Genomic DNA, 144,179 nt, shown 5'->3' with positions numbered 1-144,179 from the left:
TACCACCATGACATGCCCTAAGGAGCCATCAATGGGACCGTTTTCTTCAAGGATGGAAGCATTCATGGTCTAGAATTCTAGAAGCAAGCTCACCACCACCCAACCATAGATCTAGATTAGGATTCTAGAAGCAAGCTCACCACCCAGCCATAGATCTTGAGCAACATAAGATCTTCCTCGAGCAAAGGGGGAAAAGGCTCTTTCCATATAGACCACACTAGTTATCCGTGGTGTCCCATACCACCATGACATGCCCTTAGGAGCCATCAGTGGGACCGTTTCCCTCAAGGATGGAAGCATTCATGGTCTAGGCACAAACCATCTTATCACATGTGGCATGATTTTTTAAAAAATCTACTCATCACATAACCCTCACTTATATATAAAATCTATACTTATAACTTGTAAGCCTTAGCCCTAATAATTACCCTCCCCACCCCCCAATCCCTAGTGAAACATGTACCACTTTATGCTCTTTGTGTTCACTCATGAGTCTAGTAGGCAATGAATGACACTTTTATCCTCCTCTCTGAGCAATTACCTATTTGTTGAAGGTTCTCTTCATGAAGTTAAAGCTACAAAATTCACACTATAAATCTCTTGCCATAGCCAATGATGCGGCACAATACAAAAAGTAGAGTCTCAAGCTAGTTGCCATGCCATAGTCTCAAGTGAGTAGAAATGGCATGTGTTCAAGTCCACAGCTTACCTTAACCTTTGCCATTAGGGCCAAAAATGAAAATTTTTGGGCCCTATGAGAAAGTGATTAAGATGTTAATTTAGTAAAGGTTTTATAGGTCAAATGTCTCCAATATGACGGTTTATACTAGATTCATGGCTATTTATTGTCTTTAAAGCATATCTTTGAATATAACTCAAAAGTCACTTTATAGGTTTTATAGGTCAAATGTCTCCAAATATGACGGTTTATACTAGATTCATGGATATTTATTGTCTTTAAGGCATATCTTTGAATATAACTCAAAAGTCACTCTTTCGTGCCATAACTCCCTTGTAATTTGAGTTATTTGAGTACTCACTGACATCTACGGATTTCCCTCCAACGTTCTTCCCTCTAAGCCATTTTTTGAGCTTTTCATGCTCATAACCTAACCCTAATAGAATCTTTCATAGCATCTTCTGGCACAATTTTTTCTAATATTTTAAAAACCTGCAAGTTTTGTTTAACAACATATTCTAATCTAACCTATTCTAATATTTTACAACTTTCATTTACGTCTTTTGGAAGTTTAGCTTGGTATATGTCTAATTCAGATAGTCCCTCCCAAAGAAAGTTTCATATGAATATTAAGCTCAGTCTTGAATATAACCTAGCGTGCAGGGCAAATCAGATGTCTTTGAAAGATGCAAATGAAGCAAACTAACTTTCGATGGAAGGGAAGAAGCACATCGACTTATGGGTTAATGGAAATTTCTACCCAAAAGATCCCTCAACTGGAAGGTGTCCTTCTTTTTATTTTGTTAATGATCTTATCCGGTTTGTAGGAGATGGTGTAAATGGTCTTTTAGGATACTGTACAAGGTTATGCCAATCTAGGAATGAACAAGTGCATCATATTTTGAACTTAAACACTGCAGTGATAAATTCTCAAACACATCTTACCGAGCTTGAAAGAAAAATCAAATCCCTTGAAGATTTAAATGAGTACTTAAATGGTAAATTGCAAAATCTTAAAAACAAATGAAACATATAAATAATTTGTCTGAGACTTTTGGTGGGGAAATAAAAAGAAGGATGAAATTAGGAAGACAATATGTCACTCAAATTTTTGGTCTAAACATGTACGATTCTGAAGATAGAGTACAACTTCTGAATGACACAATGATTAAAATAGACATCATTAAAGTTCTTAAGCTACATGAAAATTCATCATTAAGAAAAAATGTTCTTAAAGAGTTGCTCAAGGATATCAATTCCCAGGTACTAGTAGAAGACCATCAAACACTGAAATGGCATTATTGAATCTCAAAATGCAAGTGAATGTCTCAATGTTGATGGTGTTGGAAGTTTTATAGTTGAATGGCATATGAGTGCAGACTTAAAGGCATTACAGTCAATGTTTGGTATGAATGGTGGTGCTAACACTAAACATCCTTGTCTTTATTGTATGGCAAGTATGGCGACAAACGAGTGGTGTAACACAAGGGCTATTGGAAGGCCACCCACAAGGAGTATGGTAGATTTATCAAAATTCAAAAGTATAGAAACGATTTGGGATCCTATCCTCCCTATTCAACTCCACAATATTCATATTTGTACTTTGCATGCTGAAATAAGAATACTAGATAGACTTCTTTGTCTTCACCTGGACTATGCATATTCAATCAAGCCTTCAAACATTGCAAATGAATGCATAGATAAATGTGAGGTATTTCTTTCAAAGATGGGTTTCCATGGTGGTCAAGTTCACCCGAGAAGGAAAGACTCTAATCTTTTGGATTAGCAAGAGCAAGACTCAATTGCACAATGGGAGAGTATATTGTATTATGAGAGATATTCACTTATATACATGGCCATAAGTGTTCACACTCACTTAAACTGTGGGGCCGACCGGGCACTTTAGGCTCATAAGAGGCCTAATGCTATTACAATGACTACTCTCATAATATATCCATGAAGAACATCACTTAGGACTTCATCCTAACTTGCTACCACACACTCTTGAAGCGCACACACTCTTGAAGCGGGAATCGCCATAAATACTACATCACATCATTATGGGCGCCCGCCCAAGTTGTAGCTTTGGACACCATTGCTTCATATCTTAAATGTATGACCCTTTGGTGTATCTATCGTGACTCCTTGATGTAAGATAATGGTGGTAGCTCTTGTTAGCCCTAGAATTGGGTTAGCACCTGCTAACCATACTTAAATCTTTATTCATCAAAGTCACCCTATGGGCATGGCCAGCTGCAATATAGCTATCATTCAAAAAGTCTATGTGAAAATCCTCGGAGGCCCCTTGTAGACAAGTAATAGCACAAAATTGTCATCTAACAAACTCAAACAACTCTGACTTCATTTGCCTACAGAGCCTGTCTGAAACTTCCCTCACAAGCCTCATGAAAGGTTCCCTTGGGATGACAAGATTAGTGGCTTTTTGAGCTTTCCTTATCTCCCTAAGAGATTTGAGCTAGTAGTGAATCCTAGATTTGACTTTCTTCTTCTCAATTGCTGCCTTGGAAGCAACATCGAGGCCTGGGCCAACTCTTCACATTGTTTGCTTAGTTCTTGCCACCATCGCACATAGGATGAGAAAAGAACCAATATACTCTCAATAAAACTCTTTGGTCTTCACAGTATATACCGAGCGGTGTGAAATAAAGAGTTGGAGAAAAGAGAAGAGGCTCTCCTCGTGCCGTTTGACTAAGGGAAAATAGAAAGGAGGCTCTCCTGGGTATGGTTTCCAATCCCATCGTCGGCTTCCTACACATATGAAATGGCACGAAAAAGAAGTGTTGGAGGATAGAGAAAAGGTCCTAATCACGTCGTTTAGTTGATGGAGATAGGACACGCCGTGTTGTGCTGAGGGATTTCACACGCTTGTAAAATCAATCTGATGATGCACTATCATACCATAAAATAATGCAATAACACCATTAAATCTAACAGGAGATTGGAAGCTAAACCAGTTTGCATAGAGATTAGTTGCTAATCTCTCTCCCTAATGTGCATACTAGTGAGTGTGTGTGAGTGAAGTGAGGTGAGAGGAGGGACGAGTACCGTAGTGCAACGCGACGGCTAATCTCTCTCCCTAATGCATGCTAGTGAGTGTGTGTGAGTGAAGTGAGGTGAGAGGAGGGACGAGTACCCGTAGTGCAACGCGGCGGTGTGACAACGCTCGTGGGAGGCGCGGTGGAATTGCTTCTCAAGGAGTTGTAGAGCTTGGAGGCCTCAAGGGTTACAAGCTCGGTCATTGGAAAGATCCTCCACGATAGTTGCGGTTCACCAGGTAATCTCTTTTTGGATGTGTTTCAAGGAGGGTTAGGGTGAGTCTTAACATTTTTGGCGCCGTTGTCGGGGAGACATCCCTTGGCTTTTTCCATCTTTTTTCCTCTAATCTATGCATTACCATTGTCCATTATCTTGATTAATGGTTTTTCATAAAAAAAAGATGTGGATTTGATGGTGATTTGTGTGTGATTTGGTGTAGAATAGCTCTCTTTTTTGTTTTTGAAAAGAATATCTTTTGCTTAATTTTTAGCTTACTTGGTTGTTTTTGTTGTTGTTATTGTGGTTTTTCACGTTCTTAGGGCTTGCACATAGTTTGTATTAGGCTTAGGTTGCATCCATTGCATCAAACAATGCAATAGAATGTAATTTTTAATGAATGTTAGCTCTCTTAGTGTTAAACATAGAACTAAGATACTTAATTTTAGCTTAATTGTGTGTTTGTTTTTGAAATTGTTTGCATTAGAGTGTTAGCAAGCATTAGGAGTAGCTTAATATTTCAAAAAATTTCTTAAAACCATCAATAAACCCTTGAATTTGACTAATTTCTCTTAATGGACTGGTTTTTATCATAAGGGTGATTAATATTGTTCAAGAGGTAAAAAATTTAGAAAATGTGTTAATTTGGTGTTTTTGAGTGTTTTGAGAGCATCTAGATGAATCAAAACACCTAATTACATCAAATTTTTCATTAATTGGAGAAATTTGACTCTCTTTGCTTAATTTTACCTTAAAAGAGGAGACCACAATTAAGAGCCTAATTAATCTCTTATTTTAGATTAATTTACACATTTGTTGATGCACAAAGATTAGCATTCCTTTGCTCTATCCAATGATGTGCTCAATTGTGTGAATTAATTAGGAATTAGTGATTACTTAGAGTACTTGATTAGTATAAAAAGAGAGAAAGATTAGTGAAAGAATTAATCTTGGATTAATTCTTAATCACTTTTTTACAATGATGTGCTCAATTGTGTGAATTAATTAGGAATTAGTGATTAATTAGAGTACTTGATGAGTGTAAAAAGAAAGATTAGTGAAAAAATTAATCTTAGATTAATTCTTAATCACTTTTTTACATAACTCATTAAGGCTAATGAGCATTCAATGAGTAGATGTTTATGAGTTGTCAAATTATCCATTTTGGGGGTTATTTATGAAGGGTGTAAGGGGTGTCATAAAAAGGTTGACATTTTGATTCCCACTTACCTTTTTTGGAAAATGCCCATATCTCTTTAATTTTAAATTCAAAAAATATCCCTCCCAAAAAGAGAAATTTGCATTTCCCACCACTAGACTCCAAAAAAAAAACGAATTGAATTTTTTCATGAAGTCCGGTTCACGGCGTGAACCGATAAGGGTTCACGGTGTGAGATCCTTTCATTTTCACGCGAAAAAAATAAATTTAATTTTTTCATGAAATCATTTTGGCCATCGACCGGCAGTCTCAAAATTAGACCCAAAAATCGAGGCAAAAAACAGTCCAAAAACCATGAAAAATCACAAAAAACAGAGCGAAAATGACAACGAGCCATATTCGGGCTACTTTTTGAGGGTATAAACAACAAAATCATGGACGACTCAGGGAAACAAAGTTGTAGTACTCTAAAAATATTATAACTCTCTCATACATAGTTTTTAAAAATTTCGTTTTGGAACACCCTTAAAAACGTGCTGTGAAATACGAAAAAAAAAGTTTCAAATTTTTTTCGTCTTGAAACAGTGATGGATAATAGGTTTTAGGACCTCCTCTTCCATCTGGGAAGCTACTAGTATACGTTTTTTCTGAAAAATTCTCTAAGAGGTCGTTCACGTGCGTATACCATCTAAACTAATTAGGGCGAACGGACACCCGTTTGACGCAACGAAGAGAACGCCAAGCCTCTTGAGGCTGTAACGGGCTGTGAGAGAATATAAATAGCAAAAAAAAAAAACTGTGTTCGCTCATCATCACAAGGAGCATTTATGTAATCAGACGGCCACGAGAGAGGGATTGCCTGCAAGGATCATACAAGGACTGAACCCAATGGCTGACATCTTCGAGCCATTGAGATCTATGCCACAAATACACCTCCCAATACCATTGGCTATGCCTATAACAAGCATGTCATCAGTTTTACGCCCCCTATCACTTCGATCCCACCAGGCTTTGGTCCCTTACCTATCATTCCCACATATCCTATTGATACTAACCCTTTCTTGGATGCCCATACCTAGGACATATTGACTAGCTTAGGAAGGGGGGTAGCCCAAGGACTCAGTGAGTCTCACCCAACAAAAGCACTCACATACGGTCTTAGTGACTCATACAAAATATGGCTGTACAAATTTCCAAAATTATGGACAAATATGACGGAACAAAGACCCTATTCAATTAATTCAAATGTTTGAACAGAGATGTGAACCCTTTGGAAATCCCAACTGCCCCACTAAAGTACATGCGTTGAACCTATGCTTTAGAGGGAAAAGCTATTCGATGGTTCATCACATTGATCCCATCGATCAGGACCACCTTCAAAACCTTGAAATCGGCCTTTATATATGGCTTTTCCAGACAAGGTGATCGGTGGAGTGCAGCAACAGAACTTTATTCAATTGAGCGTTAACCAAATGAATCCATTAGAGATTTTATCCTTCGGATAAAACTCTTGGACTCACGATGTGAGTCATGGGAAAAATTAAACGATATTCAATTGAAGAGATGTTTCATGATGGGCTTGAAGAATAATAGCTTACACAACTTGATCATTGTATCCAATCCAGAAACATTCAATCAATGTTGTAAAGAAGTAATACGTTTAGATGACAACATGCTGAAGATGATCATGCTACGAGGTGTTTCTCATCTAGACCAAGTGAAGCAATGGCAAAAGAAAGATCGATCTTGGAATTATCATTCCTCAAATTCTATGCAGCCTTGCTTAAAACCTTCCAATCGACATCTCTAAGAGAGGATAAAGACATCCTTAATGCCTCGAGAAGTGAGGAACGAAATGCCTTGTGTTGAGTGCAATCACTACTACGACCATCCGAATCCCCATTGTGCATACAAGGCACCTGTTCTTCTATACTGCATATATTGTAAAACCTTTGACCATGATACTAAAAAGTGTCCCGCTTCATCCACAATTGACTCAAAACCTCCATCTTCCGTGCACCAAATAGAAACAGTCCAAAGGGTAGAAACTGCTCAGGAAGCAGTTAATTGAACACTTTAGTGTTTCTATTATCGTGGACCTCACAAGGTGGCATACTGCACAGTTTAGAATACTTCCATACCCATAGTCATTGACACCTTACGACCCATGTGTGAACAATATGGCATTGATCACATGTTCCAAGATTGCCCAAGAGGCGTTGCTTCAATGCAACTTGCCTCACAAAATACAACTCTTAACATCTTAAGTGTACAAAACGGGCAATTGTCCATGGTACCCTTAAATGTGCTTTTCAAGTTTACAAGCCAAGGCACGAGAAACAGTAAAAAAAGGAAGGCAAAAAACAATACCTCAACATGGGTAGAAGAACATGCTTTAAAGCAAAACCCAAAATAGAAAACAAAACCTTTTAAACCCAAGAAAGATAAGGGACTACAAACTATTGAAACTAAGGTTGAATTAAAAGACAGGGAAAATGAGCCTATAGAGGACATAAACCCAAAAGGGGACATAAACCCAAAAGAGCCAAAAGCTATACATGATGTAGAAGAATCCACCTCAAAGACCACCAGACAGACCTCAAACCCATATGTGCGCCAAATGGTACAAAAGCCCAAAAGAAAATTTGATCTCGTCGCATCATGGGCAAGCATAATGAAAAACTGACAATCCACCAACGAAAGTCAATAAATGAAACAAGTACTAGTACATCACTAAGTGAGAATGAAACAAGTTCTGACTCTTCACTCAATGCACCACATAGACCAATCAGGAAACTAGAACCCACCCAACCACCCCAAATTGATAATATGAGGGCACCTCGTGAGTATTAGCTCATGTTGAGCTTGACATCTCAACAACACTTGTCCACTTTTTTCACTCTTCTGCTTCTCCCAATCTTAGAGGTTGTACTACCTCTAAGGTTCTTCCCTTTGTCCACTTGTTTCTCTTGTGCGTGTGTCAGGACATTCAGTGGTGCAATATTTCCATGTTGCACACTTATAGTCTTGATGGTGGCATGGTTAGAAGTAGAAGCAAAGCCATTGGCTCGATATGGGTAGTCCTTAGCTCGATATGGGTAGTCCTTGATCAGATAATCAACACCACACTTAACACATGAAAGAGTTGGCATGCTGTTGGTTTGCGCTGCTATCGGAACCGAGTTTGGCCAGCATTAGTCACATTTTTTAGAGGACACTCCGCTACCTGATGAGGTCCATTACAATGAAAACATTGTATGGGTCCCCTTCTCATAGTCAAGTTTATGTCTTTTTCCTTCCACTATACCATGGTTTGAAACACTGGTACTGGCGTGTTGTTTTGTAAGACATAGTACTCCGGTGTGATCTCTGTTGGTTCCTCGTACTAGTCGTTATTAACTTCTACTTCGTGCATGACTTCTCCCTCTTCCAAGGGTCCTCAATTAGCACCTAGTTGACCTTGGTCTATGGTGGTTGTGGTGGTTGTGGTGGTAAAATAGGCGATGGCAATGGTGACATGTCCTGCATTTTGAACATTTCTCTTGGTAAGTAGGATGTATTCAACTACCCTGTAGCGACATTGGTTTGCATGGTGCTGGTAAGACTCGAGGCACTCAGGGTGCTGGCAATTGTGCTAAAGGTTTGATCCTCGGATATCTGCACATGGCAGTGTCATGGTTCCCTAGTCTCTGACAGTGAGCACAATAAAGTAACTGCCTTTGCCTTAGGTGACGATGTCACGCAAAATTCTGTAAAGGTGTTTTGAGTCCGTGTACATATGGGATGCATGGTATGCAATAAAACTTTGCCCTAAATGCCCTGGCAAATGTACAGACTGAATGGCCTTGCAGTGAGTTAGTGCATGCATTTTTCTTTGGAGCAGCTACTTGAGACTTGAAGTTTTTATTGTATGAGCTTTCTATTTGTCAAGAGGGTGTCTTGGATGTGTGCAAATAAGAGGTGGAAGAGCATGAGGATGTCAATGATAGGGTTTTGATGAGCCTCTGGTGGAAATAGATGTACATATGCTGGTTTACGTGGAGAGAGCCCAATCTAGAGTGTAAATACTGAAATTTACAAGGGACACCAGCTAAATATAATTTGCTCTTTGTACTTGAGTTTGGATATACTGTGCAGATTTGGAATGGCCGTATGTCTCCACATCGCAGAGGGTTTGGGCATGATAGCCATGGTGATGAAACGTAGTATGTGTGTGGATTCCGGTGCTCAAAAGATCTTGAAGTATGGCATGGGAACCACCTTTAAAAAGTATATATATATATATATATATATATATATATATATATAAAACACCACCAAGTGGCAAGTAACAAAGGAGCCAGCTGGCGCTTCCTTTGGTTGTGCCAACTTGTCCGCCAGCGAAACCTTCATGAAGGTTGGCGAAAGGAGGTTAGAGGGCGGTTGCCGCTTAGACAGAGGATACTTCTAGAGCGAGTAGAGCTAACGGCCAGAGGATGTTTTTGGTGTGAGTGAAGGCTGATTACAAAAAAAAGCTTACGGAGTTGCCGCCTGGAGACTGAGGATTCCGGGAGAGTGCAGAGGATGGAGAGAGAAACTGCAGCGACGCTTGTTTGTTTTTTTCTTGTGTGAGTGACCAGAGCGAAGGAGAGGAGATTCCCTTTGTGTGCGTGAAAGGCTGACAAGGATGGGCTTTTGTTGGTGGGCGGTGCGCATGGCTGGAGCGCACTGAAGAGAGAGCGGCCAGTTCGTGATGGAAGGCGCCGCTAGGTGATGTCCGTTGTGAAGCCGGGCAGTGGGGGGGCCAACATCGCGAAGGTGGTGAAGTTTAGTTCGCTGTGGGGCTGCTGGTAGCACAGAGAGACAGAGAGCTAAGGGAGCAAAGCTATGGGCGTTGACTAGGCAAGAAATTGCCTAGGGGACCATCAGGAAGAGTGAAGGGGAGATGAGCTGGCGCAAACTGCAGCGGACAAAGAGAACAAGCTGGCGGGTCGACTGCCAGTGAAGAGAGCAGCGAAGGAGGCAGCTAACTGGCCGGAGGGGCCTCTAGTGTGTGATCAAGAGAAAGCTTTGGGCAGCAGTGTGTGTGAGTTGTTTGTTAAGCCACAAGGGTAGTAGGCATATAAGGGATATTGTGGGTCTTGAGTAAGAGGCGCGGGCGTGTGTCCGGAACAGCCAACAGTAGCTCACGAGTGTATATGTGCATGTGGAGCAAATAGGGTGCGTGCGTATGTGTTGGGGAGTGAAGTGTTATTGCAGTGTGAGTGTGTGATAAAAGGAGAGTGCGAGGAAGAGTGGGTTGAAGCTTTGTCAATTGATAAAAAGCTATGTGTGATGGATGACCCCTTGTAAATGGACAAATAGGGTTTGTGTTGATGATATGTGAGTGGCTTAGCCTTGCCGACAGATATAAAGGCCTTGATAATGAGATGTGTGAGCCGTTGAAGCTGTCTCTTCTTTGGTTTGTGTGGGATAAGAGAGAGATGTGGTGAGATGTGTATGATATCGTCTCTGGTGCCCCCATTTTGTTGTTATATTCAAAGTTTGTGAGCCAGAAGGCTATAGAGGCCCTATGTTTGTTTCCTTGTTTCCGCCTCACAATGGTGCTCATATGATTTTCTCTACAGATTGAGCACCAAATAAATTCTCTCAGGGGGTAGAGATGGGCATTTCCTGATGCTTCCCTCCCATCCCCGACTTTCAACTTTTCCAAAAAATGGTAGTACTGAGTTCCTATAGTCATGTTGCCAACTTGCTTGCTCTTAGATCCCGCGTCTTGATGACTAGAGACTCATGATGCTGCTACCACCAAAGCTTCCTTGGCATCTTCCGGTTGTAGCAACTCAAGCATGCTATCCTCCTATTCAATTGCCAACTTACAACATGTATCTAGAGTAGTTGGTCGGCGGGCTAACACCAGATAATCATGCATCTTATGATCTCAGACTCCTCTTTGGAAGTAGGGTGCAATAACTGATCCTTTCCCTCAATTTGCATATTGAGTTCAAGTGTTTGAGCCGAGAAACATAATCTCACATCATGGAATCATTTTCTTTTTGCTTGATGTTGTGGATATGTACCACCATCCATCTATCACCACTTCAAGCAAAGCTCGGTATGAACACATTCTTAAGCCAAGTGAAATTGACTTTATCCTCAAGCTTTAGGGTTTGATACCATTAGTGGGCCTTCCCTTCTAGGGTCAGAGAAAAAGCATGTATCATGGTCACATCACTTACCGGCCCACATATTCCACAGGTTGACTAAAAATCTCTATATGCTGGATCAGGTCCCCACCATCTCCTGAAAACTTTTGCACAAGCTTCGAAATGATGTGTGGCTTCATCTGAGATGGTCTGGATTCAAGGGTAGTGCCTAGTTCCCTAACCATGCCTCTACCCATTTCTACAGTCATATTCAACAGATCCATCCTTGTGGCCACATTTATATATGCGTTGGGAGCTACCCCCACCTAGACCTCATCCTCGTCCTCGTCTTCCCTGCATAGGTTCTTCTATTCAATTCGTGTCTATGGCTGGGTTTAAGCACATCCTCATCATCACGAGGTTCATCATTAGTGGCCTCAGCCTACCTCTGTTGAATAAGAAGTTCCATACTTTGCAAGAATGTGGGGTCATTCATCATTTCATGTATATCCTCCCTCATGTAGAGCCGATCCTCTCCTCCTCTGCAGATGCTGTAGGTAAATTGTCCACTTCTTCTTGTGTTTTGAGGACTTCCTCAGCCTTGGGTTTCTCGTTTATGGGTTCTAAGGCTACTATTCCTCCTTCTGTCATTCCCATCCACACATGTTATCAGTTGCATTTCTAGATGTTTCTGGTTCTTTGCCACGTGGTCAAAATAGATTCAAATTATCAATTTCTCTCCGTTCTGCCATGGTTCTTCACGTATTGAGCTCTTGCAGTTTTAAAGCCTAGTATTCGCAATTGGCACTCAACTTCTACTAGTTTCATGTCAATGTCCACTTCCTTTGATGTGGGAAAGAAGATTTGGCCCATCTGGACAGCATTTTCCTTGTCCCTCCTAACCCTAGGAGTCATTCCACTAATCCTCACCATGTTAGAATTCCTAGGGCCAGAAGTTTGGGTTGGTAAATTTGGTCTTAGATCATGTCCTGTGCTTGTTGATGGGCATGTACTCGTCCTGATTGCGCTTCATCTTTCATGCTGTGATGGAGACTAAAAAATCCCCCGGCCATATCAAAGATTCTGCTAGACTCTGCAGGAGAAGCTGGTTTTTCTTCTCCAAAGCTAGAAAATCTTAGCCCTTCTTCCATGGATTCTTCACTACTAGTTTCTATGGTGGTCATATTTCTCCAAGCTGCAACACTTAATTGAGTGCTTGTCAAGCGGCTTGAACCAACACTTCTTTGGTAGGAAGAACCTGAGTGATTTAATGCACTGTTGTCAAAGGCAAGGTCATCTCCAATGAGTGTAACTGACCTCAAGTGCATAAGAATGCATTTCAGCAAGCTAAATCACTACTCCAACCATTGCACTTGGTTTTGTATCGAACTGACTCTCCTTGTGTGAATTAGTAGATCTCCACTATTAGACTACAATTCACGCTGTGAAGTAGCAATCTGTGTTTCACATCATGAACTAGAATATGGTTCATGCCATGAACTATCTCCCTGCTCTTTCACGAGATAAGATTTTTTGTTTCTTTGTGTCAGGATAAGGTGCCCTAATTTTAGTAAGGTAATCCCAAAATTTTCAGCGCTGATGGGCGGATAGTGTTTCACGTCGTGAACCGCATTCCACTTTCACATGTTTAACAATTAAGTCACAAAATAACATTTTGATTGAACTAGAGTGTGATTTCCCTGCCCAAAAGATCCAAAAAGGTTGTGCCTAGCAATTGGAATGCAATGCAAGTCACCAACAAAACCAATGGCTCCTTGTTTTTATAGTTTTTGTGATTTAAAAAAATACAATAAAGTGTGTCACCCACTGCTAGCTCACGGTAGTGAAATTGGTACAAAAACAATAAAATTGAAAGGAAATCCTAGTGTAGCTTTCCTCTAGGTAATATAAAGTCCTCACCCACACTTCCAAATCCACAATTTTCCTCATCTACTCTAATTTCTTTCCTTCCACACAAACCTTATCTACACAATTTTTCACAATGCACCTTCATAATACAAAGACAATAGTGAATCTTGCATAATTGGGAGCTGGAGCTCTAAGAGGATGGAAGAAACAATGGTTGTTTCCTCAGTAGTAGTGCCAAAAATGTTATGGGCTACCGCACCTCCCAAGAGGTAACTCCAGATATCCATGGTTGGAAGAAGCAATAGATAATAACTATCGTTGGGTACTTACCAATGCTTTGAGCTCACATCGCTTAAGGCTCTCCAAGCTCGTTTTTGAAAGCTCCACTCCTCCAATCTCCACCTCCACGCTATCACCAGAGTTGCTCACACCACAATGTAAGGCAATCTTCCTCTCACTCTTCCACACACATGCATAGAAGAGAAACATGCACTAGAGTTCTCTCTCTCTCTCTCTCTCTCTCTCTCTCTCTCTCTCTCTCTCACACACACACACACACACACACACACACACACAAACACACACACACACACACACACACAACACAAAGCAAGAGCTCTCATAGCACAAAGGGGGATTTTGTGTTTCCATTATGAGAAAATTCCTTTTATACAACTGGCCCTTATTTATACTTGGGCGCCAAAAACTTACTAAACTAAAGCCTTGGCTGGCCAGTATCTCATAATGTATAACCTTTATAGTGCCTTTACTTAACACTTATTAATGTCCTCAAATGGAGAAGCATATTTGTTAATCCAAAATGGGATTAACATCATGGTTATAATGGAAAAAGGGGGATGGGGATAGATGAGTGAGAGTGGATCGGGTCTACCTAGCTGAGACAGTAGAAGAGGGCGCATCACTACTTGGATAGGGATACACATGTCGAGTCTACTTAGGCTTTGAGGAGAGGAACAGTACCAATTAGGGACATAGGAGAGTTGAGAGAGCAATTCACAGGCAGAGTTCTTCTAAGGCATTATACTATAGTATTCAAGAATGGATTGGACCTTGTCTCACTGCTGCTTTCTATCTATTCATCTCTATCTATGTCATGTTCAATCTTGTGTTAAGTCATTCATGTCTAGATGTGATAGTTTGTCTGGAATTTGGATGGCCATAGGAACTAACCTACTTGCATTCATGCTCTATCTCCCCGCACTTAGGTAGACAATAGCTCAACATTCACTTGTTGGCTTATTTCATTGGTGGGCACAGCTACATTAGTCACGTCTCCTCCGGAGCCAACTAGGTGGTCTGGAACCACATAAGTGCTGGGTCCTGACCAAACACTGACACTTTTGGCAATCTTGCTTGAAACTGGTACGCTAGGTAGGGGAGAGAAAATAGAGGTTACTCCTAGGTCAGTCTTGCACAGTTAGTCAAAGAGTGAAGCTAGTTAGAATAAACCAAGAAAAGGGAGTGCGCAAATATTGCGGTTAGGTATGTTCAAGAGAGAGTCATAAGAGCACAATGGTCCAGTCAGGAGTCGGATTCCAAAGAGCAGAAGCCCCAGAAAAAGAAAGGCAGGACAGCAATGGTTGGATTTCCCTACAGGCAATGATCTTAAGTGCAAATGCATGTTGATTATCCCTCAAGCTAGTCATAACATCATGACAATAGACACTTGGGTGTCATTAGGACAATCTAAAATCATCCCTAAATATAATGGTCTTGCAAGAGGTGCCAATGGACAAAACATTGAAGTTCCAAGTTACTTTAGCTATGCTACTCAAACAATCGATGGAAATGTGGAATTTATATTCCATGTTACCCCAAATCCTCTTGAGTATGATGTCATCCTGGGTGGAACTTGGGTAAGCGACTCATTGTATTCAATTGATGAATCCATGCAAACAGTCACCTTGAACACTCATGCAGGCATTGTGAAATTGCTATTTATGGGATGAAGAGACCTTGGAGGAGTTGGAACTTCCAACATATCTTACTGAGAATATCCCAAGAATTATGGTTGAATTAGAACTTTCCACTAGACTCACCACAATTCAAGCATAGATTTATCCAACAAGAGAGAAGAATCTGATGACCCTCCAGTTATGGGAATTGTTAGGTCAACTACAACACTTACGGCTCATCTTGAAAGAATTCCATTCACGCAAGACTTGAACATTCCATGTTTGGGGTACTTTGAACATACAATGTATATCGAAACTAACTCCCTTGTAAGTTTTTTGTGGTTGAGTATGTGTTGGAAGCAGATTTGATCTTGGGTCATAAATGGACTATTATTGCCAAGTACCACTATGCTTTGCTAGCGATAGGGTCATGATGGTCAACAACACAAAGTTGACAATACCATACTGCCACGAAGAGGATTCAACCCTAAAAATGGATTTCTATAAACGCAAAAAGTTACAAGCCTCTTCCACGGAAGCCCCTCTACACAATGACCTACCATCTGCATCAATGATCGACTCTGATAAAGCATCTATTGCCTCAACTCCATCCTCACCAACAAGGTCCAATGCCACAACCTCGCAATCCATATCTATTCCTAAAGAAGTTTCCCAAGCATAACCATCTAACAAGGAACTCAAGGGAAAAGCACCAGAGCCAACGCCTCTTCATCGACCAACCTCACCAAAGGAGACGAATACATGCTCAAATGCCTCATCATCAACATCCACTCTACAAGAGACTCCAGCATCATCGTCAACAACACCCATGAGTCTCAAACCCGTAACCTCAGTGCCAACCAATGTCAAGGAGGGCCTAAAACCTTCCACTTCATCCACAAAGAAAACTCCACCAAGATAGCCAAGATCAAGATATCTTAATGGTATCAAAATGTGGGTGGAAAAGAAATTACTTGTAGCTCAAGGCTACTACAAAGGCACCAATCCAATTTGGGTGCCTTGATCATCAAAGCCTCTTTCTCAATGCAGCACTCAGAGGCCAAGGAAGAATAAGAGTACTCCACAACACCGTCCACAAAAGCCTATGCGAGTTCATCAACTTAACAAGTATGGGTACCAAAGAGATTACTGTAAGCATAAGGGTACTACCAAGGAAATACCAAATCTTGGATTCCCAAGTGCATCAAAAGTCCCCTAAGCCTGCACAAAGAAAGAAACCTAAGCACCAAAAATATCAACCACCAATTCATAATGTTCATCAAAGATGGGTACCTGTGCACGTGCTTCAACAACAACAAAGGTATTATGATGGTAATTTTTTCATATGGTTGCCAAAATTGAACAAAGTGATGGCAGCCTCACCACTGACTTCAACCCTAATAGCTTCACCTAAGATTCGACAAGAATGGAGGTCCAACCAAACACCAAGCAAACCACTCAACCCCTCTCATGCATTTAGCACCACCTACGCAAGAGCTTGTGCATTCATTCAAACCCAATGGCAACCAACCAATATCTGTGCCTACTACCTCCATAACACTAAAACCACAAATTCAAGAATCAATTCCCACATTTGTAACAAACGGAGACTTATGAGCACATCAAAGATAAACTTATGAGCACATCAAAGATAAACTCACAATGTTTTGCAAACGAAGACTTATGAGCACATCAAAGATAAACTCACAATGTTTTTTTACCCCTCTGGATGAGAAACATGAGTGCAGAAGCTATGCGGTAGACTTAAGAACCTATTCTCTCAAAAAGGAGAGTACACACAAGAACCTGTTGCCCGCCAGGTGGTAGCAAAAAAAAAAAGAGGAGAAAAGAAAAGAAAAGAAAAGAAAAAGACAAAAACAAAGAAGAAGAAGAAGAAATTAAAAAAAAGAGACAAACACAAGGAAGTCACACATATGGAATACCTAATAATGGTAGACTATCACAAGCAACTCCCAAAATGATCTTCAATTGACATTACTATTCTTTTGGCTATAGCCTTGGCTTTGACTTGGTATGTGGGACAGCTTTTAAGGTTGCTTTGAGTCTTGGAAATGTATGGCTTCAGTCTTGGAAATGTATGGCTTGAGAGGGTGAAGTCCAGGACTAAAAAATGAGGCAGATTGAAGCCGTTAGATTATTTATTATCCATAGCTCCAACGGGGCAAAATTCTTTAGCATGGCTTCATTGTTATTTTTAGTATCATGCAGAATGTATGCCGACAAAAGGAAGGTTTAACTTATCTGACAATTTTACAAGGTTAGAGGTATTCTCATTGTATAGAGATGCTATGACAACTAAACAAGAGCAGGTTTCACAACTAAACAAGAGGAGCAGGTGAAACCGAAGGGTTCCTTTATCAATAACCTCTTGTCATCCTATCTCTAGGATTGAGAAGGGCTGAATTGTAAAGAAGAGAAGGGGGTGGCCTTTCCATCAAGGCATAGCATCAGATTTTAATTCAACATTTACAAAGCATAAAATTTGAGAAACCATACATTTAAAAATTCACAATAAGTAAGAATTAAGCTTACATGGAGCTTGTAAGCTTTCCTTTGGCTTGAGGGATTGGGGGTTCTACTCTTGTTTGCAGCAAGAGTAGCCACATAATTCACTTGGAGAGGATTAGGCCAAAAAACAATTGAATTATCAAGAAATTCAATGTTAAATGGCTCAGGGCAGAAGCAGAGTAACATTGCATAAATAACATTAAGATTTTACAAAGGGGGAGGCTTCTATTTATAGGAAAAAGTGAGCCTCTAACCAAGCAACTGATTTTAAAATTTTCTACATCAGTTTGGTCACTTTTTGACCATTTTTAGGTCAGTTTAGCTTACTTTTTGGATCTAATTGAAACAGGAGAGAGGAGAGATGAAAATATCTCATTATTTGTGAGTTTAAAACTCATCCACACATGTGAAATAGGCACCTCCTTCATGAGGGGAATTCCCCACACTGAGGTGTTAAAAATGCATCATTTCCTCTAAATATCTTTTCTTTTTTAACTAATAAACCTTGTCCTTAGTCAACTCTTCATCTTATGTGCGTATTTACTCATTTTTGGGGGATTTTCTTTTATTCTTCAATTTATCTCCTCCCTACATTTGGATTAATCTTATTGGTCCATACTCAGGATAAGGTCCTTTTTACCTATTTTCAATTAATTTCAATTGCACATTGGAAAGTTCTTTTTGAATTTCTGTTTCAGGGAAAATCATTTCAAACACTAGGAGGATTTTTATATCCAAAAATATCTCAATTTTGAATTACCTCCCTCTAGACATTTTCTGTCTCTAGGCCAAAATAGGGTAAAACAGGATCTTTCTTTTATTTCAGAGAGGGGAATAATTATAAGATCAGAAGGGGAGGTTCTTACACCTGTACACCTCAAAAGCTGGAGGGAGGAATCTTACATCCTACCCCACTTAAAAAACGCAAGATGTCCTCATCTCGCAAAATTAGAGGATGACTCTTTTCCTTAAGATCCAACTGATTCTGGGGTTCCTTATAGTCTGGTGAACCCAACAGAATCCTGGGATAAAGATCCCTTATATAGAACTCATCATTAGATAACAATTCACTCATATTATAATATTTAAATCCTTATCATAATAATGGTCCATTAGACCGAACTTTTTATCTTAACAGTCCTCCATGTGAATTTTCAATTATACAGATTTTTAATTTGACATCCCTTAACTTGATCTACTGGGTCAAGTGTTGACAACAGTAATCTGTCAGCACAATCCACTAATCTCATAGTGATTTGTTGAAGTCATTAACGTCATTCCAGTTATGAACATCATCACAGGGACTCATCCCATTCATCCTCATTATGGTTTTGCTCAGCTTATTACATTTCAATCAAAATTCAGGAATCATTATTTTTCAATCAGAATCCAAATCAACTCATTAGTTCTCAGCCAGAATTTAAAAATCATATCAACCACATTTGAATTCATCATCTGGATAGCATTTATGCTTATAATTTCAAGTCTTAGATTTACTCGTATATACTGCCAGTAAAGAGCTACAGTTATACCCTCGGTATATACGGGTAGTCATGATCCTTGGAATTATAAGGTAAATACCATCATGTCTAGGCCTCAAGCAAGTCAGGGATTCCATGCAATTGCGGTACTTCCTTTTGAAGACCCAATTACTAATTTATGAATTTCAATTTGAATAACAATTTGTATGAATTTTATCATGCAATTACAATCTTTTACTGCTTCTTCATAAATTTTTGAAATTTTTGGCTTCTCGGTTGATCCTCATTAGCCAATTTGCTCTGATACCAGCTATAAGATCCTTGTCCCCACTGCGCAACGAATTCAAGAGTGCTAGCAACGGAAGTAGCACTTCTTACCACGGGCAGGGTCCCACACTCGGGGCCTCGTCCACACGGATATCCGAACAAGAGATTAATCCATTGGTTCTTCCAGAACCGAAGAACCCGGAAAAACTTCCCTTACCTGGAAAGCACGGGTGATTCCTCCAAGATAAATTTTTCTCTAACGTAGTCAAAAGCCTTAACTAACTGAACTGATCTGACCAAACCCGTAAGTCCCATAGTCAGATCAGGAAAAAGATTGCACTTGGATCATAGAGACCAACTCTTTTTTCCTCATTGAGAGGCACAGCCGTTGATTCTTTTCCATAGAACAATTTTTGTCCGAGATTTACTTCATCTATTGTACCGTAGCAGAATTGAGTCTCAATTTAGGGATCCATCAGTCCAGCCTAACCCCATCCAGTCCCGTGGTTAGCCAACTGCCCAACCATTGTAGTGATGGGATCCAATTAAGAATTTGGTTAGGTTTTGTCCCGGGTACCAGGGAAAAGAGTTCCTAGGCCCCCTAGCTGGATATTTATGCAAACTAAAACCTAGTCACACCACTTACACACCCAATATGAAATTGTCTTTTTTCACAGAATCAGCTATCTTTAAAAAATAATCTTTTAATGAAACCATTGTGTCACTGATCATAATCCTCAAAATCTCCAGTTGAATCCTTATTTCCAATCATTCCTTCATCGATGTACCTATGGCATTATTGGCAACCAGAACGCTCACCACCTATCCACTCAGGGGTCTTTTCGATAGTTCCTAGCTCATAGTAACCGGTAATATATTCACATATCAAAAATGGAATCTCCGTTGAAGATCAGCAAGATCAACCAACGGATCCATATAAAAGAGCCATGGACTCATCCGTTGAGGACCAGCAAGGTCAATCAACCAGATCCATGCCCGAATTCAGAAAACAACTCTTACTCCTTGTTCCAATATCTTCCACGACGCACGTGTGGGTATCATCGGTGACCCAGAGCCTGAGCACCGTATGGTCAGCACCCTCTAGGATCCTTCGCAGGTGACCTAGCGCTTCACTCATAGGCCGCTTCCTTGGCCCCTCATCCACCGTACCGAAAGCTCACCATTTTAATCGAACCGAGGTTGGTCAAGACCTCGGCGACCTTGCTACACGAGACATCCTCCAATGACTCTTTGTCTGTTGCAACTTTATCAGACTGGGTCTCCACAACCTCATTCACAAGACGGTCAAAATGCTTCTCTAGCATTCTTGACATAAAACAATCATTTAAAAATAGTTCAAAAATACAGTTTCTATAACGAACTCTCGTCTTTTCACATTGCTCCACATCAAACCACATTAATTAATTCCACAACCATTTCATAAGTATTCCTATTCTCATCCAATCACATCATTTTCATCTCATCACATCTTTCCTCAATTTATCCTCATCAGATCTCATCCATTTTCTCTCTCTAGGCCAAAACAAGGTAAAACATGATCTTTCTTTTATTTCAAGAGGGGAATAATTATAAGATCAAAAGGGGAGGTTCTTACACATGTACACCTCAAAAGCTGGAGGGAGGAATCTTACAAGTGTGGGCCCTTTGTTGATGTTGAAGGCGAGGCCTTGGGCTCCCTCGAAGTAATGGTCCCATGGAGGGGAGGACTCTAGCAAAGTGATGTTAAGGTTGAAGAAGCGGATGGTGGCAATCACCGCCCCGCTAGGTCAGGGACCTAGTCGTAAACGATAGATGAAATTGTTGAAGCACTGGACCATGGATTCTTTTGTACATGTATTTTGCGAGACGACAGGGGTGCAAACCAAGAGGGGAAGTTGAATTGCAACTTCGAGTTCTTTTGTTGTTCGTTGTGGATCGTCTTCTAGGCCCACTGTCACGAATGGGGAGATAATCTGGGGTAATCCTCAGTGCACGTGACGCGTTGCAATAGACCTCCCAGATAAAGGGTTTGCTGAGGAAGGACTGTCGCCAGCAGGAGCAGGCCGGTTGCTTGCCCATGAGATCGAAGGTGATGGGACGAGCACCGGCGGTGGGTGGCTGGTGGTATCTGTCCGTGGGTTCTAGGTGGGTGATCACATCACCATGTCGTGTGCTTGGCATCAAGGTATGGGCGGAGGACATGGAGATCAAGGCGGTTGGTGATGCGGGTGATGGGGTGATGTTGGAGCTATTGACCAAGCAGGATGGCGATGACCTGCTTGAACTTCGTGTGGTCCAGGGGATCGCTCCAATTTAAAGGGTTTGGTAGAGAATCAACTTCATCGCGCGCTCGGATGGTGGTGGTGGCAGGATCTCCCCTTCTTCGAGTGGTGGATTGGTGGGTGGTAGAGTCGGCGAGACGAGTGTGGAGGGGGTGTCGATGTGATGAAGGTCGAGTGGTGAGGGTTGCGTCGAGAAAAGGTGGGGGTCTAGCGGAGGTGGAGGGGATATCCCTGAATGCTGAGTGCATTCTTAAGTTGAGGGATAGTGAAGGTGGCAAGGGGGGTGTGGGTGATGGGGGTGAAGTGGGAAAGTGAAGGGGGGGAGAAGAAGTTGGGACACCAAAAAGTGGAAGAGTGGAGGTGCTTAAGGGGGGTGGTGGAGGTGGGGGTTGTGTGTGAGGAGATGTAGATGAGGGGCCATATGGTGGCGGAGGGGGTGGTGGGCTTGTGGGTTTGGAGGTGGCAAGCTGCCTTGCCCATCTGTGCCATCATCGTTGTCATCTAGGGCAAGGCAGCCGGCAGCCGAAGGATGGTGGGTGTAGAAGAAATTGATTGCAATGGTAGCCTCGGCTTTAGAGCTCATCATGTCCTCTAGTATTGTGTGACCAATCATGATAGTCTTGTAGTTACCTGGGTCCATGGGGTCTCCTGCTTTGTGGATGGGGACAATGGTGTTGGTAGTCTAGGAGGGTGGGAAGCCTTCACAGAGTGCTCTGTTAAAAAGACTGGCAAGAATGGGAGCCAATACGTGGTGCCTGTGGGCAAAATGTTTCATGCGCAGATCCTCATGATCTTTTGCTCTCCCAGTATGTAGCTTTTTAAGAGCCCTAGTGACATTGGTGGGGGAATTAAAGAGATAAGATGATATAGGCCGAGAGGGATGTGTGACATTTGCGGTATAGGTTGGTATGGCACATCATACAACTGTCATGCATAGGCTTCCCAAAGGTTAGGATTTGTGATAGGTGTAGGTGCTTCTTTTTCTTCAAGAATGTGCAAGCTTTCGAGTTGTCCTCTCTCAAAAAGAGCTGGTATAACTCTTGTTCTCATCTAGCAAGAAATTCCCGTTTCTTTCAGCGAGTGAGTGTATGGAAGATGCATTACATTTTATGTGCTAAAATCAACCCATGTTCCCTCTCGCGTAAGAGGCAAAGCCTGGTGGTTTTGCACTCTTCATCATACCATCCATTCTGGGGTTGGGATCCCACTGGAAAACTTGCTGTGGAGCATGTGGTGTAGGGGAAGTTGGCATGGGTGGAGTCATGGATCAACTGGGATGTAATGGTGGAGATAGGGAGGGATAAGTCAAGATATGAAATGTGGTGGGAGACGTGGTCCTCATAGATGTGGTCAAGATCATGATGGAAATGAACCCGGGTGAAGGTGGTGGCAGGGGGTGTAGGTGTGGGTGGTAATGTGGGGCATGAGATCGTGAAAGAAAGTAACGTGTGGTCAGCTAGTATGGTCAGAAAGTAACGTGTGGTCAGAAAGTAACGTGTGGTCAGCTAGTATGGGGGGAGGAGGGATGGTGAAGTCTGGGATGTGTGGTATAAGAGCTGGAGACCCCATGAGGTAATCCACCATACTAGTGCCTCCCCCATGTGGAAAAGATGTAAGGATGTTTGAATGTGGTCATCTAGACAACCCATTATATATAACCAGCACATGCATAGCCCATTATATATAACCATCTCATGCATAGCCCCCATCTCCAAGAAGTGTCTACCATATGGTGTTGCATTCCCCATGTCCTGGTTGTCCCTCTGGAGGCCCATCTCAGCCAAGTCAATTTCTGACAACATGATGGCATCTCCCTGGAAGTCACATGTCTGCACTTGTTCCCCCTTTTTCCATGCATTAAAGTCTCCTAATAGGAGGACCTCTCCTTGTTGGGAGAACTATGCAATGTCTACAAATAATGGCGCATATGGAGTCTCCCCTTTCTCTATCAACCTGCATGCATATTATGATTTCTCTGGTGGGAAGTAGCATACTGCAATATGCATCACTCTCAAGCCAGGCCTGGCTAATTGCATCCACATAAAGCGAGCCTCCTTATTATGTATAACCATTGTGAGCATGCCTCTGAAATGAGAGTGAAACAAGCATGCAACTCCTCCTGAGCCACGCACCTCGCCCAATGGCACGTGTTCATCCTCTAAAAACTGACTCCCATGTGTAACCCTCCACTTTGGGTAGCCCTCTCTTAGGGCTTTGATGCATTTCTGTGTAGTACAAGAAATATGCCTATCTGTGTAAGCCTCCTATGTCTGACCATAGAGTCCATTTTTGCAATTCCATACTCTTATCCTCAATGCATATGGTCTCATAGACCCCGCACCGTCATGTGGGGAATTTATCCGTGATGATGACTCGTTCATCGCGATAAACGGCCCATTTTTCTGCCTTGCCGGCTTCCATAACCTGAACCATCCCAACTTTCCTGTGTTCCACTTGTAGGGGGTGAGGTCATCTCCAAGGTATATTTTGGTGGTTGTGGACCTCTTCTTCAAGAAAGCCAAACGGGACTCTGTAGCTTTGAACTTGAGGAGGAGAGGCCTCTCCCTCGTCAAGTCCTTCCCGGCTCACCAAGCATCTACAACCAGGGGTGTCAGTGAGGCCCATATGTTTGCATCAAGTCTCACCACCGTCCTCTTTTGGTGAGTTTCCCACTTGCAAGCCTGTTACTCGCACATGTAGAGCCCTAGATTGGTGACGCTTCTCTTCTTCAAGCGTGGCCGTCCATGATGGATGTTGCATTTGGGGTGTGGACTTTTTTTTTGCTTTTTCACAACCTCAAACCATTTGGAGGTTTCTCCAACCTCTTCTTTGGTTGCCTCCATGTCTTTTTGGAGGCTTGCATGATCCTCCCAAAATCTTGATTTGGCCTCTTGAATCTCTACTGTGATTGCCTTCATAGCCTTCTCTAGTTCCGCCCTCAAGTTTGGCATTGGTGTCTCGTAACAATTGGGAAATCTCTATAGCAAGGGCTTCTTGTGTGGGTAGCTCTCCTTCCTCTTTGCCATACTCTCTTCCTTGCACACTTCATTACATTTCTCCATGCATGCAACTAGGTATGCATCCTTACAAGCTTTCATCTTTGTCGCATCTCATCTTGCACAGCTGTTTGTACATTTCCTCTACCCGGTTGTCTTTGCCATTGATCTCAATCCTATCAGTATGAATCTCCTTTTGATGCTGGTTCAATGTCCTATCTATCAGCTTCTTTTGGTCTGAAAGAGTCTTCTGAGCCTGTTCTTCAGTCTTGTTCACTCTGTCTTCAAGAGGGAGCACCATTGTCACAATCACCGAGCCCAAGCTATGGTCAAGGACACGGGAGAAGACGCCGATGTGCGATGGGGTAAGGGTGGGAGTGGATTTTGGTTGAGGGTTTAACCATTTGTCTAGGGTAGGGACATTCTACATTATTGAGGGCCTGATTAGGGGGGTAGAGAGAATAGAGGGTGGCCACAAAAATGGGAGGTGTGGCGGACAGAGCACATGGCAGGCACATGCAAAAACGGGAGGCGCGGGGAGGACAAAGTGTAGAGTAGATGGCAATGGTAGGCACAGACAAAAACGGGAGGCGCGGGGGCAAACAGAGCGCAAAGCAAATGGGAGTGATGCGCACATGCAAAAACGAGAGGTGCGGGGGAAACGAGAGAGAGAGAGAGAGAGAGAGAGAGAGAGAGAGAGAGAGAGAGAGAGAGAGAGAGAGAGAGAGAGAGAGAGAGAGAGAGAGAGAGAGAGAGAGAGAGATTAAACATCTCAAAGGACCCAATGGATCTATGAGACCAAAATTGATACAATAGTGTCCATGTAGTCTCATTATCGTACAAAGGAAAATAAAGACTAGAGCTATGAGTTAGGAATGTCAAATCTATTCCATATGATACAAAAGGGGACCATAGCCATCATGTAGCCTACGCTAACCCTTAGTAGGAGGAGGGGGCCATCAAAATGGATCTATGAGACCAAAATTGATACAATAGTATCCATGTAGTCTCATTATCTTACAAAAGAAAATAAAGACGAGAGCTATGAGCTAGAAATTTCAAATCCGTTCCATATGATACAAAATGGGACCATCACCATCATGTAGCCTATGGAGCTTACCCCTCGATAGGAGGAGGGGGCCATCAAGGATATCAAGCATGGGGGCTTGTAGAAGGCTTTGTAGATTCATTGAGTATGGGAAGGTGGCTCTGTGCTTTTCCAAGATCTCAAGTTTGGGCTTATGTCTATGTTTGCTAGTGAGGTCCAAGAGTCTTAGATGTCAAGCTCGCTATAGTGCCATGTCCCAATCTAGAGTCAAACTATAGTGGGCTCTAGTGGGAGGTTGGGTACTTGAGGATGTGTGGCTCGATGAGGGTATGGGTATGTTATCCATTGCTAGTGTGGCATCCTCTCGTGGGTCAAAAGAACTAAGTGATGGTTGCTTGGGGCCAGGGACTCCCAAATCAGTGCATCTCTGTGGTGATGAAGCTCTAGTAGAAAAAGGTCTAGGCACCACTGATCTAGGTAATCCATGATCTTGGATACGACGGGTCCACACCCCATTGTGAAGAGACAATGGAACCTCCATCGAATCTCAACTATATGGTGCACCTACATATGAAGTGCTCCTCTTACTCAACCTCCCTCTCTGGCATAGAGTGCTCCTCTAACTCAACCTCCCTCTCTAGCATATAGTGCTCCTCTGACTCAACTTCTCTCTCCTCAGGAGGTATTTGCATGGGTCTCTCTATCTCTATCCATAGGTAGTATGATGACACCTGCAAATTGGCCCACTACAATCAGCATGGCATGTGACATGTATATGTCAAGGTATTTGGCCCTCAATATGAGAGAGAGAGAGAGAGAGAGAGAGATCCAAAAATTACTAGTAAATTTATAAATGATATAAAAACCCTTATTGATCGTGTGTGTCTATGTTTACAAGTGCACACGTGTGTGTGTTGACTAGGATTTTGGTTGCGAGTTGTCAACTGTAGATCTTTATCATGCACATGTGTACAACCAGTCAATTGTTATAATAGAATATGTGTTTGTATTTTTATAATCTTGATCTTATAATTGTCAGCAAGATGGGTATGCCCAACTGACTTAAACGTTTTTGGATAGAGGGATGTATAGTGGGTAGAGAGTAGAGAAAGATAGAGAGAGCTCATGCAATAGTGAGTAGAGATTAAAGCTTAAAGTATTCTACATATAGTGGCTAGACTGTAATCACCTTGTACTACATATCTTGTGCATGAGCATGCTATGATCAATAATATACATTGAAAACTAATCTAATTCTCAATCTCTTCTATTTTATGTTTGTAATGTCTGATTGCTAATCATATGGTGACTCATGTAGCCCAATTTTCTTCTTAGTATGTTGACCCCCATTACTTTTGGTGATCCTACTAGGGAGTACCTAAACAAAAGCACTCAATAATAAACAAGGAAAGAATTGGATGAGGCAATGAAGAATCACAAAAAATACAAGTTGTTCAAGAGTCATTAACATAGCAGAGTCCGTGAACTGAAGGGTAAGAAAAGGTAAAAATCTGGGGGACAACTGGTAGAATCAGTTATGTGCTGCTCAAGTTTAAGAAGGGTAGCAGTAAGACCAAGCCTTTGATGATGAGAGAGAGCTAGAAGAGCTAATGGTGGCAAAACCACCAAGAGGGAAAACTTCCCAAGGTCCAAGGGCAAGAAGACTAAATATCATGATGTGTATGTCATGAATTTTGACAATGCATGGAGAGCTATGGGCATCATAGGAAAAAACTCTCATTAAAAGAAAAGAGAGAAGTTTTCCACAACCTTTGGTCATATTCTCACATAGGTACTCACAGTTTGGGGATGTTTATTTGGAAACTGGGAGCACCTAAGGATTGCATTTTTTGAAAAAGATTCATAAAGGTGAAGACCATAGGTCAGCTAATTGATCAGATGAGTTCCATGACACAAAAATGCATGGATTTTATTGCATATGCTATCAAGTTTAGATCTCTCAAGAATACATTTGGTGCTGCCACAACAACAGATATTCATATTAGTTGATGGGAGAGAATGGTTCACAAAATGGCTGGACATAGTAGATTGAAGTTAGCAGTTTATTGCTTCAATTGACGTGCAAAACAAGGGCTTTGTTGAATTGGTCAATGTAGCAAAAAGAGCAGAAAAGAATTTAAGTGCTGAAAAAAATAAGAAGATAAAAAAGGCAATAAAGGAGTCAGATAATGAAGAATCTAAACAAAGAGGATGAGTCAGATAATGAAGAATCTAAACAAAGAGGACGAGTCAGATAATGAAGAATCTAAACAAAGAGGACGAGTCATAGTAAGAAGAGTCTGATGAGGAGTCACACACAGAGACAAAGGGGAAGCTAGCCGGTGGAAGCACCAAGACCCCTAAAGCCTCTAATGAGTTTGAATATCAGAAGGGAGTGATTTGCTTATAGTGCAATCATGAAGGGCATTACATGACTAAATGCAAGATGCTACCCACTTGTGCTATATGTGCAAGACTTTTACTCACACAACAAACAACTACAAATATAATGGAAGAAATATAAATATTGTTCTTGAAGTCAATAATGTGTGTCATCACAAGCCATATGTAGAGCAAAGGATAGGAAAGCTCGTATGGATCAAGGATGTATACATGCTACTAATGTAGATTTCCAGGTCATCATAAAAGGATTGAGTTGTCATAGCTACTCTTAAAGCATCTATAGGACATATAAAACATGATAACTGAAGGTTTAAGTGCACACGATCCAACCATGAATGTGGTGTGGATTGAAGAGATTTAGGAAAAGAGGCAAGAGCCACATACCCCCACATACCCTATAGTAGTAACCAAGTCAATGAGGAAGGGAGTAGGCCAAAAAGAGCCATCCAAAGTTGAAAATATGTGTAGCCCAAGAATCCAATCAATTGGGAGAGGAGTAGAAAATAGTTATAGAGCAAGTGAACTAGATGGTGCAGGAAGCACAAGGTTAGGCCCATAAAACTCAGAGCATCTAGTCCAAGACAACTGCTTAGGGCGGGGAGACTGACTTCAAAAGAGTTAGCGTAAAGTGTTGCAAAAAGCGCAATGATAGAAAGGAAAAGTAGTGACTGAATGTGACCAAGTGCCAACTGAAGGCCAAGAAGGTCAACCCTATAGAGAAGATGTGCTAGGAAGCAAGATAAGTCCTTTAGTCAAACGGATGTGTCAACCAAGTAGCTCTGCGATTTTCACCAAAAGTGATAAAAGAAACAACCCATCTAGGAAAAGTAGTGGAAGAATGTGAGACTAGGAAGTGCTACCCAAAAAGTCAAAGAATATTTGTCTTACAGAAAATATGCGCAAGAAGAAAGATAAGTCCTCTAGTCAAATGTGAGACCAAGAAGTGCTATAGGGAAAAAGGCCAAGAAGATTTGTCTTACAGAAAAAATGTGCATGAAGCAAGATAAGTTCTCCAGTCAAATGGATGTGTCAGCTAAATTATGAGCTAGCAGTAGTTGACAGAAGAAACATCCATCATAAGAAATAAAAACATTAGGTAAGTAATGCACCTGACATAGATCATGAGGATGCCTTTTAGCTAGATGATTTGGAAAGAATCCTATGACCTAAAGAACATGAAGCTAAATCACGTTAGATCAATTATTATCTCTTATGCCCAACTTCTAAAGGGATTTATTGCTTAGTAGGATGTTGTAGACGGTCAACAATAGTCAGTGAGACTGTTGTTGTAGAGAACTACTAGTGAGATTATTAGACAATCATTATGGAGAAGGTGCCTGACATAGACACCTGAGTGCCTAAGGTCACATTGTAATTAGAGGGTAGAAAGTGTCTAATACGTTGTTGGATGGTGGATCTAGAGTGAATATTAGTTCAAAAAAAGTTACCAAGCATCTAGGTCTCAATAACTAGATTCTGACTTCATTCAACATGAGAATGGCATATCAAAGAAGATGAGTAAGCCCTCTTGGAGTAATCAGAGGCAAAGTAATAAAGAGAGCAAGATGTCAAACACAAGTTAATTTGGTGGTTATGATAATGCCCAATGATGTAAATGCATAACCCATGTTGCTCGAAAAACCATGGCTCATACATGGCAAGGCTAAGCAAAATTGGGAGGAGAAGGACACCACCATCATCATGACTAGCCATCCAAAAATCAGTTAATAGAGTAGCTAGCAAAAATGCAAAGATGTGCTTTCTTGGAGCTACATTGATATTGAGGGTACTGCCTCTATTTAAGGTAGCATATGATCAACTTGAAAGAGGATTCTATCCCTATATCTGATAGAAAAGGTACATGATGAATCCCAATTATGCTAAGCAAGTCAAAGAAGAAACCAATGAGTTGCTGAATTTGGGTTTTATCTATCCAATTGAAAAGCTAACTAGATCTCACCCATAGTCATTGTACCTAAGAAGAATGACAAGCTAAAAGTATGCATACAAAACTAAATGCTACCCATCTTTGACCCATTTCCCTTGCCCTTTACAAATTCTATGCTTGATGTAATGGCAGGTCATGAGCTATACATTCAAGTCAAAATGGCACTTGAAGACAAGGAGAAAATAACATTCATCATAGAGTGGAGTGTCTTTCCATCTAATGTCATTATTTTTGGCCTAAAAAATGCGTTGGCTACAGTTCAAAGGATGGTCTAGGAAATCTTATATGACTGAAATCTTTTGTAGATTACTTTAGTGTCTTTGGGAAAAGGAGTGAGTATCTTAAACAAATCTTTAATAGCTATACTGTTGTGTTTGGAAGGATGCAGATAGACATGCAGATAGACAAGACTGAAGTTAAATCCAAATGTGCCTTTCTAATTGCAAATGGATCATTACACGTCACAAGATGGATTGGAAAATGACCCAAAGAAAATTGAAGTGCTTAGCACTCTTAACTTGGACCTAGAAAGATTTCTTAAAAAGATTAAATAGCATAACAAGTTCTTGAGATACTTGGCTCATGTTGCTTAATATCCATTGTATGTGCTGACAAAGATAGATGTTTCTTTTTCATGGATAGAGCAATGTGAGGAAGCTTTTCAATGGTGGTTGAAGAAAATGCTTACATTAGTCCCAATCTTAGTGGCTTGATTGGACCATACCTTTCCATGTTTTTGTGGATGCATCTGATGGTAGTGTACTGATGGCAAAAGTCAAAAGAAGGCTGCTATAGGCCAATGATATGCAAGAAAGATTCTCTCAAGAGTTGAAAGAAATTACAACACTATTAAAAGGGAGGCACTAGGTCAAATCTATTCTATTCAAAAAGCTATTGATGGGGTCCAAGATCATCCAACCAATGTTGATGTGCTCACACTGATCAGGTTGAAGGAGCATGGTACTATGAGATTATAATTTTCTAAGCAAGGGTGTTTTGCCCGAAGGTAATGACAAGGGATCAAAAGAAAAGATTAACTCTAAAGAGCATGGGCTACACTATGGTGGCTGGTCAGTTATGCAAGATGGGAATTGATTAGCTTCTGAGGAGGTGTGTCCCAGATAATGAAAAGGAAGTTGTGTTGATAGAAGCACATAAAGGCAATAGTGGAGGTCACCTTAGAGGTGAAGTGAAAGGAAGAAAAATCTTACAAGCAGGCTTGTGGTGGCCCACAACCTAGAAGGATGCATGGGATTTTACAAAAAAGTGTGATACCTACCACATTAGGCTCTCTCCAAACCTTAATTCCAACATGGTATGAGAGCCATGATCTCTAGCTATCATTATTAAGCCATAATTATAATTACATTAGCCATTATCTTCTTCTTTCTCTCTCTTGCAAAAATGTAGTTAGTAGTAAAACACTTTGTTCATGTTTCTCTTAGGGCATCTTTTAACAAAATGTCTTCAAGGACTTGAAGCAAACACAAAGGGCTTTTACCACATCAAAAGGCTCTACCTAATTCAAGCAAAAATGGCTTCAAAAAATATAAAATTTCAATGTAAAAATGTAGGTAAAAATATAAAACCGATGTCTATAGTTGGAATTGATCAAATTCTATTCATCCGTTCAACAATTGGGTGTACAAGGAGTTTACACTGAGGGTCACGATTTTTTTCAAAATTTTAAATTAAGGTTCCTATGGGCCAATAAGATCAATCCATGTGTGGGGAGGAGATAAATCCAATTTATAAAAGAATTTTATCCAAAAATGAGTAAATGCTCACATAAGATGAAGAGTTGACTATGTACAAGGGTTATTAGTAAAAAACTATGAGTATTACTAAAAAATGAGATATTTTGGGTATAATGATTCCATTTTGACACGTGTGTAAGGAAGGGGAGTCCCTTCAAGGAGGCGCCTACTTCACATGCTTGAATGAGTTTTAAACTCAAAAATAATGTGATATTTTTATCTCTCCTCTCTCTTGGATCAAACCGAATCAAAAAGGAACCAAACTAGGTCCAAATTCGGTCCAAATCTGGTCCAAATTTAACCAAATTGAATCTGGAAAATTCTAGAAATCAGTTGGTCTTGGTTAGAGCCTCCCTCTCCTATAAATAGAACCTGAGCCCTTTGTAAAAAAAATAGGAGAATTATACTATGCCAGAATTATGCTGAAATAATGATAATTTTTACTATTCTCTAAAATTCTCTCCAAATTGAAGAAATTGGAGCTTCCCTCCTTCTTCAATCTCCATTGGTGGCTCCATCATCATACCAAACCAATTGATTGGTTGGGAGCCTCTGCCGTGATCAAAGAATCAAGCAATTTGTAAGGTAAAGTGTGAATTTTGATCTTTTTTCATAATTTCTCAATGTTTCTCTCTTCTCAACCCCTCTGAAGCTTGAGAAGCTTAATTGGAATGGCTTTTTAATGCTATTGAAGTTAATTGATGAATGGAAGTAAGGAAATACATAAATTCCCTTGTATGCTTAATTTTTATGGTTTTTTTAATGATTTTTGTCTTCTCTAAATTGAATATGATGTTATGCCTCGTTGAAAAAAGGCATTCCCCTCTCTTCTTTAGTAAATCTAACCATTCTTTGTCCTAGATGGATAATTAATGGATAAAATCAAGTTTTTCATAATGTTTTGCTTTGATAAGTAGAAAATGTTTACATTAGAATGACTTAAATACTCTTGGTGAACTTCCAATTAATTTTAGAGAATTAAAAATTAAAAAATGGTCAGCCATACAAAGGAGATTATGGTGAAATTTTTTAAAATTGTGAAAAATAAGTTTTGATTTTTTTATTCAAAAAGAGTAATTCCCATCGTGTATGTATTCTTAAAGTGTTAATTTTCATCCTAGGTATAAGAAAATGCATACTAAAAATATTTTATTAAAAGTGTTACTTTCTTTAGAATTAAATTCTATGCATAGAAGGAAACATATTGAAATTGTTATTTTGATTATAAAAGTGTGATTTTCATCATAAATGATTTTTATGCATAAATTAGATGCATAAAAGAAATTCTTTTATATTAAAAGAGTGATTTTCATCATAAATGATTTGTATGCATAAACATATGCATAAAAGATATTTTTTATATTAAATGTGTGATTTTCATCATAAATGATTTTTATGCATAAATTAGATGCATAAAAGAAATTCTTTTATATTAAAAGAGTGATTTTCATCATAAATGATTTGTATGCATAAACATATGCATAAAAGATATTTTTTATATTAAAAGTGTGATTTTTATCATAAATGATTTTTATGCATAAATTAGATGCATAAAAGAAATTCTTTTATATTAAAAGAGTGATTTTCATCATAAATGATTTGTATGCATAAAAGATATTTTTTATGTTAAAAGTGTGATTTTCATCATAAATGATTTTTATGCATAAATTAGATGCATAAAAGAAATTCTTTTATATTAAAAGAGTGATTTTTATCATAAATGATTTGTATGCATAAACATATGCATAAAAGATAATTTTTATATTAAAAGTGTGATTTTCATCATAAATGATTTTTATGCATAAATTAGATGCATAAAAGAAATTCTTTTATATTAAAAGAGTGATTTTCATCATAAATGATTTGTATGCATAAACATATGCATACAAGATAATTTCTATATTAAATGATTTGTATGCATAAACATATGCATAAAAGATAATTTTTATATTAAAAGTGTGATTTTCATCATAAATAATTTTTATGCATAAATTAGATGCATAAAAGAAATTCTTTTATATTAAAAGAGTGATTTTCATCATAAATGATTTGTATGCATAAACATATGCATAAAAGATATTTTTTATATTAAAAGTATGATTTTCATCATAAATGATTTTTATGCATAAATTAGATGCATAAAAGAAATTCTTTTATATTAAAAGAGTGATTTTCATCATAAATGATTTATATGCATAAACATATGCATAAAAGATATTTTTTATATTAAAAGTGTGATTTTCATCATAAATGATTTTTATGCATTAATTAGATGCATAAGAGAAATTCTTTTACTCTAAAAGTGTAATTCCTACTAAATTGGATTTATGCATGGAAAGAGGCATAAAGAAATTATTTTAATCCAAAAGTGTTATTCGCATTAATTTTGATTTTATGCATAGAAAGATGCATAAAGAAATCTATTTTTAGTTCAAAAGAGTTATTTTCATCAATTTTGATTTTATGCATAAATAGATGCATAAAGAATTTTAGTTTTAATCCAAAAGAGTTATTCTTATCAATTTTGATTTTATGCATAGAAAGGTGCATAAAATATTTATTTTTATTTCGAAAGTATTATTTTCATTGAAATTGAATTTATGCATAGAAAGATGCATAAAAGATTTATTTTTATTTCGAAAGTATTATTTTCATTGAAATTGAATTTATACATAGATAGATACATAAAAGATTTAATTTTTATTTTGAAAGTGTTATTCTCATTAAAATGGAATTTATGCATAGTAAAATGCATAAAAGGTTTATTTTTAATTCGAAAGTATTATTTTTCTTAAAATCAAATTTATGCATAAATAGATGCATAAAAGGATTTTTATAAAAGTGTCATCCCTACTAAAGTTGTCTTTATGCCTAATTAGATGCGTAAAGAATCTTTATATCAAAAAATTAGAATTCTCTTTCATTCTATGAATGGATGGATGGAAGTAATATGAATCAGATAAATGTAAATGGATGAATGGATGTGATGTTCTGTGAATTAGGATGTGAATGATGTAGATCAATGTAGATAGATGTATGGATGATATGGTTTGATGTGTGAATGATGTGGGTTGAAGGAAATGGATGTATAGATGTAGATGTGGATGTGGATGTATAAATGTAGATGTGGATGTGGATGTATGAATGTGAATGTGGATGTGGATGTATGAATGTAGGTGTGGATGTGGATGTATGAATGTGGAATGTGGATATGGATGTATGGATGTGAATGTGGATGTGGATGTGTAGATGTATGAATGTGGATGTGGATGTGGATGTGGATGTATGAATGTGGATTTAGACGTGGATGTATGAATGTGGATGTGGATGTGGATGTGGATGTATGAATGTGGATTTAGACGTGGATGTATGAATGTGGATGTGGAAATGGATGTGTAGATGTATGAATGAGGATGTGGATGTGGATGTATGAATGTAGATGTGGATGTGGATGTATGAATGTGAATGTGGATGTGGATGTATGAATGTGGATGTGGATGTATGAATGTGGAATGTGGATATGGATGTATGAATGTGGAATGTGGATATGGATGTATGGATGTGAATGTGGATGCGGATGTGTAGATGTATGAATGTGGATGTGGATGTGGATGTATGAATGTGGATGTGGAAATGGATATGTAGATGTATGAATGAGGATGTGGATGTGGATGTATGAATGTGAATGTGGATGTGGATGTATGAATGTGGAATGTGGATATGGATGTATGGATGTGAATGTGAATGTGGATGTATGGATGTGGGTATGGATGTGGATGTATGGATGTAGATATGGAATGTGGATGTGGATATGGATGTATAAATGTGGATGTGGATGTGGATATGGATGTATAAATGTGGATGTGAAAATGGATGTATGGATGTGGAGTTCAGTTAGTTAAGGCTTTTGACTACGTTAGGGAAAAGTTATCCTGGTGGAATCGCACGTGCTTTCCGGGCAAAGGAAGTTTTTCCGGGTTCGGTTTTGGAAAAACCGATGGATTAGTCTCTTGTCCGAATATCCGTGGGCGAGGCCCCGAGTGTGGGACCCTGCCCCACGCAAGAAGTGCTACTTCCGCTGCTAGCACCCCTGAAATTGTTACGCGGTGGGGATAGGGATCTTACAGTTGGTATCAGAGCTATTTGGCTAATGAGGATCAACCGAGAAGCTAAATATGTCAAAAATTTATGAAAAATGAGTAAAAGGTTGTAATTGTGTGATAAAATTCATACAATTTGATATTCAAACTGAAATTCGTAAATTGGTAATTGGGTCTTCAAATGGAAGTACCGCAATTGTATAGAATCCCTGACTGCTTGAGGCCTAGACATGATGGTATTTACCTTATAGTTCTAAGAACCGTGACTACCCGTATATACCGAGGGTATAACTGCAGCTCTTTACTGGCAGTATATACAAGTAAATCTAAGACTTGAAATTATAAGCATTAATGCTATCCAGATGATGAATTCGAATGTGGTTGATATGATTTTTAAATTCTAGTTGTGAACTGATGAGTTGATTTGGATTCTGATTGAAAAATGATGATTCCTGAAATTTAGTTGAAATGTAATAAACTGAGCAAAACCACAATGAGGATGAATGATGAGGATGAATGGGACGAGTCCCTGTGATGATGTTCATAACTGGAATGACGTTAATGACTACAGCAAATCACTATGAGATTAGTGGATTATGCTTGCAGATTACTACTGTTAACTTTTGATCAGTGGATCAAGTTAAGGGATGATAAATAAAAAATCTGAAAAATTGAAATCTCCATGGAGGACTGTTCAGATGGAAAAATTCAGTCTGATGGACCATTATTGTGTTAAAGATATGAATGAAATATTTTGAATGAATTATTAACTGATAATGCATTCTATATGAGTATCTTTATCCCTTGATTCTGTGGAGAGTCGACCTATTTAGAGAACCCCGAAATCAGTTGAATCAAAAATCGGATTGAATCATAAATAAAGAGACTTAACAAGAATTTTTGTATTGATAGGAACATGGATCGAGGTCATCGTGGTAGAAATGTTAACCCCCAACTCGATGAAGAAGAGCTCGACCTGGATGTTCGTAAAACTCTTCATAGTTCGCAGCCTGGACCTTTCAAGGGAGAAGGGGAAAACTTGGGCGAGGCTGTGGAGAAGTGGATCGAATCAATGAAAGAATACTTCGATGTCACCGGGTATAATGAGAAGAGCAAAATGGCTCTTGCAAGGCTAAAGATAGTGGAGTCGGCTAGAGTGGCATGGAGAAACCACTGCGAGATAAACCGTCTCGACCGAAATACCCAAACCTGGACTGATCTCAAAATTTACCTAAGGACGAGGTTCTGTCCTCTCGGCTTTTTAGAAACAAAGATGAACGAATTCTTAGAGTTAACCCAGGGGAGTAGAACTATTGAAGCATATCACCAAGCATTCGCCCTCCTCCTCAAATACTCGCCTCCGCTGGATGGAGAACAGCTAATGGCCAGGTTCATTCAGGGACTGAACGAACCTTTGAATATCATGGTGAAGAATGCCAAGCCAGTTTCCATGGCCGAAGCAGTTCGGATGGCGAAGGATTTCGCCAAAGCCTTTGATGTCAAAGTCCCGCCAAAGCCAGCACCATCACCTTTCAAAAGGTTTTTATTCCCAGAAGACATGTCTTTGAAAAAATTCCGCTACTTCAAGAAGAATTCCACAGAGAGCCCATCCCAACAAAGGGTTTTCCATACCCATTTGTTTCAAATGCCACTAGGCACTCATTGTTTCTCTCAACCTATCTAGCTTGGCTAGGAGAAATGGATCTAGGGATTAAATCCAAATGCTAGCTCTCATCTTGATAGCTCTCAATGTACCTCTCAGTTGGAGGTATCCTCATTGTTTCTCCTAGCTTGGCTAGGAGAAATGGATCTAGGGATTAAATCCAAATGCTAGCTCTCATCTTGATAGCTCTCAATGTACCTCTCAGTTGGAGGTATCCTCCTTTGAGCACAGCCAATGTGTCCCCCAAAAAAGCATCTCAATTCCTAGACATTTCCTTAGGCTCACTTCATCTATCAAACTAAACAGAAATTGAGTCTCGATTTACGGATCCATCAGTCCAGCCTAACCCCATCCAGTCCCATGGGTTAGCCAATCGCCAACCACTGTAGTGATGGAATCCAAATAGGAATTTGGTTAGGTTTTGTCTCGGGTACCAGGGAAAAGAGTTCCCAGGTCCCCTAGCCGGATGTTCATGCAAACATAAAACTAGTCACACCACTTACACACCCAATATGAAATTGCCTTTTTTCTTAGCATCAGCTAAGAAAAACAATCCTTTAATGAAACCATTATATCACTGATCACAATCCTCCAAAATATCCGGTTGAATCTTAATTTCCAATCATTCCTTCATCGGAGGATTGTTTTAAAGTTAGCATCAGCTAACTTTAAAACAATCCTTTAATGAAACTATTATATCACTGATCACAATCCTCCAAAATATCCGGTTAAATCTTAATTTCCAATCATTCCTTCATCGGAGTATCTATGGCATCATTGGCAACCAGAACGCTCACCACCTGTCCACTCAGAGGCCTTTTCAATAGTTCCTAGCTCATAATACCCGGCAATATAATCACTTATAAAAATCAATATGCAATCTCCGTTGAAGATCAGCAAGATCAACCAACAGATCCATATAAAAGATCCATGGACTCATTCGTTGAGGACCAGCAAGGTAAATCAATTAGATCCATGCCCGGTTTCAGAAAACAACTCTTACTCCTTGATTCAATATCTTCCACGATGCACGTGTGGGTATCTTCGACGACCCAGAGCCCGAGCACCGTATGGTCAGCACCCTCTAGGATCCTTCGTAGGGTCACCTAGCGCTTCACTCATAGGCCGCTTCCTTGGTCCCTCATCCACTGTACCGGAAGCTCACCATTTAAATCAAACCGAGGCTGGTCAAGACCTCGGCCGACCTTGCTACGCGAGATGTCCTCCATTGACTCTCCGTCTCAGCAGTTACAACTTTAACAGATAGATCTCCACGACCTCATTCACAAGATGGTCAAAATGCTACCCCAGCATTCTTGACATAAAACAGTCATTTACAAACAGGTCACAATTACAGTTTCTATAATGAACTCTCGTCTTTCTACATCCACATCCATACATCCAATTCCACATCCGCATTCATACATACACATCCATATCCACATCCATACATCCACATCCACATTCATACATCCATATCCAGATCCACATCCATTCATCCATTTTCACATCCACATTCATACATCCATATCCACATCCACATTCATACATCCACATCCACATTCCATATCTACATCTATACATCCACATCCATACCCACATCCATACATCCACATTCACATTCACATCCATACATCCATATCCACATTCACATTCATACATCCACATCCACATCCTCATTCATACATCTACACATCCATTTCCACATCCACATTCAGACATCCACATCCATATCCACATTCATACATCTACACATCCACATCCACATTCACATCCATACATCCATATCCACATTCCACATTCATACATCCACATCCACATCTACATTCATACATCCACATCCACATCCACATTCACATTCATACATCCACATCCACATCCTCATTCATACATCTACACATCCATTTCCACATCCACATTCATACATCCACATCTAAATCCACATTCATACATCAACATCCACATCCACATCCACATCCGTACATCCATATCCATAATAGAGCATTTAGGTTAGGGTGAATTGGTAAAAGGATCAAAAAGGGGTTAATCAATACTAAGCATGTGGCATGTTTCTCATTGGAGGCCAATTACCATGCTTTTTGTCTCTTCTTGTGCCACAAAGAAGCTATTGCCAAAAATAAACATGGATTTATTTTATCTGGATAATATTTATAATGAATTGATTGGAAATTGATAGGAAAAGAGTTGGCTTAGGTCACTAAATAGAAATTTATACTACAACTTGAACTTGAAAAGCATAAGATAATATTTCGCATTGGAGGGCCAATTTCCATGCTTTCTATCTTCCTTGTGCCAACAAAGAAGCTATTGCCAAAAATCAACATGTATTTATTTAATTTTGTTAATATTTATAAAACACTCATTGGAAATTGATAGGAAAAGAGTTGGCTTAGGTCACTAAATATAAATTTATACTACAACTTAAACTTGAAAAGCATAAGATAGAGTCCATTGGTCTTTCCTGAGTAGAGTTCTCAATAAGATGGGGCTAGAAATTCAATTATCTTAATAATTTATGTATTATGTCAGGGTGTAGAGTTTAAACTTCTACTAAATGGCTTTATGGTGGATAAATTATTCATTAACAGATGTGTGAGGCAAGACTGCCCTCTAGTTACCATTCACCCTTTGACCTTGGCTCTTGAGCTGGCAATAGAGGAAGAGTAAATCATTGGGCTTCAGCTTGAAGAAGGAACATAGTTGATTACATCTGATGATTCCACAAAGATGAGAACCTCAACAGAGTTATAGCCATCATCATCTACTGTTTTGCGAAGGCTTCTCTATGTAGATATAATCTAAGTAAATCTAAGATTACTAGTTTGATTGAGGATGCTTGGTTAGGGAGACATGCGGCTACATTGCCCCGCTCCACTACTATCACACACACTGGGAAGACATTATGCTCAATGTGCACCCAAGAGACAATGACAATAGGAAAATGGCAAGACGACATAGGAGAGAGACACACACAGTCATAACTACATTCATTCATTCATTTCATCCCCTTGGTAGTCCCAAGGTTGCTCATTTACACAAGTGGTTCAATCACCATGCAAGTACATGCATGTTGGGTACATGCACCGTTTGTGCCACCATGAAGTGCCCGCCATTGAAAGTGGAGCAGGATTCCTTGTGCAAAAACCTACCAATATAAGAGACACGCTGATGCAGCCTGCCACTTGATTCTCAACATTAGGGACACGTTGATGCAACATACCACCATTGATTTGCCAATTTTAAGGATGCACTGGTGCAACCTTCCACTGATTGCCAATATTAGGGACGTGCCGCTTGCTTTGCTGATGGTGTGCAAGTGGCGGTGCTCCAAGGTAAGAGATGGACCTGGAAAATTCCAAGGAGCATGCGTAGCCGACAAAGAGGTTGGTTGTGGGTGCATGCTTTCATCAATGAATCACCAGTTTGGAGTGCCACTAGTCACTTGTCATGACAGTTAGACGACTGACACTTGCCAGTTGAATGGTCAGCACTTGTCAATTGGACGGTCGGCACTTGTGAAGTGGACGTAAAGCCAGGCAATTTGATTGGATACATTTAGTTGTTGGTTGTTAGTTGTAATTAGTTGCCTTTATGGTTGTCTTCTGTGTGTGCCGAGGCAGTCTTCCTCTATTGTGAGCCTCCTAGGTACACAATGTCTTTTAACATGATGGGGTCTAACATATTGTTAACAAGGGTATTGTGTTGAAGATGCCCTATTTGTGTTAGGGTATCCAAGTTGAGAACCTCGAGAGTGTTATAGCCATCATCATCTAGTGTTTTGCTAAGGCTTATTCATGTAAATATAATCTAAGTAAACCTAAGATTACTAGTTTGATTGAGGATTATTCTTTTATTATGATGGAGTCTAACATATTGTTAACAAGGGGATTATGTTCAATATCCCCTATTTGTGTTAGGGTATCCAATTTCTTTTTTTCAAATGAGATGTATGGGCCTCTCGAAGAATTTTAAAAGAAGGACAAGATCTTCTCCTCCATAGCTCTTCTTGTGTGTAAAGGTACCCCCTTCTCTAAGTTTTTATCAAGTGCTTGGAAAGAGGTGTTCTAGCTAGTTGAGTGGAAGGAGGGGACTAGAGACTTAGTAGTAGCCCCCTATTGAAGTCTATGGTTTTCTACCCTCCACTTTCTTTTGATCTTAGAGATTCTAGGAGACTCAATAATAAACATGTTATGAAGAGGGTTATGTTTTATCCTAGAGTCAAATCTCTGCTTTTAAGCTTAAATCTTTCTTAGAGATTTGGATACATAAGTATGTGTAACGCTTAGTTTAGACCCTAATCATGCATGCTCATAGCTTAATCTATGCTTATTTTTTCTAATTAGTTGTTAATTGATTAGCTTTCTTAATTATCTATTAATTAATTGGCTTTCTTATTAACTAAGCTAATTAAGAACCCAAAATACCTTTAAAATGAGCTTTACCATGTGTGCATTATTTTGCGCCCATTTTCATGCTTAAATGGAACATTAAATAGGGCATAATTTGTGGAAAACTTGCTTGATTGTGTTTAAGATTAATCATGTGCTAATTCAACCAAGGCTGGAGCTCAAGACAAGGAGCAAGGGTGGAGGATTAGCGGGCTAAAACCTTGGCTAATTTGAGCTTCCATTAACATTAATTCAAGATCCAGATGAAAATGAATAATGGGAGCTTGAGAGAATGGATTTTCCACCCTAATCTCATGGGTAAAATACCTTGTTTGGGTCTAATCAAGGACCCTCATATGCTAAACTGCTATCGCCAGCTCTGTCCAGAGTTAGCCCTTGAATCTACCTGTATTGAATTAACAATCTTTGTTTATATTTCTTGAGTTAAAAAGTATATATGATTTTGCATAGCATGAGGGACTTGTTTCTTGTTTTTCCACCCTTTCAATAATAATGGATTTATTTGATTTTTGCATAGCATTGAGGGCCTTCTTTCTTGTTTCTTCGCTGTGCAATAATGGCTTGGTATAACCTTGGTGGAGTCATTTTCTCCCTTATTTTTAAACACAAAATTAAGGTTGGACTTCTTTCACTAAGAATGAAATGGCTATAGAGATACTATTAGTGTTAATGCTATCAATACCTTAAGGGAGTCATTTTCTCCCTTATTTTTAAACACAAAATTAAGGGAGTCATTTTCTTCCTTATTTTTAAACACAAAATTAAGGTTGGACTTCTTTCACTAAGAATGAAATGGCTATAGAGATACTATTAGTGTTAATGCTATCAATACCTTAAGATAGCCATAATAGTAATAATAATAGGAGCTCGATGATTAAGGTTAATGCTATCAATACCTAAAGATATCAATAATAATAGGATCACAATGATTAGATAGAAGAGACGGAACAATAATAGGAGCTTGATGATGAAAGAGAAGATATAAGACAATAATAGGAGCTCAATGATGAAAGAGAAAAAAAGTGCTTGATTATAGAAAGCTACTATATTTAGAGATAATATGTTTTGATTTTAGAAGAAAATAAGAGGCACTTTTTAAAAGATATTCTAGGCTCTTATTCTATTGTAAATACTTGAATGTTTTCTTCTACTTGATTATTCTGTAGTAAGAAACCACCCAAGAGGTCTAGAGGCCTATATAATAACACGACCTCTAAAGTCCATAAATGAAACACCCCAAGTAAGAAGTCCACTTACCTATGTGTCTGCCTAAGTAAGATGTCCACTTACGTGTGTGTGACCACTGCGCTCAAGTCCACTTACCTATGTGTCCGCCTAAGTAAGAAGTCCACTTACGTGTGTGTGACCACTGTGCTCAAGTCAACCTATGCGTCCGCCTAAGTAAGAAGTCCACTTACGTGTGTGTGTCCATTGCTACTGCTGCTCAAGATCGATACTCACAATTGTATGCTCGAGAAGCATGGTATAAGGGGAATCTCAAGCCCACCCAAAGCATGGGGTACACATGTAAAAAGTGTAAATTTGATATTATGAAATGGGTCCTAGATGGAAAAAGCAACAAGATTAACGCAGGTGCACCAAGTGAAAATAGAAAGCTTATGGCAACACAAGGAAGCCGAGCGGTGCAGTGTTCTGGGTTTAATTAAAAGATTGATTAAACTCTTTTCATTACTTACTCTCTTGATTTTTAGAAAATGGAGGAGATTAGAGATATTAGAATTCAAATTGGATTAATTCAAGTCATAAATTGAATGATAAAATTGAGAAATGATCAACCATACAAAGGAGGTTATGGAAAAACTTTCTTAAATTTTGTGGAACTAAAGTTTATCATTAGGTTATTCTAAAAGAGTAATTCCCTCCATTTGTGCATTCTAAAAGATTTATTTTTATATCAAAAGTTCTATTCTCATAAAATTGAATTTATGCATAGGAAGGATGCATAAAAGATTTATTTTTATTTCAATCATTCTTCTCATCAAAATTGAATTTATGCATAGGAAGATGCATAAAAGATTTATTTTTATTTCAAAAGTGTCATTCTCACATTAAAATTGAATTTATGCATAGGAAGATGCATAAAGGATTTAATTTTATTTCAAAAGTGTTATTTTCCTTAAAACTGAATTATGCATAAATAGATGCATAAAGAATCTTTATATCAAAAATTAGAATCCTCTTAAATTCTATGTTTAAATTCTGTGAATAGAAGTGATGAGAATGTGAGGTGAATAGATGTGATGAGATAAGATGTGAATCAGATAGATGATGATTGGATGGATGGATGTGATGTGAATTAAATAGATGTGAATGGATGGATGGATGGGTGTGATGTGAATAGAGGTGATGAGATGAGAGGTAAATAGATGTGATGAGATGTGATGTGAATTAGATAGATGTGAATGGATGGTTGGATGTGGTGTGAATAGAGGTGATGAGAATATGAGGTGAATAGATGTGATGAGATAAGATGTGAATCAGATAGATGATGATTGGATGGATGAATGTGATGTGAATTAGATAGATGTGAATGAATGGATGGATGGGTGTGATGTGAATAGAGGTGATGAGATGAGAGGTAAATAGATGTGATGAGATGTGATGTGAATTAGATAGATGTGAATGGATGGATGGATGTGATGTGAATAGAGGTGATGAGATGTGAGGTGAATAGATGTGAGCTGTGATGTGAATCAAATAGATGGGAATGAATGAATGGATGGATGTGATGTGAATAAAGATGATGAGAATGTGAGGTGAATAGATGTGATGAGATGTGATGTGAATCAGATAGATGGGAATGAATGCATGGATGAATGTGATGTGAATAGAGGTGATGAGATGTGAGGTGAATAGATGTGATGAGATGTGATGTGAATGAGATAAATGTGAATGAATGGATGAGATGTGATGTCCTACCCTAGCAATATCAGAGAGACTGACAGTAATACCTAGCATAAAAACAAGACTTTTGAGGGAGTGAGCACAACCTTACCAACTTCTTTCACTAGATACAAGGAGTTTTTTGCACATGTGATTATGCCTCCTTGAGGAGTAGACTCAAGGGAGGAAAATAAATCACACTGAGAAGTAATGTGCTTGGCGGCACTTATATCAATGTACCAGACATTCTAATCTATCACTGAGAAGTAATGTGCTTGGCGGCACTACTATCAATGTACTAGACATGCTGATCTATCACTAATATACATACATCATGGGCAAAATGATTATAACGATAGTGCATAATGAATTCCCAATCATCTATGCATAGTTTGCTAACTCCTTCTTTTCAACACTTGGTGGTGATGCATCAACCAGCCATGCTTGACTCTTTCTTCTTCTCCTTCTCTAGCTTTTTTATGTATTCATTGATATAATGGCATGGCTTTTGTTTGCCTTTCTTCTTCGGCTTATCACCCCCCTTCTCAGCATCATTTTTAGAAGATTGGGATGATTTTGCCTTTGGCTTATAGCTACTATGAGAAAAGGCTTTGTCTTTACCTATTTGACTAGCAAATGCATGATCTCTCACACATATACTAGTTCGGTTTTACCAAGATTGTTCTTTACAAGAGCACTAAAACCAACTCATTGAAAGTAAGGGCATTAGGGTTACCAACTCATCGAAAGTAAGGGCATTAGGGTTACCCTTCATCATGAACCAAAATGTAGATGCAAATCCTTGGTATGAATCCAATAGAGTCGTGAGAATAGTAGACACAAAAGAACTATATGAATCTGGTAGAGCTGTGAGAATAGTAGACACAAAAGAACTATCTGAATAAGCCTTAATACCTGTAAACTACTCACTAATATCTTTAATCACTAGATTTTTTATGCATTCATTGATATAATAGCATGGCTTTTGTTTGCCTTTCTTCTCAGGCGGCTTATCACCCCCCTTCTCGGCATCCTTTTTAGAAGATTGGGCTGATTTTGCATTTAGCTTATAGCTACTATGAGAAAAGGCTTTGTCTATTTGACTAGCAGATGCATGATCTCCCACACATATACTAGTTCAGTTTTACCAAGATTGTTCTTTACAAGAGCACTAAAACCAACTAATCAAAAGTAAGGGCATTAGGGTTACCCTTCATCATGAACCAAAGTGTAGATGCAAATCCTTGGTATGAATCCAGTAGAGCTATGAGAATAGTAGACACAAATGTTTGAATAGGCCTCATCAATACATGCAAACAGCTCCCTGATATCTTTAATCCTTGTGAGGAATACATCCATTAAATCTCCCTCATTTATATGCTCTGACATTCATGACTTGTTACACACCTGGTAAAGTGAAACAAGCATATCCCAAGCATTCTTCATAGTTTTACATAAGCAAATATGAGGAATAATGCTCCTTTTTATGCCAATGATGATGATGATGCAACTAATACATGATGCATCATTGTCACGCATCTAATTTTCTAGGAAGATAGAATTTAAAAGAAACTTATAATAATTGATTTAATTCAAATAACTCATCAATTATCTCATGCTCAACACTTTTAAAATTTGAATACCAATTGAATAAAGCAAACAAAAAATAAATTTGCAACAAGAGTTAGGGATAGAATATACCACACAAGACAAGATTGGGTGCAATCTCCCCCCTCAAGTGTGTAGCTCCACTTCCATGACTTGAGTATTTAATAATTGTATTCATAAAAATAGCCCAAAGAGCTAATAATAATTATGCATACAAATTGGGCTTGCTTTTTTCCACTTTTGGGTATTGTTTTACATATTAATAACCATATGAAAGTTTCTAAGGTTTATACATATAAAAACGTTTGCCCCAAATATAAATGCTAATGGGCCTTTACATATGAAATAACTTTGTGCACATTTGCGCGTATATGATAACCTTGTGCACATTCGCACATTTCATTGAGCTGATTCTTGCACACATTAAATCAAGTATATTTTTCTATGATTATTAATTCATCAAAAATATAATAAAATATATACCTGTAACAATCCTCCCGTTTGAGGAAGCAATTGTCCTCAGTTGAGAAGAAAATTCTCTAACAACACGATTATGCTCGTAGCTATCAATCTCATAACATGCAAGGTAAACTCAGAGGTTCGTATGGAATAGCATAAACAAACTGAGAGGTTCATTAACCAAGAATGGCTCAGAGGCACAAAGGCATAGCTTAGAGGCTCGGGTGAACATGGACTGCAACAATAAAAAACTCTCGCGACACCTAAACTCGTGGTCCTCGCACTCATCATCAAATCACAAGTAATATGCAAAAATAACCTATCAACATGAAAGGCTATAGATGACATAAAATTCTAACACATGATTAACAAAAATGATCACCATCTCCACACCACCGCTCAATCCACCAGCCATACGACACCTCAATTGATACCCTTGCACATCTCATGCAGTGCAACACCTCAATTGGTACCCTCGCACATCTCGTTGGCTATACTCATATACACTATCCATGTTAGTTAAAAAATTAATTGAATACATCAATTAATCCAACATCGTCTTGAGATATAGACAACCCGTAATTATTCAACTCATAGTTACACACACGTTTGCCAAGCGTAAGTAACCCGAGAATCACACCTCCATACAAACCAACTAGAACAAAGATTGGAGGCCCACAAGCATGCAATATATGGGCATCCCCGATATACAGTTGCATAAATACATGAGAGGATGGCTTCATGATTGGTGTGGAAGACTAGATCTACACATAATGCATATGCAACGAACTAATCAAATAAATGTATGTAAAACGAGTCTAAGTGTCCCATACCACATCGGCGCATTGCACATACACACATAGGATGGTAAAAGATAGAAGACATAAATGTGTCTGAAGTATATGAAACCAATCTAATGTCCCATACCACCAGATTAATTTCATACATCACTTCCTTTTGAGAATGAAAGTTTGAGACAAAGTGGCTAGTTCCCTCTGAAACTTAAATTCCGACACAAATTTTCTTTATCTTGAAATTTTATTTAAGTTACTGAAGTTGAATTAATCTTAATGTTGAATCTATGGTTTATTAATAAGGTTCTTAGGTTGCAAAAATATTATAGAGATACTTATGAAAAAGTTTTAGAAAAGGAAGTGAATATATGAATACCTCCATCGTTGTGATGTTATTGAAATTATCTGTAAAAAAAGAATTTTGACACTCCAAAGAGATGTGAATCGATATTGTTTCTATGGACAGGGAATATAAAGTTATTAAACAGAATTCATAAGAAACTTAACTTCATAAGAATAAAAGATAAATTGATTAGGGATATAAAGATAAAGGGATACCAATCCTCAGATGAAAAGTTGTTTGTCATAAAGAATGAAATTTGACATAGATAGCAAGAAAACGAATACAATAAGTTGAACAGTATTTACAATTCTCTAATGATTTAGGTGTGGTTGGGTACAATTATTTTCTCAGGGAGTAATTTGGTTCTAAGGTAATGGAGTCGAATAATAAACTCTTCATTAGATATCGACGAATCATCTTATATACTATATCCTCGAATGATGTTGATCTGCTCCAGGAGGTGGCAAAAACGTATATTTGGAGTAAAAACTATAGTGTTATCAATGGGTATGAAAACCAAACACTATTCATGATCATGCATCCAAATCTTTGACCATTTAACCTGTTATCGATTGTTGAATATTCATAGTAAATGTTAAAATATAGCACGATTTCATTCGGACAAATATGCTAAGCGGGTACATTTGTGCCATGAGTCGTAAGAACTCCAAAGGTGGGTAAGGATCGTGAGGTGATGGTCAAGTCATAATGCTATAAACATAAAAATTTTGGCATGAGAACTTCCAGAGTATAGTTGGTGTGATGTTTTATAACTAATTTTGATCTCTCTTTGGAGAGTTTTGAGGGTTGAATACTTCTAGTATTTGAATATAGACATAAATACAATGAGAAACTAATAACAATTTTAATAATCTTGATTGTAAAAGAATGAAAAGAAAAACATAGTTGCCATAGTCTATAATTCACAACAAAATAAATTTGAGTACATCTTTTGTCTAGGGCCAAGGATGTTAAGAGCCCTGCTCATACAATCTAAAAAGATGATGGGGAAAAGCGTTCATAAGGTTAGTGATAGCTATTATCGGAAATGCTTTCAAAAAGCTAGGAACGTGGATATGAATTTTGGATACCATGTTGAAAAAATATAGAATGTGTAATTTAGATAAATCGTAAGGAAAGGCATTATGGGTCACCGTCGTGATGTCAAAGTCCACAACTTTCGTATTCAAATCCCAAACGATTCCACGCGCCCATAGGGTAATAGATGTCAAAGAAGGACCAAGGGGGAGGCTCGTGATCGATGAGTTTCTCTACCGAAAGATAGATATGCAATCCAGAAGTTTCTCTAAGGGCCAATAAGAGTGGTCAGATCGAAGGTTGATCAGCCATTTGTCGAGATTGACTTCAAGCCAAGATAGTAGAACTTTATTCAAATTCTTGACAAATAAGCTTGTGAATAAAAGTATCTTATGTAGAATTCTATGTAAAGTTCTCTTAAATGTTTTCATAACATACAACAAGAAGAAATTTAAAACGATTGAACAAGAACCATAAATTTAAATTAGAATTTATTTATGCTATGCTTCAATATTAGACATGGTTAAAAAATACTGAAAGTTGATAAGATAAGGAAATAATAAAATAAGAAGGTGGTCAGTTTAATTAAACTATGGACAAGGTGTTTGAGGGGTCTAAAGTTCAATTAAAATTTAAATGTTAGAATTTTTAGATAAAACTTTTCCTTGCGAGGATGAGAATGATAAGCTTTTTAAAGCTTATATAATGGATGATTTTTAAGCTTTGTAAAAGTTTCAATAGACTGTTCGTTCTACTCTCCAATGACTATCTCAAGAAAGATATTGGTTTCCAAAGTCTAAAGCTTTACTCCCAGAATTTAAAGCTTTGTAAAAGCTTCAATAGACTGTTCGTTCTACTCTCCAATGATTATCTCATGAAAGATTTTGGTTTCCAATGTCTAAAGCTTTACTCCCAGAATTTAAAGCTTTTTAGAAAAGTTATAACCAAAGCTTATATCAAAAGCGCTTTTATAGCAAGTATAGCAATCCTCACATAGAGTTCCTCACATAGAGATTAATAGAGGAGGGTATAGACCTTTCCTCAAAAATTTTAAACTTCTTATGGTCAAAGCTTTATAATAAAGCTTAACAAAAGCTTTCAAACAAGTTTTATTAAAGAATTCTAGCTTTTTAATTAAGGATAGCTAAAGCTTTATTTCAAAGTTATTTAAAGGAAACATCTGAATGAAAGGGTAATAGCCAGGACAATGCATAAGGGGAAGGTAATAAATAAAAGTAGTTAATATATTTATACGTGTTTTATCATTAAGGCTTATGTTAAAGTTTAGAAACAAGTCTGTGAAAAATGGCCAAAATCCAATTTGCGCACACAAGAAAAGCTTTATATTATAAAGCTTATAATATAAGCTTAATTAGCTAAGTTTTCAAAGCTCCCAAGAAATCGATAGTCAGCCGTGCAGCGTGTGTTTTGAAGAGGAGAAGGGAAAAAAATCCATAGTCGTTTTGCGCTGCCCGGGCCACTGTCAAAGAAGAGGAGTGAAGAGAAACTTCAACGCCCTCCGTCTATTGAGATGGCCGTTTTGTCACCAAAGTGATAAATGGAGGGAAGGAAAAATTATATATATATAACTTGCTCCCAGCTTTGGTAAAAGCAATTAGTGCTTAGCGCATATAACTTGCTCCCAGCTTTGGTAAAAGCAATTAGTGCGAAAGGAAAAAAAAAAGGGAATTCGAAAAAGAAAATTTTCTCTGCACAAACCTCCTCCCTCCATGATTAATTTTAAGCTCCATCAGTCGTCTGAAATTCTAAGAGTAGGGAAAGGGGTTTTGGAGTATGGTAAATCCATCTATATGGTTGGATTTGAGGGAGAGTGAATGTGGAATAAAACCACTTTTTAGCTTGAAGATGGTTTTATGGTTTTTTTGCAAAGTGGTTTGTCACCCTCCCCTTATCCTTTGGTCTTTGCCCCTTGGATAATAGATGTAACTCTTTAAAAACCTTTGAATTAAGCTTTTAAGATTTCAATTCTTGTCTCCAACTTCCTAGATCTAGCTTTGATACCACTGTTGTCACGGATCTAATTTTCTAGGAAGATAGAATTTAAAAGAAACTTGCAAGCATTGATTTAATTCAAATAACTCATCAATTATCTCATGCTCAACACTTTTAAAAATTGAATACCAATTGAATAAAGCAAAAAAAAAAAGCAACAAGAGTTAGGGATAGAAAACACCACACAAGACAAGATTGGGTGTAATCTCCCCCTCAAGTGTGTAACTCCACTTCCATTATTTGAGTATTTAGAGAATTGTATTCATAAAAATAGCCCAAGGAGCTAATAATAATTGGGCTTGATTTTTCCCACTTTTGGATATTGATTTACATATTAATAACCATATGAAAGTTTCTAAGGTTTGTACATATAAAACCTTTGCCCCAAATATAAATGCTAATGGGCCTTTACACATGAAATAACTTTGTGCACATTTGCACATATATGATAACCTTGTGCACATTCGCATATTCCATTAAGCCGATTCCTGCATACATTAAATCAAGCATATTTTTAATTCATAAAAAATATGATAAACTATATACCTGTAAGAATCATAAATGACCACAAAGGGTATTTGATCTTGTCAAGCTTATCCTCAACATCAGAAAGCATCCCAAATACATCATTGGTTGCCATTTCAGCTTGCAAATAACTAATCTATGATACATAATGCAAATATCCCAACTACCTATAGGTATTGGCAATGCCCGCCTAATGCAGCCGATATGGCTATTAGTAGATCACTGATAAAACAAAGGAAACCTATAAAATATATGAAAAATTACAAAGTGTAGAGTGTGGAAATGATACTTAGTAGGAATGCAAAAATCAATGATAATGTTATGATGATGCTTGTTGAACATGATCTCGAAGATGTAGTGTTGAAGATGAGATGGCCCTGTCTACATGAAACAAAATGTTGTTGTTACTATACAAAAAACCCAAAATCAAACAAAAACAGTTCAAACTATCACTCCCTTCGAATGCCTCCGCTTTGCAGAAACCTTATAGCATGCAAAACATGCTTTTTACTATATAGTTAACATCAAACTATAGATTACAACTTCTCCACCTAAGAGGATAGCTCAATCTAAGACAATCAAAAGAGCAACTCGAGGAGAAGATGACAAAGGGGACAATGGCAAAGAGAACTTGCTCTAATACCAATTGTTAGAGTGGAGATCAGTGTAGCAACACACGCATAGATGCAGCAACACTCAAAGTAGATTGATGAGAATGAGTGAAGCACAAGTGAAGTGACATGATAAGGCATGATAAGGTCACTTGCATACACTCATAAGAGTGCATATATACGCTCAAGGAAAAAAACCTCCTAAAGAGGGAAAAAGTTCCTCGATCCATTATTAGCCTACGTCCACGCACCTACGTCCACGCATCACTACCATATAAATAGTCACATGCTTCAAGAAACACCGGATATATCATCAATAAATGCAACATAAAATGATGAACCTCCATGAGGTTGAGTTGGTGATGGTCTCCCCAAATATCACTATGGATCATGTTAAAAAATCATCTTGCTCTATATGCATTATGTTTTGAAAATGGAGCTCTCGATTTTCTTTCCCATCATGTATGGGTCACAAACACCTGAATTCATTGCTATGTTTGGAAGGCCAAGGACTATACCTTTGTCATGAAGCACTTGAATATTTTCATAACTCAAATTTTAAACTAAATCTTTCATGCCACAATTGACTTTTTCCATCATTTGAAACTAACAAAGCATGCGTAAAAATCCACTTTCATATCTTGATCACAACAATATACAACCAACTAAAAGTAAGATTTTTGCTAAATTTGGAATGAGCAATGCATCTTTGACATGTCCTCTACTAGAAGAAAGATGAGAATTAGGATTTCTCTAGATCTCTCAATGCCTTGAGCACTATTATCTCCAAGAATAGACCTATTCTTACAATCATCTTTCATAAAACTTGAAAACTAATCCTTATGAAAAGTTATACTAGAAGATGCAATGGAATCAAGAAACTACTCACCATCTCAAGTTGAATTATTTATAGTTTAAAGATTACCTTCCTCGATTTGGGAAGTTTCTTCCTCTTCCCCTTCCTCCATTCACATTTTATGCTTGTTGCTTGATGTGGCAATCCCTTTCAACACACCCTTCTTCTCCAAAATAATAAGGAACTTTGCTTTGAAATGCATGATTATTAGAAGGTCTGAATATTATTCCCCTTCATCTAAAGGTGTAAGATGAATTTTACCTTTGTTGTGGTTGACCTTAATGACCAAAAGAATTCTTTTCACATTAGGTGTGCATAGATTAATTGGAAGAATTTTTGAAAGTACCTCTTCCAGCCCTGACCTCCTCTTCCTTTTTAAAGTTTTATCCCACATTATATGTTTCTTCACTCCCCTTGAACCCTTAGGGTTCATCTCCATAGAGCTCAACTCGTCTTGGAGTAAAATGCTTGAAACTTATTCAAAAAGGAGGGAGTGTACCCACTCATGAACCATTAGATCTCTACACAAACTTTTAGAACCAAGAGGTAGAGCATTAAGTTTCTCTTCTCTTTGGTTCACATCTTTGAGCTCTTGGATCATGCTCAACCACCTTGTAATTGAGAAAGAGGACTCTCGTCATCACCTAAACTATGCCAATATCCCACACTGGGCTTACATGAGAAAGAGGCAACCAAAAAACCTCATCTATACTTCAAACACGCTGATTATAAAATCCACTGAAATAGATTTAAAGCACCTTACTTGCATGATTGATGAGCAAAGATAATGTGTAAAATCAAAGACAAAAAAAATGAAATACCTCAAATGTCATAATATGATGTTGCATGTAAACATTAGTTTACAATGAACCAAAAGCTTTTCAAAAATGTAAACATGCACCTTATTTGTAGATTTGATATCTCTTAGCTCCAAATTATATATGACTCAAACCTTTTTTGGCAAAAACTCAATCACAATGTCCTCTACGTCTATGTAGAAGAAAGTTTCTTCAAAATCTACACCATTTTGAGAGCAACATGCCTTCCACCTACTAACAATGCTATTTTTCCTTAACCACAAAGAATCTTAAGAAGGTAAAAGTTGTTGATGTGCTTAGTAATAGCATGGGGAAGGTCTTTCTAAAAAGGATGTTAAATAAATAAAGAGAACCAAGTTTTCTACTAAAGGCTAATTTGAGACTATCCTCTCCTGTAACCTAAAACTATCAAGGAAGGAAGAAACTCTAACCATTTACCCAAGATCATAGAAAATGTTAATGCCATGGTGAAGATCTTCTTTCCCACAGGACCCATCAATCTCTGATACCAAGTTGTTAGAAGGAGCTCATCATCATAATAAGATAGATTTTACTCATTAATAGAAGAGCATAAACTTGACTAGTTGGTTTTGTATTAAGTGTGTGAAGTGTATGTGTATGTACTAAATACGATCACTTGGTCTTGCTTAAATAGCCCTCAAGAGGATCCTTGAAGATTCATTATTCACATATCAAAGAGAACATAACGGGAAGAGAGAATGTAAGAGGCTAGTTCACTAATAGGAGTAAGAGCTCAAGGTACAATAAAATATAAAATAGTATCATAATTGTCTACCTAATCAAAATCAGTAAAAGCCTGCAATTCTAAAATCACCCCTCTTGGTAGAGAACAATCCAAGATCTTAAATGTCTTGCAAGTATCGGAAGATACATTTAATTGCTTGTCAATGTTTAGTGCTTTGGCAATGCACGAACTCTAAAAGTTGTGACACACCATACTGGATGATAACTAACCATGAGTTGCATAAATAGATTAGGCATCCATCATTTGATCATAAGTGGTTATATCCTATAGACTAAGTTTTACACTAGATTTCACTGGTGTAGAAATTAATTTATAACTTTCCATGTTGAAACTCTTGAGTAGTGCTTTAATGTACTTTGATTGCTTAATCACTATACCATCATCTTGTTGTATAAATTGCATACCCAAGTAGTAGTGCAAAAGACCAAGATTTAACATGTCAAATTTTAAGGTAAGGTCAGCTTTCTATAAAGACTGTAATGAAATCCTCATTGGTACCTGTCTCACTAGCATGTCACTTATATCTTGTTCTTTTTTTTATATATAAAGTGCTAGAACTAGTTTAAAATCCATGTCCAGTTAAATAGGCATGAATCCATCTGCCTCCCTTGAACCTGTCAACAAATCCATCTGTCTCTCTCTTAATTTTGAAAACCCACTTAGTACCAATAGCTTCCTTGCCAAGTGGTAGATCCACTAAATCCCAAACAAGTACCATTTTTTTAATAGAATGAATTTCATATTACATGGTTTTTACCCAATTTGAATATTCTTGAGCCCCTTCAAAAGACTTAGGTTCATCTACATCATGTAAAGACCACTTAGTACCAATAGCTTCCTTGCCAAGTGGTAGATCCACTAAATTCCAAGTACCATTTTTTAAATAGGATGAATTTCATATTACATGGTTTTTACCCAATTTGAATATTCTTGAGCCTCTTCAAAAGACTTAGGTTCATCTACATCATGTAAAGAACTAATAAATGCAAACTTACCTATATCTACTAAAGAAGTGGTTTGAGCATCGGATCTGGTTCTACCTTACAAAGGAGTAGACAATTTGCTATCCTGAAAGGTGTGCTAATCTTTTAACATTTACTGTATCTTCTAGATGATTCTAAGGTGGTGCATCAATTCCTTAAGCATTCTCTCCCCTTGCATTCTCTCCCCTTACAACAAATAATGATCAATAGGCGAGAATCAACAAAAATAGGCATAGGTAATAACCCATCAAACATGTCCAAGAGAATTGGCATAGGCATGCTTATTGCATTTAATCATTGGATAGATAAAATGCTTTGTAAAAACAACATTAACAATACTCTTCTTAGTGAGAGAATTGTAGAGACGATAATCTTTACTTTTAGCACTATAACCAATAAAAATGCATTTCACGGCCTTATCATCATGCTTAGTTTAGGCACATGTTCATATGCCAAATAACCAAAAACACGCATGTGTTCAACCTTAGGTTTTCGATTAAATAAAGCCTCATAAGGAGTGATAGTCTTCTTTATTAGGGCACCTATTTAGCACACATACACATTTAGGCTACGTAGACATTAATTTATTAATGCCTTGAACCTTAGCATACGTTAAGGTTCGGGTGTTGCCTTGTGCTAAACACCAAGGTTTGGAGCTCGTGCGGTAGAGAGACATGCATGGGCCTCACTCGCAATATATACAAATAGAGAGAGGAAGAGGTCACATTACCTTGCGCGCGCGCACACACACACACACACACACACAGAGAAGCTTTTATCCACTGTGAAGAAATGGGCACCATAGTTGAAGAGAGAGGCGACATTGGCACCATGGTTGAAGAAGCAAGACACATCAATGAGAGAATGAGAGAGAGAGAGAGAGAGAGAGAGAGAGAGAGAGAGAGAGAGAGAGAGAGAGAGAGAGAGAGAGAGAGACACTTTGTCCTTGGTGAATAGAAAGAGGAAGGAATACGCAACCCTAGAATAGAAGACTCTAGAGCATCCATGTGTTCCACATGCATATACCCCTCAAACCAAAGGTTGCGATGTTAAACACTTAAAACCTAAGGCAGTCCATTCTCTCCACTATTAATTAATGCACAACAAAATTTGGCACCCATATTCAGCACACATAGGTAGCACATAGAACTACTTCCATCGAAAACTTGTGTGGAAGCTATTAAACTTTAACCATGCTTCCAACCTTAGGTTTTCGATTGAACCAAGACTCATAAAAGGAGTAATAGTCTTCAAAGCCTTGGTGGGGCACCTATTCATCACACATAGGTAGCACATAGAACTGCTTCTATCCAAAACTTATGTGGAAGCTACTGACCTTTAACCATGCATCTAACCATCTCCATGAGAATCCTATTTCATCTCTCATCAACACCATTATGCTATGGTGTATAAGGAGTTGTACAATAATACTTAATGCCTTTTGTGTCAAAAAATCTTTCAATGCATTAGACATATATTCCCCCCTCTCTGTTTGAACGGAGAGCTTGAATTTTCAAGCTAGTTTCATTTTCAATCATAGCAACAAAGTGTTAAAAATGAGAAAATACCTTGATTTTTCCTTCATCGGGTAAGACCAGCCGACTTGCTATAATCATGAATGAATGTAACAAAATATAAATTTCCTCCGAAGGAAGTAGTTCTCATTAGACCATACACATTATTGTGTATGAGATGCAATTTATAATTAACTCTATCTATTGCATTCTTTGGGAAAGGTTGGCGGAGTAAGTTTGCCAAGGATGCATCCTTCACAAACATATCTTGATGGTGGATCAAGTGAGGAAGATCCTATGTTACATTGCAAAAGTATTAAACCATCAATAGAAGTGTGGCCAAACCTAGCATACCACAATTGGGCATGCTAGACCTAGCATGCCACAATCTTTCTTTGCATTAGAAGTGTCTGCTAGACAAGCAACATCGTACTTGTCATACATGTCCAATTTGTACAAACAACATCATACTTTGCATTAGAAGTGTATGCTAGACAAGCAACATCATACTTGTCATACATGTTCAATTTGGACAAACCACTAGTGGTTAAAGCTCCAATAAATATAATATGTTTGTCTTATTCTCAGTAACAAACAATGCATTTATCATTTGCAAATTCAACATTAAGACCCCCCATTTATAGAGTGGCACAAAAAGAAAATGATAAATTCAGTATTTATCATGTGCAAATTGAACATTAAGACCCCCCATTGCTAGAGTGGGCACACAAAGCGGATTATTTTGAATACCTAGGACAAAAAGTACATTTTGAAGATAAAGATCCTCACCACTTTATAGTAGTGAGAACTATATAGCTTTGATGGGGCATGAGGCATCATTTGCACACGTAACATTGTGACTACTTTGTGCAGTCTCCATATATTTGACTAAACTTCTTTAAGAAGTTATGTGCTTAGAAGCATAGGATTATAGCTAAAAATAATCGTTACTGAAAACTCTTGATAGACAATGACATTAGCAGAGTCCTCTTTCTTGGAACTCTGATTGTCTGAAGCAGAATTGCTAGAACCCTTGTTGGATTCCTTTTTCTTCTTTTCCTTATTTTAAAGTTTGAAGCAATTTTCAATGGCATGGCCAGACTTTTTGCAATACCGGCCAAGTGACCTTCTTTGGCTATTCGTCGCGATCACCTTTAGCCTCATAAGTTTTATTTAAATTGGTCTTCCACTTATAATTCTTGCCCTTATCCTACGATGGTAGAGGCATCCAAAAGTGATTAAGACTAGAATTGCACAATTCTCTAATAGCCTACCATATAGCACACCTTTCCTAGCTTGCTTGACATGTCATACGTATGGAACACTCGGTCCCAAGCCTCCAAATTGAAGCTAGGAAAACCCCCTAATAGAGAGATTGGTTACCTTAGAGAAACTAAGTGACCCAAGGTTACATTATTTCTCTTATGGAAAAAACAAAGTGTAAGTAATGGCTTGATAATTAACTAAAATATAAATGCACGAAGGAAGATTCTTTCCAATTATGGAGAGTATACAATACAATAGTGAGAGTTCACTTATATATTTTAGATTGTGACTACCTAAAACATAAAAAGTGGTGCTCTAGTGGACTAAATGGCCTTATGGTTGATTGGCCTTACAACTATTGAGCACCAAATTATTACACGAAGCATTTTTAATGTGTTAGCCCAATATTTGGCTAGCACTATATCTTTATCAAATTTTTACACAATGTGTTAGCCCAATATTCGATTAACACTATATCTCTATCAAAAGGGAGGCTTTGGGGCTACAATGTGCAAAATATATGGCACTACTTGCTTGAAAATGTCTTTGTTGTGATCATTAAGATTGTTGCACCTTTGGGAAGAGGACACCATCAATTCGGTCTAGGAAAATGTCAAATGCAAGAGAGAGAGAGAGAGAGAGAGAGAGAGAGAGAGAGAGAGAGAGAGAGAGAGAGAGAGAGAGAGAGAGAGAGAGAGAGGCACTCTGCTACAAACCAAAAGGTATAAGAGTTAATGGTTAGAAAAGCCTTAATCCTAAGCCTTAGCAGTAGAATTTTTTGGGTGGAATATTTTTTGCAAATTTTTGAAGTCAATTCATTGTTTTTGTTTGCAAGATTGTCTCTCACACACACCCCCCCTCCCCCCCTCCCCTCTGAGAGATCCACTCCTCGCAAGTGTAGTGGAGGGGAATCAAACCCAAGCCTTGGTGAGGAAACCGAAAGCTTCAATCAATTCATTGTCATCACATGTCCCACATAAGGGTGGTGCACAACCTACATGGTTCACATGCAAGTGTGTGAGGGTGTGGGGTGGGATGTAGGTTCACATGCAGGTGTGTGTGTGTGTGTGTGTGGGGCGCATTGCTACATTGGTTTTCAACAAGCAAAGGAAGTGTGTGCTTGTGCGATGCGGACGTTGCTCTACCGGAAGCATGATATATGCCGTAGAATATGAACAATGAATGAATGAGAGAGAGAGAGAGAGAGAGAGAGAGAGCGAGCTGTCTTCACCCAAGAAGCTAGAAATTTGTGTGTGATACCCCCCCCCCCCCCCCCCCCCCCCCCCCCTTGTGTGCTCCTCTTAACACACAAAAGCAAAGAAAGCTTGATTTTTTAAAGCAAGGAGATTGGACCCGACATTCTCTGGGCGTCGCCCTTAACCTCGGAGCCTTCTTCGTGCTTTTCTCTGCGCTTTCTTAGAAAAGAATCACAGAAGGCAAGTTTTCACGGGCGTCCACCATCGCTCCCAACGGACCCATCTACTATAATCTCTGCAAATCCAAAGCAAAGCTTATGTACGAGCATCCGATATAAATAGAAGAACTGGGTTTGTGTTTGCTGGGGCTGGTTTGGCTCCTTAAGAGAGAGCCAGAGCACATGGAGATATGGAAGGCAGTCGCTGAGAGTGGAGACAGAAGACTCCAGGCCAAGTGCAAGCATGCTCTGTACATCATAGAGCGTACCCTTGCTCTCTACAAGTGAGTATTCCTGTCATTTGCTATCAAAACTAACTCCACAGTGTGATAACAAACAATCACAATATGATGTCTTGTCTGCAAATTATCAGAGCTGTAATTACTGATACTTTATTTTTTGGGGTCTAGAAAGATCCATGGTTTAAGTTTTTGATCCTTTAATCAGTAGAAAACAAGGTCATAAGGCGGTTGTGAGAGGTGGTGGGCGGAGGGGAGGGGGGAGGGGTGTGAGGGAGGGACCTGTGAACAGTTTTGGGGGCGTCTACCAATAAGTCCGATGGGCTAAGAGTCCCTTTCACCAAAGGCAAAGGAAAACCACCCTGCATGGCGCTGACGGCGCTCATATGCATCTTCGACATGGTTGTCAAAACAACTCCCAACAAACTACAAAAAAAAATGAAAACAAGAATGGATCTCATTGCCATGTCATATATTCCAACTGTTCACATAGCCTTGTGTGAGCAGGATCAAGTTAATGATTGAACAAAGTTGCAGTGTAAGGATAATTTCACCACAATACGATAATACAGATGCACTTGGCCCTTCGTGACAACCAGGTAGGGTTTTATTTTCCTCATCCAAGCCGAATGTGATGTAGCATTTTTAAGCAACATGGCATTCCCCAATCTGCTTTCCATCAATCCTCTCAACAGCATGGTAAATTATATGCTGGCAAGTTGGGATACAAATGCCTCAACGGGGTTGACAGTGGCTTTTTCTGGGAAAAATGAGAACTTGGCAATGCCAAATTTGGGCTCATCAGAGCATATGAATGAGATCTATTCATGAGGCACTGACTGTCTCACCAGGAAGTGACTACTCCCTTAGTCACCCCTCTTCCATTCGATCAAGCCCCCAATTTGATACCTCATCTGCTGTCTTTGCTGATTTCAGGGTCCATGCTGTAACCTCAACTCGAATTTCTGATTCCATCTGGATTCTTCAATTGATAGCTTCTGATTGGTAGATTAAGAAGGAAGAACCATGTCATAAGCCCGAAGGATCCTTGAACTCTAGACGTATGCTCATGTGTTTACTCATTTGAAGCTGGGTTAACCTGACAATTGGGAAAGATTTCCCATTTTTGAATTTCAATTTACATGTTGCACTGGTTGAAGGGTGCTGTGTCAAGAAATCCAAGAAGAAGGGGAAGGCTCACTTGTATTGGTCTCAAATCTCATGATTGGAACAAGATGTTACACACACACACACACACACACACACCCGCCCCATAAAAAAGGCCTAAAGAATGTGTACAGGATGCCAGAACGAGACATTTAACATGCGAGGATGAGTCATCTGAAGCTTGCACTATAATGAAATGGATCCAGCAAACGTGTGTTTCTATCATTTTAAAGAAGATATGGGCCAGATACGATCAAAAAGTATCCTTTGGGAACAACAAGCTCTGATGATTCACTCTTTCAAATGGGGCATGTGACATTTGTTTCTATTTATATGTGTGTTTATTATCATTGGTGTAGATTTTCAGTGCACTTATGCCCTCATCAGCAATATCTGGGCTTCATTTGGGTCAATTTTGCTTTGTCAGGTTTAACGAGCTTGCTTTCAGTTTCAATGGTGGCAAAGATTCCACGGTAATTCTTGAAAACATGTTGCTACAGCTTGCCATGTTTTATCATGACGCCAAAGGTAAAGCAAACTTGAAATGCGTTTTACAGGTGTTGCTGCATCTTTTGAGGGCAGGTTATGCTGCTGCTGAGGCCAAACAGGGTTTCAGTAATGGAGGAAACAGTGAAACCCAGAAGCAGCATCCTATCAGGACAATTTATTTTGAGAGCCCGGATGCTTTCCCTGAAATAGATTCATTCACCCATGAAACAGCAAAACTGTCAGTATTCACTTGGCTTGTGTTCTCATGCTTGCTGCAAGTCCTACTTTAAGGCAGTTTCCTTATGAAGCTAGGCGGGGTTATGATCTCTTGGACAGGTACAACTTGGAAATGGAGATTATTAGACTCGATTTCAAGTCAGGAATAGAGGCGTTGCTAAGGGAGAAACCAATCAAGGCTATTTTTCTCGGCACCCGCATTGGGGACCCAAATGCAGTGAGCCAAAAATTCATGAATTTGCAATTTTGCTGTTGTGACAGGATATTTTGTACTCACTCCTTTTTTTGGGGGGGAGTTTTTAGGTGGGTCAAGAACAATTTTCTCCAAGTTCTATTGGATGGCCACCATTTATGCGTGTCAATCCAATTTTGGATTGGTCGTACAGGTCTGCCTTTGGAGTATTGCCTTTGGTACACTCGCTAACAATTGCATTTTGTAACTTTTGGCTTCAATCCTCTTTCAACTTAAATGCAGAGATGTGTGGGCCTTTTTATTGGCATGCCAAGCTCCTTACTGCAAGCTTTATGACCAAGGGTGAGATGCTTTTAAGGATTTTCGATGTTAATGAAGCTTTATATTGTAGATTTTGCCTGTGTATAAGTCGGCAGGTGGTCTTGTGCTTACATAAGTACCTTGATTTTTGGATGTAAGGTACACATCAATAGGAAGTATCCATGACACCGTTCCTAATGGAGCATTGTGCATTGAGAGCTGCCAAAAGTCTGATGGTGAGCAGCCACAACATGGCAGTGGTAAATTCAGGCCAGCGTACATGCTGCGGGATGGAAGGTTGGAGAGGGCAGGAAGGTTGAAAAGGCCAAGTAAGATGGAGAGAAAAATGAGTGTTACTGCCAATGGTGATGTTGGGATTGTACCCTGTGCAAATAGCCTATTTGCAGCCTCAATTCTGGTCGTAGGTGATGAAATTCTGTATGTACTCTCTCTTCCCACACGCTTTTCAACACAGAATTCTGATTTTCCCTCTCTTTGATGCTAATAATTTCATTGTTTTGACTGTGTACAGAAGAGGAGAAGTAGAAGATCAATTGGGTCCTTTTTTGAATCAGAAGCTTCACTCCATTGGTTGGGCTGTAACACGACGAGTAATCATTTCTAACGATGTTGGTTCCTTGACCTTTTATGTACAACTATTCCACTTTACTGTCTGATTGGTGCAGTGCTTTTTAGATATCTATTTATTCACTTGTATGGATGCAGATAGATGTGATTTCTGAAGAAGTGGAACAGCGAGCTAAAGTTAATGACCTTGTAAGTCCTATTTCATATGCTTGTGGTAGGTGCCACACAATCTGTAAAAGGTACCCCCCATTGCTAGTGTTGGGAGGGGCCACTTAAAATATGTGAGGTAGCATGAGAGTTCAACAGAAGTTTAAAAAAAAAAAAAAGAAGCTACATAAAATGTACATACATAAGGGGTTTCCTTAATCAAGAAAAAGGGAAAGTTATTAGCCTCATATTTATAGAGAATGGGTTTCTTCAAAATCTCAAAACTCATAAAACAAAGATTTTTCAAACTTACTCTTGAATTCACATGCTATATGGGGGTTCCCCATATCTGGAACATGCTAACTATGAGCAAGCCTGCATATTCTGCGAGTAATGCTTAGCATGACATATTAATGCTAATCAAACTACTTCAAGAACACAATACATGAGATATAAACCATAATCTACTGTATATTCTTGAACATGAATATGTACAATGATGATCTTGGATCTTGAACAAGATCCAGTTCATGCATGCTTATCTACTATGCTTGTAAAAGGTTCATGATGATCCACACTGTGCCTTTGTTGTCTTGCTGCTGGTCTTGCCTTTCCAATAGCTGACTGTAGATAGGGGTAATTTGTAGCCTATAAATAGGCATAACCATTTCCCATCGTATTCATGTGATTCCTAGGTTTTGTGGGACAAGACATAGGCTTAGGTGTTTTCCTTTTGGAGGCCATGTTGGCTAGGATCTGTGTACCTATTGATACACATACAGAAAACACTGTCTCAGCAACATCTCTCTCTCCTCTGTGTTCATCTTTGCATTTTGCACAGTTCTTAGTATAAGAAATTCTTCCGCATGCAACATTGGTATTAGAGCCTAACAAAAGTCCTAGAGGTGTTGAATTGGTGCAGATTTGGAAAACGCACAGTACAAAGGTGGCTGTTTTTGGTCCAGATAGGAAAACACAGCCAAGTGGTTCTTCAACATCAAGTATCCCGGTGGAGCCAGAATGAGGGTAGCCATGGGGCATAGAGCCCTTAGGTGAGGATCATGGGGTATGAAGCCCCTAGATGCGTAGCTTGGCTGCCATGGTACAAGGATGAGCAGAGGAACAAGGGGTTGCAGGTTTTCAAGAAGGGATCAAGCTCTCAGTGTAAGGCCTCCACAGACCACGCCAAGGATTATCTGACGTAGAACTGAAACACTAACGAGGTTTCATAGACCCGACATTGTGCGCATTGCATGACTGCGATAGATTGTGGCTAGCGACTCACCACCCAACCGTAGGTTCAGTGCTTCGAACCACCCCCAAGTCTAAGGTGTGATTGCCGCAAGCTTGCTTGGTACCAATGGACCCAACCTAGCATCCCATACCACTAGGTTGAACCACCCAACCTAGCAGCTCAATGGCCATGATGTCTTGCATGCCCCTGGTAGCCCTTGTAAGAATACACAATAGTGGAAGTAGGATCAACACAATACAAAGCACTTAATTGCAGAAAGAAGTGGAGAGTAAACAATATTACTGCTTGCAAACTTGATTACAAACTGATGGCGGTCTGCCCACTTGTATTGCTGCGGGTAAGGAGTTTTGATGGCGATCTAGTCAGACTGTCACATACGGAAGCTCTAGGAGTCTTCTTTCAGCCCTAAACACCTTTCAGGAAAAACCTGATGCAAAACGCAAGCAGAAGATGGAGAGAAGAGAGAGAGATAGCTGAGTTTCAGTATATTTAATATGTACAAAAAGGAACTACAATCTTGCTAGCCATAGGCTGCCCCATCAAAAGGGTTCTTGACTCCAAAAAGTCCTAGTCTACTGACTCAGCCCCTAAAGGACTGAATGAACCCAGCCTTTGTCTTCATAGGCTCTTGAAGACCATGTGGACTAGCCAACCTGCTGTTGGTGAGGTCCATGGACACCGATAAATTCCCTACTGCCGACATCCCCTTATAAAACAATTATCTGCTAGCCGAAAGGATATTGGTCCTCCACAATGCTTTCCATGCTTGTTTATAGTTGCTGAAGTTCCTAAATCTGGTCCTTAATTTGATCTTTATTTGTTGCTCGTCAGGGATTAGCATGTCCATGTGCATGCACATGACACAGACTTTGGATTGAGGATGTCTTGCTTACAAGAGTGCTTGAACACAATGAACTTGATGATAAACTAAGGCTATCAAACTAGTCTATATATTATACCCAGGGTTGGCATGGATGTAGGTTGGCCATGTCATGAACTCACGACTTGATCCAAAATGACCAACTGACCATATCATCCGATTGGGACCATATTAGACTACAACGTAATCTCGTAGGGACTTTGCGCAGCTCCCACGGACCCTCAAACAGGTCTTGCAACCCGAGAACAATGTGTCCTTGGGTTGCTATCCAACACTCACTAATGCGGTCACATAGCCGGTGTTGAAGGAGCAAGATTGCGCAGAGTGGCCATTGCCGGCCGCCTTCCCACAGAGCTCAACATCCCTTCAATCCACTCACTTGTAAAGGGTTGTGGAGGGATGTGGGAGGCCTAAGGGCCCTTAGACCCTTATACTAAGGGTATTCAACCCTTTTCATTGCAGGTGGGATAATCCCCAGTACATGTGGCAGCAGGAGGAGACGGCTCTTCCAACACGCCCCTGGCATCGAACTCGGCTCCACAACGATCACGAACAGATGGCTTGGCTCAGAGGCACGACATCAGCTTAGGCTCAGAGGCGACGGAGCCTTGGTCATGGCTGTAGATGCTTAGCTCAGAGGCCATGGCGGGCTTGGATGCAGAGGCTTTTTACTACGAGCTTGGCTTGGCTCAACCCAGCAGCTTGTACACACAGGTGGGAGCAGACGACAAGTAGAGAAAGGCAAGGAGAGCGATCTGCTCCGATACCATGTTGAAGGAGCAAGATTGCGCAGAGTCGCCACTGCCGGCCGCCTTCCCACACAGAGCCCAACATCCCTTCAATCCACTCACCCATAAAGGGTTGTGGAGGTATGTGGGAGGCCTAAGGGCCCTTAGACCCTTATACTAAGGGTATTCAACCCTTTTCATTGCAGGTGGGATAATCCCTAGTACACGTGGTAGCAGGAGGAGACGGCTCTTCCAACAGCCAGCAAAAGCATGCATCTTTCTTGGCGGAGTGCCAAGTCTACATAAGCCATCTCCTAACTAGACTTGGCCACCATCTAGTGTCTTATTTAGAAACTGTCGGGTGTCTGAGTGCTCACCACAACGGCTACTCTTCATAAAGGGAGCCTTACATGATAGAGCACATCCGTTACCTGCGGAAACAACACGGGGGTGGAGTATTGGGCAAACGCTTTTCCAACACACCCCCTCAATGTCCACCCATAGGTGAACTATCTCTTCGGTCCAATGTCAAGTCGATGAATATGGCGCTCCAGCAAATCTCTCCCCAGAGCCTTTGTGAAAATGTCTACACAGTTCTCTATTGTTGGGTGGTAGACAAGCTCCACGGCTCCATCCATGATTAGCTCACATACAAAATGATACTGTATCTCAATGTGCTTTGTGCGAGCATGAAACACTGGGTTCTTGGCAATCACCATGCAACTTTGATTGCCGCACATGAACACTGTCGCTCCCTTTTGAGCAACGCCACATTTCCTCCAATAGTGTCACGATCCGACTCGGGCTCTTGCTCAGAAGACTTCTCCTATGAAGACTTCGCTTTGCCTGGCCTTTCGACTGCTGGTAAGGCAAGGCCTTAGAACCTCTGCCCTGTGGAGAGGTCGTAAACTACTCTTCCTAGTCCAAGACCATAGGCACAAGCTCCTCCCATGTGATGGTGCTGAGCTTCCCACTAGTGATCAAAGAGGAGTAGAAAGCTGAATACTGAGAGGTCAGATGAGACAGCAAAGTGATGGCCATGTCCTCTGAAGATATCTCCTTCCCAGCCTGAAGAACCTCCTGTTGAAGAGCTTGGAGTTTGTTGATGTACTCCCGTGTTGTCGAAGGCCTTGCAGGATTCATCACTCGCATCTGTACTTCCAAGGAAATCTGCTTCATGGGTCCGGGAATGTGGGGAGAGTGGGGATCTTCACGTGCTTCTCAGCCATCTCAAGCAAATCAACCATCTCAAGGGTTCACAAGGTCTTGTGAAAGGGGGGGGGGGATGAAGAAGAGGCTGCAAACACTATGCAAGGTGGCTGTCCAACAGTGATGGCCTCCTTCTACCCGATCTCCAACTCCCGAACAGCCCAAGAATTCTCCAATCAGCACCAAAAATCAGCAAACCCTCAAGCTCCCACTGTCTCCAAGCTTCAAGCCACCTGGGGCTCTAATACCATGTCGGAATGCACAGCAGAAAATGAGACAACTGCTGTGAGAAACAAGATGGAGAAGTGGAGAGAGAGAGTGTCATGTGCACAGAGTGTATCTACCGTGTGCAACACGCACACAAGACTAGCATCGAGGCTTGGGGAAGCTTGGAGCTAGGCAAGTTGATTGGCGAGCTGGGCCAGGGATAGACTGACAGGCGGGCACCGGATTTGACAGAGAGAAGCTGTATAAACTTTGCTATATACACGAAGATTAGATACAAAAAGAGTGTGGGGGCAAGGATGGTATTTATACCACCCTACAGTGCTGGTCGGCCAGCCCAAAAACAGCCGACAGGCTGACTGAATGTCCACGACTAGGTGAGAGCCAGTTGGCCAGCACAAGTATAGTCGGCTAAGACAAAAATCATAGTCGGCCAGCAACCGACTAAAAACAGGGAAAAAAGACATGGAAAAAATGGAGAGAACTCCTGGGCGGGCACACCCACAACAAAGGCCCTCACTGAGTAATATGGTACAGACAGGAGATGATTGCTAGCAACCATATGCTGCTGTCCTGTTGGCTGCTTGATAGGGTTCTGGCTTGTCGTAAGGCTGCTACTGCCCTAAACTTTCTGTTTATGATGTGCTGCCTAATCAAGGATTAGCTTGGAAAACCAACCATGTCAATGTATGCACAAGACATCCCCACGTGCTAAACTCGATGATGGGATTCTGTAACATGCGGAAGCTTCGGAGAAGATCGGTAACTTCAATGCTCAGAAATCAGCACACTTTTCGTGACGGAATCAACGCACAAACTGAATGAAGATGTGCAGAAAATAGAGAGAGAGAGGGAGAGATGGAGAGGACACAGTATTGGGTCCCAAATACCCTCTGTACGGCCCCCACCATGGATGGTGTATTTGCTTTATTAGAATGATGTAAATCTGAAAAGAAAATACAGAAACTTGACCTTTCTTGGCTGAGAAAATCCCTGCCCTTGACCTTCAGTCCTTCACCCCTTTGCGTTAGCAACTCCTTGGCTTGTCTGGCCCTTGTTTGCCTTGGCTCTTGGTGAAATATGAGATAACACAAATGGATTGCGGGCTCACCATTTATACTACTCCATAAACAGCAGTCGGTCAGCATTAATCCAGGCGGCCAGCATTGAGCATACTTTCTGCCCACGACTGTAAAATCAGCATTAAATGCTGAATAAATCACATAAAATCTGCGCATCATTTCCCTTGATGGCTGGACACTAGGCGCCTGAAAACAAAGGGGCAGGGCACTGTCTTTAGACTGTTTTGGGGACTGGGCAGCCTGTATGGGCTGCCCCATACTTGCCCTTACAGCCCTAAATAGGCTGTATAGCCTGTATGCTTCCCCTAGCCTGCCCCTAGGGCTGTCCTACAGCCCTCCATGGCTGGTGGGCTCAGCCAGGGCCTTCTTGGCCCTCATGGGGGTGGTTTCACACCATCCCCATGCCCACACTAAGACTTGGGGTAGCCCTATGGGCTGGCCCCTTTGTTCTAACTAACTACACAGTAATCTAGCATCCGGTACCATACCAGATACATAGAATCACTGACATCATTCCAGAGGGAGACTCATAGCGCGGATTGGCACTGTTTCATGTGCAGGACAATGCACACCTGACCTCGGACGACTGGGATGGATCCCTGGCTGACTTGTCCTGGACTGGGCTCACATGGGACCAGTTTACCATCCCAGGTCTTGCACCATCTGTATAGATATGTCTACATGGCATCCAAGTGCGGGATGCACGTGATAGATTCCAACCTTTGACCTTGGATGACTGTCATCATCCCTTTATCTCTTCCCAACTCCCAAACTTGTCATCCTTCCTTCCCGGCAACCTTTCACTGAAAACTTGACACGTCTCTGATTCCACTCCAGATTTGGTGTTGAGATATGTGCATCTGTTCCACTTTGTCCCCTTGCCTTCATGCCCTGTCCCTGAACATTTCAATGGTCTCCTTCCCGAGGTTGATCATGGCATCCTCGCTCCACCCCCTTGGAACCATTTTCCCGAAAGCCTTCCTTGGTATGCTCCAAATGGCATCTGACCCTCTGTAATTGTCCCAAAAAGGGTTGAACACAATCTTGACACACACTTAAACTATTAATACTATTAAACAAGATGAAATGGGTGAACTAATCTGCCACTATAGATACAGAAATCATCTATGAACACTCTAATGAAGGACCCAAAATAGGTCTCAAACACCAATTTCATAAATCTTTGGAAAGTAGCAGGTGCATTTGTAAGCCCAATGAGCATCACCATGTATGCAGAGAGTTTTCTTCTAATCCTCTACGGTAATTGAAATTTGGAAATAACCTGAATATCCATCACACTATACCTCTCATGCCTAGCTACACTATCTAAGATTTCATCTTGAAAAGGAAATGGGTAATGGTTCCTCTTGGTCACAACATTCAAAGGCTTAAAGTCTACACACATTCCATTCTTCTTAGGAGTAATCACAACTAGAGAATCCCACTGAGAGTTGTCAACTGGAAAGATGAAGCGTGCTCTCAACAACTTACTCACCTCTTCTCTCAATACCTGCTATTGCACTACCCCTAATCTTCTCAGTCTTTGCACCATTGGCTTAGCTTAAGGCTTCAATTGTATCTCATGGTGCACAACTGACACTCCGCTAACCTAAGTATAAGAAGAAATAAAAAGATCTAGAAATTTCTGCAACATTATCAGTTACTCTTTCCTCTCAACCACTAATAAATATTTAGCAAGCATTTTTTGCCAAACTTCTTCCTTAGCTAACTGCTCTTCAAACTCAACTTCTACCTTCTCCCCTTCTTTTGTAAATAGCTTTAAAGACATGCACATGAGGTTAGTATTTGGTTCCATAATATGATTGTATGATCAAGGATTTATGGATACAACCTGTCCAATCAGGAGCAAGGCTGTACCAAACATGTGTCAATCCCTGTATCCACTGCTTGCATGTGACCTATGTCCTGGGGAAACCAAAAACATGTTTCCTCGAGAAACCTACGACCAGTTTCCACACGAAACCCTTAGGCTTGTTTCCCCTTGAAACCTTTGTCCTGTTTCCACACAGAACCATACACAACACCATTCAAAGACAGTGCCAACAACGGCATACATCCAGTGACCCGTTTCCTCATGAAACATTTGGAAACATAGATATGCCCACAGTTGTAGGTCCCTCTGTTCCTTTCAAGCAGGAAGGAAGCAATCTGCTCTATGAACATGCACCCATGCAAGCTTGCATCACTTCCATGCTAGGAAACACATCCGACTGACCTGTACTTGCAGCCAACCAAAACACCCCATAAACGGTCTCAAAACAGTCCTGGCTGTGCGCCTCCTTTAGCTCGCTCCTTCCCTTGGGAGAGAGAGATAGAGAGAAAGAAAGAGCGAGAGCTGCCTTTAGCCTCCACAACCTTCCCCGGACTTGCGAAGAGAGAGAGAGAGAGAGAGAGATCGGCTGTGCGCTTCCTGCAGCCCGACCTGTTGGCGAAGAGAGAGAAAGATGGGAACCTGCAGTCCTGCATTTTCCCTCCTACAACCATCTGCAGCTCGACCAACCCGCCAGTCCTCCCAAGAGAAGAGCACGTATATCTGCTGCATCTGCCCAACCAGCCCTCCCTACAGAGCTGCCCACTTTTCACACGAGAGAGAGAGAGAGAGAGAGAGAGAGAGAGAGAGAGAGAGAGAAATGAAATGAAATGTTATATTAACGTCTTCAAAAGGCCATAATGACCTATGAGACCAAAAGTTACATCATGGTGGATCTGATACAATGTCTGGATAAAAAAACCCAGAAAATGAAAAATAAAGATGATACTACTGGCACCTAGAAAATGAAACTGGAACTGGAAGGTACACTATGGAGGTGCCTCCATCTCATAATATGTGCCGCATCGGACACTGGCGGATCTCCTCAATATCCTCTGTGGTCAGCACCCTGACTGGGTGTCCCGCATGCCTCGCAAGAATAATCCGAATCTGCCGTTGCAACCTCCGTCTATGCTGGGATGCCCTCCTCCGTAGTCGTGGGCGTCTGGACCACCCAAGCTCAATCGCACGATCAATCAGTGTACCCCTGGTGTGGGCGGTATCCATGTCCTGCTGCTGCTGTGGTCCATCTGGCGCAGTGATGGCTGGACTAAAGAAGTCTGTAATGTGCCTCTGAGTCTGGCTCTCTGTGCGCCTAAGCAGGCTATCTCTATGTCTCCGTAGCTCAAGCAAGAACAATCCCAAACACCTCTGGTCCTGGTACCCCATGACTCTGGAAAGTGGTCCAAAACCCTCTCTGAATAAATAGTGGAAACGACCACGTATCTCATAGTATGCAGTACAATGGCATATATAATGCAGCTCTGTCTCTGGCTCCCTATGGCATACTCGGCATATCCTGGCCTCAGCTGGTATACCTCTATATCGGCCAATCTCAATCTCAAGCTGGTGTGAGGATGTGCGAATCTGACCAATAGCACATCGTACTGCATGAGACAAGTGTACATCCATGTAACTGGGTCTGATCACAAAACCATCTGCTGTGAGCTGAAGAAAATGCTCTCTGTAGAAAGCCATCTTCGTGCCCAGCTCCTCAGTCGGCTGTATCCATGTCCTCCTAATGTCCAGCTAAACTAAATCCTGACGGATGAGTTTGGTAATCTCTGTCCGTGTAAGAGTGAGAGAGGGTGCCTCTAGAGAATACTGGAAGGGAGGCAATCTGTCCATGCTAAAACCATGTGCCTGGAACCAAGATGTCATCTGTCCATACCAACAAGCCGTGTCTCCCTGTAAAGCTAACTGTCGGGAGGACTCCAGGGCGAGGCGTGCATATCTGTCTCGGGGGAGATCCCACAAGCCATGTATGTAGGAGACTGATCTTGTAAGAGCCTCAATCACCAGAGGGGCAGCCGCCAGCTCTGCTCGAATAATCTCATGAGGTACCACAGCCTTGGCTCTAATAAGCCTAGCAATCATAGATACCAAAGGCCTCTCCATACCTCTCCACCCGCCTGCGCTGTGATGGCCCACTGAAGGTCCCCATATCTGCACTCCATAAAGCATAGCTGATGTCACTAGAGTGTCAAAAAGCCAGAGTTTCGTTCGAGGTTCCTGAAACTGAACCTGCGAACACATCCTCTCCAAACCACCCAGGGCTGCATGTGCTCTAGTCAATCTAGTCTCTGCTGCTCTCCTCATCGAAAACACTGGCCCACTGAATACTACCCCAAGATATGTATATGCATCTGTATACTCCACAATCTCCTGCCCATATGTAAATGTGGAAGCTGATCGCCTAACCCACTGTGGCGTGGTGTTAAACACCATAACCTTGGTTTTGCCAAGGTTGACAGACAATCCACTATCATGTGCAAACTCATGTAAAGCATCCAGATGACGCTGCATACCCTCAGGGGAGTCAGAGATCAACACAATATCATCAGCATATAACAATAGTGGGATCCATGTACCTGCTAGCTGGGCTCCTCTGTCCCCCAATCTCTCAATGTAGTCAGAAGCCTCATCTACATACATACCAAACAGTGAAGGAGATAACGGGCAACCTTGCTTCACTCCTATAGTGGAGTGAACCAAAGTAGAGACCCCTTCTGGGGTGCGTACCTGTCCTGCAACTGATCTGTATAAAGCCATAATTCCCCATATGAGCTCTGTGGGTACCCCCATCTCCTGTAATCGCCTCATCAATCTGGCTCTGGGCACTGTATCAAATGCTTTGCGGAAGTCCACAAAGCTACAATAAATCCGTCGCCCATGCGACCTGCCCTCCTCAATAATGGCCCGCAAAGTCAAGATGTGGTCAAGAGTAGAGAAACCTCTCCTGAACCCTGCCTGTCCCTCTGCTCGAATGCCAACTCTCTCTGCCCATCTACTCAACTGCTGCTCAAGAATGGATGCATACAATCGTGCTAGTGTGTGACCAATCATAATAGTGCGATAATTCCCTGGCTGCATAGGGTCCCCTGACTTGAAGATAGGCACGATGATGGACCTACTCCAAGTCTCGGGTAAGCCTTCGCACATAGCACGATTGAACATCACTGCTAGAAGCTCTGCCAGCATGTCTCTCGCATGAATAAAGTGCTCAGCAACCAATCCATCGTGATCATATGCTCTCCCAGTCTTCATCCTATCAATGGCCTTCCTTACCATCTCTGCGGTAAAGAAAGTACATGTCTGTGGGCATGGTGCTGGCGGGTCAGGAAAAGGTGTCTGTCCAGGAACTGTATATAGAGATGTTGCATAACTACCCCAGACCTCTGTAGAAGTGATGGCCAAAGCAGGGGAGGACTCATGAAACAGACGCCAAGCCTCCCTCGAATCCTGGCTCAAGAACAGCTGGTATAATTCCTGCTCTAGCTGAGCAAGGAAGGCCCGCTTCTTCCTTCGCACAAGGCGTCGGAAGGCAATACGTGACTGTCGGTGAGTAGTGACTCCCAAAGCAACCTCCCGCTGCAGTCGGGCTCTGGTCTCTCTGCACTCCTCATCATACCAGCTGTTCTGGAGCATACATCTAGAATGCTGTCTCTGTCCAGGCTGAGTATGTGGATATGCCTCTCTCGCTGCATCATGTAAAGTCTCTGTCAGTATATGGGTCAACTCCTCCAAAGGTCTCCCTGGCTCCTCTGTGTACAGATGTCTATAAATCCCATCTGTGTAGACAGCATCAGTCTCTGAGGTAAAAGTATATCGAGTGTGATCTGCTCCTCGTGTCCTCTGAGCTGTGGTAAAGTGAAAAGAGATAGTCAATGTCAACAATGCATGATCCACTACTACCCCAATGGGCCGAGATCCAACTGTGAAGTCCTCAATGCATGAAACAAAGCTGGGCATAGCCATAACATAATCCACTGTGCTAGCACCATGTCTATGTGGAAAGCAACCCATGCGCAGTCCCCATATCTACCAAATATCTCCCATACTCTGTGCACTCCACATCCTGTGAGCGTCTGTCTAATCCCATATCCAGAGTGTCCAACTCTCTCAGCATCTCCTCCGAGGTATCATAAAAGGCTGTCTGGCGGTTGCCCGTCCGGGCATTAAAGTCCCCTAACAGGATGATGTCTCCATCCCTAGAGAACTCCCATATGTCATCATCTAGCACAGAGAAAGGAGACTGCCCTCTAGGTGCTGCATATGTCGATGTACTAGGAGCAAAATAGCATATGGCAATATACAGGAATCTGCCTGTGTCGGCCCTCAGTCTCACCCACATATATCTGGCCTGATCATCTCTCCGAACGATGTGTAGAAGCGGTTGCAGCTCCTCCCTGAAAAGAACTGCCACCCCTCCTGATCCTCTACTACTGTGTACCGATCTCGTCCCTACTCTGCAAGCTGTCTCCCATCTGTATCCTGTCACCTGTGGCATCATCTGACTAGGGGCCTGGTGAGTCTCCGAGTAGAAGACTATATCTCTATCTCTAAAGCTGTCCTCAAAGGCACCTACATCAAGTCTGAGGGATCCATTGCAGTTCCAGGCTGCCAGCTTTAATTTGGTCCCATAGGTCTCGCACCGTCATGTAGAGCGTCGCTCCACGATGACCACCCTCCCTTCTCTATAAAATGCTATCTTTCCCTTTTCTCTTGCCGCTCTAATCTCTGGCATAACTTCCTTCATATGTGCAAGCTGTGAAAGAGTAAGATCATCACCAAGAAAAATGCCTGTATTCTTTAAAGTGGGTCGTCTCTTCAAGAACTCCTTCTTTGCCTCAATAGAGGGGAAGCGAAGTATGAGAGCTCTTTCCTTTGATGTTTCCCCGTTGCCTCCGCTTTTTTTGCCCACTCTCCAGGCCTTTGCGTGGGCCGGACTGTCAATCCCCATCAACACCATAAGCTCTTTTACCTCCTCTTCAACTTTATCCCCGTCTTTAAGGCCGGTAATCCTCACATGCAAAGCACGTGTACGTCTTCGTTGTTCCTCTTCTAAAGTCATGTTGATGATTGTAGGTGTAGGGGTTGTTATCTCCTTACCTTTACCCTTCTTGGCGACCTCTATCCACTTCTCCGCTTCATCCATCTTCTTTTGCGTCTTGGTGATGACTTCCACCCATGAGGAAGTCTTTGCCTCGTTTTGCTTCTCTTCTTCCTTAATTGCCCATACTTGTTCCTTGATAACCTTGAGCTCTTCTATCATGGATGGCTGAATTTCACCTTCTTCAAGTCCACCATTTGCCTTGGCCTTTGCAAGCTCCCTCTGAAGAGCTGAAATTACGCCTTTGAGCGTGTTGACTTCCCCGTGAAGGTCTTTGACTTCCGCTATGAGGTCCTCCTTCTCCTCTTTCCACCGCTTACCCTCATTGAATACCATTTGGAGAAAGTTTGCTTTCTCCTTCCACCATCCCTCCATCTCTGCCTTCCATTCCTTCATTTCCTTTTCCACATTTGTTATCCTCTTGTTTGTGACCATAAAGGTCGCCTTCGTCGGGTTGCGCAAAGGGGAAGCCATGGAAGAAGCGAGAGAGAGAGAGTTATGCTGCTGCCTTGGGGGCCTGAGCAAGGGTACGGAGGGGGGCGACCAGCCTAACGGATAGATAGGCTGGCCATTGCCAGCAGACCTGTGCGGCGTACAGCGAACAGGGCAGCAGGCGGGAGGGGAGGCGGCGGACAGGGAAGGGCGGCGCTAACAGGGCCTGCTCGCAGGCGGCGCTAACAGGGTGGTGGAAGCGATGAGGGTGGCGGCGGCGAGCAGGGGAGGCGGCGGACAGGGAAGGGCGGCGGAAGCGATGAGGGTGGCGGCGGAGAGCAGGGGAGGCGGCGGACAGGGAAGGGCGGCGGAAGCGAGAGAGAGAGAGAGAGAGAGCTACAGCCTGGCTACTCCTTTGTTCAGCCCGACTGCTGTTGTGTTCAGCCCGCCTCCATCCAGTCCTGCCCACGATTGCCCTCCATGGGGGGGAGAGAGAGAGAGAGAAAGAAAGAAAGAAAGAAAGATATATTAACGTCTGCAAAAGGCTAAAATTGGCCTATGAGACAAACAAGTAGTACAATAATGTTCCTCTAGTCATCAAGAGGAAAATGTGGAGTGAGAATAAAATGTACAAGTATGACAACACGACCATAGGGGCCTCAATGGTGGTGTACAAACAAGAGGGTGTGGATGGAGTACTAGGGCTACTAATGCATCTCTATATGCTGAAGGGGTGATACAAGTATGATATGTTATCTACTCCTAACTCCATCCAGTCCCATAGTCTGGGTACAATATGTCATACATCCGATCTGAGGATGCCGTAAATGTCTGGAACGTGCGTCCTGGATCAGAGCGAAAATGTGCCAGCTGCTCCTTAACCTCCTGTTGGTGTCGAGACCGGATGGCCGCGATCTCTCTGTGGTGTAGCCGTGGTGTCTGGTAGCCGGCTAGTCTGGGTCGTCGCCTAGCTCGAATCTCCTCCGCTCGCTGAGATGTCACTCCCAATGTATGTGGCTGGGCTACTGGTGCCAATCTCTGGAAGAAGTCAGTCAACTGGGACTGTCTTCCTCCGATATGATGTGCGGGTGTCTGAAGTAAGATCTCCCTGTGTCTCTGTAGTGCTAGTAGTAGTCTGCCTAGCTGTCTCTGGTCTGATCTCTCCCAGATCTGTCTAAGTGATGTGGTCCCTCTAAAAACCTCAGGATAGCATGCCCTGATCTCCTGCAAAGCACCACACTGGCAAACAAAATGCTCCTCTGTCTCTACCCCCGTCTGGCATAACCTGCAAATGCACTCTGTTCGAGGGATGCGTGCTGCTCTCCTAGTCTCGATCTCTAGTTGGTGTGATGAGACCCTTAGTCGCCCAATGGCTACTCTGGCTCCATGTGATAAGTGGACCTCCAAGTATCGTGGTCGCTGGATGAAGCCGTCTGTGGAGGTGCTCAAGAAGTGGTCTCTGTAGTAGAGCATCTTCGTCGGGAGTGGCTGACTGGGAGATAGCCAAGTCTCCTGTATGTGGCCCTACCAAATGTCATGTCTCATGACTCTGTTCCTCTCTGTCTGAGAGAGGCGTCTGTGTGGTGCAGCTAGGTCATACTGTAAGGGTGGTAATTTGTCAATATCAATCCTGTGTGATGATATCCACTGTACCACCTGGGAGTACCATGACCAGGTATGTCTCTCCTCAGCAAGCTGTTTGGATGCCTCAAAAGCAGCCCGAGATACCCGATTTAGTGGGAGCTCCCGCATCCTGTGTATAAAAGATATAGTCTGGAACATGGCCTCTACTAACATAGGTGGTACAGCAAACTCTGCTCGAAGGATATCATGTGGTACTGAAGGTTTGCTGCGGATCGTCTGTGAGAGCATCAAAATCTGAGGGCGCTCTATCTGTGTCCATGAGGATGTAGCCAAACCTGGTGCCCATACTATTGCTGCATACATCAATGCTGGAGTAACTAGTGTATCAAATAGCCACCCCTTAGTACGGGGCTCCTGGAAGTGTGCCTGTTGACACTGGCGTTCCAAAATTGCTAGTGCTGCGTACCCTCGTGTCACTCTGTCTCTGGCTGCCTGTGCCATAGAGAATCTCCCTGATGAGCTGGTAAATGTGACCCCAAGGTATACATATGAGCCCACTGTCATGACCCTGTGAAAGTGGAACAGCACTAGTGTGGGCATGGTGGTTGGTGAGCAAAATAAATATTTAATGATTCACATTTGGGTCCTAGGACAAATAGAAATATGGTGTACATCTTCAAATGTGAAGGGGGATCAAGGACATTAATATTTTTAATGTTTTAACCTTGGGTGGCCCCTAGGCATAAGTGGCCCTTAGGAACTTTAATGAACATTAAAAAAAGGGGCCTAGGATATTATTGGAAGGGAGGCAACTCCACTTTTGGGAGTTACACGCCTCTCTCATCTCTCTCTTGCTTTTGGGAGATCGTGCAAGTTACCTGCGTGGAGGAGAAGAGAAAGTCTGTCGACTGGCTGCATAGTAGTGGACTGCTGGATTTGCTGTGAAGAGAGCAGGCCGTACTGTATACTGGCCGTACAGACCACGTGGCTGCAGGCCGTACAGAGCAGGCGGCTGCAGGTCTACCAGCGGCTGGTTCAGGCGACGCTGGCAGAGTACAGACAGCAGGTACAGTTCTGTACTGCTGGTACAGGTGACGTCTGCTGTACGACAGCAAGTACAGTCGTACGGGTGCTACAGAGTCAGGCGAATTCAGGTGCAGCCTGACACGGACGGTCCTGTCCAGCAGGTACAGGCGTTGGAAGCTGCACGTACAGAACTGTACAGATAGGTACAGTAGGGTATTGCTGACCTGTACGGACAGGTACATGCAACTACAGTCCTGTTCAGTCTTGAACAATTGCAGGCAGCGCATCTTCAGTTGTTGCAGGCGGCGCTTTATCAGAGTATAGTTGGTGCATCAGTCAGGCGGTTGCAGGGAGAAAAGTACAGACAAGCTGTTGCAAGTACAGACTGGTACGATTAGTCCCTCTGGTGCAAAACCACGCATTGAAATTGGTAAGCTCTGAACTTGTCAATCTTTCTTTCTTTCCACTGGCTTATGTTTGCTGCAGAGTTGTTTCTTTTGACCCCTTGTGAGAGGAGGGGTATGGCAGTTTGAAGGGTGGAAACAGAGATTGGACAGTGGATGTGTATTTGAACTGAGTTGAAACCATGTTCATGGAATAGCCAGATGTGTGCTCAAGGCTGCCCTGCTGAATTGTCTTGGTTGACTAGAGGGAAGCACAGTGTGTTGCTTTTGTGGGACACAGATCTGGGTGTGAATCCTCTGTGCTAAGAGGTCTTGAGGGCTGCCAGATTGGACATGCAGGTTTACTCTCCTGGACTGGCTTTGTTGTACTCAGTTATACATTTCATTGAATTTGAATAAAGAAATACCGAAAGGGGTGCCAAGCTTTGGGGCCAACAGGTGTCGATTTCCTTTCAGTTCTGGAGCATTCTAGCTCCTGATAATTTTGTTATTTATTTGGACTACAAGTGGAAGGGAGAGTCGAATATTGCAGAATGCCGAGAAGCATGTACAGGTTTATGAGAAAGAGATGTTGGCTGTAATTCATGCTCTTTCTACATGGAAACACTATTTGCTTGGGACTGATTTCACTGTGCAGACAGATCATCAGACCTTGCGTTATTTCCTCACGCATACTAAACTTTCTGAGAAGCATATGCGATGGGCAAACTTTTTGTCTATGTTCCACTTCCAGATTGTGCATGTGGAAGGCAAAAAGAATGTTGTGGCAGATGCTTTGTCACGCAAGCCACAGGTCTCAGTAGTTTCACTTGCTTATCATCATGAGCTTGATGAAATGAAAGAGCAGTATGCCCATGATGAGGACTTTGGAAGGTTGTATGATCAGATGTCTGAGGGTCAGCGGCATGATCATTATACTCTCAGAGATGGGTTTTTGTTGATGCATGGTAGATTGTGTGTTATCAGGCAACTTCGACTCAAGGTTATGATTGAAAGTCATGCTCCACCGTATGCAGGTCATAGAGGAATTGACGCCATGGTAAAAGCAGTTGAGACTTTCTTTTATTGGCCAACCTTGAGAAGAGATGTTGATGCTTTTGTTAGGCAATGCATCGTATGTGAGAAGGTGAAGTTTGACCGTCAAAAGACACTAGGGTTACTTCAGCCTTTACCTATTCCAGATTGACCATGGGAGAGCATTGCCATGGATTTTATATTTGATCTTCCACGGACACAAACGGGGAATGAAGAGAAAAAGCCAAATAAGTATGGTCCGCACCAATGGGGCATGTAGGGATAGTGAAAGAGTCTATCAGGTCTGTGCTCTCCCGCGAGCCCAATATGTAGTCCACAGTGCTGTTGCCTCCTGATGATGGGAAACATGTGAGTCTTCCCGATTCTGGCCATTGTGACATCCCGTTATAAATAACGAGGACCAGGAGTATGAGCAAAACGAATTGCTCAAAACATTTGGCTACATAGGCGACGAGAGGTCATCTTGTTTGACGGCGGTCACGGATCAGGCCGCTCGGCAAGCCTATTTTTCATTGACCTCGGTAGCTAAGAAAGTGGAGGGATTTAGCATCGGCATGACGAGCATCAAGTTTGAAGCTTGCCCCATGCTAAATTAGTGACCCTAGGCACAAAATTTGTGCACAATTCCATGGTTGTCCCTCTTGTAGGTGTAGACATAATCTTTGGGATTCAATGGTTTCACAAGTTCACCCCTAACATTGATTGGGATCAGCACACGTTCCAAATTACCCGAAATGTGTCAAAGGCTCCTGTGATCATTAAGTGTCAGCCAAGGATACCTAAGTTTCCCATATCCAGAAAGGTGCACATTGTGCAGTGATCTATGTTCAGATCACCCAAAAAGTGACGAGTGCTTCGGAGAAGTACCACCCTACATGACCGGTTCCAGAATATCTTTCTTTTTTGTTCTTCGTAAACAATTAGATACAAAGTCAAGGCATTATCAATGTGTTGAGCGAGGAAAAACTGAAGATGGATTGGCTCGAAGGAGAAAGAAGAAGAAGAAGAAGAACCAGGGGGAAATTCTAGTAAAAGTGTGAGTCATCATGGGACAAACTGCTCCCAAACTTCCCCCATCTACACCAAAGGACCATAAAATTGAGTTCCTCCTAAGTTCCGAACCCCCTAGTAAGTTTCCATACCGCTTGAGCAAAGCCATGGAGACGGAGTTGGAACATCAACTCCACGAACTGCTGTAATTCGATTTGATACACTCTAGTGTGTCTCCATTCGTAGCCTCCATCCTCTTTGAAAAAGAAGGATAGATCCTCCTGGCTTTGTGTAGATTATCGAGCACTTAACAAGCTGACGATAAAGAGCAAGTTCCCTATGCCTGGGATTGATTACATCCTAGAAAGGCTGAATGGAGCAAAGGTGTTTTCCAAATTTGACCTCAAAAGTGGGCACCGTCATGTACGAATTGTGTGGACAGAGACATCCCCAAAACCACATTCCAAACTGAGCGGGCCCACTACGAGTTCGTGGTCATGCCTTTTGGTTTAACAAACACCCCAGCTACATTTTAACCGCATAATGATGCGGATGTTCAAAGACTTGATATCATTTATTTGGCTGACATACTAATTTTCTCAACTATAGAAGAGCAGCACAACATTGACGTGGAAAAGGTGATGAAATTACTAGAAAGTAATAAGCTTTACGTCAACGAGAAGAAGGAATTTTATTTATATGAGGTTCACTACCTCGGCGGATATATAAAGAGTGTCGAAGGCATCCGATTAGACCCTGCAAAGGTGGTGGAAATCCTTAATTATGAGATTCCGGAAATAGCATACGACATTTAGTCGTTTGTGGGTATTTGCCAACTATATTCCACCCACATCAACAAGTTTTCTGATGTCGCGGCAGTTCTCACTCATCTGCTTAGAGATGTCAAGACTCAGAAGCAACGAATTTAGATTACCCTCAGGGTTTACAAGCTTTCAAGGACCTTTAAGGTTGCATTATCTAAGGCTCCTTGTTTAGCGTTTGCCTCCTGGGATGACCCACTTTAGGTGATCACCGATGTCAATAACATCACTATCAAAGTGTTCTTGCAACAGAATGGGCATCCAGTTGCTTACATGTTCCGTAAGCTGTCCTTGCAGAGAAAAACTACTTGGTTTATGATCGGGAACCCCTTGCCGGTGATACGGGCCGTGAAGCATTGGAAACATTTTCATGGGCGCGACTTTGAGGTTCACACAGATCACCAGGCTTTGCATTGACTTTAGATGATCTCCTGGATATGTACCTGTTGAAAATGCTTTGGAGCATTTCTATCGCTGATAATTTGATCAAAAGTTGATTTCTTCTCTCGAAATCAAAAAATTCAGCAATAAGAGCTTCTTCAAAATCTCTTCACCTACTCTACATCCGTGTGCTTGACCATTTAAGGTCTTCTATGGCTCGGCCTAGCACACACATGCTTGTGTATGTATGCCAGTGGAGCATAACTACTTCTGGTAAGACAGTGGGGATTGGGGAGTGAGGTTCTTCGCGACAAAAGTTGTGGAATCAACCCTGACTTCAACAAAACATGTTTGCAAAATGTTTTCATTGCATAGATGTCATTTGAAATCTAGCATGTGATGTCCGTGAAGCGGTCGGGAAATCCATGGATGAGATGGATAGTATCCTTGGAAGGCAGAAAGGGTTGGTACATGTGGGTCAACTGTTGTTGGAAGGTTGGCGATTTCGAGCGTGTGATCTATGGCTAGAAGGTGCCTTGGATTATCCCATAAGTGGAAGCATGGGAAGTTGAAGAGCCATATATAGGCTAGAGTGGCACCTTGTCATAATCATCTCCTCTGGCCGGTGTTTTGGGAGGCAGCTCACTGGGAGATGGGAGCCCGGTGGAGGGATGCCGCAGTGCTTGTTGGGGGTGTTTGTGGAGCTCGAGGGTGATGCGTCTCCTACGTGCGTTAGTCTTCCGCTGCGCATTCTGACATGGTATCAGAGCCCGAGCATGTGTGGTCTTGGGCGGCTCAGGCGTGTGTGGTCCTAGGCGACCCCCTCGCGCCTCGGTGGCTTGCGGAGCTCGAATCGAGGGAGGGTGTTGGAAGGTTGGCGATTTCGAGCGTGTGATCTATGGCTAGAAGGTGCCTTGGATTATCCCATAAGTGGAAGCATGGGAAGTTGAAGAGCCATAGATAGGCTAGAGTGGCACCTTGTCATAATCATCTCCTCCGGCCGATGTTTTGGGAGGCAGCTCACCGGGAGATGGGAGCCCGGTGGAGGGATATGCTGCAGTGCCCGTTGGGGGTGTTTGTGGAGCTCGATGGTGATGCGTCTCCTACGTGCGTTAGTCTTCCGCTCCGCATTCTGACAACTGTATGGTATGCTATGCTATGCTGTGATGCGAGTTCTCTTTTGGGAAAACAGTTTGGAGTCTTTGTTGTGATGTAGGAGCACTTGATGTGTCAGGGTGTGATGTTGTTTATAGGGTGAGAGGCTATGGATGGTTGTGGCAGCCCTGATCATGGGAGAAAGCTTTTGTATGTAGGACTCAATGTGAAAGAGTCTTTTGATGTGAACAATAGTTGGAATTGTTTGTGAATGCCGAGTGAACAAGAAGCCATGATGCAGGGTCTTTGCAGGCTTCAGGAGTTCTACTGTGACTACTGAGTTTCCAGCCTTATTGTAATCAAAGCTCTCTTATAATCAGTTAAAGAAATACCACAAGGGGCGCCACTGCGTTTTGGGGCCAATCGGTGTCCATGTACTGTTTGCAGGAGCACTCTAGCTCCCCCTGTTTGTTTTCCTTTTCTTGGTCCTCAAAGGTGTTGAAGTGTTTTGTGTGCAAGTTTATTTTTGCATTGCCCTTTGGTATGTCTGAAGACCGAGGCCGGTTTACAGCTGCTGGCCGACAGGTCATCCAGACCGCTTATGGTGAGGATGATGATGTTGATGCTGCTGCTGATTGTGATGATGATGAGGCTAATGATGATGATGCTACTGATGTTAACTCTGCGACTGCTGATGATGATCCTGATGAAGATGGTGTTGATGACCAAACTGCTGTCCTAACTGATGATTAATCAAGGATTAAGGCTGTTCATGCTGGAGATTAGCCATGGCATGGGCGTGCACCTGACTCCTTAAGCAAAATTTTCATTTATTGAGATTTAGGCCGACCTTTATAACTAACTCCCTTGAGGGCTTGTATCCGAGAGACACATTCGTTAGTAGAATCTGAGGTATAGTCGAGGCTGCGATGATCTCTAGTGGTTGCAAGGAAGGTCCATGTTCCCACGCCAGGCCATTAGCATATGCATGTGATGATATCGTGACACCTCCCCCCCCCCTCCCCCAAGCAAAAACACACACACACAAAGAACCCACATGCCAAATCTACAGAGATATCCCAAGGCATTTAGATATTGAATGGTGCTATTTCTGCTGGTGTTCGAGAGACAGAGATTGGTTCTACTTATGCTCTAGATAGATTGCATCTCATAGTTTCTGATGGCAGGTCTTTGTTGCTGGTGGCGTGGGCTCGTTGCATTCAGATGTTTCGTTAGCAGGTGTAGCAAAGGCTTTTGGAGTTAGGCTGGTAAGACTCATTGTGTGTTTGTCGTGGGTTATTTTTGTATCAATGCAGGACTCGTAAAGAATATAATTAAGATTCTGAGGCCTAACTTGCATATTAGCTCAAGAGCTTGAGCATTTTTGCATCACTCTAAACTGTAGGCTCCAGATGAGGAGTTTGAGGAGTTTCTAAGGCAGCAAGTGGGAGAGCTCTGTCCTGGTGATCAGAATGAGGTAGATTTTTTCAGACTAAGGTGTAGCTCTTTGTGTTGTGATTGTAGGAGCCATTTGTCCCGCTTTTGAAAACGTGGGGTTTAATGCAGCTGAACTATTCGTGCTTGTAGATGGCGAGGTTGCCAGAAGGAATCACAGAGTTGTGGCATCATAAGGATTTGGCAGTCCCTGTGGTATGCAATTCATAAGGTTTTGCCCATGGTTTTCAAAATCGATGCTTTGTGGTAAAGAGAATGACTAATTGTTGGACCTGCTTACGGTTTCTTACCGGGATTCAATAATGAGGCTGTTAGCATCCGTCTCAGAGAGGTGGCTACTAGAAAGTAGTAGATTGAGAGTTGCAAAAGAGTATGGAGCCACAAGAGAGAGAACCATCTAGTGTTGAAGTTTCCAAAAGTATCATGGCATTATGGTGCTGTGGTTTTGTGCTTAATATATCCACAAAGTCTGAATTGGCATGGCTTCTGAAGTGCCAAGCAATTCTTTGATAGTTGCTTTGTAGTGGGTGGGGAAAACTACTTTTGACCCAGGCAGTGCATGATTTAGAATGCTTTTATGTTTTTTGTAGTATTTAATGTGCAGTTGACAGTCTTCCTCTATTCCTATGGCCAGTGTCTTTCTTCAGGGTAACATGCTATCACAATGCTTCCCTGAGTGAGCCCGAAGGTCCCCTTAGAGAGTATCCTTGTGGTGACATAGCTTCAGAAGATGGAAACCTAAACATCTCTGGTCTCACTAACAGGCGCATTGCCTAGCAGTGTGGGCTTTATTGGAAATATTGAAGTGGTGAATGTGTAAAAATAATAGGTGCTATAATAAATAAAGTGCTAGGGGTAGTGCACTTACGCACACATTGCATAAAAGGGGATTAGGAAACTTATCTACAGACTGACACCTATGGGACACTTGTCACATCTATTATGGCACTTGGCATAAGTGTGCTCACTTGCCATGTGATGGTGTATGGGCCTATGATTATAAAAGAGGCAAGTTAAATGAATAAAGTATGTCTTCTACCCCAACTAATCTCGTGCCTCATCTTGTCTTTTATTCCCATCATTAAGTGCTGGTTAATCTTCTCTTCTTGTCACCTGCTTCTCTCCCTCTCTCGCTTCCGTCTGGGCCAATGTGGTATCAGAGCCACGTGTGCAGCAGTTGCCATGAGGGTGCTGGGGTGCTGGTCGTCGCCAAACTCCTGCTGCTGCTGGTGAGTTGTTTTGCTGGTCGTCATCAAGGAGCAGCTGTGCTACTGGAGAAGCTTGGCAAGCTGGTCCTCATCGCCTCAAAGGGGAGGTGCTCAAAGAGCTCCTGATGTAGATTCTGCTCCCACACAAGAGCAGAAAAGATGGGACTCTAGAAATGCACAGGCCATGTCATTGATAGCCCTTTCAGTGAAAAGGACTATTATTCCGCACATTCGTTCATGCAAGACATCGAAGCTTGCATGGGACACATTGGAAGCAATGTATCAGGTACGCAACGAGGCAAGAGTTGCCTACTTGAAGAGGCAATTGGATCTTCTTTCTATGGATGAGGGTGACTCTATGGCAGATCATCTCACCAAAGTGAAAGATTTGTAGGAACAATTGCTCAACATAAGAAGGTGAGCTGACCTGTGTAGGCAGGCTGCGCAGCTTGTGGGCTGGGCTGAGTCGACTGTAACATGTGGGGACTGGCTGTTGTTGTCGGTTGCATGTGTGGCTGAGCAGCGTAGAGGTGACAAGAAGTTTATGCAGAGGTCATTTCTTCCTTGCACATAAAAAGTTCAGTTTGTGAGGAGGTTCAGAGCTGTGGAGGGAAGTGCTTGGTTCCTTGAGCAAACCGCAGATCTGGTGATAGGTGGCAGGTGCACCTCTTGACATTGGTGCATGCATCAGTACCTGACACTGGACTGAAGAGCAGCACGATTTGTGAAGCAGCAGGCAATACACGGGTAATTTGGGATTTGTCTTGCTTTACCTGCTGTAAATTTTGGAAATTTTTCTGCTTTTGGGCTTCCTGTAGAGAGTTGGTGCATACATAGGCACTGCTGTACTAGTGCATCTCATATCCCAGAACAACCTTGTTCATTTCCTGCAGATTAGTTCATTCAAATACACATCCTGCTTTTGGTGTATTTCGGCGCATCTAACTTCCGTACATATCCTGTTGTTCTTTCACATTCCAGTTTTGCTCCCATACTCTCTTACCAGTTTTGGGGGGCCTCTTAGATTTACATAATTGCTCTTTCAGTTAAGCAGTGTATCGTACCTCACATCTGGTGTGAGTGTGTAAAAGTAATAGGTGTTAGAATAAATGACAGTGCTAGGGGTAGTGCACTTATGCACACATTACATAAAAACGGGTTAGGAACGTTAGTCTAGCACTTACAGGACAATTAGTAGTGTAGATGATACCTATGGGACACTTGGCACATCTAGTCTGACACTTGGCATAAGCGTGAACTCACTTGCTATGTAATGGTGTATGGACCTATGATTATGTTACGTAGCATGTAATACACTTATGGCTCGACCACTAGCAGAGTCTGGGTGCATCGGGGTATGACCGGCATGGGCTAGTGCGGTTCAGGGGTGAGATGCCTAGCGGTCAGAGAGCCAGAGTTGCCGTAAAGCAGGATGGCTGGGAGACCGGGCGGCCGGAGGGTCGACCAGTGTGTATGGGCAGGCCTACACATGACTAGGGGGTGTGTGTGTGTGTACACACACCTTATCTCTTTGGATGGGTGGTGAACAAGCGGGCCAATGAATCTCTCTCTCCCCCTCGAATCTGGGAAGTTATGAAAGCTTGAAGCAGCAAAGCCATTACATTGGTATCAGAGCTGGTTAAGACTGGTTGAGACATGTGGTTCTGAGCTATGCAACAAGTGCAGCAGGCAGGCGACATAGGCATAACAGAAGCAACGTAACAAGGGAAGCACCATGAAGACGGGAAGCGGGGAAACCACAGTGCAATAGAAACTTCAACTGGCGCTCACGAGTGCCACAACAGACAGAAGCGCCGAGCTCCACAATAGCGGCACCACAGCCATCGGGAAACCACAGAGCCTCGCCACACAACTGCTGGTGTCCTCCTGGTCGTGCCCATCATCATTATGATCAGCATCATCTTCACCATGGAAGAAGTTCTGCAGAAAGCATTTTGCAGGTGGCCAAGCACAACAATAGCAAGTGAAATGCATAGGTCCCACCGAAGCAGTGGTTGCACTGCCTTTTGCAATGGTTGTTCATGCGTGCATATCAGCTGCTGCCAACACAGAGCGACTGGACCTTAGCAATTATGTCTTCTTTTACGAGTCAGGCTCTTACCTCCCATTTGCATGCATACGGGCATCCGAGAGGATACAAACGAGCGAGGGTGTGTTCGAGCGCAGTCTGGGAACGGTTTGTTGGCGATGCCGCTCGTCTGTGGGAGTGATCGGCATATTTGCTCCAAAGCGAACCAGGAGCTAGTACTCCAACAGGGGGTGAAATCTCCCTGGTTGCACACACAATGGTTCCCTGAGAGTGGACTGGTCATCTTCGACTTATAGTGCATATGTTTCTAATTCTTGTTTTTTGAATTTTAAACTTTTACGTACTTTTTCAAGTTGGCCATTGGAAGTGCGTGTCTTAGTTAAGGCCACCAGTGAGATCATGGGTTCTCTCGGCAAGGACTTTGACCCGAACTCTAGCCCAACTCGCATGGGATTGCGAGTGTTTATCATTCACTATGAATGAAAGATAGAGACCTATGGTGTCACAGTTAAAGATTGTGATTGACCAAGCATAGTGTTGTTTGATTGATTGGGGTTAGTCTTGTCCATAGCGACAAGATGTACCAGTCCGATTTTGTTTCATTGAATTGCTTCAGGTTTTACGAGAGGAAAGCAATTAGTTTCATTTCTTGAAGATCCTCTTTCGTGTTTTTTCTAAGGTTTGGATAATCTTAGAATAAGGTCTGTAGAGATCAAGTTTCAACTGATTCTAAGATTCATAGTAATCTGAGTGAGGTCCATAGTGATCTTTGAGTTCAGAGTTTACCAAAAATAGAGGAACCTGGGTGTTGATGATGTTATGTTCGACGTGACTTGTAATAGAGTACGGAGATACTCTGCCCACCTTTGGAGTATGTCATTGCTTCTTTCGTTTGATAGGATGGGAGTGTCCCTGAGAGCTCTTGCTCTAAAAGCTACCTTGTGGCTAGTCTTTAGACCTTCCCTTGTTACTTCATATACTGGCTTGATTACTACTTTCTGTAGTGGGCCATTGGGACGTTGTCGGATTGTTCTCATAAGTACTCTAGATTGAGTATAAATGGCTATGGAACTTGATATAGCTCTTAAAATTATAGCCATGTTGAACTTTGATCTCGGTTGAGAGACACCCGATGCACATGCCATGGGGGTGATAAATTTATCGGAAGAAAGTGATAGATTCATTTAACCGATATATATATTGACTTCCAACTAGCTCAAATTTTATGGAAAGTCACAAACCTTAGGTGCTTGTTATTCTAGATAAAGTCCTAACCTTGTCAATTTGGTGCTAAACCAAATTAGTAAGAGTGTTCAATGTGTCACCATTTGGTCACCCAATTGGTCCACCCGTGCTTTCTTATAATGTATGTACATTGGACTGGTGTCCATGGTAGTTGTATATGCCGGGGATTGATGCCGCTCATGTGATACTGTGGACTTGGCTTTCCGTTGGGACTTGTGCCTCCGTGTACATGCCCGGAAATGCCTGGTGTATTGGTGTTCCATTGGGTCTAGTATCTCGTGTACTTGCTTGGAGCACGTCTATTTTGGTATAGTCTCATGAACGGGGATTGTCCATACCAATGCTGCATTGCATAGCATCTTTATGTGCTTGCTTGCAATTAAATTTGCATGCTGTTTTCATGCTTGCTTGACCAATGTGTAGTTTCGGGTAAGGGGACGCCCGTCCGCGAACCGTGCGTGTGAAACTGTCTGCTGACATGGTTATGTGGCATGTGACAGGTGGCAAGTATCGGTCATAAACCTGGCCTTAGGAGTTAGCACTAATTTATAAGTGAGTGTGTACACACTTCATTAAGTTTTGGGCGGCCAAAACTCACTTATAAATTATGACCAGCCCGGTGTTCACACACACTAATGTCCCGAGGTGGACATAACTCAATGTCCACCGCCCATACCTTATCCCCTTTGTACAAAGGGAGTAACCAGCCATGTGTCCTCTCTAGCTTGCTCCACAAAGCACCTGCCTGCCACCTACACTGGACAACTCACCACCTCACTCCTCCTCTCTCTAGAGATTGGTGCCTCCTTCATGAGGGCTGTTGGGCTGCACTTTCTCCTTCCCAACTCCATTTCCAAGCTTGCTAAGGTGTTTCTCAAGCTTCCAAAAGTGTTTCCGGATGCTAATCACTCTCCTAAACACTTCCAATGACTGAAATTCAGCAAAACAGCTCTCTTTATTGCTGTAATTTTTGGTCTTTTTGCTGAAAACCCTAATTTCAGCCCTCCTTTCTCAAGTTGAACCATAGGGGAAGCTTTCCCAAGGTTCCCTTCATCCTCTTGAAGACTTTTGTCTCGCGAAGAAATGCGACACATCGAAGATCTCAACACTCCAAGGACTTCCATCGCGAAGACTTCCACTGTCATATCCACTCTACTTGCTATTGCTAAGCTTTTATGCTTAAATATGGGAGCAAGTAACAGGAAGGAGGAAGTGGATTACAAGATCACATACCCTGTGTAGTGTTCTCTTGTCCTACGTGCTCTCTTGCAAATTGTTGCTATCATGTGTTGGTGGAACAATAGAGAGCAGATGGTAGGGAACATGGGCACTTGAGAGGGTAGTGTGGATTGCAAGTCTACATCGACAACCACATATTTGCAATACTGTATTCATATGCATTGGTATGGAAATCTGGTCAGAAATGCCCATGACACTATGTACTTGTTTCTCCCAAGATCAATATACTTTATTTGAGGGAGGGGTCAGCCGTTCCGGCTCATTGTGTGTCTCTTTTCAATTCAGCAATTTACTTCTTGTATTTGAGGAAGTGTTCATCAAATCTTAGTGTATTTAAGTGTATTGATTAGCATTGTGTTCAACCAAGTTACATTGGTATCAGAGCATACGGTTCTCTTTCACCTCTATCGGAGACGATCACCGTGAACACTAGCTATCTCTACACTTAGAACATTATGGACAGCCATACAATGAATGTTGGAGATGCTAACACAAGAGGCAGGGACAATGAAATGCATGCTTCCAATGCTTTGCAGGGTGAGCAAACTCATGTGGTGCACAATAGGGAACATGAATATGTGGGACAGTCGTTCCGTGGCAAAGAGAAGATGGAGGAAGAAGAGTCCATAGTCTTGAGGGCTGAACTTACTCGTATGTAGGCTCTTCTCCATGCACAACAAGAAGAACTGAACCTCTACCGCTGAATGGGAGAATTAGGGTTAATCATGTGGGAGACATACACAGAGAAGAAGGGAGAGAGAGAGAGAGAGAGAGAGAGAGAGAGAGAGAGAGAGTTGTGGAGATAAGTCAACTCATGATATTGAGTGTGTGACTCCCCTATCACACATGTATATTGCACTAGTACACATAGTGCACTTAGTACATTAAAAGTACTAAGTGTACTATGTACTATAACTTATGGGCTTGTACACACTACAAGGGTGGGCATAATGCCTTTACCCCAACAACCTCCCACTTAAAGGCAAAGTGCCCTTAAGTAAAGGAAAAGAAAAAATCAGCATGTACATGATAATATACAAGGCCATATCAAGGCTGAAACTGGCCTCATCCAATGCCCATCAAGTGTCTGCAATGAGCAAACCACTCTGGAGGCAAACTCTTTGTCAACAGATCAGCCGGGTTGTCATCCGTATGAATCTTAACAAGCTGAATTTGCTTGTTCTCTATCACCTCTCTGATGAAGTGATACTTCACATCCACATGCTTCGTCTTTGCATGAAAGACAGGGTTCTTTGCCAACTGGATGGCACTCTGACTGTCACAATGCAACAATGGAATATCCCCTGTATAACCCAAATCAACCACTAACCGAGATAGCCATAATGCCTCCTTGCAAGCCTCTGTGGCTGCAATATACTCGGCCTCTGTAGTAGATAAGGCTGTGCACTTCTGCATCCTGGATATCCATGACACAGCACCTCCTGTGAATGTAAACACATAACCGGTAGTAGACTTCCGGTTATCTGGATGACCGGCATAATCCGAATCCGTGTAACCATGCACTAATGCATCTTGTTTGCCAAAACAAATGCACATATCCTGTGTGCCCTTCAGGTATCTCATGACACCTTTCACTGCTTCCCAATGCTTCTTGCCAGGGTTGGCCATGTATCTACTAACCACTCCCACTGCAAATGCAATGTCCGGCCTAGTAGCAACCATGGCATACATGAGACTGCCACAAGCTGAAGCATATGGAATCTTGGCCATATCAGCCCTGCCACTATGTGACTGTGGGCTGTCCATACCATTGAGTTTCACATATGGAGGCAAAGGAGTACTAGTCTTCTTCCCCCCATCCATATTGAACCTCTGCAAAACTTTGCCAATGTATTCCTTCTGAGACAAATACAACACATGCTGATTTCTGTCCCGAAGTATCCGCATACCCAAAATGTGATTTGCATCACCCAAATCCTTCATATCAAAGGTTTGATGCAGTCTCTTTTTCAAGGCATCCATCTCTTTACGAGATTTCCTGGCAATCAACATATCATCAACATACAAGATGAGGATCAATAGACTGCCATCCAAAGCTTTCTTGGTGTATAAGCAGTGATCTATGTCACTTCTCCTGAAGTCCTGGGATTTCATGAATGTATCAAATTTATGATACCATTCCCTTGGTGCCTGTTTGAGCCCATAAAGACTCTTTTTCAGCTTGCATACAAGCTTCTCCTTTCCATTCACTGCATAACCCTGTGGCTGTTGCATATATATCTCCTCATGGAGATCACCGTGAAGAAAAGCAGTCTTCACATCCATCTGAATCAAATCCAGATTATCATGAGCAACCAAAGCTAATACAGCTCTAAGTGTGGTCATTTTGACCACTCGAGAGAAGATCTCATCAAAGTCCACACCATATTCCTGCTTGAAGCCCTTAGCCACTAGCCTGGCTTTGTATCTTGGCTTTGCATCAGGTGCAACTTTGAGCCTGTATACCCACTTGCATGGCAAAACCTTCTTGCCTGTAGGCAAATGCACCAACTTCCATGTTCCATTTTTGTGCAGAGAATCCATCTCTGACTTCATAGCACGCTCCCAAAGAGCCTTGTCTGCCCTCTGTAAAGCCTCCTTATAACATGAGGGCTCCCCACAGTCAGTGAGCATCAAGTAGTCAACCCCTGGAACAAACCTGTCAGGGGCTCTGGAGGGTCTAGTGGACCTCCGTACCCAATGACCATCATTTGCAGGTTGCTGTCCAGCCTGCATATCACCTATTGGTGGCTCCTATTCCATGCCATAAGGTTGAAAAATCATGCCCGGTATCTCCTCTAACTGTGGGATATCCATAGGGATATCTTCTGCCATCTCTGGTTGTCCATTTGGACCATTTTCAGCACCATTTAAGGGCTGGTTTTGCTGCTGTAATGGCTGATTTACAGCCCTTGGTTGTTGTCCATGATGTCCATCATCATCAAAGATGACTCTGCCAGGCTCCTGTTGCCTTGCAGGCTCCTTATACATGCATGTTTCATAAAAAATGACATCATTGTTGCGTATAATCTTTCTATTCACTGGATCCCAAAGTCTATACCCCATTTCACCTCTGTCACCATATCCTAGGAATATGCATTTGTGAGACTTAGGATCAAGTTTGGTGCGCATTTCCCTGCGTATGTGCACATACGCAACGCAACCAAACACTCTCAAGTGCTTGTATGACGGAGGCTTCCCTGTCCATACTTCCTCTGGCACTTTCCCACCAAGCCTCGTGTTAGGTGACCTGTTTATAAGATGAACGGCTGTCATAACAGCTTCAGCCCAAAAACCATGAGGTAATGCAGCATGTGACAACATAGAACGGACCTTCTCCTGAATGGTCCTGTTCATCCTCTCTGCTGTCCCGTTTTGTGGAGGATCATAAGGAGTAGAGAGCTCTCTCTTGATGCCTTTAGCATCACAAAAGTCCTGAAACTGTTTGGACATATACTCTCCACCATTGTCGGAACGCAAAGCCTTCAGTGTTTTGCCAGTTTGATTCTCAACAAGAGCAACAAACTTCTCAAACACTGAGAATGTATCACTCTTCAAACGAAGAGGATAAACCCACACCTTGCGTGTGGCATCATCTATAAAAGACACACAGTATTTTGCCCCTCCCAAAGAAAGCTGAGGCATCTCACATACATCTGTATGCACAAGCTCTAACTGAGCATTTTTCTGTCCAAGAGCTTTCTTGTGGGGGCACTGGAGTTGCTTGCCATATATACAATGCTCACAAAACTGAAAACTTGAAAACTTTAGAGAAGGCAAGTAACCCAAACGAGACAATTGCTCCATTCCTTTGACACTCATGTGTCCCAACCGGCTATGCCACATAGAGATTTCCGACAGCTCGGTTGCATTTACATTAGCATGGTGACAAACACCTGCATGCATGAAGTAAAGAGTGTCCACCTTAGAGCCTCTGGCAACAACCAGTGAGCCCTTACTAATCTTCCACTTTCCACGACCAAATGTGGTAACATAATCAGCATCATCAAGCTGTCCAGTAGAAAGCAGGTTCTTCTTGATCTCAGGCACATGCCTGACATCATGGAGCATAAGCTGTGAGCCATCTGGAAACACAAGCCTCACATCACCTCTGCCAAGAATCTTGCATGCATGGTTGTCACCCAAATAAACTACTCCTTCATTGCCAGCAGTATACCTGACAAACAAGTCTCTGCAACCTGTGACATGAAAGGAGGCACCTGAATCAATGATCCATGAGTGCATACCATGACCATCTCCTGTAAGAAGTGAATGGGCATCAAGTGAAGACGTGAATAGGACTTCATCCTCACTGTCACCTGCATGTGACACATTGACTTCTTCAATCTTGACTCCACTTTTGCCCTTTGGCTTTACATCTTTGGCTTCATCTTTGTCTTTGTCTTTGCCTTTTCCCTTTTCCTTTTGATCATTTTTCCATTTGTAGCATTGCTTTTTAATGTGTCCCTTCTTGCCACAATAATGGCATTCCAAGTCCTTTTTGGAGCGGGACTTGCTCCTTCCCCGTTCTTGGCTTTTTCCCCTTTGCTGGGATCTCCCACGTGCATTCATTGCATTGGACTTTCCAACAGAATTGTTCTTCCTGTTCATCTCTTCTTGAAGAAGAGCACCCTCCACATCTGCATATGACAGCATAGCATTGGAATTGCTAGTGGCTGTCCTGAATGTGTCCCAACTCTCTGGCAAAGTGCATAAGAGAAAGGTGGCTTTGAACTCATCGTCCATTGCCAACTTTTGATTGATTACCTGGCTGACAACACCATTAAACTCATTTAGATGGGCTGTCATAGACGCCCCTTCCTTCATCTGAAGACCTATGAGTTTCTTCAACCAATACACTTTGCTTGAGGCACTTTGCTGGGCATACAAGTCCTGCAATCTTTGCCACATTCCCCAAGCTGTCTTCTCTTCACGAATGCTGAAAAGTAAAGTGTCTGACACAGACAACATGATGGTGGATCTTGCTAGCTCATCCATATCTTCCCAGTCTTCAGCAGTAAGAGAAGCGGGCATTACACCCCTTTCTTTGATAGGCTTGTGCTGCTTCTTCTGGAGCAACACATTATAGCACTGGGTTTGCCAAATATCATAGTTATGTGAGCCTTCAAGCTTCTTGATGTGAAGCAATGAAGAGCTCTCACCTGTGGTTGCCATAGCAATATGCAACCTGTCAATGCCTGACTCCCTGCAAGATGTGCAAACACTGCACCAAAGCACACAAAGTGCTCACAGTTGTTCTCCCAAAGTTTATCTCCCATTGCGGAAGCACGAATGCAACTCTACTCCCACTGTATGTGATGTAATCACCAAAATCTGGTTGCTGCAGATTTAGGACAGCACCTTAAATGTGCTCTGTTGCCCTTCCAAAGTACTGTACAACAGTACCAAGTGCTCACCAATGATGTACCAAATCTGTACTGGCAAGTACAGCAGCTGAAATTGAGCCTTTTCCTCACTCAAATCAATGTGCAGCCATGCCAAAACTTGCACAAAGTTGTACCAAATCTGTACCAGCAAGTACAGCAGCAATAAATGCTCTCCTGGCTGTCCAAATGAGTGAAAATCAGACTTTTACAGTCCCCACCACTGCATACAACAGTCCCGAACAGAAATTGGGCAAAAGCCCCTTGACTGCAAGTGGATTTCTGAGGATTCAAGGCATAAAAGTCTTGCCTGCTGCTTTGCCAAGCTCAACAAGCATGAAATCTTGAAAAGCCCCTTGATTTAAGATCAATGTCTGATCATACATGGTACATTAACGCACATGAACGCATCCAGAGTCTTCACAATGCTTCCCCCTGGCCACATATACATCCAATACATAAAAGCCCCTTGATTTACAGGCACATTGAGTGCTTGATAGGCATCAACACATTGCCCAAAGCATCAAATCCGAGTGCCTGCATGCAAATCAACCCAATTGGCACAAAAGCCCTTTGATTTGCACATCAATTTCCTGCAATTTTGGCCCGAATGTGAGATTGCTCACATCTTACAGCATGTATGAATGCCTAATTGCACAATTACATCAAAAGCCCCAAATTTTGACATCCAATTTCCTGCAAATTGATCCTGATTGTGACCAATGTCACCCAATTTTGCAAATTTTGCTCAAAATTTGAGCGATTTGGCACCTGTAAATGCTCAATTGATAATTGTACTTGCTCAATTGCAAATCCCAAAAAAAAATTGAAGCAAATACCTCGTAATTTTTGAATTTCTCTGAGATTTGTAGACTGAATTTTGTTGTTGCAGGAGGGGGGGGCACGTCTGATGCTGATGCTGATGCTGATGCTGATGCTGATGCTGATGCTGATGCTGATGCTGATGCTGATGCTGATGCTGATGCTGATGCTGATGCTGATGCTGATGCTGATGCTGATGCTGATGCTGATGCTGATGCTGATGCTGATGCTGATGCTGATGCTGATGCTGATGCTGCGCTTGGTGTTGCTTCTGTTGCTGCGGGCGCTGCTGCTGTTGCTGTAGGCGCCTGGCGGCGCCTGGTTGACTGGGCAACCCGCTCAGCTGCCTGGCTGTTGGCTACCTGCGCTAGGCAGCCTGGGCAGCCTTAGTTGGGCTGCATGGACTGGGCAAGGCGACCAGTTGGGCAGAATGGACAGTGCGACCAGCACCCAATCAGTCTATCTACACTGGAAAGCACGCAAGCCAGGCGAATGACAGGCGACGGGTGATGCGTGGTCAAATTGACAGGCGTGGAGTCAAACTGACAGGCGACGGGCTCCACCTCCTTCACCACTTCGCGCAGGCCTCCTCTATGCTGCTGCTGCGCTGCTGTAGATAAAGCGATGCAGCTCTGCCCGTCAACACCTAGTCGACCTGCTAACGTTGACTCCTTGCGCTTCTACTCCAGGCTATCGGCTCTGCCTGCATACGCACATCTGCCCTGTGCTTTTCTCACGCCAAAGTCCAGCGCTGCGCATACCAATGCTCACACGCACAGGCTATCGGCCTTCAGCCATGCTTGCTTGGACACACACCTGCAAGCTACTTGCCTGTGCCAGACCATGCTGTCTCAAGACCATACACACAGCTCTGATACCAGTTGAATGGGAGAATTAGGGTTATTCATGTGGGAGACATACACAGAGAAGAAGGGAGAGAGAGAGAGAGAGAGAGTTGTGGGGATAAGTCAACTCATGATATTGAGTGTGTGACTCCCCTATCACACATGTATATTGCACTAGTACACATAGTGCACTTAGTACATTAAAAGTACTAAGTGTACTATGTACTATAACTTATGGGCTTGTACACACTACAAGGGTGGGCATAATGCCTTTACCCCAACAACCGCCGCGAGGATCCATTGGTACATAACCGTTTGAAGGCCAAGAAAGCTGAATCTTATATGGATCATGCAATGGCAATGATTGCTCAAGAGTTGTACATGCGCCGAGGGATGGAGCACGTGCATACTTGGCTCGTACCAAGGATGCCTATGCAGAAAAGGCAACCATCCCACATGTCTTGGAATCCCCACAGGTGCGTGAACAAGAACTTATGTCTAAGAGGTTGAATCTCCATGCTATGGGAGAGGAACAATCAGTGACTTCACGCCATGCAGGAATACCTTATGTAGCCCGTGAAGGATACAATGTTTATGGCAGTGGTCAAAATGTATGTCAAATGCCATTGCTGGCTGAAAATGTGCATGCACAACACATGCAACATGGGCTGCAATTTTCTGTTGGTGCAAGTATTCCGCGTATCTCTCATGCCACTCATGCCTTCGATGTGCTCGTGAGGGAGAAGCTATGGCTGAAAATGTATCAATGCATGTTGAGGGGCCAGCCATGCCTCATGCTTACATGGCACATGTATCTATGTCTTATGCATCACCTTGTGGTCCTAAAATGATTCCAGTCAACAGGGGCTGTCCCGATGGACAAAAATGGGGAAAAACATGTTGAGATGCAAGCACATGCATCAAAGTCTCGTGACTTCAAAGCCGGAGACAAATCTGTGAAGTTTGACACATATCATGGGGAATACGATGCATCAAAGGCACTTGCTTTTATTGCCCAGTTTGATATTGCTTTCAGTGATGAGGATTTCACTAAGAAATCCAATGAAACTGCAACGGAGCATTGAGACTGGATGTGGGGGCCTTTGAGGACAGCTTCAGAGATAGGGACATCATCTTCTACTCGGAGACACATCAAGCCCCAGGCAGCACATTACCGAGAGTGGCGGGATACAGATGGGAGACGACTTGTAGACAGGAGGCCCGTTCGAAGCATGGTGGTCGCGGATCTGGAGGAGTTGCAATTCTTTTTAGAGAGGAGCTTCAGTCACTCATCCATGTTATGCGCCGTGATGAGAGCACGAGGTACATGTGGGTCAGAGTGAGGGCAGATGAGGGTAGACCCCTATACATTGCTATATGTTACTTTTCCACCCAACACATCTCATTATGCAGCGCCCAAGGGGCAATCTCCATATATGATTCTAGATGAGGACATATGGGAGTTCTCTAGGGAGGGAGATGTTATCATACTTGGGGACTTTAATGCTCGAACGGCTCAGTACCAGACCTCCTTTTTTGACACTTGGGAGGAGATGTTGAGAGAGATAGATGTGGAGGAGATGTGTTTGACTCGGAGATCACAGGATGAGGTGGAGTGTACTGAGTATGGGAGATACCTCTTGGAGATGGGGACTGCACATGGGCTGGCCATTTTAAATGCCCTAGCGTGGTATCCACTTGCCAGTGGCTTTACTTGCTTTCCACACAGACATGGGGCCAACACAGTGGATTATGTTCTAGCCTCGCCAACCTTCATCCCGAGTATCTTGGATTTTGCGATTGGCCCCAGGCCCATCGGAGTTACGGTGGATCATGCACTTCTCTCCTTTACGGTGGATTTCCACTACAGTACCCGCCAGGTTGGGCAGTCCTCCTATCACCCGAGAATAACCTTCTGTAGAGAGACTGATGGAGTATACACCGCAGAGATCTACAACTTGTTGAGTGCAGAGGATCCACTGAGGCCATTAGCAGAGCTCACACAGATCCTGACAGAGGCTTTACATACAGCTGCAGCGACGGCCTTCCCACACACGCAGCCCACAGTACGACCACGTCCTGGGAGCATGCCCCAGAATAGTTGGTATGATGATGACTGTAGGGAGCTCAGCGCCCGGCTACAGAGAGAGGTGGCCACAGGTGTTACTACATATAGACAGTCACGCATCATCTTCCGATCCCTCATTCGGCGGAAGAAGAGAGCATTCTTAGCTCGGCTGGAGAGAGACATCTATTAGTTGTTTTTGAGTCAGGATTCTGGGGAGGCCTGGAGTGCTTAGAGAGCACCCCTTGCCTCCGGCCATTACCTCTCCAGATACATGGGGCGAGTATGCAGCCTTCCTCTACACAGTACCATGGCAGCCACCACTACCGAACCCTCCAGAGCCTTGTCCACCCACTTCTACCTTCTTCACAGCAGAGATGGTGAGGAGGGCCATCAACAGATTGCATACAGGGAGGGCACAGGATCATGAGGGCATTGTAGCCGAGTATTTCATACATGCTAGAGATATAATTGTAGACTTGCTAGCTCTCATGTTTAATAGAGCCATGTGTGAGGGGTTTCCTGGGACTTGGAGTACTTCCACGATTGTGCCGGTACTCAAGTCTGGAGATCCGAGCCTGCCGACTAACTACCGCACCATTATGAAGCTATATGCCTCTATTCTTGAGCAGGAGTTGAGCAGATGGGCAGAGAGACAAGGGGTCCGAGCTCAGGGACAGGCCGGTTTGAGGAGGAGATTCTCTACTTTGGATCATATCTTTACCCTCAGGGATATCATTGAGGAGGGCAGAGCACATGGGAGGAGGATCTACTGTGGCTTTGTGGATTTCCGCAAGGCCTTCGGCACAGTGCCCAGAGCTAGACTGATGCGCAGGCTGCAAGACTTGGGGGTTCCATGTAAGCTCATTTGGGGTATTATGGCACTTTATGAGACAGTAGTTGGGCAGGTGCGGACTTCAGAGGGTCAATCCCAGCCAGTACACTCCACTATAGGGGTGAAACAGGGCTGCCTGCTCTCTCCGACTCTATTTGGACTGTACATTGATGAGATCTCTGATTATATTGGGACACGAGGGGACAGAGGAGCCCAGTTGGCTGGCACTTGGATACCCCTACTCTTATATGCTGATGATATTGTGCTTATAACAGACTCACCAGAGGGTATGCAGAGGCACTTGGATACTTTACATGCTTATGCACAGGACAGTGGGCTCTCAGTTAACTTTGGTAAGACCAAGGTTATGGTGTTTAACACTACAGCTCAGTGGGTTTGGAGATCAGCGCCTATTTTCACATATGGGCAGGAGACAGTGGAGTATGTTGTCTCATACACATATCTTGGAGTGGTGTTCACTGGGCCCACATTTTCCATGAGGGGGGCAGCAGAGGCCAGATTGACTAGAGGATATGCAGCACTAGGAGGTCTAGAGAGGATGTGCTCACAGGTACAGTTTCAGGAGCCACGCACTAAGCTGTGGCTTTTTGACAAGCTGGTCACATCGGCTATGCTATATGGAGTATAGATCTGGGGGCCTAGCCTAGATCGTCACAGTCGATCAGGACGCACATACGATGGATGGAGATCGATGGAGAGACCACTTGTGTCCATGATCTCTAGGATGATTCGGGCTAAAGCCTCGGTACCGCATGAGATTATTAGAGCCGAGATGGGAGCACCACCGATCGTAGTCGAGGCTCTTGCCAGATCAGTGTCCTTCATTCATAGCACCTGGGAGCTTCCCCGACACCGGTATGCATGACTTGCTTTAGAGTCCTCTCATCAGCTAGCCGTGGAGGGAGACACTTCATGTTGGTATGCGCAGATAGCATCCTGGTTTGAGTTCCACGGGTTCAGTTTAGACAGACTTCCACCCTTCCAGTACTCTCTGGAGGCACCCTCTCTCACCTTGACACATTAGACCATCTTCTCCGCACCACTGAGGATGGCTTTATACTTAGACCGAGCTACATGGATACCCATCTGTCTCATGGATTGAGGTGCGCCATTGGGCAGATCCGCACCTCCTCACATCAGTTAGAGATAGAGACAGGCAGATTTAGAGGCATACCTCCAGGGGACAAGATTTGTCAGATTTGTTGGATAGAGCCAGAGACAGACGAGCACTACATCTGTCGCTGCACAGCATATTATGAGATTCGAGGGTGCTACCATTGCCTTTTCAGAGAGGGATTTGGACCATTGGCTAGAGTCATGGACTATTGTGATCAGCGATGCTTGGGTTTTTATCTCCTGGAGATCCGCAGGCTCAGAGAGTCCATTATCAGGAGCAGACGCCCGACTGGCAGGGAGTCCACATAGAGACAGATTACTGACTTCTTTAGAGGGACTACCCGGGAGGACACACAGCCGACAGCCCAGCAGCGGGCACCCCATGGGACTCTAGTTGAGAGAGCTATCCAGTTGGGCAGATCTAGACGCCCGAGGGTTCGTGGATCCTCACATCGGAGACGGTGCCTACACCGGAGGATTCAGAGCATCATTGCGAGGCATCGGGCTCGTCCGACCAGGCATCTCCATATGGCAGATATCCAGGCCATCCGGCAGAGACCCATGCTAGAGCTCCTAGGATGATTATGACTCCAGCCATATACTGTTGTACTCACTCACTTTTGTACTCCTGTACTCATGTACCCCATTTTGACTAGTAGCATTAGCTTCCCACTCTCCCTAGTTGCTACTTCCGGATGCCCCCTACTAATGTATTGTGGGGCTAGATACTTACCTTCAGTTCTTTCTTTTCTTTTCCAGACAGTGTATCAGATGTCACATGGTTGTAACTTTGGTCTCATAGGTCACTTTGGCCTTTTGAAGACGTTAATATAACATTTCATTTCATTTCATTTCTCTCTCTCTCTCTGTCTCTCTCTATAATACCTTACTTTTCCCCATAGTTGTTGTTTCAGTTTCAGGTAGTTGTTTAATTGTTTTAGCTTTTCTTACACAGACATTGTATCAGATCCACCAATTGTTCTAACCTTTTTGGTCTCATAGGTCATTTTCCTTTTGAAGACGTTAATATATCATTTCATTTCTCTCTCTCTCTCTCTCTCTCTCTCTCTCTCTCTCTCTCTCTCTCTCGCGTTTTGCTCTCTACAACAGTTGTCTTTCATTTCCGCTGTGCATCCTGTCTTTCATTTCCGCTGTGCATCCTGATAAAAACATCTATGTTTGAAAGGCTCTTTATCAAAGATATAGTGTTGGGTAGAGATAGAAAGTTTGATAGTCATCTTTGAAGGAAAATCTTCAAAGGTTAAATATCACTCTACGTAAGAGTGAGGTCAACCATCCATATGTTGGGGTAAAGGCGTTATGCCCACCCTTATAGTGTGTACAAGCCCATAAGTTATAGTACATAGTACACTTAGTACTTTTAATGTACTAAGTGCACTATGTGTACTAGTGCAATATACATGTGTGATAGGGGAGTCACACACTCATGCCTCATGAGTTGACTTATCCCCACAACTCTCTCTCTCTCTCTCCCTTGTTCTTCTCTGTGTATGTCTCCCACACATGAATTAACCTAACCCTAATTCTTCCTTCTCCCACACAACTGGTATCAGAGCAAGAAGCGCCTCCCTCCCCTTTTCTGTAAGGCGTTGAGTGAGTGAGTGAGGCCGATCCTGTGAGAAACGGAGACAGCACTTACTGCTGAGGCAGAATGAGGTAGTGGGCGCCCAATTTGCTTGCACAGATGCTGTAGCGCTGCTACTCGGTGAAGAGGCCAGAAGCGAACGTACCATGTATGATCAAAAATTGATCTTAAATCAAGGGGCTTTTCAAGTTCGTATGCTTGTTGAGCTTGGCAAAGCAGCAGGCAAGACATTTATGCCTTGAATCCTCAAAAATCAGCTTGCAGTCAAGGGGCTTTTGCCCAATTTCTGTTCGGGACTGTTGTATGCAGTGTACAGGACTGTAAAAGTCTGATTTTCACTCATTTGGACAGCCAGGAGAGCATTTATTGCTATTGTACCTGCTGGTACAGATTTGGCACAGCTTTGTGCAAGTTTTGGCATGGCTGTACACTGATTTGAGCGAGGAAAAGGTTCAATTTCAGCTGCTGTATTTGCCGGTACAGGTTTGGTACATCATTTATGAGCAATTGGTACTGTTGTACAGTACATTGGAAGGGCAATAGAGCACATTTAAGGTGCTGTCCAAAATCTGCAGCAACCAGATTTTGGTGATTTCATCACATAAAGTGGGAGAAAAGTTGCATTTGTGCTTCCGCAGTGGGAGATAAAGCTTGGGAGAAAAACTGTGAGCACTTTGTGTGCTTTTGGTGCAGTGTTTGCACATTTTGCAGGGAGTTAGGCATTGACAGGTTGCATATTGCTATGGCAACCACAGGTGAGAGCTCTTCATTGCTTCACATCAAGAAGCTTGAAGGCTCGCATAATTATGATATTTGGCAAACCCAGTGCTACAATGTGTTGCTCCAGAAAAAGCAGCACAAGCCTATCAAAGAAAGGGGTGTAATGCCCGCTTCTCTTACTGCTGAAGAGTGGGAAGATATGGATGAGCTGGCAAGATCTACTATCATGTTGTTTGTGTCAGACTCATTACTTTTCAGCATTCGTGAAGAGAAGACAGCTTGGGGAATGTGGCAGAGATTGCAGGACTTGTATGCCCAACAAAGTGCCTCAAGCAAAGTGTATTGGTTGAAGAAACTCATAGGTCTTCAGATGAAGGAAGGGGCGTCTATGACAGCCCATCTAAATGAGTTTAATGGTATTGTCAGCCAAGTTATTAATCAAAAGTTGGCAATGGACGATGAGTTCAAAGCCACTTTTTTGTTATGCACTTTGCCAGAGAGTTGGGACACATTCAGGACAGCCACTAGCAATTCGCATGCTATGCTGTCATATGCAGATGTTGAGGGTGCTCTTCTTCAAGAAGAGATGAACAGGAAAAACTACTCTGTTGGAAAGTCCAATGCAATGAATGCACGTGGGAGATCCCAGCAAAGGGGTAAAAGCCAAGAACGGGGAAGGAGCAAGTCTCGCTCCAAAAAGGATTTGGAATGCCATTATTGTGGCAAGAAGGGACACATTAAAAAGCAATGCTACAAATGGAAAAATGATCAAAAGGAAAAGGGAAAAGGCAAAGACAAAGAGAAAGATGAAGCCAAAGATGTAAAGCCAAAGGGCAAAAGTGGAGTCAAGATTGAAGAAATCAATGTGTCACATGCAGGTGGCAGTGAGGATGAGGTCCTCTTTACGTCTTCACTTGATGCCCATTCACTTCTTACAGGTGGTCATGGTATGCACTCATGGATCATTGATTCAGGTGCCTCCTTTCATGTCACAGGTTGCAGAGACTTGTTTGTCAGGTACACTGCTGGCAATGAAGGAGTGGTTTATTTGGGTGATAACCATGCATGCAAGATTCTTGGCAGAGGTGATGTGAGGCTTGTATTTTCAGATGGCTCACAGCTTATGCTCCATGATGTCAGGCATGTGCCTGAGATCAAGAAGAATCTGCTTTCTACTGGACAGCTTGATGATGCTGATTATGTTACCACATTTGGTAGTGGAAAGTGGAAGATTAGTAAGGGCTCACTGGTTGTTGCCAGAGGCTCTAAGGTGGACACTCTTTATTTCATGCATGCAGGTGTTTGTCACCATGCTAATGTAAATGCAACCGAGCTGCCGGAAATTTCTATGTGGCATAGCCGGTTGGGACACATGAGTGTCAAAGGAATGGAGCAATTGTCTCGTTTGGGTTACTTGCCTTCTCTAAAGTTTTCAAGTTTTCAGTTTTGTGAGCATTGTATATATGGTAGGCAACTACAGTGTCCCCACAAGAAAGCTCTTGGACAGAAAGATGCTCAGTTAGAGCTTGTGTATACAGATGTATGTGAGATGCCTCAGCTTTCTTTGGGAGGGGCAAAATACTTTGTGTCTTTTATAGATGATGCCACACGCAAGGTGTGGGTTTATCCTCTTCGTTTGAAGAGTGATACATTCTCAGTGTTTGAGAAGTTTGTTGCTCTTGTTGAGAATCAAACTGGCAAAACACTGAAGGCTTTGCGTTCCGACAATGGTGGAGAGTATATGTCCAAACAGTTTCAGGACTTTTGTGATGCTAAAGGCATCAAGAGGGAGCTCTCTACTCCTTATGATCCTCCACAAAACGGGACAGCAGAGAGGATGAACAGGACCATTCAGGAGAAGGTCCGTTCTATGTTGTCACATGCTGCATTACCTCATGGTTTTTGGGCTGAAGCTGTTATGACAGCCGTTCACCTTATAAACAGGTCACCTAACACGAGGCTTGGTGGGAAAGTGCCAGAAGAAGTATGGACAGGGAAGCCTCCGTCATACAAGCACTTGAGAGTGTTTGGTTGCGTTGCGTACGTGCACATACGCAGGGAAATGTGCACCAAACTTGATCCTAAGTCTCACAAATGCATATTCCTAGGATATGGTGACAGAGGTGAAATGGGGTATAGACTTTGGGATCCCGTGAATAGAAAGATTATACGCAGCAATGATGTCATTTTTGATGAAACATGCATGTATAAGGAGCCTGCAAGGCAACAGGAGCCTAGCAGAGTCATCTTTGATGATGATGGACATCATGGACAACAACAAAGGGCTGTAAATCAGCCATTACAGCAGGAAAACCAGCCCTTAAATGGTGCTGAAAATGGTCCAAATGGACAGCCAGAGATGGCAGAAGATATCCTTATGGATATACCACAGTTAGAGGAGATACCGGGCATGATATTTCAGCCTTATGGCATGGAACAGGAGCCACCAATGGGTGATATGCAGGCTGGACAGCAACCTGCAAATGATGGTCATTGGGTACGGAGGGTCTTGTAGAGCCCCTGACAGGTTTGTTCCAGGGGTTGACTACTTGATGCTCACTGACTGTGGGGAGCCCTCATGTTATAAGGAGGCTTTACGGAGGGCAGACAAGGCTCTTTGGGAGCGTGCCATGAAGTCAGAGATGGATTCTCTGCACAAAAATGGAACATGGAAATTGGTGCATTTGCCTGCAGGCAAGAAGGTTTTGCCATGCAAGTGGGTATACAGGCTCAAAGTTGCACCAGATGCAAAGCCAAGATACAGAGCCAGGTTAGTGGCTAAGGGCTTCAAGCAGGAATATGGTGTGGACTTTGATGAGATATTCTCTCCAGTGGTCAAAATGACCACACTTAGAGCTGTGTTGGCTTTGGTTGCGCATGATGATCTGGACTTGATTCAGATGGATGTGAAGACTGCTTTTCTTCACGGTGATCTCCATGAGGAGATATATATGCAGCAGCCAGAGGGTTATGCAGTGAGTGGAAAAGAGAAGCTTGTATGCAAGCTGAAAAAGAGTCTTTATGGGCTCAAACAGGCACCAAGAGAATGGTATCATAAATTTGATACATTCATGAAATCTCAGAAATTCAGGAGAAGTGACATAGATCACTGCTTGTACACCAAGAAAGCTTTGGATGGCAGTCTATTGATCCTCATCTTGTATGTTGATGATATGTTGATTGTCGGGAAATCTCGTAAAGAGATGGATACCTTGAAGCAGAGGTTGCATCAAACCTTTGATATGAAGGATTTGGGTGATGCAAATCACATCTTGGGTATGCGGATACTTCGGGACAGAAATCAGCATGTGTTGTATTTGTCTCAGAAGGAATACATTGGCAAAGTCTTGCAGAGGTTCAATATGGACGGGGGGAAGAAGACTAGTACTCCTTTGCCTCCATATGTGAGACTCAGTGCTATGGACAGCCCACAGTCAGATAGAGACAGGGCTGATATGGCCAAAATTCCGTATGCTTCAGCTTGTGGCAGTCTCATGTATGCCATGGTTGCTACTAGGCCGGACATTGCATTTGCAGTGGGAGTGGTTGTTGGGTTTTATGCTGTGTATGCACCCAGAGGAGTGCTAGTGATCATTAGTAGGTTACTGGGGCACTTTTTACTTCAGTTAGTGGAGGTTTTTTCCCCCAGTTTAGTTCATTTTCACTTATATGCAGTTTATAAGTGTTTTGGTCCACCCGGCACATTTATGGCCGGTCATGTGAACACTTATCCTTTAGGGGTCACTATCATGTGGCTTGTACTTCACATTTTTCTATCATTGAGATATCTACAGCAGTTGTGTTCACTCCCTGCTTGTTTTCCATGCCTGTTTTCTTTCTGTAAACCCTAACCCTAACCCTGTTTGGTCTTCAATTGGTATCAGAGCATTTGAAGCTTTGCTCAACACTACCCGTACATTTGCTGCTGCTGCCCGTACAGTATACGAATATTGAGTCAAGCGCCGGCTTCAGCATATGCTGCCCGTACACCAAGCCTGCGCCGCCATCAGCTGTACGTGTGCGCCACTTGCCCGAGTCTAGTCGCCTCCTGTTGGCCTTCAGCCCGTACACCTGTGCGCCGTCAGATCTACTCTGCGCCTGCTGCCCGTACCTGGTCGCCTTCAGTCGGGTACTGCGCCGTCAGTTATAGCCTACGCCGCCTATAACTTAAGCGCACGTGTACTAGCCACCGTACGCCTACGCCTTCAGCGCTAACAATACTACAAGTCGCCGCCTGCAGACCCGACAGTGCCTACTGTCACTTGCGCAGCCATACACCTTAAGCGCTGACTGAACCTGCAGTACTGTGGTCGCCTCAGAATCCGTACAGTACCTGCTTACTTACAGAGGACTGGTTTCGTAAAGTACCTGCACAGTACAACAGTCTACGAGTACATCAATCATCTCTTATCTCAGCTGGTAAGCATTACAGGTTTTGAGTTTTGGGCATTTTTATTTTTCTCTGTGAAAAATATACAGGCACAAAAGGCAGATTTTCTAGCAAGAAAATATACAGATTTTTGCACAGTTTGGGTGCAGCAAATTTGGGCATTTTTGGGGCATTTTGGCATTGTGTACGCCATTTGCTGCCCTACTCAGTCATTGGTGCATTAAGCTGCACATTCAGAGGATTGAGAGTGCAGGCAGATTTGGGTAAACTGTATTCAGTGGAGTACAGTTGTTATCAGGGTTTTTGCTTTTTGGTTTTTTGGTAAACAGGTACAACATTGTGCGTAAAGCATAATGGCAAATCAACAGCAAAGTGATGTATTCACATATTTGTCTAAGGAAGACAAATTGGATGGCACGAACTACTCCTTGTGGAGTTTTATGCTGAAAAATGTGCTTGTGGCAAAAGGTCTTTGGGATTTTGTTAGTGGTGATGAACCACGTCCAGGTCCATTGGCTCCAGAGACTCCTCCCCAAGGGGGTGCTCGTGGACGAGGACAACAGGTACAGGCTCCAGGACAGCCATTGCCTGTTCAGAGAACAAATGCTCAAAAGACATGGGATGCCAGGGATGCACAAGCATTGTCACTCATTGCATTGTCAGTTCAGAGGTCCATTATACCTCATATTCGTTCAGCTGGCACTTCACAGAATGCATGGGTGACTTTGGAGCAAATGTATGCTGCTCGTAATGAGGCTAGGATCTCATTTTTGAAAAGAGAGCTGGAAAATCAGAAAATGAATGAAGGAGATGATATGTCTAGCCACTTGAACAAGCTGCAGGATTTGAGAGAGCAACTCATCAATGTGGATGAGATTATTCCTGAGACACAGCTTGTGTCCACCATCTTGCACTCTTTGCCAAGATCTTACTTGGCTTTCCATACCTCTTTGAACCTCAGCATGAGGAATGCTGTTGAACCCCTCAAGTACCAGGAACTTGTTGCTCTCTTACTACAAGAGGAGCAAATGAGGAAGAATATGAATATGAACACAAATGCTGAACAAGCATTTACTACAGGTCAAAAGGGGAAAGGGAAATCTCAGCCAAAGAGTGCAAATCAAAATTCAGGTGATGGTGGTTCTTCACAGGATACCAAGAAAGGTGATGGACAGCCCAAGAAGAAGGGCAAATGTCATTACTGTAAGAAGCCAGGTCACTACATCACGGAATGTAGGAAGAGGATTGCCAAAGAGAAGGCAAAGGAAGCTGGGATGTCTGTTAATGATGCTCCTAAAGCTCCTCCAGAGACTGCTTCTTTTGTTGAGGACAGGGATTACTGTTTCTATACATGCAGCTATGATGCCTCTTGGTCTTCACAGGCACTCAGTATGACAGAGCATGCATGTACTTGGTATTTTGATAGTGGTGCCTCAAAGCATATCACATCTCGCAGGGATTTGTTTAGTCTTGGCCTTTGTAGCACTTGCTGAGACAGAGTCAGGATGCAAGGTGCAGACTCTCCGTTCTGACCGAGGGGGGGAATATATGTCACATGTGCTGAATTCTTTTCTTGGGAGTAGAGGTATAAAACATCAGTATACTACTCCTTACACTCCACAGCAGAATGGGGTTGCAGAAAGGAAAAATCGGTCACTCATGGAGATGGCCAGATGTATGCTAAAGGCAAAAAGACTACCACATATCTTTTGGGTGGAAGCAGTAATGTGTGCTTGTCATATTTTGAATCGATGTCCCACAAAGGCATTGGTTTCTATTACTCCTTTTGAGGCTTGGCATGGCCGCAAGCCTTCTGTATCGCATTTTCGTATCTTTGGGTGCCTTGCATATGCACACATACCCAAAGAGTTGAGGAGGAAGCTTGATGATAAAGCCACAAAATGCATTTTTGTTGGGTATAGCCGTGAGAGCAAGGGCTACAGGTTATATGACCCACTATCCAGGAAGATATTTATCAGCCGGGATGTGATTTTTGATGAAAAATCAGAATTATCCATGGCTGGTTATGAGGCAAATCAGGCTGAAAATGATGTATTTGAAGGTCTTCTACCCATGGAGTTTCATTCCACAGTTGGTGATCCAACTCATGAGGGTAATGGACAGCCAGCAAATGATGTAGGTGGTGCAGAAATTCAGCAGCCAAATGAGCCAGAAGCTGAACCAAATATGGGACAGCAGGCACCACAGGTCAGACATATACCTAGATGGTATTTGAGGACACTACAGGACAGCCATTTAGAGGGTCCTCTTGCTGGTCGTACTCGTAGGGAGACAAGGACCAATGAGCATGCACACATCATAGATTTGAATCTGGTTATGGCAGCCAGTTTACAGGATGATGATGAGCCTGATTCATTTGTGGATGCACGAGATAATGTGCATTGGAACAAAGCCATGCAGGATGAGATTGATTCTATTAAAAAGAATCAAACATGGGATTTGGTTGATCTGCCCAAAGGCAAGAAAGCCATTGGTACTAAATGGGTCTACAAGTTGAAAAGACATGCAGATGGATCCATTGACAGGTACAAAGCCCGTCTAGTTGCAAAGGGCTATGCACAGAAGAAGGGCATTGATTATGAGGAGACATTTGCTCCTACATCCCGTATGTCGACACTTAGGTGTGTCATTGCATTGGCTGCACATCGTGGTTGGGTTGTTCACCAGTTGGACATAAAGACTGCATTCCTACATGGGGACCTCGAGGAGGAAGTTTATGTATTTCAGCCCATGGGATTTGCAGAACATGGTCATGAGGGGAAAGTATGCAGGCTGAAAAAGGCCTTGTATGGTTTGAAACAAGCTCCACGAGCTTGGTATGCAAAAATAGATGCTTTTCTACTCACTCAGGGATTTGTGAACAGTCCATCAGAGACCACTTTGTATGTGAAGAAAGAAGAGACAGATCTGCTGGTCATCAGTCTTTATGTGGATGATCTCTTGCTCATGGGATCAAATGATGACAAAATTGCAGCATTTAAAGAGATACTGCAACAGACATTTGACATGTCTGACTTGGGTCTTGTACATTACTATTTGGGCATACAGTTTGTGCAGGATAACAGAGGCATTGGGTTGTTGCAATCACGTTATGTTGCTAAACTTCTGGAGAAGTTTAAATTTCAGGATTGCAAGCCTATTAGTACTCCTATGGAGCCTGGGATGAAACTGTCACTACAAGATGACAGTGTTTCCTTTGATGCCACTACATATGCTCAGGCTGTTGGGTGCCTCATATACTTGTGTAATACAAGGCCAGATATTCAGTATGCAGTCTCTCAGTTGAGCAGATTCATGCACAGCCCACGGTTGTCACATTGGCAAGCTGTGAAGCGTGTATTCCGTTATTTGCAGGGTACCTTGTCTCTTGGGTTGCTTTATCCTGAGGGGGGTGACATGCAGTTACATGCTTACAGTGATTCAGATTGGGCTGGTGATTTTGATACCAGACATTCCACTAGTGAGAATTGTTTCTTCCTTGGCGCTTCATGCATTTCTTGGCTAAGCAAGAAACAGACCACGGTGGCCACTTCATCTTGTGAGGCAGAGTACAGAGCAGCCTACACTACTACTGTTGAGTGTGTTTGGCTGCGTCGTCTTATGACTGATATGGATATTTCAGTGGAGGAGCCTACACCTATCTATACTGATAGTCAGAGTGCCATTGCTGTGGCCAGGAATCCTGTGTTTCATGCTCGCACGAAACACATTGAGATTCACTATCATTTTGTTCGGGAGAGACTCCAGGCAGGAGATATCAGTCTGATCTACTGTCCTACAGATCAGAATGTGGCAGACATCTTCACCAAGGCATTACCACGTCCGAAATTTGAAGCATTCCGCAATGCTTTGAATTTGTTTCCTTTTGGTGGATGATGTACAGTGATCACATATCACTCCAGGGGGGTTTGTTGGGTTTTATGCTGTGTATGCACCCAGAGGAGTGCTAGTGATCATCAGTAGGTTACTGGGGCACTTTTTACTTCAGTTAGTGGAGGTTTTTTCCCCCAGTTTAGTTCATTTTCACTTATATGCAGTTTATAAGTGTTTTGGTCCACCCGGCACATTTATGGCCGGTCATGTGAACACTTATCCTTTAGGGGTCACTATCATGTGGCTTGTACTTCACATTTTTCTATCATTGAGATATCTACAGCAGTCGTGTTCACTCCCTGCTTGTTTTCCATGCCTGTTTTCTTTCTGTAAACCCTAACCCTAACCCTGTTTGGTCTTCAGTGGTTTCTAGATACATGGCCAACCCTGGCAAGAAGCATTGGGAAGCAGTGAAAGGTGTCATGAGATACCTGAAGGGCACACAGGATATGTGCATATGTTTTGGCAAACAGGATGCATTAGTGCATGGTTACACGGATTCGGATTATGCCGGTCATCCAGATAACCGGAAATCTACTACCGGTTATGTGTTCACATTCACAGGAGGTGCTGTGTCATGGATATCCAGGATGCAGAAGTGCACTGCCTTATCTACTACAGAGGCCGAGTATATTGCAGCCACAGAGGCTTGCAAGGAGGCATTATGGCTATCTCGGTTAGTGGTTGATTTGGGTTATACAGGGGATATTCCATTGTTGCATTGTGACAGTTAGAGTGCCATCCAGTTCGCAAAGAACCGTGTCTTTCATGCAAAGACGAAGCATGTGGATGTGAAGTATCACTTCATCAGAGAGGTGATAGAGAACAAGCAAATTCAGCTTGTTAAGATTCATACGGATGACAACCCGGCTGATCTGTTGACGAAGAGTTTGCCTCCGGAGCGGTTTGCTCATTGCAGACACTTGATGGGCATTGGATGAGGCCAGTTTCAGCCTTGATATGGCCTTGTATATTATCATGTACATGCTGATTTTTCTTTTCCTTCATTTAAGGGCACTTTGCCTTTAAGTGGGAGGTTGTTGGGGTAAAGGTGTTATGCCCACCCTTATAGTGTGTACAAGCCCATAAGTTATAGTACATAGTACACTTAGTACTTTTAATGTACTAAGTGCACTATGTGTACTAGTGCAATATACATGTGTGATAGGGGAGTCACACACTCATGCCTCATGAGTTGACTTATCCCCACAACTCTCTCTCTCTCTCTCCCTTGTTCTTCTCTGTGTATGTCTCCCACACATGAATTAACCTAACCCTAATTCTTCCTTCTTCCACACACCATAGATTGATGGTTGTCAAACTAGAAACCCAATGAGGTTCTAGAGCATATGCTTGTGCATAGACGAATAATCTAGGTGAGAGGAGTACCTCTCACCTTTGGAATTTGTTTTTTGTTGTTCATGACTAATTTGCTCCATTTACGTTGTTTTATGGACTCTAGTCTAGATCTCCTATGGCTATAGAGTTATGCAAGAAGAAGATTCAACAAGTTGGTAGCATAGCGTGTTGCGTAGTCTAGTAGCGTAGTCTACAAACTTGAGTTGACGGTGGAGAGCTCTCAAGTACATCTAGCTTTTGGTTTAGTGGCATGCAAAAACAAGGGCACATAGTTTCCCTTAAAGTTGTAGTTGAGTCCTTGGAGTTTTTGGCACTTCAACTAGACCAAAGATGGTTCTTAGGTCTGAAGATTGGAACACTAGGTATATTGTGTACCGATATGTATTTGTTAAGTGGAACGTTAGGTCAGAACAGGCCTCAAGTGAGAACAACTCACTTCGCTTACCAAAAGCTTTCCCCAATTTGTTTTCGCCGATGAAAACTCTTTAGAAGGGGGAGTAATGTTATGTAGCATGTAATACACTTATGGCTCGATCACTAGTAGAGTCTAGGTGCATTGGAGTATGACCAGCATGGGCTAGTCGGGTTCAGGGGTGAGATGCCTAGTGGTCAGAGAGCCAGAGTTGCCGTAAACCAGGATGGCCGGGTGACCGGGTGGCTGGAGGGCCGGCTAGTGTGTATGGGCAGGCCTACACATGACTAGGGTGTGTGTGTGTGTGTGTACACACACCTTCTCTCTTTGGATGGGTGGTGAACAAGCGGGCCAATGAGTCTTTCAGCCACTCATCCATGTTATGCGCCGTGATGAGAGCGCGAGGTACATGTGGGTCAGAGTGAGGGTAGATGAGGGTAGACCCCTATACATTGCTATATGTTACTTTCCACCCAACACATCTAGTTATGCAGCGCCCAAGGGGCAATCTCCATATATGATTCTAGATGAGGACATATGGGAGTTCTCTAGGGAGGGAGATGTTATCATACTTGGGGACTTTAATGCTCGAACGGCTCAGTACCAGACCTCCTCCTTTGACACTTGGGAGGAGATGTTGAGAGAGATAGATGTGGAGGAGATGTGTTTGACTCGGAGATCATAGGATGAGGTGGAGTGTACTGAGTATGGGAGATACCTCTTGGAGATGGGGACTGCACATGGGCTGGTAGCGAGGTATCCACTTGCCAGTGGCTTTACTTGCTTTCCACACAGACATGGGGCTAGCACAGTGGATTATGTTCTAGCCTCGCCAACCTTCATCCCGAGTATCTTGGATTTTCCGATTGGCCCCAGGCCCATCGGAGTTACGGTGGATCATGCACTTCTCTCCTTTACGGTGGATTTCCACTACAGTACCCGCTAGGTTGGGCAGTCCTCCTATCATCCGAGATATACCTTCTGTAGAGAGACTGATGGAGTATACACCGCAGAGATCTACAGCTTGTTGAGTGCAGAGGATCCACAGAGGCCATCAGCAGAGCTCACACAGATCCTGACAAAGGCTTTACATACAGCTGCAGCGACGGCCTTCCCACACACGCAGCCCACAGTACGACCACGTCCTGGGAGCATGTCCCAGAATAGTCGGTATGATGATGACTGTAGGGAGCTCAGAGCCTTGCTACAAAGAGAGGTGGCCACAGGTGTTACTACATATAGACAGTCACGCATCATCTTCCGATCCCTCATTCGGCGGAAGAAGAGAGCATTCTTAGCTCGGCTGGAGAGAGACATCTATTAGTTGTTTTTGAGTCAGGATTTGTCAGATTTGTTGGATAGAGCCAAAGACGGAGGAGCACTACATCTGTCGCTGCACAACATATTATGAGGTTCGAGGGCGCTACCATTGCCTTTTCAGAGAGGGATTTGGACCACTAGCTAGAGTCATGGACTATTGTGATCAGCGATGCTTGGGTTTTTATCTCCTGGAGATCCGCAAGCTTAGAGAGTCCATTATCAGGAGCAGACGCCTAACTGGCAGGGAGTCCACACAGACAGATTACTGACTTCTTTAGAGGGACTACCCGGGAGGGGACACAGCCGACAGCCCAGCAACGGGAACCCCGTGGGACTCTAGTTGAGAGAGCTATCCAGTTGGGCAGATCTAGATGCCCGAGGGTTCGCGGATCCTCACATTGGAGACGGTGCCTACACCGGAGGATTCAGAGCATCATTGCGTGGCATCGGGCTCGTCCGACCAGGCATCTCACTATGGCAGATATCCACCCATCTGGCAGAGACCCATGCTAGAGCTCCTAGGATGATTACAACTCCAGCCATATACTGTTGTACTCATTGTCACTTTTGTACTCCCCCATATTCATGTATTCAGGTATCCATGTACTCATGTACCCCATTTTGACTAGTAGCATTAGCTTCCCCCCTACTGATGTATTGTGGGGCTATCTCTTTTCTTTTCCAGAGAGTGTATCAGATGTCACATGGTTGTAACTTTGGTTTCATAGGTCACTTTGGCCTTTTGAAGACGTTAATATAATATTTCATTTCATTTCATTTCTCTCTCTCTCTCTCTCTCTCTCTCTCTCTCTCTCTCTCTCTCCCCCCCCCCCCTTGAATCTGGGAAGCTATGAAAGCTTGAAGCAGCAAAGCCATGGCGGGTGTAGCAGATTATAAAAGATGCCGCGGGTTAAATGAATAAAGTATGTCTTATACCCCAATTAATCTCATGCCTAATCTTGTCTTTAATCCCATCAGTAATTGCTGCTTAATCTTCTCTGCTTGTCGCCTGCTTCATCTCTCCCTCTCTCGCTTTCATTTGGGCCAACAGGCTTGTGACTTGGGGAGGGGAGGTCCTCAATTCAAGTCCCTGCTAGCCCTTCTTGTTATTGTGACTGCAAAGCTGTGATAAGTTGTAACGCCTTTGGACAAGAAAACCAAGTCGCCTCTTGGTGGGAACCGAATTGGGACTGCACAAGGATGTACTCAAGGATCTCAGGTCTCCATGATCCATGACTCGGCAAACCCTCTTGGCAGAGGCAATGGAGTTGGCCTTGTATCTTATAATATATTGGACATCTGAACATATAGTGCTCGTCTGTCTTTGTGTCCCTTGTGGTACACACTCTGCATAATTTTTTCTTCTTTAGGGCTGCTCTTTACCCTCCTTGTCTCAATTGGGAGCTGATGTGAAGCTACTTTCAACTGGACAATTGTTGTTCCACACATGCCGGCTGAGATACTTGGATTTCTCAATCAATCCAATGTCAAAAAACTTGGAAGGAGTGCCCCTTGTAGAAGTGAAGCTTTGTGGAGAACTCTGTGGGGAATAGCTAGGTCTTTTAGTGTAGCTAAACAAGACTGATGCAGCTTGGTGAGATCTAGATGAGGGGATTGAAAAGGGGGAAGAGAATCTATTCGGAGGTCCTTTGAGAAGAACAATGATAAACATGTGACTATTTGGCCTTTCTAGCTCCATTTAACATGATGAAACCCATGCTCGGACACTAGACAGGTGGAAGAAGACATGGGGATGGGGTCCGTAAGGTTTGATTAAGAAAAAATACCAAAAAGCAAAAAGTCAAACAGGGTTGAACACAAGCCAAGGGCACCATTGGAAAGAGGAGACTGAGCTGGACCAAAAAGCTAAAAGCCGCTCTTTCAAAAAGCAGCTCCAGGGCCAAAAAGCAAGGCCCTGAAGCTAGAAAAGCAAAACAAGAACTTTTGACTAAAGTTGAGTAATATTTTACTCAACAAGACCAACTTTTGACTAAAGTATAGTAATATTTTACTATTAACAAGACCAAAAGCAAAGCAATAGCATCACTTTTTGGCAAAAAGCAAGGCTTCCCCAAGTATAAAAGAAGCATGAGCCTCTCTTGAGCATCAAGTTGAAGAAGAACCTCTTCATCGCGTTGCCATCTTCGTTGAAGCGTGGAGATCATCTTCTCCATAATCATCTACTTGATCACAAACCGAATCATGGAGTTTTTCATGTAAACTTAGAGTCCCTATCACTGACTAGCGGTAACCCATATAGTCTAAACAATTGCTCAATGAACTGTCTTGCTAATTGCGTAGCTGTAATGGTTTTTCGTGTTGGTAAAAACCTAGCCATTTTTGTCAAGTGATCCACCACAACCCAAATAGAATCGTGGCCTTGACGTGTTCTTGGCAATCCGATAATAAAATCCATGGAAATACTTTCCCATTTATTACCTAGGATTTGCAAAGGTTGCAATAGCCTAGCTTGTCTAAAACGTTCAACTTTATTTGCTTGACAAACTTGACACTTGAGAACATAATCTTCTACATACTCTTTTATCTTTGGCCATTAAAAAGTGTGTTTCACTAACGATAATGTCCTGTGTACCCCAATGTGTCCAGCAGAAGGGGCGTCGTGACACTCCTTAAGAATCTTGGACCTAATGTCCAGGATATGTGGTACACAAATTTTGTCATTACGGAATAGTAAACCATTCCGAATCATCCACTGGCCTCTTGCAGCCTGAATGGTAGGCTGCTCAGTCATTGAGTCTTGGTCAATCAATGAGCTCCCGTCTTGGATCTTCTGCCAAAATGGACCAAAATAACTATCAGTCCTGCAAAGCCCTCTCAATGACTGAAATAAGTCAGTAGAAATTTCGGTGAACGACAAAGTATTCACCTCTCTAATTTGACTAAGCGCATCTACGACACTATTCATGGACTCCTTTTGATAAAGAATTCAAAATCAAAATCAATATCTTGCATTAACTCAGCCCAACGAGCTTTCCTTCCTCTCAAATCATCGGCATCACACACATACTTGATTGACTGATGATCAATCAATACCACAAACTTGGAGCCATATAAATAATGTCTCCAAACCTTGAGAGCATGAATGACAACATAAAGCTCCTTCTCAAGGGTTGGTCAACGAAATTGAGTGTCTTTTAGCTTTTTACTCTCGAAAGTAACAGGTCTACTATCTTGAAATAGAGCAGCCTCTATTTCATAGTCACTGGCATTTGTTTCAAGAACATAAGGCCGACTAGGATCGGGTAATGCTAAGATAGGTGCTTCCTTGACTTTATCTTTCAAAAGTCTGAAGGCTATATCCAGATCGTTATTCCAAGTGATAGGTTGATTCGACTTACGTCCACGACCTTTCAACAAGTTGGTCATCGGTAGTGTAAGCTGAGAGTACTCCCACATAGATTTCCGAAGAAAAACAACAAAACCGAGAAAAGGACGAAGTTGTTTCACTGTCTGCGGTATAGGCTAGGCCAGAACCTTCTGAACTCGGTCATAGTCAATGTGCAGTCCATCTCTACTGATCTTGTGTCCCAAGTAAATGATGTCTGTCATGAAAAACTCACATTTACTTAATTTAGCATATAGTTGATTCTGTCTTAAAATGGTTAAGACAATCGTGAGGTGTCTAACGTGATCCTCAAGAGTACGACTATATATTAAAATATTATCCAAGAACACAACCACAAATTTTTTCAAATGTTCACGAAAAAGATCGTTCATCATTTGCTGGAAAGTGGCTGGAGCATTGGTTAATCCAAAAAGTAATATGAGAAACTCGTAATGGCCATACCTAGTTCGAAAGGCGGTTCTTTCGACATGTCTTTCATGAATACGTATTTGGTGATAGCCAGTACGTAAATCTATCTTTGTGAAATACTTCGCTTCGGCTAACCGGTCAATCAAGTCATCTGATCTAGGGAGAGGATAACGGTTCTTAACTGTCAACTTGTTCAATCTCTTGTAATCGACACACATTCTCCAGGTGTTGTCCTTCTTTCTCCTAAGCAACACAGGTGCACCCCAAGGTGATTTACTTGGACGGATTTGGCCCATCCTTAAATAATCTGCGAGTTGTTTGGCCAACTCATCTTCCTCAGCTTGGCTCATCCTGTAAGGTGGAATATTAACAGGGTGAGCACCAAGGACCAATGTCAATACGATGATCTACTGCCCTATCGGGTGGTAAGCTTGATGACAGTTCCATAGGAAATACATCTTGAAATAAATCAAGTATCTTCTGGAGTTCTTTGCTAACACACTTAATTCATTGACATCCATAGAAGGTACGAGAAATGAAGAAAGTGGAATCAGGACACAATGGAAAGCATGATACAAAGAAGAATCCATTATATTTCCAAAATCAACTGTTTTTATAAGAGGTCCGTGAGAGGGATGTATACAATCACCTAAGATACTATACTGGGTGTTCCTATGTTCAAAAGAAAAAGTATGACTAGACCAATCTATCTGGACTTGAAGAGTCTTAAACCACTCAATCCCTAATAACAAGTCTACATGCTCTAGATGCATAATATATAGCATTCCAGAGTATCTTCGTAGTCCTGAATCCGGATCGGTAGCGTCTCCACCTTTCGATCCATCATCCCATACTTGCCGACCCACAGGTAGGCGTATCTCATAGGTATGATCATTGGGTGTTGTACATGGATTATGATATCTGGACTTATGGAACTGTTTTGTCTTGCCCATTTACTTGGGACATGGATTATGATATCTGGACTTATGGGACTGTTTTGTCTCGCCCATTTATCTTGGGACATGATTATGATATCTAGACTTATGGGATTGTTTTTGTCTCGCCCATTTATCTTGGGACGTGATTTTGATATTGGTATTATGGAGACTTATTTAGTCTCGCCCATTTCTTTGGGACATGGATTCTTCAGTTATATTGGATTTTTGAGACTGTCTCGTCTCGCCCAATCGATGGGATATGATTATATCTTGAATATATGGCTTGAAGCTTAAAGTTGCGGACAACTTTTAAGAAGTTGGGGAGGATGTCACCAGCCTGGACATTTCCAAGTCTGAAAGGAGTCTGGTGGACTCCAGGATGTTTAAATATTTGGAAAGTACAAGCTTTTGGGAATGGGAGATTATCCTAGAATACAAAGGACCACACTCCTAAAATTTAGGAGAGTTGCTATATTTGGCCCGACTCCGATGGAAATTCTGTTCGCGTCATTACATCTGGAATTGAGCAGATACCAAGAGTTGGCAAAGTGCCTATGACAGAATGTCTACCAGTTGGGATATTTTTAGAGATAAAGTTTATGGAAGGACCCATCTCTTAGATTGGGACATGTGGCAAGAAAGTGGACCAAAGTGAGACAAGTGGCCTGACACTTGTTAGAAAGTGGATCAAAGTGAGACAAGTGGCCTCACACTTGTCACTTTAGCTATTGTGTGGCTCTCCACTTGTCATTGTAGCCTTCTCTTGCCATTTTAGCTCATGGGAGGCCTAAATCTATAAATTGGAGCCCTCTCTCTTCATTAATAGAGGCTCTCTTGCTGCACACTAGCCTCTACCACCGTTACAGGCTCCCCTAATGATGGCTACTCTCTTTCTCTCTCTCTTGAAGGCTGCCCATGAAGAATACTGGCTGTTGGGGACTGTTTTGGAGGCTTCCATCGCGAAGAAATACTGAAGGCAAGGGTATTTAATCATTTATTATGATTTCTAGCCATTGTACTTGTTGCACCAGCATTTGTACTTGCTGTACCTGCTGTACCAGCCACCGTACCAGCTGTACCAACCTCTGTACCCGTTGTACCAGCCATTGTACCGGCTGTACCAGCAATTGTACCTGTTGTACTAGTCATTGTACCTGTTGTACCAGCATTTGTACTTGCTGTACCAGCCACCGTACTGGCTGTACCAGCCACCGTACCGACTGTACCAGCCATCGTACTTGCTACACCAGCCATTGTACCTGCTGTACCGGCTGAATGGAGAGTTGTACTTGCTGTACCAGCTCTATTGCATGAAGACCCGTGGTTTTTGGGGAAGAATCAGTACCCACACGGAGGTATATGGATTATATTGTTGGCTCGGCATTTCTACAGCCTATGTTCCGGCTTGGTTGCCTCGTGTTGGGCTGTGTATGGCATTTGTATATGGATAATCCGGCATCTCCCGTGGGGAGAGTAAGGCCCTCAAAGCTGGTACATGATATTATTCTCCTTGGGTAATAAAATACTCCAAGGGGGGGGTCGGCCCATTCCGGCCTCTATGTGGTGTCACACGTGCAAGCTCCATTTTCAGCATTTGTGGATGTTTTGGATATGTGTTAAGGCTGTGGCCATGTTTAAGTGTTTTAACATGCATTGATGGTATCAACAAGTGTGTCAAAGGCCCTAGTCCACCAGGCACTTGCCGCGAGTTTCACCTTCCCGAGACCTGGAAAGCAGACTGTCACACAGGAAAGCCTGAGATGCGAGCCAAGGGATCAGACATCGGGTCGAAGCCGTGCTACCACCTCACATAGAAGGCTTGGCGCGTGTACACAGTGCGACGCGGCTCAGCTGCATGATTGTCTGAAGCTGGAGGTAAACCAAACTCGATGTGATAGTAGCCACGCACCAAGGGATGAATGATCTTTCCAGGCGCGCTGAGGAGGCTTGCCTGTATCAGATCCCTGAACCGTCCAAGTGCCGCGCGGCTACCCACAAGCTTGCATATCAGGGTGGAGGCCTCCAAAGAGGTGACTGTCGTAGGCGAGAGTCGGATATCTTCTTCAGAAAAGGATAGGCAAGGGACAACGGCCTCAGTTAGGGATGACAGAGCGGCTGTGCGATGGAGTCCTCCCGAGGGTTCAAAACCAGAAGATGCTGAAACTTGCTGCAGATAGAGGAAAACCCTAAGGTTTATAAGCACCTGCCTGGGAAGAATGGAGAGGATAAGGAGGCTGGGGGCTGAAGCTAAGCGGGAGAGGGAGGCGGAGGCGAAAGAGGGGGGGGGGGACAGAGGGAGGGGGGGCGGCTGCCCGAATCAGAAGGGAGGCGCAATGCAGGGGGGGAGATCACAGGAGGGCAAGGTGAAGGGCGCAAGGGGGTGCGCAGGGGGAAGTGGGAGCACCAAATAAGGGCTGTTCACAACGAAAGAGGGTGTTCACACCAAATACCCAACAAAAAGCACTTGGATGCATTACACTGCTTTTGCAGAGAGAGGGGCTTGATCTTCAACACTGGAAGGACCAATTTTCCAAGGTTTTGGTCTTCCACACGAGTTATGGGGGGCTTCAAATGACACTTACATCTGAAAACTAGCGAGTGGGAAAATGCATACTTAGGCATGGTATTGTTAGGCCCGAAATTCCATTTGCAGAGATGTTGGTCTGCTCTGGGTAGTGGATATTGTTCCATAAATCCTTGGTCTATGAGCTGTGGATCTCCCAGATGCCTGAAGGGAATTCCCTGGGCATCTAGATGCATTCCACTGTCTGGATGTTGTGATGAGAACTCGTTGGGGTGGGGTCTCTCAAGGTGTCGGTAGTTGGGTGTCCTTGTCTAGCCTCCTCATCTTCTGGCTCTCTTTCTCGGCATTGCCCGATGTTCTGAAAATAGTGTTTGACCCTAGTTCTCTTTCCTCCTTTGCTCCAAGAAAAGTGCCACACATCTTTGGTCCTCATACTCCTTGACTTGGCAAAGAGGAACAAAATCTTATCTAAATAGACAGTGGAACTGACCTCTGAGCTCAAAGTATGTTCAGAATTAAAGGATGGCATGCTTTTCAATTTCCTACCTATCACAAAGTGTGCATACTTGTAGCTCTGATGCTTTCGCATGTGCTCCACTTCTCTCCTGGCCTCAATCCACGGAAATAGAGCTAAAAGCAGCTCTTATGGCTTGATTTGTCTTGATTCATTTTGGAGGAAGCAATCAAGTGACATCTTTTCGTATTTGTTCAGATTAAGTGCCGAAACGTCTTTGTCCTCTCGGGCACAACTGTTGGTGAGCTGGACATGCAGTGGCAATGCTTGGTGGAGTTGAGCAAAGACACAGATTTGTTTGAGTGCAAGCAACAGTTTACATCTGTCAGGCTCCGCACAACCATTCCAGAGGTTGATCTCTCTGCAGTTTCTGTTTTGTTTTGTTCTGTTTTTTTTTTTGTGTGTGGGGTGGGGGTTATGGTGTGTATGTTGTGTTTTGCATGAAGTAAACGGTGTAGCTTGTGGGTGAGTCTTTTAGGTTTATTGTATCAAGTTAATTGAAAGGTTCTCATTGTTGAAGAAGTGTTCACTCTTGCCTGTTTTCAGTTGGAGCTTGCAGGTCCATTCGCAAGGATATGCACAGAATATCCAGACCTTTCTATCGGTGTGTTCATTCAATCCCATATGCCATACTCCTATCCAAAAGTATTCCTGTGAATTATGTGTTCTGTATAAGCTTACATGAGTCTATATGCAATTGGAAAGAAAAGGTTCAAAGGATTCAAGACACCTTTGTCTTGCGTAACTTGTGTCAGAGTTGTCTACAATGTTGCAGGTTGTTACCGCGAATCACGTCAGTTAAGAAATGTGGAGAAAGGTTCAGAAGGGAGGAATCACCTAGTTGTAACAATTGTTGGCAAAGTAAGTACCTCTGAGCTTGCATGTGACTCATTTTATTTTGATTGGAGCTGCCTTAAAAAAAAAATTATGCTTGTAAATTTATTATTGATGCAGATGAAGTCCTGGTATCACACTTTTAAACATCTAAGCATGCTGATTAGGGATCACTTTAAAGCACAATGACCCTATAATCATTTGATGCTTGTTTGTGAAAGATTTCTCTGTCTCACGTACCAAATTTATTAGCCAAGCAAGGCACGGGCAGCCTTCCCTGTGAAATCTTTTTGGTGGAATGGTTTTAAACTAAGGTGGTTAAGGGAGGCCTTGAAGGAGACAGGGTGTCTAGTATGTGCTTTGGGGTCACTTGCAGCTTCATCAGAAAAGAGACATTTTCCACTCCTAGAGCACTGGCCCTTTTAGAGACCCTTTAATGCAGCTTTCCCTTCTATTGCGTGGGCTGTAATAGCTTCCTTAATTAAAGCCTAATGAACGGTAATAATTAGCCCAAGAAGACTAGTAGTTGACTCGGCCTTAACAAAGCCACAGATACAACACGATTCACTTGCAGAGAGGGCTCTTCAGTTTTCCACCCAGCCATGAATAATCTTCACGGGCCCTTTCCTTCATGTTTCTTCCTCAACCCACTTCGGGTATTTTTTATTAATCCTTTAGCCCATGCTTTGATTATTCTCCTATGACCCAATGTGTGCCAAGACCTTAGTCTTTACACGGTGATCCACTTGCAAGAACAAGGCACAGAAGCCCAAGGCGCAGGCACCAGCGTGCAGGCTGATGGGAAGGTCTGCAGCATGTTGGGCAGGGCAGAAGCAGGTCGTGCACCAGCATGGGCTTTTCTGGGCAGGTTGGGACGGGCTAGCAGCTGTGGGCGTCTACATGTGGGAAAATGGTCTAATCATTGGGCTTTTGTTAATAGGCTATTCCACGACCTAAAATATACTAGCTGACTAACCCATGGAACCCTGTACGGACAGAATATCAGAAACCCTAAAAATTCAAAAAACCCTAAAACTGCTTAAAAAACCCTAAAAATTATTTTTTGGAGGTTTTTATCGGCCGAAAACCATTAAAACAGGTTTTCTTGCCATAAGGAGCTTCTCTAGGGTTTTCATCATTGACAAGGCTATAGGAATTGTGGAGATTATTCATGGGATGAGCGAGTGGATTTAGAGCTTGGACATGGAACTTGGGCATAGAGCTTGGACATGGAACATGAAGCTCGGACATGGAAGCTGGAACTATAGCATGGACATGAAGAACTTGGACATAGAGCATGGGCATGAAGCTTGGACATGAACATGGAACACAAAGCTTAGACATGAAGCTTGGATTTTGGATTGGGATTTGGACTTGGACTTGGATTTGGATTTGGATTCATTGGACTTGGGATCCATTGGATTTGGATATTGGATCTAGTACTAGCCCGGTGAGAGATACTTGTGGGTCATCTCCGTGGTGTGCTCGACATCAGAGATCTTGTGCGTCGACATCGACATCAACTTGGATATCCTACATCGGCATATTTGTTTGTTTTGTATTCATTGATTGTATTGATCCTGGCCAGCGTGCCTGTGGATTGTTCCTGAATAAATTCCTGAAAGGGGGTGGGGCTTGTTCCCCGCTCAATGTGGTGTACTGTGCAAGATCCCCATTCCCTTTTCTCTCTCCCCTCTCTCTCTCTTTATATTTTTATCTCTTGAACACGTGGTTGAGTCTGTCACTGCACGCCCCGCTGGGCTTACAGCGAGGATGGAATGTGAGCCTTCACATTGGATGGAAAGTGTCTTGTGGTGTTTGAGAGCTTGGGTACCTAGGATGTAACATGCAATCGGTATTATCGTGTAACGCACAACGAGGCCTATCATGTGGGACGGAGGGGTACACTATGGAGGTGCCTCCATCTCATAATATAGTAGAGAGAGAATGTAGAGTCGACACCAGATTGGGTCCCAATCTACCCACCTAAGGCCCCCCTACCGCAAGCAGGAGTTTTTACTTTATTGGCTTTGGAGAACTTCTTTACAATGCATAAAGTTTACCGATGACAGTTGAGTGAGGATTGCCAAATGCAAGGACAATGTAGACTAAATGTTTGCTGAACCATCAAATGGACTGAAGACAACTGTGAAGCCACTTCGGAAGCCTTATGCACACCTAGATCTGCTGAGGGAGATGCAAGAATGAAGGCTGAATGCTGAAGAAGACTTCAGGATGCCTTGGACTGAAGCACAATGAAGTGCTTGGCTGAGCTTATGTATGCACAAGCTCTAGGACTCAAGTACACATACTTCTGCTCTTGTTTACTGCTGAAACTATGAGAGGGAGAGAGATGATTTATGCAAGGGACTTTAGTTTTGCTCATATATGTTTCTCTAGATGCTGGTTGGTTTCTCTTACTGCTGTCGGCCTGTTTATTATGCACGACTGCTGAAAATAAGTGTTAAATGCTGCCTTTCATATCATCACTTCACACGTGGGGCTGGGCTGTCCTTGCTGTTGGCCGACAAGTGTGTATGCTGGCCGACATGTTTCTAATGCCCTTGTGCAGCTGCCGACTAGGTACAAGCGCTTTGTTTGCCCCTTTTTGGTGGCCCATATGCAAGGCTCCCATGGCTGGCCTTAGGACTGGCCTAGAGCCTTGAACACCTTGCTAACCAATGCTTCTACATGCTTGCTATGGATTCCTATGCTAGGATAACCTAACATGAACTGACTGTTCTCTCCAAGTGGGTTAAATGAAAGACTCTGACATCTAAGCTTGGAAAGACCTAGTAGCTCGTGCTTGACATGTCCCTGGACTAGTGCTCACAATGGGGTCACGGCGTATGACAAACAATCCTAAAAAGGTACTAAATGTGTATAAGTATAGCACTGATGATGAGCCAGACTGCCAGTGTGTCACATGGCACCTTAGTGCATGGGTGCATGTGACATTGGATGAGCTTTGCTTGAATCTTTTCCTTCTATGGACGGGCACTTTATTGTCAAGGACCCCACAAGGTGGTGGCAAAATGCCCGCTGCTGAAGGTAAATATGCCTAAGCTCATGTGCAAGTTCCAAATGTGGAGTGGATCACCTAATCAAAGATTATCCGCACAAATTAAGTAGAGGCATGAACTTCTGCCAATTCTGCCACGTTCTCCGCATGATTAGTGTACAACCTAGACATATAGTGGCCCCATTAAATGTTTTAGCTCGTGCCCAAACCTGGCAAACTGAGGACAGCTACAATGCAAGTGGAAGACAATGTGACACACCTCACCTTAGGGCACACATTGGCAGCCTGTAGCAGTTGGGTAGCAGGCATACACAGTTGAGAATACATAGGAATTCAGTCCTGTGAGGTGCATTCTCTCAAGCAATCACATAGTGTGACTCTAGTGCAAGGGCTGGCCAAGGGGAAACTACAACTGAGTATTGGGGCTGTGTATCGTGGTCAACATCTTCAATCACCTTTTGTACTTGGAAAATTTCAGTTGTATTCTTTTCTTGTGCATTATACAATACAATAGTTTTTAGGGCTATTGTGTGTGCTGTGTTTTTGAGTTTTGCCTAGTGCCATTTTGACTTGCTTTTTTGACAAACACCACCCATTCTATACCATTGGCCTTTACAGATATTCATGGCCATTGACGTTGACACCCATTCTAACATCTAGCATTGTGGATGTTTTTGTTTTGAGTGTTGCCTTCCACCCTAGTTTTGAAGCAGGATTTCCCATAGACCTAACCAAATGTACAAATATACTGCTTAAAGGGAGTTCTTTGTGGATGACTTTTTAGACATCCACTGACTAATAATTTGAAGCACTGTGAGTAGACTCATGGAGTCAAGATCATGCTTTGGTTTTTGTTCAGTTTGGGAAATAATATGAATTTTCCATTGTTATAACTTTCTGCTGTACTAGCAATTTCTTTTGAAAGCTTTGTCCAAGTCGTTGATGAAGATGTGTCTACTAGGTGGCATATCTTAATGCATGAACCTGCACCTACTCCTGGTCACTGATGGCACGAATGGGGATGTCATATAACATAGTCTATCCTCTGCATGATTTGAAGCTTTGTGAATAGACCACTCATGGAGTCAAAAGATTTTGTTGAATTTGGGAATTAACCTGAACTTTCCATTGGTATACCAGTAACGAGGATTGGATAGGTATTGCCAATAATGACCCTTCTTACTGTGCCCATTGTCTTGTTATCTTGTTGAATTCAAAACGGAAATGGTGTTCTTGAGGGAGCTGAAATGGGAAACACCATGTCAACAACGTTGATGCAAAATAAGAGGGAGAGGAAGAAGAGGAACAGGAGAAACCTGTGGAGATGTAAGAAAATAAGAGATCCTTAAAAAAGAGACGCTAAAATCTGCAGGGTTTTGCAATGGAAATCGCTAGGGGCAAAATGGCTGGAACGGTTGAAATGCAGTCTTAGAAACAGTTGAAACTCAGTTTGGACCTTAGCCCTCCAAAATGGCCATTTGAGCTTTCTCCTTTTACTATGGTTGAATTAAGTTCTTTTTTATGAATGTTGGACCTGCTCTACTGGCATATTTTTTGTCGTAACAGTTCATGCAATTGTGAAAGGTCATTGGAGTGTTAAGTTGTCTGATTGAACAAGGCGATCGTCTGGATTTTTGAAATATACAGCCTGATTGTCTTATTTTGGCTTTTGTAACAAATGCAGAACATGGATCGAGTAAATATGGCAGTAGATGCTTTATCTTTGGACTTTCCTGAAGGAACGTTTCATGAGATTCAATAGATGCTATTGCTTGTAATGAAGCAGATTCATGTCCAGGTGGCAGGTGGTACTTCTGTGTCTTTAAGGCTATTTTTCCTGTGGGTTGTTGCCGGAGTAGTTAGCTCATTTTACTCCCTACCAAAAGGTTCCGAGTTCAAAACACCCCAACATCCACTTGAGAAAAAAACAACGATCTGTCTGTGCCATCACACTGGCCTAACTTCTCGGTCAATATGCAGGCACTTCTTATAGTGTTACGCTGTAGCCCACATGTTTGATTTGTTTGAGAATATATCCTGCAAAAAGGTGCTCTAGACTCTTGTGACATAGTAAAGGTCACTGGTCTAGAAAAGGGGTGTATTTGATACATTATCTGGTTCTCAACAAGAGCAATTCATAATTCCATTGACTCTTGCCTGATATGCCATCTCAATTAAGGGGTGCCTTATCCAAAAAAGCCCCCTAATGCTCGGTGTCCTTATGTCTGCATTAAGTTCTGAAAGCATGCAGAAGGCTATCAGTGGTGCACCATTTGAAATCAGTGGTGCATACTCCTGTGGGTACTTTAAGTGGTAGTAAAGAACAAATTCTTAACATAATTGAGTAATGACGTGTTTGCTTGCATGTAAGGTATCTCCCTGGTGTAGCATAAAAGGAACACTTGAATGGATCTTTTGGGGTTAGAAATTTGCAAGTATGAGCCTTCGGGGTATATGCTTTAGTGATGAACACACCGAAATGGAGAGATTGTTGCCTAGAAAAACAGAAATTGGCATCAACTTCTGAGCAATTATCATTCACTTTCATTTTATCCACTTGTATCCTTCCATCATTCTTTACTACAAACCTTTTTCACATGCATTTTTTGTGATCAAAACCATGGGAGACAAGTCAACACACATTTTCTATTAACATATCAGAGAGGATGCATCTTGCTATGAATAATACATGGGGATCAAGAACATTCTGTGAAGTATATATGAAACATATGCGAGGCTATCAGAGACCTACATGAGGTTGCTTTGTTAGAAGGCCATTGCCTAACAATGCCGGAGAGAAGATTGGACATATGCGGGCACCTACATACGAAAATTGTGTTTAATTCTTTTTCAAGCTCTCTTCACATAATAGAGACCTGTTGTTTTGAATTATCAAGTGAGCAATCTCCACAACTTCTCAATATTTGCATTTTTTGTGGTAGCTTGGGTACATGCACACACACACACACACACACGCACGCGCGCACACACACACACACACACACACACACACACACACACACACTCTCTCTCTCTCTCTCTCTCTCTCTCTCTCTCTCAACTACTCATATTTTTGACTTTATAAGAATTATTCATTAACGTATGAGAAAAAAATCCAATTCTTAGTTAGACATGAAGTATGCCAATCCTTCATCATGCAAATTGAAACTTAGAAGCCTTCAAAGTATGCATATTTGTGGTGCAAGGGGGAAGCTAATCGCTATTATCCAGAAAGGGATTTCAGTTATAATGTTAGATGAGTATGCCAATCCTCCACCACGTTTACCTAACTCTCTGTAAAATTAATATGAAGTGATCTTTTAAATGAGAGGAAAGCCAACTTTTGCATGAAGGAAAGATGCACTTGCAGATTGCATGCAAAATACATCGTACTCAACTTGAGTGCAAACATTACAAAGCACTCGTACGTTGATGCTCTCTAATTAACTGTGTGATAAAATTTGCATCCAAATTAGTTGGCCATAATCTTTAACACTAGATTTAAAGTGTAGACAACACATGGAACACCATTTATGTTGTGTGTAATGTGTTGAAGTTCTTTTATGTTTTTTTTCACATTTTGAAACAAAAACTTGCGTTGTCAACAATATAAAATTTCTCTTATAAATTCTTAAAAGAAAGCAAAAAAAGTAAACAATGGAGAAGAACACAAAAGGTGGAGAAATTTTGTTGTACATAGAGTGCCTCTTCTATAGAGATAAGAGCCGACGTGAAACTTGAATGTGCTAAATTGAGATTATAGATAAAAATAGCTAGCTTGCTTTATCCTCAACAGTCTCTCTCAAGGGTAGGTTGATCTCTTGCACACCAATCTCAGATTCAAGGTCTTCAAATTTCTTGTTTAGTAGAAATCTTCGTAAAAATATCAAGTCGATTTTTCATCTTTGGACACTACAAGTCAATGACACAATCCAATATTTTCTCCATGATAAAACGATAATTTATCTTATACTTTGTTCTCAAAATCCTTCTCACTATATTTGTTTATAATACCTCTATATCAAAAGATTAATCATGCTAAAATAAAGTGCCATTTTCTCCTTCACAAAAATAATATATCCCAGTTAACCACTCCATAGGTAAATATGGTTTCACCTGTCCGACCTATTGTAAGGCGCTTTGCTATCTTACCTGCTCGAATGCATATAAGTCATTTTTGACAATAATCAAGACACAATCATTCCCTTGAAGTAGTTTACTTCTTGTGAGCTCCTCTTCTTTCCTTCTCCTTGCTTACTTGAATTGTATTGGATGGATGCTTGTTTAAATAGGTTTGGTGGTAGGTTTCCCTCTACCATTAGCTTCTTCTTCCCTCGTCTTTTGTGAGATTGAACCATCACAAAGGACCACCTCTTTTTGCCTCCATCTAGGCATAGAGAGCTCTCCCTTCACTTCTTTGGTAAAGAGCATTCCAGTATGACAACAGAGTGAGGCCGTGATGGACAAGCTAGCAGTGAAGTTGCAGATTACAACTCTAAGGAGCAAGGCTCAATGACATATAATTTGACAAGTCCAAGGTAAGCTCTTAACTTGAACATATTTGGCATCGTTGTTAAGGATTGTCTTAGCTTTGTCCACCTATCCATTCCAAGCTATTGGGATCACCCAATATTCACACTAAAAAAACATACGATTTTGGAGCCTTGGATGTATTAGTTTTTATGTGTTTGATTTTGATTTAAAGTTTGTTTGTATTAGGATATTCTACTTTCACCTATTGGAAGGATAAAACCTTGGTTCTTCATAGGTGATTTACATGAAATTGGATCCCAAGAGACTTAGATTTCAATGCTTTAAGCTAACGAGTAGCTTAGCAATCGTGTGAACAGGAGTAGAATCTACTTTGAAAACATGAGCATGAGCTCCATTAGGTTGGATTAGAGTGGGATTGTTAATCTTGTTCATGTATTTCGTATTTTTTCATGCATTGTTGAATTGGTAGCTTAGAAACATGCAAATCCATGAAAAAACAATAAAAAAATATTTAATTACTTGTATCACAATCATTAATTAAGTTTGGGACCATTAATGCCATTCCATTAAGTTAAAAAAATCATAAAAACCACAAAAAACTATGCCAAACCAGCTCTCGGCTAGGGAACATGAGCCACAATCCCACACAAAAAGCTATATGAGTTTGGAAACGTGAGCATGAAGACGTGAGTCTAGAGGTAGGTGTACCTAACATTGTATGGACCAATTATTACTTCCATAAAGAGTCATATGGACATACCTACTTCAATTTTCCTCTCATACAATCTAAACCGGCTATACAAATTTCAAGAAAAATTCATACTCTTCATAATTATTTTGAAAAATCAAGTACAATTATTATCCACCAATAAGTGCACACCAATCATGTCATCAGCCTTGTTCCTAGATTTTTGTGTCCAAGGTAGACTTATTTCATATAAGGCAAACACTAAACCGAGTTCATACAAAAAATGTGTGAGCGTGCACATGTGAGCCTACATACATGTGTTGAGAAATGTGGTGCCGTTGAGCACAAGGAAGAGGTAGGGAGTGAGTTGAGTAAGCCAAAGAAGACATTGTCGAGCAAGGAGCCACATGAGCAAAACTGAATTATTCCACATGAGCTAGCAAAGCCAATGTTGTACCCACCCATATAAAAGGGGACTGTTTTCAAGCAATGAACATATCACTTGCACTTATCTCAAGTCTCTTTATGTATCCAAGTGAATTTATCTTGGTGTTTAATTGTATTTGAGTGCATCTTAATTAGCACACACTCATGATGAGTTTTCTTCAATTTTATCCACCTTAGATTAGTGCTTTCATTAGTGTAAGATTAGTTTCTGATTAGGTAGATGTCTTGTCATTAGGAGAGCTTGATCCGTGATTCCCAACAATGTGAGTGTGTATATATGACTCTATAGGGGTGAGTCTAGAGGTATGAATCTGGATACATAAACCTCGATACGTTAGCTAGCAAGACGCGAGTCTAGAGGCATGAGCCTGTAGATGTGAGCCTACACATGTGAACCTATAAACATGAGCTTACAAATGTGAGTCTAGAGGCGTGAGCCTATAGATGTGAACATGTAGACGTGAGCCTAGTAGTTAAAAAAAAGTGTTTAAAATCATTTTTAAATGTATACCAGAAGCACTAAGAACATTTGATGCCAACATGATCTAGAGTAATAATATGGTCGAGTGTAGCACATTAAACCACACTTCCTCAAACCCACCAAGCCTTTGCAATTCGAGCAAATGACCAACACTCAGTAGAGTACTCCTCTCATAAACAAGGCTAGACTTCTTCGGATCCACCTCGAAGCCACCAAGCCTTTGCAATTCGAGCAAATGATAATATGGTCGAGTGTAGCACATTAAACCACACTTCCTCAAACCCACCAAGCCTTTGCAATTCGAGCAAATGACCAACACTCAGTAGAGTACTCCTCTCGTAAACAAGGCTAGACTTCTTCGGATCCACCTCGAATGAGAGGAGCCTTCGAAAGAAATGAGCCAATGAAACACACACATGAGTGGAGGGGAACAATAGAACACCTAGAAATAGGAGCTGTCATGGTCATTTGAGCTCCGGATTCAACAATTGGCTCTATTAAACAACACCCTAAATTTCATGAACAAGGCATTCAACCATCCTATTTTTGGGATACAGGTCTAGTGAAGGAGTGGGAGTAGGACCAGGACCATCCCACATGAAGCGGTCAAACCATGTCAAACGCCATAATGTTTCAAACATTTGGTGTTAATCTTAAGCTGAGTTTATCCCAACTAACCCTGACCAAGAAACAACTCAAAAACCATAATTAATGGTAATTGGGACATGTCTCTTTTGTTGTACCACTAGGGGTACTTATTCCACAATATACCTCATTGTTTCATCTAATTTAATGTGATAAATCCATGGCACGCAACCAATTTATTCACATGTATAACCAAATAAATCCCCCTCACCTTGCATTTTATATCATGGTTTCATCTAATTTAATGTGCCAAATCCATGGCACACAATCAATTTATTCACATGCACAAATCCACTACATGAATGCTTCTCACATAAAAATATAATAATAATTAATGGTGTTGAATCACTCAAATCCACCACTCTTTGTTGTTGGAGAATATATTCCAAATTATGTGAGAAATGACTTCACTCGCGTTACAAGAGAAAAACATGTATTTTTTCTTGTGTAAAATCAAATAGTTGATTTAATCATATGAAATATAATTGTTTTGAGATTTTTTTTGGAAATTTAAAACAAATAAATATCAAAATTAAACTGAAACTTACTTGGATTTTGAAATCTAGCCTTTGGGTTAATAGGATGACAAGAGGTTATTGATAAAGGAAGCCTCCAGTTTCACACACACGGAGAACAAGAGAGTTATGGTGCTTTGAGGTTTGATTTTTTGCACCAAGAGTGTAGAAAACCTTGATTTTTTTAGTTGATTAAGTTATCAAGGTGTAAAATAATAACAAGGTTTCTATGCATTCGTACTAGTTTGGTTGCTAACTTGGGTCTATAGAGATGTGAGGGGTATTGAGGAAATCAAGTTGTAGCTAATGTCAAAAGGCTCAAAAAAGGATAAAAAATCAACTATTGTACCCTTTTAAATAGGTGTGGGGATTAGTAGGAAAGAATTAGACATATAGCATGAAAATAGCCCTTTTACTAGTTATTGTAGGTGTCTACAAAGGACACATATGCCCCCAGACATGGGAGGCTCCCCATAAGCCATGTGTTGCCATATTGGAGCTTGTGACTCCCCATGCTTCTCAATGGAAGTAAGTGTGTTTTTTTCCAACACTTGTAAGCCTGCATATAGCGATGTAAACATTTGGAGCTTGTGCCTCCCCACACTTCCCAATGGAAGTAAGCACGCATTTTTCCCAATACTTTCAAGCCTAAAAGGATGTAAAAAATTGAATATTTGAAGCATATAGGAGGCCACATCAAGTCTATATAATGCTGCTTGACAAAGGGGACCTCATACAAATGATGCCTTGCTCTTCCCAATTTCCAAGACAAGTTCAAAGATCGTGCATAAAGTATATTTTTCCATTCTCTACTTCACGAATTTAAATTTTACTTTTTAAACTAGGAGATATTCTCTCTCTCTCTCTCTCTCTCTCTCTCTCTCTCTCTCTCTCTCTCTCTTCATAATAGAAGATGTATTAACAAAAATTACTTTACAAATGGTGACATGGCCGCGCCAGGTAATGTACTAGCTTTCCCTCACTAGTTACTTTGAACCACAGGTGTAGCTTGGAGTACCCTCATCCAAAATATAACTGTGTCATTCTCCACAAAATGAGCTAACCACAAGGAAGAGAATTGCCACCAAATGAGATGACCACAAGGAAGAGACTTGCCACAATAGTAGCCCTTGTATATGGCCTATGTGAGCTGTAATACCAACTTTTGCATCAAATATGAAGGCATTCCTAGTTAACCAGATATGCCACAAACCTATGCACGTGAAAAAATGAAAGAAAATAGAATGCTCTAGGTTATCTGACCCATTCAGAATCTTGCCAAAAATCCAGTCTTTAACCTTTACAGGCCTATCTGTCAACAGAATCCATACGGGTCGGTTGTATTATAAAGTTTTTTCAAGAAACACTCACCACTTGGAGCTGAGTCCACATATGAATCACAAGCTCAGTACATTAATAGAGTCTTTTGGGAGATAAAGTTGGGTGATATAGATAGAGATGACACATGGAATGTCAAGGCTATAACAAACACAAGATCCCTACATTTCGTCTCTACATACTCTTAGCACGATCCAACAGCATTGAGGGTGTGTCAGTTATCATGTTATTGTAGTAATTGTATGGAACACTTATGGCGTAGATGCAACAATCAGTCTCATATTCATAGCTAGGACTACATTGCCCTTGAACCCTTGGTATATTACACTGAAGAAGAAATGTTGACATCAATGTTAACATCACAAACATTGAGGAGACAACCTACAAAGGGCACCATGATACCCTTAGTGATGTCCTTCTTGTAGGAGACAATTTCGCGGGGTGACAACTGAAAAAGGAAATCCAGAGAATGCGAACTTCTACATTTTGAAATGCACAAAGGAGAAAGAGCTCTGCAAGAGACCTACAAAGGATGGATGGGGGAATGCCATTGCACGAGGTTGTTTTATTGTGAAAGGGTTCTTCTATGCACCTAAAGATGCAAAAACCTATGAGTTGTGGGATTACAACTCGGAGGCCTTGATAGTGACGCATTTTGTACGAGCAATCAAATTTCCAATGGACCCACACCCAGCTAACAAAAATTTGTTTGTCCTATCCCCTGAGGTACATGAAGCTGTGTACAATAGTATGCCATTCAATTTTTAGCATACTTGTTAGATACAAAGCTATGTAAAACAATATGCTATCTAATTGTGTGCATAATTGACATGTTTCTATTTGTGCTCATGAAATTTAGTGCTTGGGGACTATGTATTATGTAGCTTCGATGATTCAATTCTCATGGATATTTGATTGGATGCACGTAAACCTTGTTGAAATGAAGATTTTGATGATTTAAGGTAGTTATATATGGAAGCTTTAATGATTCATCTGCCCAAAAGAATTTCACGTCCATGGGGGTTTGTAAAAAAAAAAAGTTCTTACTGATCAATCTAATTCCCTTTTCAACTCGCTATTCTTAAAAATGGCCACAGAGAACACTTGCTTTGCAAATGAGAAAATTAATCCTAAATTGGGGATTCCAATTAATACAACATTGACACATGGAGATACTCAAGTACTCAATAACAGTAGTAGAAATGATGCAAAAAGAAGAAGAAGAAGACTTAAAAGGATCTCAATACTTCAAGTCTAATTTATACATACATCTAGTTTTGTTTTGTTTATGATAGCAGCATATACTGTATAATCATACACCATCCTTAATAGTTGATTTGTGTTGGGAGGAAGTGGGCTTGATGAGGAGGTAGGCTTCATCTTCTTCGATGGTCTTCCTTATTCTTCATCTTCTTCTTGAACTTTATTTGCTAGGAGATCTATTCTTAGCAGTTGTACCTCTGGAGGCAACAATTCTAGAGGAACACATCGGCTCTTTCTTGTCCTCATTAGATATTTGTTGCCATAAGGAGGCAATGTGTCTAGTTCATTAATTCTTACCACCGCAAGAGCATGGGGGGGTTGTGTATGACAAGTAGTACGGGCATCTTAGCGCTTGACATCCATACCCCTGACCAAACACCCACAATGCAAACTGTTTCACCACCAGCACCACTTTCTCAGTATTTAATGGCATATCATATCCACCACAAAACCTGGAGAGTACTTTCAAGAACTCTTTATAAAATATAATGATCTGGGGATAAAAAATGTAATCATCATGATTCAAGTCAACTTACCTATCAATTATAAGCAAGTGTCATAAAGTGTACGCACCTTTTGATGATTCAAATGTCTTATATATTCTGTGAGACCATCATATTTTTGATGACCTGTTGATTTTGAACTGCTAGCTCTGGATGATCTTGAGCCTCCTACTCTCTTCAAGCAAACATCATCATATACAAAAATTAGCAAGCAATGTAATACATTTAATCGACGAAATACACGTAAAATGAATACTAATAGCTTCAAGAACATATTAGGGAGTTTGGGAAAATCCCAATTCCCAATTTGTAAGATTAAAAAATAGGGGCACGGTAAACCCTTTTAAGATTTTTTCAAAACCCCCTCATGTGACATATCATTGACAAGCTCTTCAAGAGTAGGTTCTAAATCCACATTCTCCGACAACTTTGGAATTGGCATACTCAATATACACCAAAAAGTAGATTAAAAAGAAAATTCCCAAAGTAATTGGACTTTCCCAAACTCCCTAATATGGTCTTCTTAAGAAATTTTCAGTACTGTTACCTGTTGATTTTCATCACCCTCATGCATTTTGCTTGTCCACAAAGGGATTATAGACTTAATGTCTTCATGTATGGTAGCTGCTATATATTTTCCCATATTTGCCAAACCGAGACGGTCTTCAATTACTACAGCCTCCTCCTTGGAAGGCAATTGGATTTCATATGCCCTAGCTTCATTGAACATGTCCCTTAATTTCTCCTTGCTAGGCAGATACTTGGAGTCGTGGTCTACAGAATCAACTAGGAGGTGTTTGTCAACTCCTTGCTCTACCCACCCTATGTCTGCTTCACTATTATTTGCTAAAGCAACCAAGTAATAGTCTTCACAAATATTAAAATAATGCATAATGTCTGTTAATAATACATAATCACATTGGTCTGCCCATAGTAAATCTAGCCAAAGAAGGAAGTGACAAGTCTCCCTATTCATTCTCATTAGGTGGACTGGCTTCCAATGGGATTATACTGATGGGTGCTGTTGCATCGACACACCGACAAGGGATGTACTAGTGGGAAATGTTTCCTTTTCAGCCTCTTCCCTCTCCTCTGCTGGATTAATGCCACCTCTTCTTCAACAAAATCATCCTCGATTGGCACTTTACTTCTTGGTAAATCCGTTATCTGGGGCTCAGAGTCTTTAGTAAGGAGATGTAGAAAACAAAGAAATCCATAATTGTATTAGAGAAGGCAACACTTCTTTGAGTGTAATAGGCATTTCTCCTCTACTCTACTGCCGCAGTTGGGGATCTTTTCAAGACATCAGTTTGAGCCTTCTTTTCATGACTTTGTCTATTGCAAAATTACATGGATGAACATATCGTTCACCATCGGCGGATGTCACGATGTTGCTAGAAACTATCTGTTCATAATCTTGCTTCCGTTCACCGAGAACAATCCTAGTAATCTTGATAATGTTCTCAGAAAAAGAAAATTCTGCATTAAACATTATAGAGAATTCAGGAGCATGGTGGTGGACATGTGCATTATATAGGAACATATACAACTTTTCTACGCGCAAGACTCTTCCGCCTTGTCACCAGATTCCAAGAGAATGTCCAACTCAGGAGTTGACATGCCTAAAGAAACATTTCAGTTGATTAAGAAAAGCACGCTTAATATACAAGGGGTAAGTACCAAGGGGCTTAGGTGATGCATGCGAGCACCTTGTCGCTTGGTACTGACCACAAAATAAAAGGATGCAAAAGGGGTCAGAATTAAGTGATTAGGGGCTTAGGTGATGCATGCGAGCACTTGTCGCTTGGTACCGACCACAAAATAAAAGGATACAAAAGGGGTCATAATTAAGTGATTAGGGGCTTAGGCGATGCCTGCGAGCTCCTAGCGCTTGGTACTTACCCCTTCTGTATAAAAGGATAGACATGGGGGTAAACATGAGGCCATATAGATCATGGGGTCAGTACCACAGTGGTAGGGGGCTTACGAAATTTTCGTGAGTCCCTTATCACTTTGTATGTCTAACTTGTGCATTGCCATTTCTGTGGTGTCAAGCTCCCTTGCCGCCATCGTCGTTGCCCATCACCAAATCAAGTATCCTTGTAGTGCCTTATATCTTGTTTTTACTGACCCCCTTTTCTTTAATTTTGTTATCTGGGTTAGTATACGAAGCGGGGGCCTGCGAACATCCTGTAATCCCTCTACCAAGGGGTCAGTACCAAGAAATACGAGGCTTGTGGGCATCGTGTTGGCCCCATATCGCTTGGTGACTTCCCTTGGGACAAATGACTCTCATGGGGTCAGTACCAAGCAACAAAGTCTCGTTGGCATCCTTCAGGTCCCATTTCTCTTGGTATTGACCCCTTGCAATCGTTTTACTTACGGGGTCAGTACCAATTAATAGGAGGTTTGTTAGCATCCTGCTGGCCCCATGTCGTGAGGCACTGATGACCTTTTGTGGTATTTTTGCTAATGGGGTCAGTACCAAGTGATATAAGGCTTGTGACATCTTGCAGGCCCCATTTTGCTTGGTACTAATCCCTTGTGCCATTTTGCTCATGGGGCTAGTACCAAGTGATATGAGGCTCGTTGTGGCATCCTACTGGCCTCATATCGCTTGGCATCCTACTGGCCTCATATCGCTTGGTACTAGTCACGTTGCTCACAGACTATACTGTAAGATCTTGTTAGCATGGGTTAGTACCAAGCGTGCATCCCACTTGTCCGTTATATCGCTGTACTGACTCTCAACAATTTTTCGGTTGTGATCTTACTAAGTTTATTTATAAGATGGCGTATACCAAGTGAACTGCTTGAAGGGTAGATACAAGTGAGTCGCTTCAGGTGCAAGGTAGGAGAAGAAGATATCAAGCCCACATAGAAGTTCTACAAGAGCTTTGATAGATTGAGTGACATATGCAGCCTGTAGTAGCCAAGCTACCATTTCAGAGGCTTGTGCTACGTGAAATTCGTGAACACTAGAATATTGGCATGCGATGGCAAGCATCTGTAGTTTTGTATCTCCAGGAAGTTACTGAAGACTAGCTCATAGAGTTTTTTGAAGATGCATATTTCCTTGCTGCCCATGCCTATAGGCTTACAATAATGCTACCTAGTGATTTCGATACACTGCGTAGATTGAGGTACAGATATGACCATCTTTTAGCACATGTCTCTATTAGCGATCGTCGCATGCTGGAGATCTTGATGGTCTTGCCCCTCCATCCTTGTGCAAGGCCAGTTGAGAACACCCATGCTGGTCACGAGCGACGACAGGGACACCCGCTGTCGGACTTGAAGAAGAGTAGAAGCACAAGACCAGTTGTAACAAAAAGATGCCGCACAACCAGAATCTCACGCACAACAAGAACCAGAGGCACAACCACAACCGGAGGCACAACAACAAGCACAACCGAAGGATGCTACCACATAGTCACAACTGTCAATATGGCATTTACAATTCGAGGAAGCACGCTTGTTACTAGCTTAGATACAGTTGACTTACGTGTTTTGCGATATGGCGAGACACTAGAAGTCACAGACACAATCTTGAATGTATCACTATGGTATGTTGGCATGATTGTGCTGTATTCTATTTTTTGCAACTCCTATTTCTATTTTGTCACAAATCCTAATTCTATTTTCTATTCATTGTTGCTTGCAGGGTATTGTCTCTTGCTTCTACCAGTAGAGATACAAATTAGTACATATGTTATAGACCCTCTCATATTAGGCCAATCGCAAAATAGTACATATGTTATAGACCCTCTCATATCAGGGCAATCGCAAAATGAGGGAACATAATTTTTAGACCTAATGGCTTGGTTTTAGGGGGTCAACCTTGATCTGGCGCGAATTATTATCACGGCTTATAACTAAGAGTGAGTATCGTGTTAAGTTATGAACTAAAAAACATATATTAGGTGATTTGTATGTGTTTTTTTTATAACACCTATGTCCTATTTGTTTTTTCAGTGCACTTGGAATTTGCTTTTTTACAAAATTGAACAAAATACATGTTACTTTGGAAACTCTGTGTCCGAATATCATGGTCGTGTTAGAGAGTAAGTCCCTATTGACATTTCCCTCTTCCACAATAATTTAGATAGATTTATTGAAGTAGGATAAACTAATGCTTGTTTTGTCGACCTTTCAGATGTGCTCGAAAGTTTGCATTAGTTGTGGAACACCTGTTATTAGAGCCTAATCTTATTTAGACCATGAGATATTGGAGGATTAAGGTGCCAGTCCAGCCATGCGATAATAGCTATAGGACATGCCTTAACGCTTTTCTTTTGCTAGAAAATATTTTTAATATTCCTGATGTAAGTGATGTTTATAATCAACATCTCCATCATATAATGTAGAGCTCTATGAGGTTTCTAACAAAACATTTTCCTTTGTGTATAGGAACTTAATCTGCACAAATATACTCAATTGCATGTTAAACAATTTAGGATAAAAGTTGTACAAAGAATTATTTTGGCGGTGCATGATCATGCATAAGAAGAGATAAGATGGGCAAGAGATTTCACAAGGGAAGCTGAAGAGCATAGGCATCACCAAGAAAAACAATACTAAAGGGAAGTGCAAGCCCACCAAACTGCTATCAAAAAATTTGAGTGGTGCACAGCTGAGGTGAATGAATGGGTGGAATTCAGGACATAGGTTGAGCTGGAGGTCCGAAGGCAAGAACAGGAGAGGCCAGCAGGTAAGCAGAAGAAAGAATGTGGGAAGAAATGTCAAGAGTAGAAGAGAGCATTCATCCAAGGCTAACCCAATCACAGACACATTCACGTCCTCGTTCACATTCATCACAGACATCTCGCCACTGTCGCCCCTGAAATTAGCACATGTATATATACAGAGAGGGACAAACATGTATATTTTCTAGAATATATGAATACTGTTGTCTCTTCTATAATTCTATGTGTGTGTTGTTTCCTTCTTGTATCCATGTCTATGTTGAAACTTGAAAGAGGACTGCAGAGGGATATTAGTGAAATGAAACTTGAAATATATTATTGCGAGAGATAATCGGAGTAAAAAAGAGGAGTGTTCTATTACAGATGGCTACAAGCATAACTTGTGCCCTTTAGCTTTTGAGGTTCGACCAACTAAATTGTTGGCTTCTTTTAGCCTAGTAGTAACTTCGTTCTAATTCTCATTCTCACATGGTGCTTGCTTATCTCTAACTCTGAATTCTCTGTTTTCCCCCTCTACAATCCCAAATGTTGCAGTTGTTGTGCTGATTTCTCGAGCAACAAAACACCTTCTTTCGAGTAGTGGACACCCCTTGAGGGTGGCAGAACATTAGTCTTTCTCTTCTTCTTCTTCCTCTTCGCTAGTTGGTGCAAGGTCACATCTGGCAAAGCTTCTTCAACTACAAGAACAAGAAAATAAAAGTGGCTAGCACTAGGGACAGTGGTTAGGTCTTTTCAGATGACTCATAAATAATGCTCACATTGATCATGAGAACTCTTCCTTTTTGGTGTCCTAGAACACGTCACACGGTTAGTACAAGCTTGCTTGTTTTTGGAGAGCTTCCTTCTTGCCTCATGGGTGACAGTTGAACATTTAGCACACCTTGATTATCAAACTCCTTCGTCTTTGGCGTCCTAGAACGAGTCACGTGATTAGTACATGCTTGCCCTGGTTGTGAGCTTGCAATGTGATTGTGCCCACTTGGAGATCTTCTTCCATCATGCCTCATGGGTGATAGCTCTCCTGTGCTCAACTTAGTTCTCGGAGTGGCGCTCTCTTTGGTTCCTTGTTTTGACATCGCCCTCCCCTTCTTCTAAGCCAACAATGATAACACTTATTGAATCAATAGTGTGGTCTCATCATGTGAAAGCATGATGATGGAGATCAAAAAACACTTACCAGGTGTTCTTCCCACACGAGACATTTACTTTGGGGTTTCCTCTGCTGCACGAAGGAGAAGCCTATGCTCCACAACCTCACTCAGATCAACATATTCATGTCTTACTTTTGCCCCTCCTTGCCTACTAAAAGATGGTGCTGAAGTGTAGCCTACACATTTTGAAATTCATCGATAGCAGCACATCTTTCAAATGATTAGAAGAAGACATACACAAATCGCTTCAACACATGATAATTCATTTATGAATTTTGAGGTTGGGAGCAAAGCATGTGATTTGCAACACAGAGCTTTGCAAAACCGGTTGATAGTTTGTCCAATTGGTGGATTCCGAGTTTATAAGTTGGGGCACCCCTAAGGGTTTTTTACCACAGGTTTCCAACTGGTTTGATAACCATATAATAGGTAGTGAGGGCTTACAACCCAATGGTTAAAACTAGTTTATAAGTTGACAACCAGTTGTATAAACATTTGTAGTTAACTTAAAAACTAGTTTAAAACTAGATTATAAATTGGGCCACTTGAATGGTTTTCAACCCTTGTTTTTCAACCCCTTTGAAACCAGTTTATGGGTTGGAAGAGTTTATAACCACCATTGGTTGACAACTAGCTTATAAATTGAGAGCATGATAATTGGCAAACTGGCTACTAACTTGTTGACACCGGTTTATAGATTGAGAGTATAATAAATGGCAACTGGTTAAAGACAAGTTTATAAGAGAAATGTTGAATTTGCAGCAATGTGATGAGCTATGGTGGATCAAATGTAAGAATCAACATCATTAACAAAGAGATTAGATGATGATTAATATGAGATTAGTGAGAGCAATTAACTCATAGCTTAATGTAGGCATGGATAATAAAAAACCAGCAAATTCTCATTAGGCCAATGCCTCAATTTATAGAGTTTACATCCAAGCATCTAATCCCACTGATCTCTCCTTGATTTACTCCACCTCTTTTGCTTGATTCTCTCCACCTCTTCACTTTTCCCAGAATATCTCCACACATCCTAAATCTTCTCATGCTACCCTTTATTCTCT

At 42.0% G+C, this 144,179-nt stretch overlaps 1 protein-coding gene across 1 annotated transcript; it reads left to right on the top strand.

Moving 5' to 3' along the window:
- The first annotated feature begins 59,560 nt into the window (after positions 1 to 59,560).
- LOC147623269 (phosphoadenosine phosphosulfate (PAPS) reductase family protein) lies at positions 59,561 to 129,025 on the top strand. Its single transcript, XM_086821368.1, has 16 exons — positions 59,561 to 60,121; positions 61,671 to 61,716; positions 61,801 to 61,970; positions 62,069 to 62,186; positions 62,273 to 62,355; positions 62,445 to 62,504; positions 62,622 to 62,900; positions 62,995 to 63,091; positions 63,189 to 63,239; positions 84,476 to 84,556; positions 84,694 to 84,765; positions 84,876 to 84,938; positions 123,224 to 123,376; positions 123,572 to 123,629; positions 123,801 to 123,886; positions 128,566 to 129,025. Exons 1-16 carry the CDS (start codon positions 60,021 to 60,023, stop codon positions 128,641 to 128,643), a joined length of 1,596 nt encoding a protein of 531 aa, XP_086677494.1. The 5' UTR covers positions 59,561 to 60,020; the 3' UTR covers positions 128,644 to 129,025.
- The last annotated feature ends 15,154 nt before the right edge of the window (positions 129,026 to 144,179 follow it).

The sequence above is a fragment of the Cibotium barometz genome, chromosome 27, assembly GCF_041138505.1.
Source record: "Cibotium barometz isolate CiBa-2024 chromosome 27, ASM4113850v1, whole genome shotgun sequence".
NCBI classification, from domain to species: Eukaryota; Viridiplantae; Streptophyta; class Polypodiopsida; order Cyatheales; family Cibotiaceae; genus Cibotium; species Cibotium barometz.
Note: the sequence above shows the minus strand (reverse complement) of the source record. Positions and strands in the feature narration are given on the sequence as shown.

Bases quoted from the DNA above. Each gene is read 5' to 3' on its own strand.
- LOC147623269 (XM_086821368.1), top strand. From the start codon at position 60,021: ATGGAGATATGGAAGGCAGTCGCTGAGAGTGGAGACAGAAGACTCCAG. The intron at 123,377-123,571 runs GTTGATCTCTCT...GCCTGTTTTCAG, and splicing joins TCCGCACAACCATTCCAGAG to TTGGAGCTTGCAGGTCCATT. The intron at 123,887-128,565 runs GTAAGTACCTCT...TAACAAATGCAG, and splicing joins TTGTAACAATTGTTGGCAAA to AACATGGATCGAGTAAATAT.